Here is a 105,291-nt window from a genome sequence, read left to right as displayed (position 1 = left end):
TGCAACTGCGGGAAGAGTTTCTTCGATTCATTTCTCCTTCTGGCATTTGAATCAGCCCAAATTCCTGGCCAGTGATTCCAAGAGCTTTGTGTTTTGTTCCATGAAGCTGGGGGAGTGTGGCACCTGTGTTATTTAAGCCTTGTGCTACAGAACCCTGTGATGTTGAAATGGTAGACATGTTTAAAAAGCAGATTGCAATGTGGACTGTGGGAGGGTGTGAGGGGAGAAGGCAGCTGGTTCTACACTGGGCTGATTCTGCCATCAAACAATAGCTGTTCCATCCAGAATTAGAAACAGCCTTGGTTTTCTTACCCTGCTTTTCACACACAAAGGCATCTCAGAGCAGCTTACAAACACTTTTCCCTTCCTCTCCTCACAACAGACGATCTGTGAGGGAGGTGGGGCTAAGGAAGCTCTGACAGAACTGCTCTGCGAGAGCAGCCCTAAAAGAACTGTGACTAGCCCAGGGTCACCTTGCTGACTGCATATGGTGGAGTGGGAAATCAAACCCTATTATTCAGATTAGAGGCTGACGCTCTTGAACCCCGACACCATGCTGAGCAAATATGGGATATTTTTTCCTGTCAAGTCACAGCAGATTTAAGGTGACCCCCTGGAGTTTTCAAAGTGAGCAACATCCCATGGTTTGACATTGCCGGCCTCCACATCACAACTGTAGTGGTCTTCTATCCATATCCTAGCCAGGCCTGACCCTGCTTAGAAGAAGAAGAAGAGTTGGTTCTTATATGCTGCTTTTCTCTACCCAAAGGAGGCTCAGAGCGGCTTACACTTGCCTTCTCTGTCCTCTCCCCACAACAGACATCCTGTGAGATGAGTGAGGCTGAGAGAGCCCTGATATCACTGCTCGGTCAGAACAGCTTTATCAGTGCCGTGGCGAGCCCAAAGTCACCCAGCTGGTTCCATGTGAGAGAGTGCAGATTCAAACCCGGCTTGCCAGATTAGAAGACCACACTCCTAACTACTACACCAAGCTGGCTTAGTTTCTGAGATCTGATGAGTTCAGTTTAGCCTGGGCCATGGCGCACGGAATATTGTACCATTGAAACCCTGATTTTCCATCTACATGGCCTGTCTGATTATCCAAAAGGAGAAGAAACCAACCCATTCGGCATTCCAGAAATAATCAAGAAACTTTTTGTTCTAATCAAAGAGTATCAAAGTCTGCTTTTTCTTTAAAAAGTCTCTTGGTCAAGCCAGAACGGGATCTAAATAATCTCCCCCATTTTCAAAACAAATGCTTTTCCTCAGTGCCTTGTCCCTCTGAATATTTCTCCAAAAAGTAACCTCTTACATTCTTCTATAATTCAACGCTTCTTAATCAATAATCTTTTCATATACTCCGTCCATGGGCTCTTCCCTGTAGCGAGGACCCTGAACAGAGATTCAATTCGCTCACCCTTCTGGTTCCTAGCATGATTGTTCCGGTTGGGTTTGTATTTCCTTTTTAAAGGGCCATTGCTAGACTTTCCAGATCTCAGTTCCCTTTGGGTCTTTCTTCGGTTTAAGGCAGCTTCATGAGTTCATGAGGGAAAGAACCTCAAGTTACCAACTGGGAAGATCACATGTTGGAGATAACATGAAGGACAGGAGAATGATGTTATGAGCCACGCCAGTGGATCCCACTGGGGTTCTAAATGGGTTATACAAATATCTAAAAATACGGTCTCTATGATTTATCTATTGTCCCAAGGATGGCTCAGAAAAAGAACCCTTTTGAGATTTCTTAGGATCAAGCTTACCCGCGAAAGCAAACCACCACAAAGAAAAAGGACCAATAGACAGCAGGAAGTGGCAATTATTTTTAAACACATTGTTTTCCCCCTGCATTTGCATGGCAATCTTAGTCACTTTCTTGGAACTGAGACCCGAAGAAACTCGCAAAGATGTAAATCGTTTCAAAGAAATAAGTGCTGCGGGCCCGCATGGTCCGAAACCGAGATACACCCCGTTTATGTTTATTTGAGGAGCCTGCAGACCAATTTGTGAAACAGGAGTGTTGGCTGAAGGAGCAGGTGTTGAAGGAAATGAATAGGCGGGTCAGAAAAACTGCACAAGAGAAACCATAAGGACGGAAAGCATCGCCCTCCTGAACTGACTCTTCCTGCTTAGTCACCGGAGTTGAGGGAAGGTTAAAATGTAAGATTTATCTAGAAACAGGGCATTAAGCTTCTTAAATAATGGCGAATGCTACCAAATTGTTTCTGTCCAGATGAAGAGGTCACTGGTCAAAGCTCAGCCATTCAAGATACTGCCCACTGGGTTAAGTGTTATACTGTGAACCAGTGAAACTAACCCCCACCCAACCTCTTACCTCTATCCTTTGTTCAGAACAGTAGAGTAGACTCTGATGCTGCTGAAACAGTTTATGTTTAATTGGGTCCTGTATGGATTTGAGCTACGTTTCTAGTCCTCAGATTTATAGAGAATCAGGAATGTGTATGTCCCAGAGATTCAGAAAGGAAACACTATGTTAGGGTTAATTTACACCCCGTGGCTTTTTTCTGTGTGTTCCACGAGTGTGGCGACAGGGTTGGTTTGTGTATAGTTTTCTGGTCAAGCCAGCTGTACTGTGACAATAACAGCATCCTGTGGCATTCATAAGCACAGTGGTTGGAAGAGCGCATGTAAATGGGCAACCTTTCACCCTTTGGGCACTTGCTTATTTTAGATTCATGAAAACAGGCACATTTCCATGGGCCATGCAGCCAGGTTGGTTGAAGCTGGCCTTTTTCAACCTTTTGTCCATGGAGGAACCCCTGGAATATTTTCGAGGCTTTGAGGGCTCCCGGAAGCGGGGCCATGCCCCTTCAGAGAAGTGGGCATGGATGTAAGGTGTGGGAGCCAGCCAATCAATGGATCAATCATTGACCATTTTGATTGTGGAGAAAGAGACTAGGACTCATTCTGCACATGGAGGATAACGCACTTTCAATGTGCTTTTGCAGCTGGGTTTTCCTGTGCAGAACAGGATAATCGACTTCTAAGGTGCATTGAAGGTGCATTAATGTATGGGTGCAGATTGGGCAACAGGTGAAGTGGGCTCCAGTGGCATCTCGTGATGGCCATCTGAAGGCCACAAACGCCCAGGGTCCCCCAGAATCCCTGGCTGAAAGAATAGTTTTAAAAGGACCCAATTTAGCTTTGAGGGTAGAATACAGAGTCCAGTGGTGCAATCCTAAGCAGAGTTTCTCTTTTCTGAGTAGATTGAAGCCAGAGGGTTTAGAAGGCATAACTGTATTTAGGATTCCACTGTGATTTGGGAAATGAAGCAGGCTTCAAGTTGAGGTTACAATCCTGGCGGTCCATTGCAGGTCTCCTGTTCAGAATTCCCAGACACACCGGGGCCAATTTAGACCAGAACCGCAGCATGCATTCAGAGGAGACCAGAACCTCCTCTTCCATGCTGCTTTCCTGACATGAATTGGCTGTCTTCTAATCAGATGTTGAAATTGGGCCTTTTGTTTCGGGGGTGGGTGAGATCAGAGTTTGTTCCTTCTCCCAACTTCCTGCCCCCTCTCTCCCTCTGCAGTGGCTGAGCACCAGGCAGGGTGTTTTGTAGCTTGAAGCTGTGCCCTTTCCCATTTCCCTTGAAAGAATTAGGCAGCTATGGTTAAGCCTGGAGAATGACTGTTTGTGTCATGAAAGAAATCTCTCTTTCCCTCCCATTCAGATTGCATTTTCTACTACAGCAAGTAGCTCTCTGCTCTCAGGGGCCCTTTAAGCCCCTTGTGGCCTTCTGTGGCCAGTGTGGCTTTCTCTTTCCTCCTCCGTGTGGCAGGGAGGGAGATGGACAGTCCTTTTGGATTACAGTTGCTATCTCCAGATGGGGAAATACCTGGAGGTTTTAGGGGTGGAGCCAGAGGAGGGCGGGGCTTGGAGAGGGGAGGGATTTCAGTGGGGGTCTGATGCCACAGAAAGCGGCCATTTTGTCCAGGTGAACAGATCTCTGGAGATCTGTTGTAATCCCAGGAGATCTCCAGTCGCTGCTGGGAGGTGGCAAGCCAAGAATGACCAAAATGATGAAAAGGGCGAAAAATATATCAGAAAGTATTTTTTCATCAGTTTTTCAAAATGGGAGAACTCTTCCTCCAAAGTTTCTTTTTCAATAGGTGGCTACTTCAATGGTTTGTAAGAAATGTGACCAAAATTGCAACAAGGCTAATGGCATGAGGGAAAGTCGATTTCGATCTTTGCCAGATCTTCTTCACAGCTGATTTCCGCGTCTCTGCTTCACTCTGCTTAAGGAGGCAGAACATTTCTTTGTGGAAGCTCCTTTCCTGGAAGTCTTTTTGCTATTTTTGTGGCATTTATTATGAACAATTGAAACCGACACATCTTGAAAAAAAAAACGTTACTTGGGAGCCAGGTTTTTCCCCATTTTGAAAAACTGATTAAAAGTACTTTCTGGTATAGTGTTGACTCTTGTTTCCCTCAAATGGGTTTTTCCATTACCAGTATCACAACCTGGAAAATACAAAATAATTTGTCTTTTACAGAGCAGTCCCAACCAGAGGTGAGGAAAGGGAAGGAGACTGTAAGCCACTTTGAAATTCCTTCGGGTAGAGAAAAGCATCATATAATAATCAACTCTTCTTCAGTAAGATCAGGGCTCTCTCAGCCTTCTTCTTCTTCTTCTTCTTCTTCTTCTTCTTCTTCTTCTTCTTCTTCTACTACTACTACTACTACTACTACTACTACTACTACTACTACTACTACTACTACTACTACTACCTTTTAAATGCCTGTAATGAACTTAGAAGGGTGCAAATTTTCATGGAATGACAACATTAACAGTACAGTCCTAAGAGCATCGCTAAACATACTTTAAGATTCTCAGTGCTTAGGATCTCTTTCTTGGCACTTTAGCCAATGCTGAAATGTGGTTGAGAGCATCTGCCGTGTTAAAACTTAACAATTCTGGGTCTATCATTCCCTTTAATTTCTAGCTGTGATTTTGAGGCACCACTGACCAATTTGTGGAACTATGACCCGATGACTGTTCTTGTTCACATGACCTGATCCAAACCAAAGAACAAAACGTATTTGATTTTATTTCACTTAAAATTTATTTGTAGATTGAATGGACTTCCAAATTGAGCACTGTACATTAGGGGGGGGGAATAAGACCATGAGCCTTGTTTGTCCGAACAAAACCACTTAAAAGTGACTACAAAGTTTAATCCAGTTGGGGAAGAGCCATGTTAGTTTTAAGGAGGCAGAACAAAGCCAGAGTCCAGCGGTGCCTTTGAAGACTAACGGAGTTTGATTCAAGGTAGAAGCTTTCCTGTGCAAACACACTTCTTCATATATGTATACATGAGTTAGTGTGTTTCTGAAGAGGTATGCTTCTATAGATATTCTATAGATATTATACATTATACACTCAGATATTATCTATCTAGTTTCGTTATAATATTCTAATTATAACATCATATACAGATAGCATATATATATATATATTATTTGCATATTTATTATTATTATATATATTTATTATTATTTGCATATTTAAAATACGTATACATTTTATATATACAATATGTATATATACATATAAAATACGTATCCAACATTCGTAAACATGCAGTGTTTCCCTGTGCCTGAACTAGCGTGCTTGCACAGCGCCCGCATAACAATGCGTGGATCTCAACGGTGCCCCCGGCGCCCTTCGATGCCGGAATTGCTCCTAGAAACACCGCCGGGACTCACCCTCTTCGGGCTTCCTCACGCCACGCCCCCCGGATGCCGCCCCGCCTCTTTCGCCCCGCGCGGGCGGAAGCAGCGGCGCTGGGAGGGGAGGGGTTTTCACGCTCGCGGCGTTGCCATGGTGCCGGTGCTCCCGGGCCTGTTCTTGGGCTGCGGCGAGGAGGCCGCGGCGGGCGTCGTGACGGCGCTGCTGTCGGTGGACTCGGAGCCGCCGGCCGTGGGCGAAGGCGGGCCGGGGGCGGCGCTGCACGTGCCGCTGCTGGACGCGCCGCAGAGCGACCTGCTGAGCCACCTGGATACCTGCGCCGCCTTCATCGGCCGCGCGCGGGAGGGGGACGGAGCCGTCCTGGTGCGATGGTGAGAGCGGAGGGAGCCAGGCAGGCAGGCAGGGGCGGCCACGCTGCGGCTCTCCAGCTGTCCGTGGACTACAATTCCCATGAGCCCCTCCCAGCATGCTGCTGGGAGGGGCTCATGGGAATTGTAGTCCATGGACAGCTGGAGAGCCGCAGCGTGGCCGCCCCTTCACGGTACAGTCCCCAAAGCTGACATTTTCCTCATTGGAAACGGACCTCCTATAGTCTGGAGATCAGTTGTGATTTTTAGTGAGTTTCCAGGCCCTGCCTGGAGGTTGGCAATTCTAGGTTTGTGCATGGACATAGTTTTGGATTTGTTCCTTGTGGGGGATGCCCTCCTGCTGCTTTCTGGAGTCTCGCTGGAAGCTTGCAAAAGGAAACATCTAAATTGGAAACTGGAATGAGGCTTTCTAGAGGGAAATTGACCATCGCTGTTAGACATGGCAGAACAACTGTCTTGTAGGCCCCGTGGAACTGTCCAAAGTTCTGTAGGGCCCTGATCTCACTGTGATGAGCGTTCCAGGTCAGGGCCAAAAAAGCTCTGGCTTTGGTCAAGGCCAGTTTTATTTGCCCTGGGCCAGGGACCCCGAGTAGGTTTTGGCCACTTGATCTTAACAATCTTCTTAGCATGGTGGGAGGGGCCTCAGACCATTTAGAGCAGTGGTTATCTTCCTAATGCCATGATCCTGTAATCCAGTTCCTCATGTTGTGGTGACTCCCAACCATAAAATTATGCAAGTGCTCTTTCACAGAAATTAAACTGAAACTGACCCATGGTGTGAAGATCCATTGTTCAGGATTGTATATAAATTGGTATTTTTCCAGGTTTCTCAGTTCATTTCTACCTCTTGTCCCACCATGCCCATCTCGCTCTTTTCCGCTGTTCCAGACAGACGAAGAATGCTTTATCTCAACCTACCCCGCAGGACTGTTGTGTGGATGGTGCCCCACCCCAGCCAAGCTTCTTGCCCTGCTGCAACCCCTGCTTGCCCTGCTGCGACCCCAAAGGGGTCCTGACTCCCAGGTTGAGAACCACTGATTTAGAGCTTTGAATGTGATTTGGTCTCCAATCTGGAGTCAGTGGAGCTGGGAAAGCAGAGGTATAATGGGTCCTGGTAAAGACCTGAGTGAGAGCCTCTTGTGGCGCAGAGTGATAAGCGGTAGAAATGCTGTCTGAAGCTGTCTGTCCATGTGGCTGGGAGTTTGATCCCAGCAGCCGACTCGAGGTTGACTCAGCCTTCCATCCTTCCGAGGTCGGTAAAATGAGTACCCAGCTTGCTGGGAGGTAAAATGGTAATGACTGGGGAAGGCACTGGCAAGGCCACCCTGTATTGAGTCTGCCATGAAAACGCTGGAGGGCATCACCCCAAGGGTCAGACATGACCCAGTTCTTGCACAGGGGATAACTTTACCATTAAAGACCAGAGTATCCTGGACCATTTGGAATTTCTGGAATACTTTCAAGGGTAACCTTGCATAGTGTGAGTTCCAGAAGTCTAGTCTGGAGGTGACGTGACTTTTGTGTGGGTCACAGTGGCTAGGTCTGGTGCTGAGAGGTAAAGTACCAGTTGTTGTGCCTGGCAAAGGTGGTAGATAAGGAGGCATCCAGGACCTCACCCAAGCTCCTGATTGTGGTTGAAGGTGTTACCCTGTTAAGGGTAGGAGTTGCACTACTTCTCCCCCAAACTCCCTGCATGTTGACCCAACCAGAGGACCTCAGTCTTAGCAGGATTTCACTTCAGCTGACCTCTCTTGAGCCAGTCCACCACAGAGATTCTGGGAGTGTTGACAGATGCCCACCCCCTTAGCAGAAATAGCATGAGTGTCATCAGCGGATTGGTATCAAGCCAGCCCAAAATTCGATACCAGCTGGGCAAGGGGACACATGTAGATGTTGAATGGCTTCCTGTGGGACCCCACACATGAAGGCTTTCTGCTGGTGGATTTTCGCCCCTAACTCCACCCTTTATAAAAAGCAGATCTCTCATAGAGAAAATCAAACATGAAGAGAAATCTGACTGCTCTCTAACACTTGTCTCCTTGTCTTTCAGTCATGCCGGGGTCAGCCGAAGCGTTGCTGTTGTTACTGCTTATTTAATGAAAGCGAATAATCTCCCTTTTGAAGAGGCCTATGCCTTAGTCCAGGCCGCCCAGCCAGAAGCCAAGTATGTGTCTCTCTTCCCCCCCTCCCCCTGATAAAAACTTGTTTCTGTCCTTCCTGAGGGCCAGGCCTGCATCCACTCTTGAGTAAAAGTGTTTGTTTCCACTTAATTCCAGAATGAATGAAGGGTTTGAGTGGCAACTGAAACTCTATGAACAAATGGGCTGTGAAGTGGATGTAACCAGTGTCCTTTACAAACAGTATCGTTTGCAGAAAGTAACAGAGAAATACCCTGGTAAGTGAGAGGAAAGATTTTCCGACTTCCTGAAGCTTTTGCGATGGAAGTTGCTGTTTACAAGTATCTCTAGAACGTAGTGGACAAGGACAATAACAAAGAATATCCAAGCGCCCAAAAACTTAAGAGTGCTAAAAGCCTAAATAAGGTTATGTTTAATTCATAAAACGCAACAAGGGCTTGTTAAGTTTAAAAAGCCTCAGAGGAGCCACCAAATAAGCTCTTGGAAGCTTAAAGATGGAGAGATCACCTAAGACAGGGGTTGTCAAACTGCAGCCCTCCAGATGTCCATGGACTACAATTCCCATGAGCGTTTGCTGGCAGGGGCTCATGGGAATTGTAGTCCATGGGCATCTGGAAGGCCGCAGTTTGACTCCCCCTGACCTAAGAATTAGAACTATTCCTAGTTGTTGTTATTATGGGATTTATTAACCACCCCCCCTCATAAGGCTCAGAGTGGTGTATAATGTTTTAAATTGACCTAGCAATTCAATAAAATGCCATACATAATGAAACATTTGAAACCGTCAGGTTTTCAGTCTTCTGCATGACTTCTGCAAGTCACTGGATAATTATACTGAGACTTTTTTGCAGGAGGGGGGATATGTAAGGACATTTGCTTGGATTTTTAAAGTTACAAAAATAAATTTGACATCTGGGGGGATGTTATGACATTCCGATCAGAGCCTGACAAGAGACAGGAACATTCGGGGAAAGGTGCTGTGCTCCGCACAGATGTAGGATCAAAACAAGGAAAATGTGCTCAAGCCTCTGTAGGGTAAAACATGTTGTAGAAATTAATATTAATCTTTATTAAAATTAAAAATCCAAGTCTGGAAATATGGCCTCATTAAAATCCAAGTATGCATTCAAGACTAATGCTATTACTGACCAGATGCATTTTTGCATCGCTGCCTTCATCGGCGGTCAGGCATAAATAAATAAAGCAGCAGACATAAAATGCAGGAACAGGAATGTTAAATATACAGTTGGCTCCTTTACGTACAGTGATCTAATATATTAACTATGCAGGAGACTAAGGACCTTAATCGATTCTATCGACCAGCAGGCCAGATAAAATTCTTTGAGGCCTCATGTTTCTAAAGCAGGCCCTGGTCCAGAGGAGCACTTCCAGTGTCCAGTAAGTGTCCTGTAAAAGGTAAAGGTATCCCCTGTGCAAGCACCGAGTCATTTCTGACCCTTGGGGTGACGCCCTCTAGCGTTTTCTTGGCAGACTCAATACGGGGTGGTTTGCCAGTGCCTTCCCCAGTCATTACCGTTTACCCCCCAGCAAGCTGGGTACTCATTTTAACAACCTCTCAAGGATGGAAGGCTGAGTCAACCTTGAGCCAGCTGCTGGGATTGAACTCCCAGCCTCATGGGCAGAGCTGTCAGACGGCTGCCTTACCACTCTGCGCCACAAGAGGCTCATTAAGTGTCCTTTAGGAGCCAGTTTTTCTCCTAAGTATGCTGAGTTGAAATTTTAAGCCGTGGGTTTTTAATTTTAATAAATGTTAATATTCAATTTTACAACACATTTTACCCTAAGAGGCACATTTTCCTTATTTTGACCCTTTTTTGGGGGGGTGTTCTTGACTTGTGTCAGGATATTTTCTCCTTTTTGTTGTGGACCACAAGTAGATAGACTAAATCACCTGAACTGTTATTTTTGCATTGTTCTGTCAGTTATGAGTTTGACTGAAATCAGCATTAAAAATACTTGATAATGCAGGCTGTTCATTAACTAAGTATGAATGTCATTATTTATTTGGATATGTGTACTCCGCTTTTCCTGTAGAGCAGCTCACATTGTCCTCCCCTGCAGTTTATCCTTACGGTGACAACCAACCCTGTGAAGTAGATTAGGCTGAGAGACAGTGGACTGGCCCCAAAATCACTCACTGAGTTCTCATGGCATCCAAACCTGGGTCTCCCAGACCATAGTCCAGGGGTGGCCAAACTGTGTGTCACCAGATGTCCATGGACTACAATTCCCGGCTGGCAGGTGATCAGGAGAATTGTAGTCCATGGACGTCTGGAGAGACACATTTTGGTCATAGTCTGAGACTTACACCATGGTGGCTCATGTATAAATGGCTCATGTAAGTGATGCATGCATTCTACAAATATTACTAGACATTTCTTCCCAAGATTATATGAACTGCTGCCAGTTAACAGCATGAGAGGGTGGATCCTGTTGTGTGTGGGACTACGTGTTGCGAATTCTGAAGGCTGTTCTCTCAAGGCCATGTACAGAGAGAGAGAGAGAGAGAGAGAGAGAGAGAGAGAGAGAGAGAGAGAGAGAGAGAGAGAGAGAGAGAGAGAGAGAGAGAGAGAGAGAGAGAGAGAGAGACCTAACTATCTAGCTAGCTGTTGCTTGCAGTCATTCTTGTAATCAGCTGCTGCTCTGGAGGGCAAGCAGTTCTTTGGAGAGATGGCATATTAATTCCCTAAAGGGTTAATACGGGTGCAGATGTTATTTGAAATTGCAATCCAGTGAACTGTAAAATAAAGACTCTTGTTTTGGATGCAGCAGATTCTCCATGGCACAGATGTCCATAGCAGGGAGCTTTCATTCTACCGTGACGCTTGTCAAGGGGTTAATAAATCCAGATGTGCTTCCTCTTTTCAGAGCTGCAATACCTGCCGCAGGACGTCTTTGCTGCTGACCCAAACACTGTACGTGAGACTCCAGTTCACGAAACTCTGTACAAGTGCAGGAAGTGCAGGTATGGGGCTTCACAAACTTGAAATTTGTTCCTTGCTTTGGTTGGTGGTTGCTTTTTGATAATGAGGAGGCTCAGTTTTGTGACCAGCATATTCCTGGACTTCCTCTTTGGAGGAATATTTTTAAACCATTAGCACTTTTTCATCATTTTTCCCCATTAGAAGTAAAATTTGGACAGTCGCCACAAGGAGAACAGATAATTTTTGAAATAATTCTCAAATCTGGTAAGATATTTTCAAGGGTCAGAAGGGAAGTAACTGAGATAAGCAGATACTATTTTTTTTTCTCAAGATGTTCTCCTGGCACCGCTAAGAAAGCTTGCCTTCCTGTTGCTCTGATACCATAAACATTCGGAATTTCTAGCCATTTGGACACTCAAAGGTAGTACATAATTAGGTACCGTAGTCTTCCTGAGGAATTTGCCCACATATTGGGTGGTTACCATCTCAGCCGTTGTGATTCCATTATACTGAACATAATTCATGTTGCCAACAATTGCTCTCATAACCTGTTTTGTGCCTGGTCAGAAATTCCAGCACGGTGTACTGGTTAAAAGCACTAGACTTTAAACTGGAGAACCGGGTTTGCTTCCCCACTCTGCCCCATGCTGCCAGCTGGTTGACCTTGGGCTGTTTTCACAGAGCAGCTCTCTTGAAGCTGTTTCAGCCCCACACACCTCACAGGGTGTCTGTTATAAGGAGAGGAAAAGTTTGTAAGCTGCTTTTGTACTCCTTTGGGTAGTGAAAAGCAGGGTATAAAAAACTCCTGGTTTGATCCTACAGATTAAGCTCATATTAATCTAGTATTGGTGAATACTTTTGGGCCATATCAGGAACTGCAGCATTGACAGTTAGATCAACCATCATGGCCAAGAGGTTCCAAGTTTCCATATTTTTTCCATGCGCTTTTAAAAAATTCCAGTCTGAATATATCAGGCTCCATTATGGACGCAAGAAACAACACAGAGTCGAGGATTTTGAAGTTACTTGTAGACATTCTGTACTGACACCATGCATTCTGGTGGTGAAATTTTTTAATCCTGTGACATATTAAAAAGACGAAGTGTTCTATAGATTCAGAAGTAGAAGAAAAGTTTGTTTTTATACCCCACTTTTCTCTACCAGAAGGAGCCTGAAAAAGTGTCTTACAATCACCTTCCCTTCCTCTCCCCACAACACCCTCTGAGCTAGGTGGGGCTGAGAGAGCTCTGTGAGAACAGCCCTATCAGGGCCTAGACTAGCCCAAGGTCACCCAGCTGACTGCATGGGGAAGAGTGGGGAATCGAACCCAGCTCACCAGATTCGAAACAGTCGCTCTTAACTACCACACCAAACCGGCTCTTTTTTTTTTACTTTTGTCATCTTCCTTCTCTACTGCATCTTCCCATTTTTCTTCTAACTTTGTTGCATTTTTTGACCCAAGCAGCAAGTGTTCTGTGTCGTGTATGTGCACATTTTAATCAGCACATGCAAAAGAACAAGCTTCTAATGATCTCTTCCTGCTTTGTTGTGTCGCTTTCTTCCTGGAGGGTAGGCGTCTGCTCTTCCAGGGCTCGAGCATTCTGACCCACCCCGAAGGCAAGGGGCCTGCTGCTTTTGCACACAAGAGACTCTCAGACCCCGCCTCTTTCCAACGCAGGGGTCAGTCTGCTTGCACTTCCTATTTCGTCGAGCCTGTACAGTGGATGGAGCCAGCTCTGCTAGGAGTGCTGGAAGGACAGGTGAGAGAACCACTTTCGTAAGAGATAGTCGGATGATGCTCTGGGAAGTTCTTAGGCCCTGAACTCTAAAGGAGGGTGGTCTTCATCGGTTCTTTGCCCACAGCAAGGGATAGGATGGCAAGTGTGTAGGGGACTCAAGGGATAGTGTGTGTTTATGTGTGTGTATATATTGAAAGAACTAGAGATCAAATTGCCAACATACGCTGGATCATGGAGAAAGCTAGGGAGTACCAGAAGAACGTCTACTTCTGCTTCATTGACTATGCTAAAGCCTTTGATTGTGTGGAGCACAACAAATTGTGGCAAGTTCTTAAAGAGATGGGAATACCAGAGCATCTTATTTGTCTCTTGAGAAATTTATATGCAGGTCAAGAAGCAACAGTGAGAACTGAACATGGAATCACTGACTGGTTCAAAATTGAGAAAGGAGTTCGGCAAGGCTGTATACTGTCGCCTTGCCTATTTAACTTGTATGCAGAGCACATCATGAGAAATGCGGGATTAGAGGAGTCACAAATTGGGATCAAGATTGCAGGGAGAAATATCAACAACCTCAGATATGCAGATGATACCACTCTAATGGCAGAAAGTGAAGAGGAACTAAAGAGCCTGTTGATGCGGGTGAAGGAGGAGAGTGCCAAAGTTGGCTTGAAACTCAACATCAAGAAAACAAAGATCATGGCATCCGGCCCTCTCAATTCCTGGCAAATAGAAGGGGAAGAAATGGAGATAGTGACAGATTTTATTTTCCTGGGCTCCAAGATCACTGCAGATGGGGACTGCAGCAAAGAAATTAAAAGACGCTTGCTCCTGGGGAGGAAAGCTATGGCAAATCTAGACAGCATCCTAAAAAGCAGAGACATCACCCTGCCAACAAAAGTGTGTTTAGTCAAGGCTATGGTCTTCCCAGTTGCAATGTATGGCTGCGAGAGTTGGACCATAAGGAAGGCCGAGCATCAAAGAATTGAGGCTTTTGAACTCTGGTGCTGGAGAAGACTCTTGCGAGTCCCTTGGACTGCAAGGCGAACAAACCAGTCAGTCCTAGAGGAGATCAGCCCTGACTGCTCTTTAGAAGGCCAGATCCTGAAGATGAAACTCAAATATTTTGGCCACCTCATGAGAAGGAAGGACTCCCTGGAGAAGAGCCTAATGCTGGGAGAGATCGAGGGCAAAAGAAGAAGGGGACGACAGAGAATGAGGTGGATGGATGGAGTTACTGAAGCAGTAGGTGCAAACTTAAATGGACTCCGGGGAATGGTAGAGGACAGGAAGGCCTGGAGGATCATTGTCCATGGGGTCGCGATGGGTCGGACACGACTTCGCACATAACAACAATAACAATATATTGAAAGGCTTTCTCTGCCTTGGCCTCTTCCTGGTGGAATGAACTCCCAGAGAAGATCAGGGCCCTAACAGAACTAGCACAGTTCCGGAGGGCCTGCAAGACAGAGCTCTTCTGCCAGGCTTATGGTTAAGGCCAGTTTGAACAAATAAATAACTTGAACATTAATGGGACAATAGGCTCTAGAAAGGGGGACTTGCTGGGGCATGAACAGAAGCCTTCTGCAACATCCTCAGTTTTCCATTCTTGCAAGCCCTCCTAGAATCATAGAGTTGGAATGGATCTCCAGAGTCATCCAGTCCAACCCCCTGCGGAATGCAGGAAATTCACAACTGCCTGCCCACCACTGTAGCCCCGATTCCATGCCCAAATGATGCCCTCCTCCCCCCAAAAAACAGAATCTTTAACCAGTCGATCCTGGAAGAAATTTGCCTTCTGATCCCCAAGTGGTGATTTCACAGAATCAACATTTCTGTGAGTTGGCTCTCTAGCTTCTGCTTAAAAACTTCCAAAGGAGAACTCACCACCTCCCAAGGAAGCCTGTTCCACTGAGAAACCGCTCTAACTGTCAGGAATTTCTTCCGGAGTCCTTTAAATGAGAAGGACAGTAAACATCTGGAACCAGCTCTGTAGTTTACATATTGATGATTTTAACTTTTTAACTGTATTTTAAGAATGTCACAAACCACCCCAAGAGGGCAGGTTTAATGTGGGCGGTATAGAAATGTAAATAATAAAACAAACACCTTCACCTGCTACCCTTTCATGGCTGTTAGGTTCATTTAGGAGAGGGATGGAACCCTTGCTTTGTGGCAGGCTTGATCGTGTCTGAATCTAAATGAGGAATGGACTCAATGGGCAGAAGGCAAGCTGTCCTGTGGCTCAGCTTAGTCTGTTTGGTGGAGCAGGTCCTTCAGAGCGCTGCACCGGCAGTGAAGCATTGCCCTAAACCCTTTGGGCATCATGGGTGGTCATGTCGTACATGGGCAATTAGCCAAATATATGTGAGGCCGTTGCCCATCTGTGAGCACGTGTGCTTTCAGCTGAGCTGCAGTGATATCATGGAATGTTCAGAAACATTGCAACTGCCCACAATGTAATGGCCAGAAGCAGTGGCAGCTTCTCCAAGAGAAGCAAGGCAGTTTGGCTTGGGTAATTCAGAGGACAGGTCAAGAAGTGCTGCATGCCATTGACTCTATGTGCATGAAATCAGCGGTCTGAGTCTGGCAGAGAGGCTAAAGAATGGATTGGCTTTGTGAACAAGTAACCATCTTCAAGTATTAAAAGGCTGCCATATGGAGGATGGAGCAGAGTTGTTCTCTCTTGCCCTGGAGGGACGGACCAGAACCAATGGGATGAAATTAATTCAAAAGAAATTCCATCTAAACATCCGGAAGAAATTCCTGATAGTCAAAGCCGTTTCTCAGTGGAACAGGCTTCCTCGGGAGGTGGTGGGTTCTCCATCTTTCAAAATTTTTAAACAGAGGCTGGATAGCCATCTGATGGAGAGGCTGATTCTATGAAGGCAAAGGGGTGGCGGGTTACAGTAGATGAGCGATTGGAATGTGAGTGTCCTGCATAGTGCAGGGGATTGGACTAGATGACCCATGAGGTCCCTTCCAACTCTATGATTCTATGATTCTAGGTTCCTAGGTGGTAGGCAGTAGGGAGGTCTGTGGTACTGAGGTGAGGAACGCACATCTGGGATGATAGGCTCTAGAAAGGGGGGCTTGCTGGGGTGTGGAGAAGTCTCAGGTATTATTGGAACAGGCAAGGGTGTATGGTTTCTGAAGGAAGGTAGGGAGGTCCGGAGAGGCAGAAAAGCAAAGTGCAGAGAGGGCGAGGGCCTGGCTGGCTGCAGAAAATGGAGCCAGACAAAGGGCAGTACGGAACGGAAACAAGAAAAGGATGGGCAGAGTTCCTCCAGGCAGGTTCCCTGGACAGAGATAGTTCTGTGATCGTCACAGTACAGGTGTGCCCTGAAGGTGGGCGGGTTGTGGGCAGAGGAGGGCAGGTTCCACAGTGAGGTTCCATGAACTAATCTCTGCCAGCTTTGGTTCCTGATCTGAATGTCCTGGGACCGTGGGTGGAATTATCCAGTGGAGAGCATTTTGGGCCTGCCTTACATCTAGTTGTGTTCTTTTGCAGCTTCTGTGCCCCAAGTGCTCCTCCAAGCTGGGCTCCTTCCACTGGCACGGTGAGCAGTGTTCCTGCGGCCACTGGGTGACCCCCGCCTTCCAGATCCACAAGAGCCGCGTGGATGAAGTGAAAGGGCTTCCTGCGGGCGGCCTGCGGCCTGGGAGGTGAACCCGCACGTGCCGCCCAGGCTGGCCAGCCGACAGATTCTGAGGACTTCAAACAGAGTGCCTTAATCCGTAGAGACGACTCCCAGTTTGGAGGGTTGCCTAGAAGGGAGATTGCACCGGCAGATCAAAGTTGCTTGGGTTTCTCCGAGAAGTCTTTTTTTTTTTTTGAAGATGTCAATATCTCCTAGAACTTTTAGAAACCGTCGGTTTGATTTGTGTTGAAATCTGCCTTTAAGAGAAGGTGATTGTGGAGACGTGACCATTGGGCAGGATGCTAAAATATAGTCTTCCAACAAAAGTTATTTCCACAGAGGATTGTGCGTTTGGGGTTACGGAGCAGGAAGAAACTGCTGGTGGTGGTGAGAGAGCCAAGGCAAGAGTAGCATCCATTAAGGCTAGTAGGAAAATCTGGGCGAGAATTGCAGCTGGGAAGATTAAGCATTTGTCATGCTGATTTATAATGAATGATGCAGGGTACTGTGAGGTACCCAGTTGGGAGAGGCTCATGAGAATTGTAATCCATGGGCATCTGGAGGGCCACAGTTTGGCCACCCCTGTACTAGAGGGACCCCTGTGCTGTACTGTGAGATCGCAGCCATCTTTCTGCTTAGATCCTTTTTTGGGGAGGGGGGAGTTAACAAGATAACTGTGAACAGGTTGCTTCAGAAAGCTCTTGAGGGTGGGGCGAATTACGCCCACACATACCTCCATCAGGTAGAAGATTTATTTTGGCATGCACACAGCATTCATTGGTGAGGGGGGCGGGATGGGATTGGTATTTACTAGCACTTGCCGTGGCTTTCGTCCAATCAGGCCTGATGCGTAAATTGCTGAAGCGACAGTAGTAATGGAACTTTCCTCATTTCTCCCTAATTGTATAAAATGAAACAGATGAACACAGATCCCCCTCTGGAATGATGACTGTCGGCAAATGTACCTTAGCTGTCAGTCCTGTTGCTGCAACAATTCCCTCCGGGCAGCCCGGAGTCCTAATAAAACCCTCAACAGCTGAGCTTGTTGCCTCCCCTTCTCTGCTCCTCTCCCGCCCTCCTGACTGCCGCTTTCCTAGGCAAGAGGGGCCCTGGCTCTATGGCAGGACCCACATTAAATCCACAGCCTCTCCCGTCAGAAGGACCCCATGGTATGTGATGGGGAAGCCTTTCCCTGACCCCCTAGAGAGCAGCTGCCAGCCTCAGTGGACCAAGGGTCTCTCTGCATGAAGCAGCTTTGTGTGTTCTAGCTGCCCCTTCCCCGGAGAACTCGATTCGTTCTGGATTATGCAGCTGTGAATAAACGGCGATAACGTTGGTCAGGCTCTGGCTGGCTGTCATTTGAGCTTGAGGTCCAGCCACACGATTTCAGGGACAATCACAGCATGAGTCAGAGGGTAGTATTATTGTCCTCTTCAGAGGGTGTCAGCAGTGACACGCTTCTGGCCCTTTCTGTGGATGGGCTCCTCGCCGCTGGCCTGCGCAACACCCGTTTCCTCCTCCTGTAGAACTTCAGGACGATCCCGTAGATCGGTGGTGCGTTTCTGCTTCACCGTTGTGGGATGCTGCAGCGATGTTGCCGTCCAGCGCAGCAAGCTCTGTTCCCAGCTCCTCGGCTGTTGCATCCCGTCTCGCCGTGGACTTGCACAGGATGGCGAGGTGAGAAGCAGTTGTGAATCTCGTTCTCTAGCTCTCGGGTGGGGAGCCGGGTTGGCCTGAAGCACCAGAACCAAGTTTTGAGTCCGGGGGCACCTTGAAGACCGATAAAGTTTCATTCTGGGTATAAGCTTTCCTGGGCACGCACACTTCATCAGATAGAATCATAGAATCATAGAGTTGGAAGGGGCCATGCAGGCCATCTAGTCCAACGCCCTGCTCTACGCAGGATCAGCCCTAAGCATCCTAAAGCATCCAAGAAAAGTGTGTATCCAACCTTTGCTTGAAGACTGCCAGTGAGGGGGAGCTCACCACCTCCTTAGGCAGCCTATTCCACTGCTGAACTACTCTGTGAAGATACACTGCGACGGTTTTCCTCCAGGCCTTACGTATAGGTGTGTGTGTGGGGGGTGTATTTTGCCAGGAAAGACTTGTTCCAAGCCAATCCGGAAGGGCTATCTATAAAAACCAAGCTGCTGTTATTGTATTATTGTTAAGAGTCAAGATGCATAAGTAACGGGGCGATTATAGCTGAGACTGGATGAAAGGAGTTGTTAAGGCCTGTGAAAGGCAACAAATTAGCATAAAAAGATGAGCAAGAGATGTGAGAGCTAAGCTCCAGGTCTGTAAGGAAAGTTCCATTTGTGTACACAATGACTCAGTGGAGGCTGTCCTAACAGAGTGAGGATCTAAGCTTCCTCTTTCCAATATATACCACTGTAGTCTCATTTCGTTAGAACCAGTTCTTTGTGACAGTCCCTTCCTACACCTGGCTGCTGCAGGGGACGTGGTCTCAGCAGCGTAGCTGTTGTTTTCTGTCAGCCTCCCTCTAGAGCAGGGGCGGCCAAACTGCGGCTCTCCATACATCCATGGACTACAATTCCCATGAGCCCTTGCCTGCATAGATTTGAATCTTAGATCATGATTTTCGCAATCTGTTGTAAATGGGCCCCAGCCCAGCTAAAGAAGACCCTTTCGGACCTGATGAAGGAAGTCCAAGGGTGTCATATGCCATCTATGAACCATCTTTAGCAGGTTCTCCTTTAATGAAAGGCTACTTGTGAAAGCTGTGCCTCGGGGTAACAATAGACCCCCATTTATCTTCCCCCAATTTTTCTTTTAGATCTTCATGCCACTTAGTAGAATGTTTTTTTTACTGGCTTTGAGAAAGGTTTTCGACAAGAATAAGCTCGAGAGAAAATGAAGCTTCTAATGTCAGTTCCGAAATATTCACCACCGTTTTCAACCTTTCCTGAGTGGCAAGTTCCTCAAACCACTCCATATAATTTGTTAAGGGTTCTGTAGTTGTTGCTCGAAAATTGTCATTAAAGTTTTCCTATAATATCAGTTGCTCTGGATTGGGAAGCCCCCTGTGCCCCTATTTAGAGTTGACATTAGAATCTTCATTCTCATGCCTCACTCCGATCCTCATAGCTTCATTTGGGTTCATCTCTGGACCAGGTGGCCGTTTTCGGTTTGGGTTGTCTTTCTGTGGTCTGGCGGATTTGCAGCATAAATAGGGTGGTGCAGAGCCAGTGTAGTTCTCCTGTTTCTTTCTTTTTTTAATTACCTAAATGGATATCTTAGAATGGCAAAACTTTGTGGCAAGAAATGCAAAAATTGAATTGGCTGGCTGAACAGTCGTTGCATTTAGAAAGTTAATTATAGCCTGAGGGTGAGTCCTAGGCATTTGGGGACTGGGTATGTACATCTGGCATCAAGATGCATGGTCCTCAGGGATATAGCCTGCCCTCTGGCCTGGTGCTGGCTACTAGGTGCCTCCCCCAAATGCCTTCAGCTGGTATCGCCTTTTTCTTTTAATGTCCAGGGGCACCTTTAAGACCAACAAAATTTGATTCAAGGTATGATTTTTCTTGCGCACAAAGATTTTTAGCAGATTCAAGGACCAAACAGGAATAACAAGCTTGGTTACTATTGGTTTTGGTTTAATTAGGGAGGGATAATGAAGGAAATATCAAGACTGGAGATTAATGGGCAGATGTATTCTTAACTGTGGAATGCAGAAAGTAATTGAGAGCCTGCCATCATGCTCCATCTGTCTCCCCTCAAGCATGAAGGGATCTTTACAGCATCTTGTTTGAAGTGTGCGATTGGCTGTGTAGGATTATCCCCCGTCCACAGACCAGAGAAATGCAAACCGATCTACCATTCCAAATTACAGTACATTTTACTATTAATTATAATCTACCATTCAAGTCTCTTATTCCAAATAAGAAAATAAAATATGCATGACCCTTCCGGGGGATTGTTAATGCAGATGTAAGGGTTGAATGAGGTAAGCATATGTAATGAGATAAGAAACCAGTACCCTGTGATGTCCTGGGGAATTAATTGTTTTGAGGGTTGTAGTAACCTGCCGCTCAGCAGTTTCCCTTTCTCATCTGTTCTTGAGGCTGCTTTGGTAATAAAACAGGTACTTTGAAGTCACTCATTTAATGTCCTGAAAGGTTGAAGTGTTCTTCCACAAACGTCTGAGTCTTGTGATTCTTGATGCCAGGTTTGTCTCCATTTATGCTTTGGCAGAAGGTTTAACCTGTTTGCCCTTTGTACCGAACAGAAGGGCATTGTTGGCATTTAAGGGCCTTTCTCAACTTTTTTACTGCTGAGAAGCCCCTGAAACATTCTTCAGGCTCTGAGAAACCCCAGAAGTGGTGTGATCATGCAGAATATGGTTCGGAAGCGTAGCTGTGGACACGCCCGCCTGGACCCCCCCTCCAGGCCAAGCATTGGACATTTTGGAAGGGGGTCGCTATGACCATACACGGTCATATCACCGAATAAATGCTTAACAAATTAAAAATATATATTCAGAATTAATTAACTCCCACCTATTCCGGAAACCCTTCCAGAGCTATCAAGAAACCGTGCCTTACAGGCTAAAGTTGTATAATATCAGTAAGGCTAAGAAAGGGAATTCTTTTGAGTTCCTAATTTGATGCACCGATAATATAGTGAGAGAGAGAGTGTGTGTGTGGCTGTTTAGGATTTTTTTTAAGCAAGCCTCTACCTTCGGTAACAACTAACTGGAATCTCAGGATTTTGCCTGCTCAAGAGATTTCTTGTTAAATGAAAACAGCACCCAGTAGTTCAAATCCACTTTTTATTCCTTGTGACCTGAACAAGGGAACGCAACGTCGAGTGACAATATATTCATACGTGAGAAGAGTCGTATTTGCTAACCTTACTCCTCCCCCCTCTTTCTTTGTGGACCAAAGAGTCTGCAGCAACACGGTGGACATCAGTTTACCCCAACACAGAAAAAAACACAAAACAGGCCAAAAAAAAACAGAGAGAGATATATACACAAAACTGAACTGGCCGCTGCTGGGCTAGATACAGCACAATAAATAGCTGCGTTGGTAGACTTTTCTGTAGAGTTTTAAAATATCCTCTTATAAAGTAACATGATCTATTCTCTAAGCGTGAAATGCTACAACACAGTACAGTGGTGACAGTACAGTCAATATGGTATTTTTCAGCAGGAGGGCTTTGCGCTCATCTTTTGCATACCACTATTTGTAAACAGCATGATGACGACAAGAGATCCGTTCTGCACAGAGGACAAGCTGAGGGTTTGAGGTTGGGGGGTTTTTTTTTGAGAAAAACACACTGTTTCTGCTGGACTCCGGGCCTAGATCTGAGCTGGTGTCACATGACACAGCAGTGGCCTTGGTCTACGACTGAAACAGCCCCACCAAAAAGCTCCTAAACGAGGTGGAGGGAGGATATGACTTGGTTGAGGGGTTCACTGCCCGAAGTAGAAGAGCTTGCAACCCTTGCTCTTCTGCAACCTCCCTCACTGTTACTATCGAAGGTATTGCACTATACGGGGGAAATGGTAATTAGGATCCTGCAAGAGGCCCCTCCAGAACAGATGAGAGAAAACATTAATGCCAGGGTGCCTCCTGTGCATCTCCACTAACTCTGGGGACTGCAAGCGTGTGGCAAGGACCACCCGTGGAGCAAGAAATGGCCACTGAAATGTGGTCTCCTGTGGGCTGTGCAGATCATGGGCTACGAAGGCCCAATGTCTACCCTACAGTCATCCATTCTGCAGGAAGTAAATATCGGGATCCAGATGCTCTTGGGTGATTGTGGGGGGAAAAAGTAAACAGTGTGAGAGGCAGAAGTTGAAAGGATGTCTTCCTGATCCAGTTTGGTCATGTGGAGGACAGTAACCTGGCCAAGTGTCACTCAGACCTGTAGCCCAAGGTCTTAGGCAGCAGCAAGATTCCCTACTGCAGAGAAGTTCAAATTAAGCCTGGCTTCAAGGAACCAGGTACAATCCCTATCTCAGAAATACTTTCACCTCGATAAGCTGCATTTCCTCCGATATAAAGAGATGGGCCCACGGGATGCTGTAGTGCGCTCCCACTTTACCTGGTTGTTCCACACCTGTGGGTTTTCAGCACACTTGCTGTAACACAGAGAGGGGTGCTGGAGGAATATTACAGCGAAGGAATTCACAAGAACAAAAAAAAAGGCTGGCGTTTTCACAGCGGCAGCTCATTACCGAAACACAACTGATTGGCGCGATTCTCTAAAGCACGGATACGGCCACAAATGCACAGTAGTTATGAGGGGAACTGGCTCTACTGCCCTTATGCCACCTGTACATAAGACTGCAGTTTTTCCTCCTAGGAGGAAGCTGTACTCCCGAGTACCGTTCTCTTGGCTCCCTCGCATCAGGCGAAGAAGAGGAGGCCTCCGGTTTTCACGAAACCCGCTTTAACGCTTTCAAGCTCAGACTTAACACACACACACACACACACACACACACACACGCACCGCAAAGCTATCCAAACTAAACAGGAATGTCCGTCGAGATTGAAGTAATCTTCAAGGGGAATGTACACCTTTCTCGTCCGTCCATGGAAAAGCAAGAGGGCAGAGATGAAGGACACAGTCAATACGTGGGGCTCCTGGAATGAGCCAGCGGCTCTAGTCTTCCAGACTGCGGAAGGCGTTCTGCATGTCCTCGAAGAGCTGAGCGTAGTCGGCCTTGATCTTTGCCTCGCCGTCTTTCAGCGGGTCCTGAAATTTAAACGATACAAAGCTAAGGATCTCTTGGAGAGAGCACGCTTTGGAAAACGGACCCTGCTGGAAACAATTCCTAAGATCTGTGCTTATGCTGATATATGAGAGTGTGCTCTGCCAGCTTGCGGAGATTAAAGAAAAAAAAGAGAGTGGGCTTGGTGCAGTCTAGCATCTTCCAGCCATCTCTAGGGAAGAAGGCAAGGCATTTCCCCCCACATGCTGACAAGACACATTAAGTAGCCGCCCAATTGAGCCAGCTCATCACAGTGGGACTATCTAGTCTCCGACTTGGTTGGAGAATCTGGGCCAATTAGTCCTCTAAGAATCATTCCTGAAACTATTTTGCCCCAGGTCTCTCACATACAGTTGTTGGCAAGCCTTAACAGTACAAATTAAATTAATGTTGAGTTTGGTTCTTTGAGCTTCTATGCACACGGGATGGAAGATACATAGAATTAACTATAATTAATTATCTTAAAGAATACAAAGATGTGAACATTAACCCTACAGCCGCTGCAAAACTAGTGCCAACGAATGAAATCTTTTAGCAATTCTGAGCCATATTCGAGGAAGTAAAATGCAAAGCAAACCAGATTTCAGATTATCATCTTTGCTTTTAGGAATTTTAATACAAATGCAACAAACATACAAAGAGGAGCATCACATGTTATTGTCAGAAAGTTCCATCCGGAGAAATCTGGTTTGCTTATCACAACCATGTGTTTATATAGAAACCTCCCCCCCACTGTGCTGATCTAATCATCTAGATTAGGGGTTCCCAAAGTGGGCAGTCCCCTCCCACACAATTATAGAGAGAGAGTAACTGCTGGCTTAGCTGCCAAGAGACCAACTTATTTATTTGCTTCATTCATGTCCCAACTTCCACCCTAATGGAGTGGTTTACATGCATTACATTACAGGCAGCCTGTTCTCCAGATTAGGGCCCACTGCTCTTATACATCACATCACTCTGGTTCCCCCTGAGAGGACATTTGCAGGGCAGTGATCCCGACTGCACCCTGTAAGACTTTGGCTATCTGAATGTACCTTCCCCCTCTCATGACTACCCCCACTGGCTCTCCCGTTTTAATACATTAGCCTTCCTACCACCGACGTAAGACGAGGCTAGCTAAAACTGTCACCCTGTTCCCTTTCAACCGAGGAAGAGGTTGGAAAGGCATCATCCACCAGGTGGCATCACCTTGAATTTCATAGAGGAGAGCCGGTAGAGAATTTCGCTCATGTTCTCTCTGATGATGGACCAGGTTATCTTGTTGTCGCTCTGGGCCGTGGTCTCGACCGCTCGACGCGCCATGTCGTAGAAGGCAATCATGTTGGACAGTATCCCCACCGTCTTGTAGAATGGGCAGAACCTGGAAGCGACAGCACAGAAACAATCCCTGTGAATTGGACGGGGGGAGGGGGGGCGCAGGGACCCCCAGAGCACCCCGTGCGAGTCACAGAAGCATTCTGGCCTCCATGAGACCGCACTTAAGTTTCAGATTTTCATTCTCCATGAACGAGGAGCCCCATTTGTCCTGTGTAGGCAAGACTCTCCCCTTTGTCCTGCAATGGCTAACATGTCACTGAACAAGAATTTTGTAATTAAGGATGATTACAAAAATTTGAGGTTAAACAAAAGAGACAAACTCTCCCAATGAGTATTCTGGCCTCTGCAGTGTGTGTGCTGACATTCTGAGTTATGCGCATCACGTTATTATTTTGCCCTTCCCCTTTTGTTCTCCCATGTCCCCAAAAACCTCCTCCTGAAGGCTTCAGGTTTCTCAGCAACAGCAATGTCTTAGTGACACATGTGTCTCTTCCCTCTTCCATCCTCACAACAACTCTATGGGGTAGGTTAGGTGGAGAAACGGACTTGCCCCAATTACTGTGCTCCATGACTGAGCGGAGATTTGAATCTGGGTCTGTATCAGGGGTCCCCCCAATCTTTTCAAGGCCATGACCACCTTTGGCATTCTTGCACAGGCTGGTAGGTGCAGCCACAAAATGGCTGTCATAGTAGGCGGAGCCAGCCACAGAATGGCTGCCATTGCTTCAGGATTCTTGTGCCGTGTGTGGCATCTGCTGCTAAACCTCTGCCCTGCCAATCACATCTCCAGTGGCCAGTCAGAAGCCCTGCTGAGCAAAAGCCCCAACTGACCCTGCCCACTTTCTAAGAATGCTTGGTGGGTGCTGGGAAAGGTGCTGGCAGGTCTTACATTGGCTGGCTTTGCTTATACGCTGACAAGCATACCTTGGCAACCAGAAAAGAAAGAAGCTGTTTTTTGTTACTGAATGAGAACAAAGATGCTTGGGTTGGCAAGATGTGCTTCTGTGGATACCTAAAACCTGCTGAGAACGCCAGAGCTGGGGGTGTGGCTGAATGATAGGGACTAAGGGATTTCTTTTTGCTAAGAATGGCTCAAAAGCATTGCCAGATAAAATTTGAAAATTAAGGGAGCAGAGGTTAAGACAGCCACATCATGCAGAAGCCTTTTTCCTAAGCCAAGGCTGCAGAAACAGCTTCCCCCAAGGGCGCACCTATCATAGGGGGTGTAGCCGTTCTGTTGCAGGAAGTCATCTTTGATCAGCTTGGCCACTTCCAGCGTGATCTTGTCCGTTTCTGCCAAGGAAGCCTAGGACAGAAGAGACGAAGTTAATGTGGTTCCCAGGATTACAGAATTGGTTTGGCCATTCCAATGAGGATTGGCGGGCTGAATAACTTTGGACGTTCACCACCGCTATCAGTGCTAAGAAAACAGGGTGACATGACTAGAATCCCTCACTCCAGTCCCTCCCCGAGGTACACTGGCTCAGCTCTGCACATTCCCTTCCAGTGTGCCGTAAGCGAGTCCTGCCATGCTAGAGGAGAATGGCTCCACAGGAACTCTCCTCACCTTTCCCACCAGCTGTACAATCTCCGCAAGGTCCTCTTCTTCCTGCAGGATCTCCTTTGCTTTCGTCCTCAGCGGGACAAACTCAGGGAAGTGCTTGTCGTAATACTCATCCAGGGCGCGCGTGTACTTGCTGTAGCTGATCAGCCAGTTGACAGACGGAAAGTGCTTACGCTGAGCGAGCTTCTTATCCAAGCCCCAGAACACCTGCAGAGAGAAAAAAACCCACACACCCCAAAAAAGGTTTCAGCCTACGCTGTCAGGCCAGGAGTACTGGCAGCTTGAGCGGAATTGACAGCAAAGGCCTGCAGAAGGTGAGAAACGGCAGCCCATGACAGACAGGTCTCATCTGAAAATGTCCAAGCAGAACTAAGAAGGAGAGTCCGTTTGCCTACCACACAGGAGGGTTGTGAGGATCAAAGGCAGGACTAAGGAGCAGGAACAGAAGAAAGAGAACTGGGGGTTTGTACCCCGCTTTTTACTACTCGAAGGAGTCTCAAAGCTACTGACAATGGCCTTCCCTTACTCTCCCCAAAAGAAACACCCTGTGATGTAGGTGAGGTCTAAGAGAACTGTGACTAGCCAAAGATCACCCAGCAAGTTTCATGTCTTCAGGTAGCTCAATATAGCCTTCCCTTCCTCTATCCAGAAGAGACACCCCCTGTGAGGGGGGTTGGATATGAAAGCTCTGAGAGAACTGTGATTGGGCCAATGTCACTCCTAGATGGTGTCTCAAAGTGGCTTACAGTCACCTTTCTCTCTCCAGAAAAGACACCCTATGAGGTAAGTGAGGCTAAGAGACCTCTGACAGAACTGTTACATGAGAACAGTGTTATCCGGACTGTGCCTAGCCCAGGGTCAGCCAGCTGGCTGCATGTGGAAGAGCAGGGAATCCAACTCGGCTCTCAGATTAAAGGCTGCTGCTCTTAACCACTACGCCAAGCAATACAATATGGCACATGTACACAGCAAGAACAGTTCTTCAGCATGTCACCTTCTGAGGAGGAGGCAGGGACTTGGAGACTTCCATTTCAACTTGTATTGCACAAAGGGAGCTTTGATTCTCAAAAACGTACACATCTAATGGGCTGCTAGACCCGAAACAGAGACTGTCCCTTGTGCTACCAACCCTCTGCGGTAACCCAACTGAACAGGCTAGAGCCCAAGCCAAGAGATTCACTTCTGCCATCTGGCAAGCGTGCCACCAAGCCCAAGTAGAGGGCGCCGCTGTGGTGCCACATGGGGGAAGAAGGCATGCATCAGTATGCGTTTTGCGCACTGGACACCAAGTTCAGTTCCTACCACCTCCAACCTCTCTGACCCCAAGATCTGGGCGAGGTGGCTGGGAACACCCCCGTGCTTCTCAGCCTACTGTGGCTGGATGCGCTGCAGGCTAGCCACAACCCCTCCATAAGCCGTGCACTGCCTGGGGACAGAGGGTGGCCCTGCTGAAGACCGTCTCTGCAGACATAAAGCTCACATCACAAGTCCTGGCTGGGCTGAAGCAGTGCTTCAAACTGACCTTGATGGTCCACTGGAAAAGTAGAAGTTTCAACCTACCTGGACAATACCCAGTGTAGCGGAGGTGACCGGATCTGAGAAATCCCCGCCCGGAGGAGACACACTGAGTGAGGACGGAAAAAAGAAAGAGGGGAACATGAGTGACAACTATGCCTCGTATTGCCCTAAAGCGAAAGGTCAATGGGGGACTGCAGTTTGCTTGAGGAAGATGTTCCCCACTTGGCCAATGACACTGGCTGGCTGTGGGGAAAGGAAAGGGAACTTGGTCTGAAATACTCACGCTCCAACAATGCTGACGCTCCCTTCCCTCTCTGGGTTCCCCAGACACTTCACTCGGCCAGCCCGTTCGTAGAAGGAAGCCAGACGGGCCCCGAGGTAGGCGGGATAACCACTGTCTGCGTGCAGAAAGACAGACCAGGTGAGCTTGCTTCAGAACCCTCCCAATGAGGGTCAAGGCTCTCAGGATCAGCCTCCCAACGGGGGCACCGGGGGGGGGGGGGTCCCAGGAGGGTAAGACTCACCAGCAGGCATTTCTGCAAGACGCCCAGAAATTTCCCTCAGGGCCTCTGCCCATCTGGATGTGGAATCAGCCATCATACTGACATGGTAGCCCATGTCCCGGAAATACTCCGAGAGGGTAATCCCTGCAGGGAAGAAAGGTGTCATGGAAAGCAGGTCAGAAGATGTTCTGGCGTCTTATGGCACCGAGAAACCATCAAACAGCGTTTTGACACTCTTAGCTAGTTTTTCTGCACCCTGCTTTTTACTAATCGGAGTCTCAAAGCGGCTTGCGATCCCCTCCTCGTAACAGACTCTCTGTGAGGTAGATGCCACTGAGAGAGCTCTGAGAGAACTGGGACTGGCCCAAGGTCACCCAGCTGCTGCACATGGAGGAGTGGGGAATCAAGTCTGGTTCTCTTGATTAGAGGCCGCCTCTCTTAACCTGCCAAGCTGGTTCGGCCATAGATGTGCATAAGGCAATTCTCTCCATAATTTTGGCTTCCTAGCAAAAACCCAGAACCAATGGGTGGAAATTAATTCAAAAGAATTGTGAGGGGATTGTGAGGGGATGGGCAGGAAACTGAGTTCCTGCACTGTGCAGGGGGTTGGACTAGATGACCCTGGAGGTCCCTTCCAAATCTATGATTCTTCAGAAATGTATCTGTGCCATCAACGGACAGCCTGGATTGGATAACTCTGCAGAGTTGCAATTCAAAAGCTTGGCTCCAGGTTGCAAAGCACCCCTGTTCTACTTCTGACCTATCTGGGGACATCAGGTCAGTGCAACGGGCTAAACCCTTTTCTCAAGGCCCAAAGGTCTGGATGGAGAGCCACGGGCCAGAGCACAGGGCCAGGGGATTGGTCCCACAAACAGTTAGGTGAGGAAGGGAGGCTGAAGGAAGCTACATTCTACGCTGCAGACCAAAAAAAGACCTTGCGCCCAATATGCTGAATGAGGAGTGGTGGAAGGTGTGCCATGTTCCCCTCCCTCCTGACAACCCCGTAGACAGGTGTGGTGCAAATGGCAGAAACCAGGCCTTCTGGCTCTGCCGAATGAAGACATTCCGCTTGACATGCTCAAAGATCCAAACCCTGGAGGTCCCCGTCCATCTCTGATTCTGAAATCTGGAGAGCCACAGTTTGGCCACCCCTGCTGGCGTATTCATTTCCGCATCTCGTACCTGTGTAAATAGAGGCCTCCCTGGCAGCCACAGGCATGTTGGAGGTGTTTGCCACGAGAGCCGTCCTCTTCATGATGCTCTCCACCTTGCCGTCGACTTCCATCGTCAGCTGGAACGGCAAAAGGACACGAGGTCAGAGCCAGGGAACCAGGGGAATGGACCCCCTCCCCCCCCCAGCAATAGGGAGCTGCACCACTGTCGAATCCCCAAGAGGCTGCTACGGCTGACTGCAACTTCCGGCTGGGCTCTGAGCATCGCCGGCGCAATAGAGGCAGCTGGGCCCTTTCCTCTTTGACTCTTTTCCCACCAACTAGCAATGGCGGAAAATGTCATTGCCAATGCTGACTTCCAGCAACACCGGAAGCCGTGAAATAATGTCACGTTTGTTAACGGATTCACAATGTTTGGGAGTGGCAGCTGGAATTCGGGTTCCTTTGTTTGCCTTATATGCATACAACAGACTTGATGGGCTGCAGATTCAGGATGGATAAAAGGAAAGGCTTCTTAACTCGTCGAGTGGTCAGAATGAGGAATTAGCTGCCGGAGAATGCAGGGATGACCACATGCATGGATTCATGCAGCGTGCGTCGATCAGTGGCCATTGCCCACGTTCAGAGGCAGAAAGCCCCTGAATCCCAGCAAAGGGAGGAAAAATCAGGGGAAGGCCTTGGCCTCCATGCCCTGTTGGCGGCCCTCCAGGTAGGCCACTGTGGGCGATTGGGTGAGATAGGACCTCTGGTCTGATCTAGCAACAGTCATGTTCAACCTCCCAACTCCAGTGATCTGAAGCAATTCCCCACTCAGCTCTCCTTCACTGCTGTGAAATCAAACAGGGTCTACTGCGCAATGAACTAACAGCACTTTTGTTGTTGTGGCAGGATTCAACGGCACAGACAGAAGCCTAAGAGCCGAGACAAGGGGTGGCCAAACTGTGGCTCCCTGGAGGCCCATGGACTACAATTCCCATGAGCCTCTGCCAGCATGCAGAGGCTCATGGGAATTGTAGTTCATGGACCTCTGAAGAGTCGTCGTTTGGCCACCCCTGGGCTGACTTCCATAGGAATTCCGTACCAGACACTGACCTCTGGGAAGTCTCTCAGCACTTCAGACATTTCGTTTCCTCGTTCTCCACAGCCCACGTAGATGATGACATCACTGTTTGAATACTTGGACAGGGACTGCGAAATCACGGTCTTTCCGCAGCCAAAAGCCCCCGGGATCGCTGTCGTGCCTCCCTGGACGCACCTGGGCAAAGAAAAGGACAGGCCAGGTTCATATTTGGCCCAGAAGAAATCATGAATGATGGGCAGAAGGTAAGCACCTCCCATCCCATTGGTTGAAGCAGGTCGTATGCAAATCAGCCCTTTCCGGTGGGAGGAGCTCCCAACTTCAGAGCCGTTCATCAGGGTGTCCTTTATGTTGAGAGTCAGCATTGGGAAAACCTGGCACCGTTCACCCAACAGAACTTGGATCTCGTCGCCATCCTCAGCACTTACGGGAAGAGGGCATCTAGGACTCTCTGACCGGTGAGGAGGGGATGATTGGCAGGCAGCTTCTCAGTGACGGGACGGACCTGCCGCACGGGCCACACCTGGACCATAGTGAACTTGTCCTTCACACCCTCAAATTCCAGTTCCAGCACAACATCCTGCGGCAGAAAAGAAAGCAAAAAGTAAAATGGCTAGAAATCTACTGCTGGCTTCTGCACTGGGATAGGAGGGCAGTCCCTGCAGCCATTTTTGATGGCTTGAAGCCATTCTCTCCCCACAACAGACACCCTGGGAGGGAGGTGGGGCTGAGAGAGCTCTGAGAGAACTGTGACTGGCCCAAGGTCACCTAGCAGGCCTTGTGTGTCACAGGGGGGCTTACAATTGCCTATCTCTCCCTCTCCCCACCACAGACGTCCTGTGAGGGAGGTGGGGCTGAGAGAGCTCTGAGAGAACTGTGACTGGCCCAAGGTCACCTAGCTCAATGCATGTGGGGGTGAGGAATCCAACCTGGTTCTTTAGATTAGAAGCTGCTGGTCTTAACCATGACATCACGCTGGCTCTTGGCTGCGGATACAGGCATGCACAGGTTGGGGTGGTCTTTCTCCCTTCCTCTTTTTTTTTTGGGGGGGGGAGAGAGAGTAAGCCTACAAGAGCATGTGGACAGCATCCTTCAGTTGCTTCCCCTGGATTGAAAGCTTGGGCATCTTTCAGGCAGAGCAAATGGAGGTCATTTGTTTGGCGGCCATAATAGGATCTGCACTCCAGAACAGAACACAGGCCCCGACTTAGTTAGGAGAAACGCTTACAGAGGCATCGTAGTTCCCAGGCGGAGCAATGTACGTCACCGTGCCCCTGTTCCGCGGAGGCAGCATGATCTTGTGCTTGATGAGGGAGTTCTCATTGACGAGGCCATAAATATCGCCCCCGGTGATGTGACTGCCGACCTGCAATGGCAAAAAACCCGGCCTGCTAATAAAATGCACATCTTACTTTGCAACTTCACTTGTGGCCCTTGAGAACCCCTAAGGACTTTGTGAACCTTCTACCAGAAAACCCCTCTGTTCTCCCGTGTCAGTGGCACCATGCACAGCACAGGACTCGCCCGCATTTTCATTTCTGTTGCTTGTGCATCTCTGTTGCTTTGCTGCCGCTTTTCTGCATGTTGTGCATCCCTGAGTGACTTGATATTACATCGTCGGATGTCCGGCATCTCTCCCTGCAGGTTTAACTTGTAGGTTTTTACGCGAGTCGTACAAAGCAATATCAAATCAACCAACCGGGGGAGCAAAACACTTGTGGGAAAGAAAAAAATCTCAAACCAATTAAAAAGCCATTAAACACGCAAATATGGAAGAGCCTACAATTAACAGCAGCTATTGGACATTTGGCATTTCATAGTCAGTCTTGCAAAATCTTATGACGTATTCCACTTACAGATTTTCTCAGGTTCTAGAGGACAGCTCCATAATTTTTGAGCCAGGCTTATATTTTGACCTTCAGGGTTATGTACAATCCCATTGGCATCTAGGAATTTCATTGGAAATCATCATTAGAAGCTACCATACGCACAAAAAAACCTAGGCACCACAATGAAATTCCTAGATGCCATGGTGAGTTGGTGTCTTTGATATGTCCTGTCACGGTCTATAGCAGGGGTCCCCAACACGGCGCCCATGGGGACCATGGCACCTTCCAACACTTTTCTGGGTCCCCACCATGTGTTGTTTGGAAAGTAAGTGGGGCCAGGTGGGCCTTTTGACCAGCAAGGCTGCTGGCTGGCTGTTTGTGATTTGATTGGTTTTGCAGAATCTGAAAAAAAAGGTGACTTTGGCAACAGCTGCCTGCCACCACAGCACAAGACTCTTCACTGCACCACTGACAGTAAAAAAAACCCATGGACACAAATGGGATTCACAGTGATTACAATAAGCAGGGGAAACCCCATGCAGGGTAAACAACGAGAAGCAATCTGAAAAACAAAGAGCTGAGCTTAAGCTAGAAGAAGTTCAGGGAAGGGTGGGAGCTGCCATAAATGTCCTTGACTCCTGTAGGCCTGTTGTAATTCACACTGAGGAAGGTTTAAAATCAAAACAGGCTTGCTTGCGGATGCTGACTGTAGGCCGACGTATACTGCGGGAGACACAGAAGAATGTTGTAGGCAGACTGAACGTCCATACTGCCATGAAACGCACAGACCATTAAAGGATATTATCTCTACTGAACCTATCAAGAGTGCTCTATATGTTTTTCATCATGTTTCTCATTATTTAGCCCCTAGGTCAAGTTTTTCCTGCTTACAGTACACTGGGGCAGCCATTTTGTCACTGGCTCCACCTCTTGTGGTGGCCATTTTGTGGCTGCGCCCAACACATTGAATCAAAAGTCCAAAGACATCTGCAAGCTGGAAAAGGCTGGAAAAGGCTGGGGAACTCCTATTTGATACTTTGAAACAACAAAAACAGACAACTTAGAAAGGCAAGTCACAGTTCAACTATGGCGTTCAGTTCATTCAAGCTTCCTTCATGACTTACCCGCAGGTTTTTGACTGGTGCAAAATCCCACTTGAGGTCTCTGCTGAGAGCCGTCACGTTGACTCCTCTGGGAATGTAGATGCTTTGGGTGAGGGCGGTGATGTCTGTCAGTGGCCTTTGGATGCCGTCAAAAATGGCTCCCATGATGCCAGGCCCCAACTCTACCGACAAGGGCTTGCCGGTGCGCAGGACGGGGTCTCCAACGGAAACGCCAGCTGGACCGGTTGAGGAAAAGCATTCCTGGGACGGTGGTGGCGCATGAGCCAGAAAATGTTGGTCCATGGGCATTTGCTGGCAGGGGCTCATGGGAATTGTCGTCCATGAACATCTGGAGGATCACAGATTGACTACCCCTGCACTAAGGTACCACCCCCACCATGCTGGACCACAAAGAAATCTAGCAACTGCCCTCACACTTTCTACCAATTGTTAAGGAGGGGCTGTTGGGAGAGAAGGACTTCAGCAACTCGTTCTATGCTGGCCTACCCTTATCCCTGATCTGGAAACTACAACTGGTCCAGAATACAGCGGCCAGAGTCCTCCCAGCAACACCGTGAAGATCTCACATCCAGCCTATTCTCCAATAACTGTGCTGGTTGCCAGTCGAATTCCAGATCAGACTTAAGGTTTTGGTGATCACCTTTAAGGCCATATGCGGTCTGGGCCCAGGGTACCCGAGCGACCGCCTCTCTGCCTACACCCTCCAAAGAGCTCTACACTCAGCCACTTCCAACTGGCTGGTGATCCCTGGCCCTAAAGAAACATGTCTGACCTCAGCCAGGGCAAGTGCTTTCTCCATCCTGGCCCACACCTGGTGGAAGGAACTCCCAGAAGAAATCAGGGCCCTGCCTGAACTTCCACAGTTCTGCAGGGCCAGGCATTTGGTTGAGGTCGACCAAACCAACGACACCTACTGAGCCTCCACAAAACCCTTACCCATGTACTGAATCTTGAACCGATCTACTTATGGAGTCATAGAGAGCAAGTTAACGTTGTTTGGAATTATTATATGAAAATGTTACACAAAATGTTACAGAAACACCAGTTAATACCACGGTTACTGTTTTTTCTCAATGTCATGAATGATGCTGTGCCTGCCTCTATGTTTGATATAAACCACTCAGAGCTGAAAGGAAGGGCAGTTAAGAAATACAATTAATTAATCAATCAATAACCATGAGCCCATGCTGGCAGGGGCTTATGGTTATTGTAGTCCATAGATATCTGGAGAGTCACACTCTGGCCAGGAAGCCGAATCAAACTGAAAGTGCCTGTCCAACCATCTGTTAACTATGGAACACAATAGGACTGTCAATGAGTAAAGAAATTCCTCCTTGTCCAGAAACACAGCTGTGTTATCATCGGAGATAAGGGTAATGCAGAAGTGTCCTCGGCACTGAATGGAACGGAGCCTATTCAGTTTGCTGGTGGCTGTGGCTATTCTGGGCTGGGTGGTAATTTTAAGTCCCTGATGTTTCGCCAGTAAACTGTGGCTACAATCTTCAGAGGCAGGATGTGGCAAGAGACTCATAGAATCGTAGAGTTGGAAGGGACCTCATGGGTCATCTAGTCCAACCCCCTGCACCATGCAGGACACTCACATCCCAATCACTCATCCACTGCCACCTGCCACCCCCTTGAGCTTTCACAGAATCAGCCTCTCCGTCAGATGGCTATCCAGCCTCTGCTTAAAAATCTCCAAAGATGGAGAACCCACCACCTCCTGAGGAAGCCTGTTCCACTGAGAAACTGCTCTAACTATCAGGAACTTAATCCAGAGGTTTAGACAGAATTTATTTTGAATTAATTTCATCCCATTCATTCTGGTCCAGCCCTCCGGGGCAAGAGGGGAATCTCTCCTGTGCCAAAGTATATTCAAGCAGAATCTAATCATCTTGCCGTGTCCTACCTCTGAAGACGCCAGTGACTAAAACTACCAGATCACGGAAAACCCACACCAGCCAGTTGGTTCAGGCTGGGAAAGCCCTTGATGTTATATCCTATTCCGTTTGTTTGTCCCCCCAAAATCACCCTCCTCTCCTAGGAAGCCCTGCATACACTGTTTCTTCTCAAAGCAGAAACTGCCCTCAAAAGAAAGGATACAGGTTTCTTCGTACACCTGGATAGTTGCCATGTCGCCCTCCAGCCGGATAATCTCTCCCACCAGTTCGCTGTGGCCGACTCGAACCAGCTCGTACATAGCAGCGCCTGACATGTTGCAGGCAGTGACCACTGGGGAGAAGGAAAAACAGAGGCAGCTGTCATTTCCCACCCTGTGGCAGCAAGGCATAATCCAGAGGCATCACATTAATGTCTTAAGCAAATATCATCTTCAATGTTTGCTCTGGAGAGTCGGAAAACTTATAGGGAGCAAGACAGACAAGGTGAACACGATTCTGAAATAGCATAAGGGCACGATGCTAGGTGACAATATGTCTCCAAAACTCTGCATTGCACACCTGCCCAAGGGGCCCAGTGCTTGACAGTCTCTACCACATGGGCGCATCAACTCACTATGAGAAAAGCTGAACGAAGAAGCACTTACCAGGTCCAGAGACGCCATGGACATAGCCAAATGCGCTCTCTCGGTCTTCATCACGGATTTTTGGAAGCTTGGAGAAATCCATCTTAACTGTTCTCCTATTAAACAGGGGAGAGGGCAGAAGAGAAAGAAAATATTAGGGTTTGGGTTTTTTCCCCCCATTATGACTTCAGACTTCAAACAATGTATTGATAAGGACAGCATCTGTCATTTTCTAGCAAACCTTGCATTTCCTTTGTTCTGTAGCCTCGGATTAGGGGGAAGGAAGAGGAGGAGGAAGAGAAAGAGAGAGAGGGAGAGGAAAGAAGAGGGAGGAGAAAAGGAAAAGGAAGAGGAAAGAAGAAAAGCATTATTTCTAAAACCCGCTTTTCACTACCCAAAGAAGTCTCCAAGCAACTTGGAGGTAGGTGGGGTTCAAGAGAGCTCTAAGAGAATGGCACTGCAAGAACAGCTCTAAGAGAACTGTCACTAGGCCGAGGTCATTCAGCTGGCTGCAGCTGGAGGAGGAGAGGGGAATCAAACCTGGTTCTCCAGTTCAGAGTCCACCACGCTTAACCACTACATCCCTCTGGCTCTCAAGCCATGACCAGCAACCGTCTAACCCAGTGGTTCCCAACCTTCCTAATGCCGCAGCCCTTTAATACAGTTCCTCATATTGTGGAGACCCCCAACCATGAAATTATGCAAGCGTTCTTTCACAGAAATGAAGCCGAAACTGACCCATGGCGTGAAGATCCATTGGTATATAAATTGTTTCCCCCCCGGGGTTTCTCAGTTCAGTTCTGCCTTTTTTCCCACCATGCCAATCTCGCTCTTTTTCGCTGCTTTTTCAGACACTCTCTCGATCTACCCCACAAGGCTGTCGTGTGCATGGTGGCCACTCCCCAGCCAAGCTGCTTGCCTTGCCCCGACCCCTGTGAAAGGGTCGTTTGACCCCCAGGTTGAGAACCACTGATCTAAGCAGTTGTCATTTGGGTAGCTTGGCTATGCAGCTACTCTTACACATGGAAGGCCTTCGTTATCACAAAGGTCGTGGCCTCCCCTGCAATCTCCTTAATCACCCCTGCAGACCAAGAATTTAGGCAGAGCAGGACAGAAGGCTGGGCTCTACTTCCAATGTACTTCCTGAAATAGCCCCAAGAACGTCACAAGTGGAGGCAGCTTTGAAAGCTTTCTTTTGTTCTCCGTCAGGAGCAGGAATGTACAGAAGGCCTCTCATGCGGCTTCATCCGTGATTGCCAACAATTAGAAAAGGCTGCAATAGAAGGTCCTTCCCCATGAAGCTGGCAGAGGCTCATGGGCATTGTAGTCCATGGACATCTGGAGAGCCACAGTTTGGCCACCGCTGGTACAGTGGCTAAGAGGGGCAGCCGCTAATCTGGAGAACTAGGTTCGATTCCCCACTCTTCCTCATGCAGCCAGCTGGGTGACCTTGGGTCAGTCCCAGTTCTGTCAGAGCTCTCTCAGCTTCCTCTATCTCACAGGGTATCCGTTGTGGAGAGAGGGAGGGAATATGGTTGTGAGCTACTCCAAGACTCCTTTGGGTAGTAAAAGCTAGGGAACAAAAATTCAGCTATTATTACTGGTATGAGTATCTCCAGGTATCAACAGCCGAACACCAGCGCAGGCTCAAGGGCAGGCATCCAACCTGTTTTTGGCTGTCCTGAAGCCAACCCCTGTTGCTTGACCTGCCATCCAACGGACATCCCGCTAGCTAAAATTTCTTGAGCATAAGTTACCTAAAGAGGAAGTCACCCACTAATACATTTTCAAACTATTGTGCTTGGGCAGGTTCTCCCCTTCAGCTGTCATTCAGCATGGGAACAGGAGGCCGAGACCTCTGCACAACAAAGTAGAAGTGGCCACCCACTTATGGACACTCTACAGCCAAGTTAGCTCGACCAGCTTATGAAATATCCTGGAATCTGGATTCTCCCACACTGGATAAGTGGGAGAAGGAACCATTTGGCCTTGTGTTAACCAGATTATCCGTTCAACTATATTAACCAGTTTATGGCAGCAGCTTCCCTGAACTGACCCTATATCCTTTCCTACAGCTTGGAAATAGGGATTTCGAGCCTTCCAGATTAGGTGTCACTGCTAAGATGGGACAGCTGAGAGTTGGAGCTGTGAGAGAGAATTCCCTGGTTCAGAGTTCACTCCCTGGAGGGCCTTAGATAAGTTGTCAGTATTGACCTACCCTGCAGGATAAGAAGAATGCGCTGCCAGGTTGCAACTCATGGTAACATCGGCAGGGTGTGACAGGGTGTGACAGTTCACCATTGATGTATTATTGGTAGACTGGACGGGATCCTAGGTATTGGCTGTGGAAGCCATGATCTTTACCACAACCTCTCCTTCCCCTTTCTGACCCCCAAGAAGAAGAAGAGCTGGTTTTGACATGCCACTTTTCTCTACCTAAAGGAGTCTCAAAATACCTTACAGTCACACCTTTCCTTTCCTCTCCCCACAACCGATACCCTGTGAGGAAGGCAGGGCTGAGAGAGTCCTGATATTACTGAAGAAGAGGAGTTTGTACTTAGATGCCGCTTTTCTCTACCCGAAGGAGGCTCAAAGTGGCTTATAGTCGCCTACCCTTTCCTCTCCCCACAACAGACACCCTGTGAGGGAGGTGAGGCTGAGGGAGCCCTGATATTACTGAAGAAGAAGAAGAGTTGGTTCTTATATGGCACTTTTCTCTACCTGAAGGAGTCTCAAAGTGGCTTACAGTTGCCTTCCCTTTCCTCTCCCCACAACAGACACCCTGTGAGGGAGGTGAGGCTGAGAGAGCCCTGATATTACTGAAGAAGAAGAAGAGTTGGTTCTTATATGACACTTTACTCTACCCGAAGGAGTCTCAAAGCAGCTTCCAATCACCTTCCTTTCCTCTCCCCACAACAGACACCCTATGAGGCAGGTGAGGCTGAGAGAGCCCTGATATTCCTGCTCAGTCAGAACAGCTTTATCAGTCCTGTGGCGAGCCCAAGGTCACCCAGCTGGCTGCACGTGGGGGTAGGGGTGGAATCAAAACAGGCTTGGCAAATTAGAAGAAGAAGAAGAGTTGGTTCTTATATGCCGCTTTTCCCTACCCGAAGGAGGCTCAAAGCGGCTTACAGTCGCCTTCCCATTCCTCTCCCCACAACTAACACCCTGTGGGGTGGGTGAGGCTGAGAGAGCCCTGATATCACTGCTCGGTCAGAACAATTTTATCAGTGCCGTGGCGAGCCCAAGGTCACCCAGCTGGTTGCATGTGGAGGAGTGCAGAATCGAACCTGGCATGCCAGATTAGAAGTCCACACTCCTAACCAGTACACCAAACTGGCTCTCCTGGCACTTCCTAGAACTGTAGGATGAAAAGTGACAAGGGTTGAGGGGAAAGGGGGCTAAAGCATTTGGCTACCATAGTTTTAGGATGGAAGATACAGAAAGCGGAAATCCCACCCTGTTCCCAACTGCACGGAGTGGCCTCCCCATGCATGGGACTCCATAAATCCACTTCTTGGGCAGGCCAGGTGAAACTACAGGAGCACAGAAGAACGTGGCAAAGATCGGTGTTCTTTCCATTAAGGTGTCCATTTTGAACACTGCACAAACACTGACCTGATTCAAAACGTACATTTAAAAAGAACAGAGAGCATTCGCTGGCAGGGGGCTCCTGGGAATTGTAGTTCATGGACATCTGGAGGGCCGCAGTTTGACTACCCCTGCCTTAGGCACTGGTTAAAGAGGCAGTGGAGGAGTGGACCTCCAAACCTCAAGAGGGGACGAAGACCGAGGACAGGCACTGTAGAGCTACGCAGCAAGTGGCATACAAAGCAACAGGTTCCATTTCTTGACCAACCCAGCCTGTTATTACTCGCCACAGTAAGCCGTTGCTTCAGCAGCCTACAGCAATGAAAGTGAAATGCACTTCTAGAAACAATGTGCCCTCCGTCTGCGGGCGTTTCTCATCCAGGCACAGCAGATGCAAAACCGAGAACACGGACGTCTGCCTTCGAGATATGCCACGGCGTGAATAGGAGTTTTAACCCTGCCACGGCTGACTCAGTTGCATCAGGTATTAGGCGTCCTAAATGTCCGTTCTACTGCTCAGCCCCTGATAGGGATGCCGGCCTCCAGGTGGGGTCTGGGGATCTAGGGAATTGCAGCTCACCTCTAGACTGCAGAGACAAGACCCCCTGGAGAAAAAGGGGACTCTATGACAATGTAGCCCCAATGAAGTCTTTGTCCTCTGCAGGCTCCTCCCCCAAAATCTCCAGGAGTTCCCCACCCTGTATACAGCAACCTTACCCCCCCCCCCCATCCCCTGCTGGTAACCAGGGGGGAACCTGGCAACCTTAGCGCCCGAACAAAAACATCCCAAACCCAGGTCCTTTTTCATGTAGGATTTCCCTTTTTTTAACCTTGGTGTATATTGCTGACCAGAGGCAGGGAAGGCCACTAGCATTTCACCTGTGATTTCAAAAAGTGGGGAAACGTTACGCCAGTCCCCCCCCCCCCGCCCCCAAACCTGATTTCTGAATTAAAAGCTCAATCTCCTCTCAATTGATCTGCCTCTTCTCAGAAGCGATCGTCCTCAAAGCTGTCTTTGGGAGAAATGCCCAAGGCATCCTTACCTTGCCAGGAGTAAGAATTCTTGTTCAAAATCCAGCCACTGTAGGAAGCACTGCCGAAAACCCGAGGCCTGGGGAATCTAGCAGCAAAAGGCTGCCTTCGGCCACGCAGAGCCAGAAGAGGAAGGAATTGCTGAGCAGCACCCGGAGAGCCGAGGATTCAGTTCTGCTCTCTGACTAGGAAGAGTCACCTGATCTGATGACTCATCCGCCTCTCCTCAACAGCACTGCTGCAAAGGCCAACCAGCCGCTTGAGGTTGTAGTCCTGGATGCAGGGATTTCCCACCGGGGCTCCGTGGAACCTCAGGGTTCCGCGAGAGCTCCCCAGGGGTTCAGATGGCTGCTGATACCACTAGATGTCACTGGAGCCCACTTCCCCTGTTGCTCCAGAGGCCGAGCCTCTTTCACAGAATCATAGAGTTGGAAGGGGCCACACAGGCCATCTAGTCCAACCCCCTGCTCAACGCAGGATCAGCCCAAAGCATCCTAAAGCATCCAAGAAAAGTGTGTATCCAACTCTTTCCCCACAAAGGAAACAGTAAATGACCGGTTGATTGGATTGGTTGGCTCCGGCATCTTACGTCCTCGCTCACTTCTCTGGAGGGGCGTGTCACCACTTCTGGGGCCCCCCAAAGCCTGAAAAAAGGCTTGGAAAAAGCTGCCCTGACATTTCGCCAGTAATGGTGGCTGGCGTCTCCCGAGGTAGGAAACGGCAAGGTGGGAATCTTTCCATGCCAACGTGCCACACTTTAGCATGGGGAGGGGGAGAGAGAGATTCCCATCTTGCCATGTCCTACCTCTGAAGATGCCAGCCACCTTACTGGCAAAATGTCTGGAACTAAATCGACCAGATGATGGCTGCACAACCTGGAAAACTCACAATAGCCAATATCGACACACTCCATTCTGCCAAAGGACCGTCGATGACGGCAAGAAGAGCCTCCATCAGTGGCTTCTTGGGAGGAGTGGTCCATCACCACAGGCAGCATGCACAGAGCAGAAGAACTGACAAGCATATCAAAACTTCGCATCTTGATGAATGCCACTGGCATGAACGGTCCACAGTTGTGTTCTCGTAAGCTGAAGCCTCCAGATGCCTCTGTTTTCTTTGCAAGTGGTTGGAAAGACAGAGGCATCCAAGTGGAACCCTCCCCCCTTGTTCTAGATACAAACTTGGAGCGGGACCAGTGCTGCTATGGACCACAACCACTTCCATCACTGTCGGATTTCTGACTGTTATTGCCCTGCGGTAGTACCTGTGGCAACCTCCGCATATCTTGTTTCCCTTCCCGCCTCAGCCACAAGCTAGGGAACTGGCCTCTTCCATTGCTCCCCTTCCCCACTCTCTCGTGGTTTCTGTGCCTGGGAGGGGGCGGAGCCTGCTCCCACCTTAAACCACCTCCTGTCTCTCCCCTCCCTCCCTCTCCCAGGTCTCCTCAAGCCTGCCTGTTAACGTGGGTAGTGCCGCCACTTCTGGGGTGTGTGGCAGGGAGGCACGGCCCGCCTCGAAGCCTGAACAATTATTTCAGGGGCTCCTCCGCAGTCCAAAGGTTGAAAAAGACACATACTAAGGAACAAGAGTTCTCACGCTGTGAGATATTCCACCCACGGACACATGAACCTGCCTGAATGCAACCAGGCCACTCCAACCTGAACTGTATCTCCACGGCCCCAGAGGTCCTTCTCATCCCTGAGTAGCCTCCGAGACCTAGAGAGGCACAACCAAAGAGTTATGCTCTGCCACTGAGCTACGCGATTCCTCTTTAGTTTGAGCAGTGTGGAATTCCCTTCAGCAGCTCTGAAGCTGGCCCGACAGAATTGCGTGGAGCTTGACGACTCACTGGGAGGAAGAAGTCAGTGGCTTGGATCCGGCCAAGTGATAATATGGTTGGGGGGGGGGGAGACAATCAGGCCCATTCTGCACACATAGGATAGTGCACTTTCAATGTGCTTTGGCAGCTGGATTTTCCTGTGCAGAACAGGAAAATCTACTTCTAAAGTGCATTGAAAGTGCATTATCTATTGTGTGTGGAACGGGCTTCAATTTCCAACAGTGAGGCACAACACTTTCCCCCCTCCCACCACAGCCCCAAACACTGCCTCCGAGTCAGGGGATCCCTCTGAGAGCAGGACTTTGGAAGCATTCTGGGCTGCTATGAGAAAGCAGAGGTGAGAAAGTCATGCTCTACAGGCAGAAATCCCTGTTGCCGTCTGTGCCACGGTGCATCGGACAATTGTCAGCGCCACTCCTAGCATGACTGTACTGTCAGAATTCTGAAAACCAGCCTAAATGAGGAACACCGTTTTTAAAAAAAATATATGCATTGTTGCCAAATCACCATGACCTAGTTTCCCACCCCTTCTTGTTTCACATCTCTACAGGAGTAGAAGCTTTCATGGTGTGCCACAGTTGGCTCTTCCACCTCCAGAAAAAGGAGGCTGCTCGAATCTAACACAGGTTTTCAAGTGTATTCTTCCTTTGTTGATTATCAGGGGCAAACATATGGGCATGAACCTTTGGCATCGTGAAATCTTGTGTAACAGCTGCAGGAGCACTGTTATGGAAAGTTAAATTCGCACCACCTCTGTGGTGTAGTCTAAACTTAACAGCGCATGGGGTGACTTTCCTTCTGTCAAGTTCTCCTAAGGAACAGAGTTGAAGAAATATAAAGCTCCCCAATACTGAAGAAGACCACTGGTCCATCAAGATCATTAGAGGTCCATCTCTAGACTCGGTCTTTCATTATCACCTACTACCTACCTTTTTTTAACTGGAGATGCTGGGGATTGAACCTGGGATCTTCTGCATATTAAGCAGAGGATCTGCTGCTGAACCACAGACTTTCCCAAAGCTAGACATCACTAATGGAAATAAACAGTATAGATCAGCCTTTTTCAACCTTTTGACTCTGGAGGTACCTCTGCTTGCAGGGTGGGGTGGTCAACAATTTGAACAAATCAATCAAAACAAAATAAATACCGCCCATCAGAAAAGCAGGCCGAAACCTAAGAGCAGATGCCTCCCCAAAGCTCCATCATATAGAAGAAGAAGAGTTGGTTCTTATATGCTGCTTTTCCCTACCCGAAGGAGTCTCAAAGTGGCTTACAATTGCCTTCCCTTTCCTCTCCCCACAACAGACACCCTATGAGGTGGGTGAGGCTGAGAGAGCGCTGATATTACTGCTCAGTCAGAACAGTTTTATCAGTGCTATGGCGAGCCCAAGGTCACCCAGTTGGCTGCATGTGGGGCAGTGCAGAATCGAACCTGGCATGCCAGACTAGAAGTCCGCACTCCTAACCACTACACCAAACTGGCTCTACTTGTTATCGGTAAGACTGGTTATCGGTAAGATTTATTTTCATCGGATGCATTTAGAGACAATGAATTTGCCGTGCATTAGGGCTGGAGGAATGAAAATCAACATTTTTGCAAAGACAAATTAAATAAAAATAGTGATTCTGCTTTAGCCGGCTGTGGTAAGTACTGCTATTGATCTGATTGTTTCATTTGAGTCCAGCATCGACTTTGACACCAGCAGGACTGTTGGGGTGTGAGAGAAGGCCCCTCGGAGGCATGAGTCCAAGCTCCCTTTGTCCAATGCCCCAACCTTATTGTTGGCCTCTGAAGGTCCTTGTGGCCTCAAATTCAGCTCTTCCACGGTTGGCCAATGTCGACGCCCTCAGAGATAAAGCACATTTGATTATCGTTTCGAACTTAAGACCAGTTTGAGAGCCAGTTTGATGTAGTGATCAGGAGTGTGTACTTCTAATCTGGCAAGCTGAGTTAGATTCTGCAAGCTGGGTGACCTTGGGCTCACCACTGAGCGAGCAGTGATATCAGGGCTCTGTCAGCCTCACCTCCCTCACAGGGTGTCTGTTGTGGGGAGAGGAGAGGGAAGGCGACTGTAAGCCGCTTTGAGACTCCTTCGGGTAGGGAAAAGTGGCATATAAGAACCAACTCTTCTTCTTCTATATGAGGGAGCTTTGGTGAGGCATCTGCTGTTAGGTTTCAGCCTAAGAGAAAAGTGGCATATAAGGACCAACTCTTCTTCTTCTTCAAACCATTTCAAATGAGAATAAGTGACTTGGACAAACTGACTGCCCGTAATAAATGCAACTCTCTCTTAACATCTTAACTCAGCCACTCAAAAAGCCTGAAGCAGCAGGGCAGATGTGGTGGTAGAAAATGCCATCAAGTCGCAGCTGACTCATAAGGGAGGGGCAGGCCAAGCTGTGGCTCTCCAGATGTCCATGGACTGCCATTACCATGGGTCCCAACAGGGACCCATGGTAATGGCAGTCCATGGACATCTGGGGAAGCACAGTTTGGCTACCTTTGCTGCAGGGCTTTCAGGGCAAGGCATTCAGGGGTGGTTGGCCACTGCCTGGCTCTGCACAGCGGCCTGGGACTTCCTTGCTGGTCTCCCATCCAAGTACTAACCAGGGCTGATGCTGCTTAGCTTCTGAGATCTGTCAAGGTTGGGCTAGCCTGGGCTATCCAGGTCAGGGCATCACAGCACTGTGAGCCAGCGTGGTGTAGTAGATAGGAGCAGTGGCCTCTAATCTGGAGAACCGGGTTCTCCTCTTCCACATGCAGCCACTTGGGTAACCTTGGGCCAGCTCTCTCAGCCTCACCTACCTCACCGGTTGTCTGTTGTGGGAAGAGGAAGGGAAGGTGATTGTGAGTCCCTTTTTTGACCTATGAGGCCTACTGGGTGATCTTGGCCCAGTCCCAGTTCTGTCAGCCTCCCCAACCTCACAGGGTATCTCTTGTGGGAAGAGGAAGGGTAGGTGATCATAAGCCGCTTTGGGGCTCCTTGGGGTAGTAAGAAGTGAGGTGCAAAAATACAGCTCTTCTTCAGCATCAGCCACTATGCAGTTGCAATTTTTAAGAAAGCAGACAAAACCAGGGACATGTTGCAGAATTCTGCAGGAACAAACTAATTAGGGATCAAAATTGGTTCCATAAGATGGTCAGTGATCTGTCAAAGTTCTCAAGAAAAGTCAATAGCCAAGAATTATTCCCAGTTCATTCCGATGTATCAATTAAGCAATTTACAGCTTTCCTGATGCGAGCCAGAGAGCTCCATCTAGAATATAAAGAATTTAATTTATCCCGTGAAAGTCTTTCTATGCTCACTACCACATATGATTTGGGTGACTTTGACCATGCATGCTGAAACAAGACCAATGTGCTTTGAACCCTCTGAACAAAGGTTTCTGGAGCGTAGCTTCAGGGGCAAAAACTAGTTATCCCACAACAAAGCGCAACTAATCCTTCTATCCTGACTCATGCTTTCCCCTCGACCTAAACGGAGACGTTCCAGTGAGAATGATAAATGCTGAAACATTGCAGAGAATCATGTGCGCAAGTTAGCATGTGATTGTTTCCATTCTGCCTTTCCGCAAGAGTGGTCCTCTGCCTCAACGAGAAAATCAGTTTTTCCGAGCCAAATTAAACTTAATCCAAGTTCAAGGAAAATGTATTTTTTGGTTGTTCCTCATCTCAAACTGCTTCACCGAGAAAGGTGTTAAGGAAACAGGGGAATATGGAAATGTGGGATGCCCGGCTTGGGTAGCCCAGGCAAGCGAGATCCCATCAGATCTCGGGAGCTAAATTGGGTTGGCCCAGGCTAGCACTTGGAAGGGTGACCTCCAAGCAATACCAAGGTCATGACGTGGGGCAGGTAATGACAAACCACTTCCAAATGTCCCTTGCTGGGCAGTCTGACAATCTTAGGATCTCTTGGTTATACTACACACATGCCATACGATAATGTCAGGGCAGCCGTCTGAATACATGGTCAGTACAAGGTATGCCACACTTACAAGAGATTATTTTCTGAGTAAGAGAAAGCCATTTCTGAAATCATGCCAAGCTATGTCTGCAGTGACCTCAAATTGAGGATCCACTGTTTATACACACTGATTTATGATTGCTTCTTCTGCTTTTACAGCTTCATTCCTATTTATTTATTTACTTATTTGATTTCTATACCGCCCTTCCATATGGCTCAGGTTGGTTTACATATACCACAGGGGATACATGGAACGAACGAATAACAGTCAAATACAACAACAATACTCTAACAGTGGTTCTAAATAGCACAATTTTAATGATCTTAATCTTCTTAAACAATAATATAACAGAAACAGTAACTTAGCTAAGGCCCCTAGAGAAGTCAGACTGGTTCAGGCCATGGAGGGGATGTCTAAGGGGGACCTGTAGTCAGCCTCAGGCAAATGCCTGGTCCTCGTTGAATTGGTCTTGCTTTCCCCTACCCGAAGGAGTCTCAAAGTGGCTCACAATCACCTCCCCTTCCTCTCCCCACAACAGCCATCCTGTGAGGAAGGCTTTGTAGAAAGAAGGTTTTGTATCCCACTGCTGTCTACCCAAAGGTGAGACTCCTACGGCTTACAATCATATTCCCTTCCTCTCCCCACAACTAATACCCTGCAAGGTAGGTGGGGCTGAAAGAACTGTGATTGGCTCAAGGTCACCCAGTTGGCTGCATGTGAAAGAGTCGGGAATCAAACCTGATTCTCCAGATTAGAGGCCGCTGCTCTTAACTATTACACTACTCTGGCTCTTCTTGATTAATCTGATTGATTACATTCATTTATTTTTTAAAAATCATTCTTTGGGTCACATGTCCTCCTTTTAGCATTAAAATATCTCGTTCCACAGATCTCCCAGATGGACAGCAGTATGGCCCATAAATAGTTATCTGCTTCCTATATTAATAACATTAGTCACATAGCCTCATTTCTAAAGTACTAGTACTCATGGAAAAGGGTGCACCGATTTCCATGAATTCCCCCCCCCCCTTAAAGATTTGGGAGAGTCCCCCTCTCAAAGGTGCCAGTACTCAGTCGCAGTGAATACCATCACCAAAAAAGAGACCTGTTTGGGCTTGGATTTTAGTTGGAATTCAAGCAAGCTGAATTTGTTTGACTGGACAATGGCAAAAATGGCTTTCAGAGGCTTGTATTCACATTTGTGGTTAATACAGAGTAAGATTTTGCTCCTCTCCTGGTCAGCTAATAAATTGGTACCTATAAAAATAAGCGAGTCTCTAATTTTTGTGACTGATTACAGAGCTCTGAAGCTGCGATTTAGCATCAATGGTTTCCCTCTTCTTCATAATTTATGATATCAAGAAAAACAACACAACACAAAGCATCACACAACCTAGTACGTCACTGCTGCATAAACAGAACCCAATAAACCTATTCAGCCGAGGTTTCCCTTTTATTTACACGCCAGTTTGGTCATACTGGTATTAAAAAAAAATACCAGCCCATTACTGGCAACTTCATTCTGGCCAGCCATACAGCTGCCACCCACACCTTGGTGCCCACCTGTAGTCACGGTCAATACCAGTTTTAAAATGAAGACTTCCAAATTATTATTTTCTACAAAGCGTATATGCAAGGGTGGCCAAACTGTGGCTGTCCAGATTCCCATAATCCCTTGCCAGGGGATTATAGGAATTGTAGTCCATGGACATCTGGACAGCCACAGTTTGGCCACTCCTGGTATATGGGCATCTCTCTAGAGACCTGCTTGAGGCAAGTTAAGCTGCCTCCAGAGATGCTTATTGGGACAGGTTTTAGGTGCAAACTCGAACCCAGTGAATCCACAATCCATCTGGGAGACTCTAAACTGGCCAATCCTAGCCAGACAAATATTTTCTGTGTAACACCTGTTAAGCAGACAGCAATGCCCACCTCTTCCCTTTCCTCATTCTGCTGTATGTAGGATTTTGCCATCAAATCACAGCTTATGTATGGGGACCGTGTAGGGTTTCCAGGCTAGAGATGTTCAGAGGCCGTTTGCCATTGTCTGCCTCTGTATAGCAATGTTTGGTGGTCTCCAATCCATGTTCTCACTAGGTCTGGCCCTGCTTAGCACCTGAGATCTACTCAGGTCAGGCAACCCTGGGCTATCCAAGGCAGGGCTTTTTCATCCTATCCAGCCCCAAATAATGAACAACTGGAGATTCATTTTCAAGTGCTCTGGGAATGCTCTTTGAATTAGCCAAAGTGTCTAAGTTCCTGAGCCATCAGAGTTCAGTATATGTGTAACTAGAAATTCTGTCCTTCCAGGATTCAAAGGCACCCGTGCAGCACTTAATTTAAGCTTCCTTAGGATGGAAAATGCCACACATCTGAGAATGGGCTTCACCGGAATTCTATTTCTCATCATCCGTACAACTTGTTCCTGGCAAAGCAGTGGATGCCTTTGGTCAGCGAGGGAAAGCAGTCAACCTTTCCCCTGTCCATTTTTAACCTTTCCCTGTTTAGAGGGAAGGATCAGCCAGTAGGAACGGACAATACTGACCTTGATGGAACAATGGTCTGATTTGCTTGATTGGTAGTTTCCTGCTTCTGTTAATTCCCCCTCCCCCACCACCAAAAAACTAAACAAAAAAACCCTGCCTATATCATGCAGCTGCACATGTTCCTGAAAAATGTCCCTCAAATGAATTTGCCCAGGGAAACCCAGGATCTCCTCACCAACCCACGGCACGTGACTCCTAGACTTTCACAGTAGCCAGCTTCAGGACGCTGGAGTCAGGGTCACAATTATCCTTCACAGACTTTGGAAGACATTAAGAACACGCCACAGGGAGCCATAAACTGCTCAGCAACCTTGGGCTAAGTTCTACTTCCATTAAAATAGACCTAAGCTTAAAAGACAAGGCTATGGGCAAAGGGGAGGGATTATCTTTTTACAGTTCATCTGCCAGAGGTAATTACTGAATAACAGCCCCAAGGACTCTAAAAAAGAAGTCAAGGCACAATACAAAATAACAGATCACTAACTAAACTGAATAAGAATAAGAGCCTCTTGTGGCGCAGAGTGATAAGGCAGCGACATGTTTTCTGAAAGCTCTGCCCATGAGGCTGGGAGTTCGATCCCAGCAGCCGGCTCAAGGTTGACTCAGCCTTCCATCCTTCCGAGGTCGGTAAAATGAGTACCCAGCTTGCTGGGGGGTAAACGGTAATGACTGGGGAAGGCACTGGCAAACCACCCCGTATTGAGTCTGCCATGAAAACGCTAGAGGGCGTCACCCCAAGGGTCAGATATGACTCGGTGCTTGCACAGGGGATACCTTTACCTTTTTAACTAAACTGATGGGACGGGAGAACTTCTTGACTCCAAATCCGGAAGACCAGCTCCTGCACCCATTAACCCCCCAACAACATGTAGTCTGAAGTTCTAGAAGCCACCCCCTCCCAGTACTCTAGAACTATCCCTGTAGAAATTATTCTATGAAGGTCTTTACAACAGCTCTTTCTGATCACTATGGGCTTCCAGTGAAAAGTGAAAGAAGAAAGCCTGCCTCCAGATGGGGCTTTTAAAATGTCATTGGTTTACCCACTAGCTCTCCACCGGAAAGCAAACTGCAAGGACTTGTCATGGTTTCCTCATTTTTCCTATTAATTTACAAGAAGAGGACTACAATTTGCTATTTCATAGCAGTTCCTAACAAATCCAACACAAGCCAAGGCAAATTTGCCCAGCAGACTTTTCCTTTTCAGCAGTTGAGACAGAAGCAGTTCTGCACAGGATTGCACTTTTAGCAGGAACTTAAACCATATTCATCTTTTCCACTTAGGAACAGAGAAAGAATCTATAGAATGGCAGAGAGCCAGCTTGGTGTAGTGATTAAGAGTGGCGGCCTCTAATCTGGCAAACCGAGTTAGATTCTCCACTCCTCCACGTGCAAATAGCTGTGTGACCTTGGGCCAGTCACAGGTCTCTCTCAGCCTCACTTACTGTGTCTACTGTGGGGAGAGGAAAGGTAGGTGATTGTAAGCTGCTTTCAGACTCTTTCAGTAAAAAGTGAGGTACAAAAATTCAGTTCCTCTTTTCTCTCTTCTCAGACAATTTGTTAAAAAACCTGACCTTTACTCCTCTTAATGACAGAGTAATAAATGAGAAAAGAACCAAAGGCAAAGATTTTCAGAGGCCAGGCAGATTTCTGCCCTTCTCCTTGTACTGGATCTAGTTATGTAGCACCTGGTTTGAGTTCCTTACACAAGTAATTTTAGGAGCCGGGAGGAATAGTCAGAGCATGGTGTAGGGATGAGTTTGCAGAAGTAGGCTCAGGAAGACATGGGTTCAAATTCCCACTCAACCATGATGCTGCCTGAGCGGCCACAGGCCACTTTCCCTTCCAACCTCTTGAGCTTTCTAGGAGGGAGGCTGCCTAGTTCGCACCCTTGCAAAGCCAAAAAGGAATCAAGGTCAGGATGAACAAACGACTACTCTGATGGACCAGCAAGTCCCAGGTTCAAATCCCCCAACCTCCACTGGTTAAAACACACACACAAATCAACAGATGACCTTGAGTTGCCCCTTTCAGCCGCACCCACCTTAATGGGGACGGTGAATACCCAATTGCAAAGGGAATAAAAGAAGCTGGGCATAACCCCCTGAGCTGCTTATAAGAAAAGAGATAAAAAATCTTTTTTTAGGGGGGGGGGATTGCTGCGTCAGACACCAGCGCTATAATCGCTTCTCCTCTTTTTTGGAGGGGGGGCTGCTTGTCAGGGAGTGGGCTCCAGTTCCAGGGACAGACAGGGTGGGAGGCCCTCCTTCGCAACCCCTGCAAAGCACAAGAAGGGGGCAAGGGCGGGGGCAGCTCTCCGCAGCCACCGAAGGGCGACCTTTACCTTTCCCTCCCCTCTCCCACCAAGGGCGGAGCAACAGCCTCACCCCCGCCCTTCACCCCTTCCTCCCCGTCCCAGCCCCTCACCTGGACCGCGACACCGCAAGGAGCTCCGCAAGAGGACCGGCGAGCTCAGCTGATCGCCCAACACGGCGGGGCACTGAGCATGCGCGTAGACTGCGGGGCCTCCTGTCGACTCAGTGCGCGTGCGCCAGCGGAAGTGACGCATCGTCCTATCCGTTTGCGTTTGTCAGGGCTTTTTTTTGTGAAGGAGCCTATATATACAAAATTCGTATGTGATCTTGCGGAACTTCTACTTAGCATGATGTATATATAATAAAACAAATGAACTAATATATATATGGTGGCCAAACTGAGGTCCCCAGAGATCCACGGACTACAATTCCCATGAGCCCCCGCCAGCACGCTGCGGCGCTTCAACACACGACATCATGGCTCCGCCTCCATCTTTCAAGGAGAATTGAGCTTCCCGGTCAGGCCTCGGCGTCGCACGCCCTTCAGTCCTCCCGCCCAATGAGAGGCCGGGATCGGGGTCACGTGGCCGTTCCCGCAGCGGGCGGGCGGCGGCGGGGGAAAGGTCGCGCGTGAGGAGGCGGGGCGTGGGCGGGGCCTGCTCACGCACGCTGGCGCGGTTGGTCGGGGCGGCCTGAGGCCCATGTGGAGCGGGAGCGGCAGTCGCAGTTGAACCGCCGCCGGATCCGGATCGCGGGGCAGCCATGAAGGGGTGAGTGCGGGACCGGCGCCCCCCCTTCCCCTGCGCTCCCTCCCGAGCGCCGTCTGCCGCAGGGCCGCTCCGGGCGGCGGCTGGCCTTTGTTTCCCGGGGCGCCGCTTGGGCCTGCTCCCCTCGGCGGGAGCCTCCTGCCGTTGGTCGCCCGCGCGCGCTCGCGCGTGCGTGCCAAGGGGGGCGGGGCGTTGCGGGAAGCCCCTTCGGGCCCCGCGGGCAGCGCCTTCGCACGTGCCTCCTCAGAGGCTCTTCCCGGGGCGGGCCGCGCCAAGCGCTCCCGGGAGGGAGGGAAGGAACAGCGGGCCCATTTCCTCTCCCGCGCGCCTGTGCCTGGCGGAGCTGCTCCAGGGAGAGGCCTGTCGGGCCCCAGGCCCGCGGGACGAGAGGCTAATTACACTCCCCCCCCTTTAAGCGCACCGTGAATTGAGTTGTAGGAGCTCTGCAAATCTTGGCATCTTTTTTTATGCCAGGAAGGGCGGCCAAAGTGTGGCTTTCCAGACGAGCAGGCTGATTCTGTGAAGGCTCAAGGGGGTGGCAGGTGTCAGTGGATGAGCGAGAGGGTTGTGAGTGTCCTGCATAGCGCAAGGGGTTGGACTAGATGACCCAGGAGGTCCCTTCCAACTCTATCATTCGAGGGGCTCATGGTCGCTGCACATCTGGCGATCCACACTCTAGATCAGGGGTAGTCAAACTGCGGCCCTCCAGATGTCTATGGACTACAATTCTCATGAGCCCCTGCTGGCAGGGGCTCATTGAAATTGTAGTCCATGGACATCTGGAGGACTGCAGTTTGACTACCCCTGCTCTGGATACTCCTGCGCTAGAGCCAAGTGATGGGGAACGACCCTGTACAGATAGCAATTGGGCTGGTGGGCAGTGCTTGCTTGGGCTTGGAAACCTCCTGCAGCTGTGAACTCAGGCCCCAAACCAATGTTCACTTGTTTTTTAAGGGCAAGATGACTATCGAGCTGAGGTTGTGGGTTCAGGGAAAACAATCTATGTCACATCCTTTTTTTGTTAGGATCCTGGGGTTTGTGTGGTTTTCCCCGTTACCTGTTGGATTCTAGCAGTCAGGTCAGGCTGAGAAAAGTGTGGTAGTCACCCAGCAAGCTTTATGGCCGAGTGGGGAATAAAATCTGGGTCTAATCCAGCCCCTCCTGTGCCCCTTTAGTGTGTTGCTTCTCATGGCGGGAAGGGGAAAGTCCTTCGTGTTGACAAGCTGACGAAATAGAAGAATTTGTGTGTGTTTTGGTGTCTTAAACCAGTTCTTTTAAAAAAAGGAACAGCCACACCTCTTCCCAAAGTGCGCAGGTGATAAGGACAGTACATTCTAGTAAAAAAAAAATTGTGGGACCTGTTTCTGTGCTGACTCGAGAGTTGTTGTTGCGTCATTAGAAATTGGTGCGGATGGCACGGAAAATATGGCATCTGCATACAAATTGAACAGGCAGCATAGGAATGCAGGTGCTTTAATCGGGTATACTTAATTAACATCAGGTACGAAGTGTACTTTTTCATTTGGTTCGTTTCAGTTGAAAGTGTTGAAATTGCACAAAACTCCTGGGTCTTCCATCAGAAATAAATATTGGTTGGATTCCAACCTTGACCCATGTAGTGCAGAGGGTAGCTGAATTTTGATCTTTGTATTGGAGAGGATTATTTACTATCAGAGTAGTTCAGGCTCTCTAAACTACTTGAACTAGATTATAGTTGCCTGAATTGCAAATATATAAATAGCCAGGCGTTGGCTGGGGGAGGGGGGGAAGTTGCTAAACCTTGTTGGTATGAAGGAACTCATTGCAATGAGGGATTTTCCTTTTAACAATTTCTGCTAACAAAGGTAGTACAACCTTTTTTTATGTCCATTGTTTCTGTTTAATCAGAAGGTTACATCCTTGGTTCTGTTCTGAACTCTGGAAATAACTTCTGTATTTTGTTTGCATAATCCAGGCGAGAAGAGTATGCTGTAGTGACCCAAAATGGTTTGGTGTGTAATTCACAGCACTGGGTTGAAGCCCAAAGTTCAGTGTTGGGCCTCATACTCTTTGGCATGTGTGAGGCTCTAGGTCATTCCCTGGTGGGCTAAAAGAGCCTTCTAGGATATCATAGAATAATAGAATTGGAAAGGACCTCCTGAGTCATCTAGTCCTCCTGCTGCAGTAGGGCTGGAAGAAGGATCTTTTTGGCACCGTACAGCAGGGATAGTGTTTGCTGGCAGGGGCTCATGGGAATTGTAGTCCATGAACATCTGGAGAACCACAGGTTGACTACCCCTGCCTTAGAGACTAGCCTTGCTGGTCCATAGTTTTGCTTTGGTGGCTCCGTCTATTGCTCATCTAGTTTTCAGATGTGATGTTGGAAAGGAGTGAGTGAAATTCCCGCTAAGCAAATCCACAAACATTATATTAGATTCCTCCCCAGCTCAGACATCCATCTCTGGTTAATTTGGTAAATAATTCTGCATGTCTCGTCTAAGGGTGTATTGTACATTTGCTAAACCAGTATGGTTGGGAAATAACCTGCAGTCCTTTGATAGGTAGTGGGATGGAGGTGAATAGTAGCATTTTTAAATTTCACACCTCCGCAGAGCTGCTTTTCCATCTGGGCCATGGATAAAAAGGCAGTCTAGAACTGCTTTCTTCCCTTCCCGAGGCATTTAAGTTCTTATCAAGCTGGCCTTGTCTTCAAAGGTCTGGCTCTGTTTGGGGGAAGATCTGACACTGCAGCAGGAAATCAAGGGGACCTGGTGGTGGTGAGGCACCCTGGAATACAATCCTTTAAAGAAGACAAGTTAGTGCTGGCATTAAGAACGAAATCTAGACTGAACTTTGACCCAATCATGGAGTGTAAAAGGCACTTCAAGCTCTAAAAGGGGGGCTGGAGGGAAATCAGGGGTTTTGGTCTGTGGAGGAGGATTGTGTGTTGGCAAAGGAAGCTTGGCAGTGTTTAATTTCTAAGCAAGCATATCATGGCTCAGAACTATTCTATTCATGTCACACTTCCTGAATCCTTAATGGCAGCAGTGGCTAAGGTGCAGGGAAAGAAGCATACTCTCAAGATGGCCAGAGGCACTTTTCAACGTTTTCCATGAAACTGAAACCTGGTGTTTGGTTTTGCCAAGCCTGAATAAAGTCCTGGGCAGGACATAATTTTCTGTGCTGAGCCTTAATTGCATGCGGGGAATGTCCATGTGAGCCCCCTTGCTTGCAAAAGATCAAGGACTGCAGAGCTTATAAGAAGAGTTTTCGGGAAACATGAAGAATTCTGTGAAGTTGTTACTGACGGACGGGAGGTGTTGGGTTATAGAGGACAGTGAAGGAGGCCAAGAGATTGATTAGGGTGGTGTGGGGGACAAAATACAGGTGAAATACTTGGAATTTATCAATGAAGACTTGGTTACCAGATTACTGATATGAGGATCGTCCTAATTCCAAAGGATTTGAGGGAGTTGAATCCTGTTCTTTTTAAAAAAGCAACAACAATCCTATGTCAAGCATTAAAGATTATGAAAATCAAGTCCATGTGTGAAAGGCAGAAGTCTGCCTCATATGAAGGGTTAACACTACTGCTCTGGGGAATGAGGTGAGGTCACTTGGATGTAGAGCATCAGGCTTGCATGCCGAGGGTCCAAGGTTCAGTCCCTGGCGTCTCCAGTTTTAAAGGGGCAAGGTGATGTGAAAGATTTCCGCTTGACAGCCAGGGAGAGCTGCTGGCGCTCAGAGTGAACAAGGCTCACTGTGGTACACCAGTGGTCTGATTTGATTCAAGAGAAAATTAATGTGTTCATTGGCCAAGGCTAATTGATAGGACTTCACGATCTAATGGTGGGAGTCATTTACAGTGTGATCTAATTGTGGGATGGTAGTCATAGAACTCCGCTTAGCTTTTCTGTCACATTGCGTTTTCCCCATGTGTTTCAAGTTATGCTCTGCAGCTGCGAGTTCTGGAAACTGATCTTTTAAGAAGAATACGTGAGATTCTCAACGCTGAAGTTCATGTTCCTGAGGACTGATTCCCCAGGGCTTTTGGCTGCACAAAAAGCACACGTCTAATTTGAATTCACCTTTTCCCAGAAGGCAGGCTGCTCACACATGCAACGAATCAAGAATTTGGGGTTTTCAAATTTGGGCACTCTGTTTAGGAAACAGGTGGATTTTTCTGAAGTTCACCTGTATTGGGACAGCTCCATGGTCATGTATCCTGTTGTGAGCTGCTGGAGTGGCAAAGAGCCTGTGGTAACTCCTGGCAGGGCCCTGGTTTGCATCTCACCTCTGTGATGCCACTGGGGAGGTCTTAAGCAAGCCACTCCCACCCTGCCCATCTGCAATATGTTGCACAAGGGGCAGTGACATGCAGGAGGGCCTTCTCTGTGGTGGCCACAGATTTTGGAACAGCCCTCCCTCTGGTGACTCACCAGGTGCCACCATTATATGGTTTTCATCCCCTGATGAAAACACACCTCTTCACCCAGACCTTTGATGTCTGGTTTCTTCTGGGTATGAGGGAGGGTGTGCATGCAGACTTTTAAAAGTATTTTAGATGATTTTATACTGTACTGTCTGTATTGTAACCTGCCCTGGGACCTTTGGGTGAAGGTGCAAGATATAAACTACCAAATAAATAAAAATGTGTGAATCACTTTTGACATACAAAAGTTTTAAAAAAAGGCTTGGGATTTTAATTCTTACAAAAAGGGGGGGTCATTTCTAGTCATTTTCCCTTCTCCTACACACAGTGTCACCACCACTCAGTTTGCTCCCCGTGCAGTTTCGGGGATTCGCAGACACCCCCCACCCCTTTCAGGAGGGAGTGTAATTCGCAGCAGACAGGAGAAAGGCGGCCAAGCTCCCTTTCGTCCCGTAGCTCTAAATAGAAAGAATTTCTGGAGCCCCAGGAAATTCCCAGCAGTGGGAATGGAATTATCGCAAAGGTAACGGGAGGTTTGTTCAGGTTGCTGAACTTGTGATCAGTTTAGCGCGGAGGGGAGGGGTTGCTTTATTTGTAGCGTCGGTGACAGTTGAGAGAAGGATCTGTTGCAACACCTCCAGTCTTTCATCCTCAAACCACAAAGAAGTTGCCAGGCAGGGCAGGGTACTGCTTTAAATCTGACTTCTAAGGGAATTATTATTCTGTCTGAGTATTCCCCAGTCGTCTCGGGGAAAGTGTTGTGAGCAGCACAGGAAAGGAAATAATCTTTTCTGGCAATTAATGCTACTTTGACAGTAATGTTTCCTGCTTGTATTTTATCATTTTTTTTAAGCCTCAACCTGTATGGTATGTGGGGTTGCCTTGGTTTCCTGAAACAAGAGATGAAAGCCAAATAACTTCTTAATTCAGGAGTTGATTAGCAATGCAAATGAACTATACAAAAAAAGGGGGGAACTCCTGTTACAGAAGGCACTTTTGAGCTGAAGAGACTCTGCATTCCAGATCGCTCTCCCTTTGATCAGAGAGCAGCTCCTTCCGCAGACTTGGGTTATCTGTGAGTAAGCCCCCTTAAAGAGTGGGGTTTACTTACGGTTGTGGGATTCCACTGTCAATCTCATACAAAGTGGCAGATTTTCCGACACCAGTGAAGATGGAAAATATTGGAGGTGGAATATTAATTTCACATTGTGTTGCTGCCAGATAGGTATTGGGGGAAATATATCTATCTAAAAAGTCAACATGTATGCAGAAGAATAGGGCACAATCTATCTGAGCTTCAGGACTTTAAATGTGAGCATCAAGTCCATAATATAGATCATGACCTACTGTGCTATATTTATACTTCTTGGCCCAGGAGGCAGGCATTTTTTGGATCTTAGGAAACTGACTTTTGATAGCTCATGGCTTCAGTGGAGGCTTTACCGTGCCTCTTAAATGTAGCTTTATCCCTAAACAGTTTCTTAAAAAATATCTTTGTAAGGTTTTGTTCTTTTAGAAGTGGCATCCCTTTTGGATTATGTTATTAACTAGTGTCAAAGCCCATTTTAAAAATGGGCTTTGAAAGGGGCGGCAGGCAGAAGGGTGTGAGAGGGTGGCTGTGGCTCCCTTTGGCCCACAAAGCGGGCTAAAGAGAGTGGGAGCCTCTCCCCGCCAGTGGCAACAGGGTTTTGCGGCCCTCAGGGAGGCTACAAACTCCCCTCCCCCCAGCAGGAGTGTACCTGTGGGCCGCAAAGCCCTGTCACTGCCTCTTTCCTTGTCGGCGACAATGTAGGCTGCAGCCACAAGGCTTCTAGCAGGCAAGGAGGGAGGGTGGGAGCAGGAGGGGGAGGGCCAATCAGGGTCGACCTGGATGGACAGGGCCCTGGACAGTCTCCTCCCAGGAGGCTGTTTCCCAAATATATAAGGTAGCGATAGTGTTAGTGTTAAGGATATCCAGTTGCTTTGGAAATGGGCCAGGGCCAGCACAGCTCGTGATATTAATGAGCAGTAGCAACTCTTTAGCTTTGGGGGCTTGCATGTCATGGGCACCTATCTAAAGTTGAAGGTAGTATTTAGTACAACACTCAGCGCCCTGACCTGGACAGCCCAGGCAAGGCCAGCATTATCAGATTTCAGAAGCTAAGCAAGGTGGCCCTGGGTCGTGTTTGGATGGGAGACCTCCTAGGCCAGGGGTAGTCAAACTGTGGCCCTCCAGATGTTCATGTACTACAATTCCCATGAGCCCCTGCCAGCTAATGCCCCTAGGCATATCAAGTTCGTGATGCGAAGCACCTCTGAATGTCTTGCCTTGAAAAGCTTGCAGGGTCCCTGTTGAGTGACAGGGAACAAAAACGACAGAGAGAACAAAGTTGGGGCAATGCAATAGGAGTGCTCTTTACAAATTGAAAGCCACTTATGCACACAGCATTTTATGTCCCCAAAGTCACAAGGTGGCTTTCAATCTGTAAAGAGCACTCCTATTGTGTTTGATATATTAAAAGTAAAGCTTATTCAGAAAATAATAACCAATTAAATTAAATTTATAAATGTTGTTCTTTGTTACACATGTAAAGAATACCGGAACAATAAGAAGACGGGGAAGAAGAAGAGTTGGTTCTTATATGCCGCTTTTCTCATGTCTCAAAGGGGCTTACAGTCGCCTTCCCTTTCCTCTCCCCACAACAGACACCCTGTGAGGTGGGTGATGCTGAGAGAGCCCTGATATCACTGCTTGGTCAGAATAGTTTTACCAGCACCATGGCGAGTCCAAGGTCACCCAGCTGGCTGCACGTGGGGGAGTGCAGAATGGAACCCGGCATGCCAGATTAGAAGACCGCACTCCTAACCACTACACCAACTGGCTCTCGTTTACCATAAAAGCCAAGTTGTATCCTCAGGATTTCTTTCAGAATTTGAATTGTATTCCTGCACTTGCTTACCCTCAGTATGCAATGAAATTGCAATGATTCAACACTTTACATATCGTCTTACATAAAAGTCTTCATGTTACATATCTTTTCGAAATAACGCTGGAGGGTTAAATATATGGACACTTTGTCATAAACATGTTAAAAGTAAAAGAAAATATTCCATAAATCATCCCCCCCCCCCCCGGGCCTTCCCATCTCTAGCAGTTAGACGTTGAACTCCTGAACCCTTGAAAATCTTGGTTGGGTCAACAGGGGCGGCCAAACTGGTTGTCCAGATGCCTATGGACTACAATTCCCATGAGCCCCTGCCTGCTGGCTGGAGACCTCTAGGGAGACACAGTTTGGCTTCAGGATGGGAGCTATCAGTGGAAAGGTGGGAATCATTAGAGATTGCTCTTACACTCTCTGCCCTTCTTTGCAATCAAAAGTGCCCTTCTAGATGAGGGAATACACTCTACTTATTAAGGTTTCAGTTGCTTGTGGCAAAAATATTTTAGGCAGTTTGGTATAGCGGTTAGACCAGTGGTTCTCAAACTTTTTCGGGCTGCTGTCCCCTTTGCTCTCAGGCCACATCCTTCGTGCCCCTCCCCCCCCCATATAGACACATACCTGGTGTTAGGTCTGCTGCAAATTCCAAGCACACTGTAGTGCCTACACTTCTTTTTTTGGTGTGTAGGGGCCATATTTTAGGGGGGGGGAAATAAAAGCTCTTTGTAAAAGTAATTTGCAAGAGCAACTTTGGGTCCCTGTTGGGGAGAAAGACAGATGAAGAAAGGAAGAGAGAGAGAGAAGCAAGCAACAGAAAATCCCCTGACCAGCAGCAAGCAGAAGGCTTTTCCAGCCTCCCAAATGTGGAGACATTTGGGGATGGGTTGTCAGCCTGGGTGAAGAAATTCCTAGAGATCTGGGGCAGAGTCTAGGAAGGACAGAGTCTGAGGAGGGGAATAGGATGCCTCCATTCCCCCTTCTGAGCTGCCATTTTCTTGAGGAAGCTAAGCAGGGTTGGCCCTGGTGAGCACTAAGATGGGAGACCACGAAGGAAGTCCAGGGTCTTTACTCCCCAGAGGCAGGCAATAGCAAAGCCACCTTGGAACATCTCTCACTAGGAGAACGCAGCCGCAGAAGGAAGAGTCAGACTACTGCTCTCTGCTGCTCCCAAATCCCTCACCACCTCCCTGGATCCTTCCACCGCCCCTTTGCTTAGACTGTCTGACCAGGATCCTTGACGGCCCATGCTCAGATATCCTCTTGGCCATGGGATTTTTCCCCTGACTGTCTCTGGGTCAGTCCCATGCTCTCCGCCTCTGCGATCTCACAGGAGGATGTGCCAACATAATAAATTATTGAACGTATCTCCCGAAATAACTTGGTTGATTATTTTATGAGCAGGGTGGTGGTGGAATGATTAAGATACATTAATACTTTAAGGTCTGACTGGTTCTGTTGGTACTATAGTCGTTTTACTTTTTGTCCCCATTTTATATTGAAGACTCAGCAGACCTTTGGATCATGCATCGTTCTCTATCAAGTAGACATGCCCTCCAAGCAAATGTAACTAAAGCTGGAAGTAAAAAATACAGGACCCTGACTTCCCAGACAATGCCCTATAAAAGCATACTAATAAAAAAAAATGACAAATGTAAGTTTTTAGGAACTCTGATACCCCCGCAGGCGCTCTGTCTTCCAGTTAAGAGTACAATCCTACACAGGTTGTCTCAAAATGCTATGAAACTCTGTTCAGTGGGAATTATTCCCAGGCAATTGGTTTTAGTATTATGCTGGAAATCTTTGCCGCTTGCTCCCTTCCGCCCCGTTCCTTTTGCTTTGGGGGATGAGGCAGAGGTGCCTTACTGAGGCGGGTGGCTTTCATGAACTGACCAGTACCGGTTTGTTCAGAACCTGCTGACGATGATGGACACTAGCTAACCTGAGCCTCTGTCGAAGCAGCCTATCCTGTATTGGTAGGAAGGTGCTTGAGGCAGAAGGAGCCAATAGGTTGTATCGGTAACAGTGTTAGGCTAGGATGGGGTGATGGAGGTCCCGGATTCAGACCCTGTTTTCCATGACACTTCTTGGCCTGGTCACTTTCTCTCTCAGCCTCTGGGTATAAAGGGACAAACCTGGGCATTGAGATTGAAGCTGATCCCCTGATTGCTTTGGAAGAGCATCCAGGCACTGGGGTCCGTGCGACTCTGTTGGAACTCTGTCTTGGTATTGCTGACGCCTTGTGTTTTGGTGCTGCCGGAGAGCTTTGTTTATGGGTGTTTTGACGCTCTGTTTTACTCACCTGATTGTGCGGGTGCTGCTTTTCATTGAGCTCACCAGTTCTTCCTGTGGCGTTGGGTAGCATCTGAGCCAAGGAGGCTGCTGCAGAGGGTTAGACCCCATAGCTCCCTATTAGTTCTAAGGTCTCTCTCAGAACAGTGGCCCAAGCAAGACTTCTCTGGGGGGGGGGAGGGGGGCTGAATCTGGACTGTGCAAAGCATGTGCTCTCCCATGGACCTCTTTTTGTCCTCCCCCAGGACCCAAATACTTCTCATTGCCACGGGCCAAGATGGCATCCTCCTTGTAGTAAGCATGGCCAGCCTGCGAAATCTAGAAGCAGCCACATATTTATTCAGGCTGGCTGTTTTCCTCCAGTGCCTTCCCCTCATGCTGTACAGAGATGGATTATTCTGTCTAGGTGCCAGGTTGGGCTGTCGCAAGTGCATAGCCCACTGAATTCCTCTTCCTTCATGTTTGCTAATGCGAGTTTGATGATTCCCTCTCCAAATGCCCAAGGCCCTGTTTCCTAAATTTAGATCCCCATATGCCTTAGGTGGGCGCTGAGCTTTCTATTTATTTGAACATCTGTTCCAGTGAAATGTCTCTGCAGGGAGCAGCTTGGAAAGACCAAAGCCTTGTCATGTGAACTTGAGAACTCCCTTCCTGCAGGCCGAGGGTTCAGGTCCGCAGGACGGCTTGGGTTTCTTCCTGTCCCTTCAAGGAAACTAATTTATTTCCTTCTCAGCTGTCAACCGCCTGTTCACTTTGCAGGGGTCAGCCTATTTGAGCTGGCCTTGTTGGCCATGGATGGCACGGGCTCCTCATTGAGGCCTCTCTTCCCCAAAGGCTCCTGGGACCTTGGAACTTGTTTTAATTTCTCCATGGATTTAGAAAAGGCGTAAAGTGCCTTTTCCCTGCAGCCTCTCCTCCTTCTTCCCCAATACCTGTTGGGGTTGGTGGCGTGGGGTGTTCTTACCTAGGCATGTCACTGGTGAGATGAAGACCTGCATCTCCCTCCCCCAGCCCATTATATAGTAGTGATGGTTCTGGTTTCGTTTCCAGCTGCTGCTCCGGAAGATCAGAATAGAGCCAATGGATTCAGATTATTTCAAAAAGAGGTTTGGGGTAAACATTAGGAAGAACTTTCTGACTGTTTCCCCCCTTAGCAGAATAGGCTTCTTCTAGGGCTAATAGCTCTCCTTGCCAGCTTGGTGTAGTGGTTAGGAGTGCATACTTCTAATATGGCATGTTGGGTTCTATTCTGCACTCCCCCACATGCAGCCAGCTGGGAGACCTTGGGCTTACTGTGGCAATGATAAAACTGTTCTGACCGAACAGTTATATTAGGACTCTCAGCCTCACCCACTTCACAGGGTGTGGAGAGACGAAAGGGAAGGCGACTGTAAGCCACTTTGAGCCTCCTTCGGGTAGAGAAAAGCGGCATATAAGAACAACTCTTCTTCTTCAGTAATACCAGGGCTCTCTCAGCCTCACCCACCTCACAGGGTGTGGGGAGAGGAAAGGGAAGGCAATTGTAAGCCGCTTTGAGCCTCCTTTGGGTAGAGAAAAGTGGCATATGAGGACCAACCTTCTTCTTGTTGGGCGTTTTTAAAGCAGAAGCTAGAGCTGGGGTTCCTGATCTGATCAGGGTTCCCTGAGAGTTCCCAATTCCGTTGCCTATCCCGGAAGTTCGAGTGGCCACTGATATCACTGGAGCCCACTTCCCCTGTTTCTGTCCAGGCCTTTCACAGAGCAGAACTAAGGCTCCCACTTTCATGTTATCAAATTGACTTCTTAATGCTGATCATATCCGGTAGGAGTGTATGAGTGGCATTGCTTGTGGTAACATGGTACTTGGGGGGGGGGGGGCATAGCAGGGAGTTGTGGGCAGCCAACATCAGTCCTTGGGTTCCTCGAGGCCTGAAGCACATTTCAGGGGCTCCTCCATGGTCAGAAGGTTGAAAAAGACTGCTGAGTCCATGCCTCACTGTGAATCCAGACAGATCCTGAGAGGGAGGGCCAAACTTGATGAGCCAGCGGCCTTTCCTTATATACCTAAGGTCTTGCGGATTGTCACCTTGGGATCAGGAGGAAATTTTGTTCCAGCCAGACTGGCCCAGGAATCCTGGTGACTAATTGTTATTTGCAGTCTGTTCTGGAGGCAAGCAGAGGGGAAGCGTACTCAAATAATGAGGAAGTTCAAATTCTAGCAATGCTAAATATGCATCTCTGATGCCCCCTGCAGGACACCCTTTATATACCGCTCAGCATTGCACACTGCAGATCTTGCACATTCCAACAAGAATAGGGGTCGTTGTAGGGGGGGGGGGGGGAAGGAGTCTTGAATGTCCAGGATTGTGCAGGAGGTTGGACTGGATGGCCATTAGGATCCCTTCCAGGTGGGTGAAATACAAGCGATTCTGCTTGGTTTCCTGAAGAATAGTGTTGGAGCATGCAGGTTTCCCCTTGCACGTAAAGTGGAATTCTGCCGCACCACCCAAGGCTGTCATTGGGCTGCTTCGATTCTGCGCTCCCCCACATGCAACCAGCTGGGTGACCTTGGGTTCCCCACGGCACTGATAAAACTGTTCTGACCGAGCAGGAATATCAGGGCTCTCTCAGCCTCACCCACCCCACAGGGTGTCTGTTGTGGGGAGAGGAAAGGGAAGGCGACTGTAAGCCGCTTTGAGCCTCCTTCGGGTAGGAAAAAGCGGCATATAAGAACCAACTCTTCTTCTTCTTCTTCTTCCCTTGACATCTGCCATGGCCTCCTCCAAGACCGGGATTCCTAGAGGTATTGAGCATGTTTTGCTTTGTTCCAGTAGCCGGATCGAGCTGGGTGACGTGACGCCACACAACATTAAGCAGCTGAAGCGGTTAAACCAGGTCATCTTTCCTGTCAGCTACAATGACAAGTTCTACAAGGATGTGCTAGAAGTCGGCGAGCTGGCCAAGCTGGGTACGAGATCTTGATCTTGGTTTGGTGGGCGGGAAGGGTGAACTTTGCAATTCCTGCAAGCTCTGGTGTTTCCGGAAACCTTAATTACCTCACATTGTACAAGGCCTTTTCTCCCAAGGTTTAGCTTGGTCCAGATGCTACCTGGGACAATGGTTACAGTCTCAGTTAATTACTCTCAGCATTCCACAATTAAGGATGCATCTGTCCATTAATCTCCAATTTTGACAGATTTATTTCCTTCACTGTTCTCCCCCCCCCAAAGAATTAAACCAAGATTAATGATAACCTTATTAACTTAGCTCGTTAGTTCATGGAGGAACCAATGTGGGGTGGTGGTTAAGAGTGGCAGCTTCTAATCTGGAGAGTCAGGTATGATTCCCTGCTCCTCCACATGCAACTAGCTGGGTGACCTCGGGCTGGTCACAGTCCTGATAGTGGTGTTCTGACCAAGCAATCCTGTCAGAGCTCCCTCAGCCTCACCTACCTCACAGGGTATCTGTTGCGGGGAGAGGAAGGGAAGGCAATTGTAAGCTGCTTTGAGACTCCTTCGGGCAGTGAAAAGTGGGGTATAAAACTGACTCCTCTTCTTATTCCTTTATGGAATAAATTCCTGGGCCCTGCATACCTAAAGGACCTCCTCTCTGAATATTTCTCTAGAAGTGCATTGTGCTTTCCCAATATGAACAGGCTAATGGCCCCTGGCCCCAAAGAAATTTGGCTGGCCTCGAGAAGAGCCAGGGCCTTTTCAGTCTTGTTTACTGCCTGGTGGAATGAGCTCCCAGAAAGCATCAGGGCTCTGTCGGAGTTCACTGAATTCTGCAGCACAGTGGAGCTCTTCCACCAGGGCTATGTTGGAGTCCAGCAAAATACTTAACATTTATATTAACATCAGATTGGCCTCCTTCCTGTATCTAAGTTTTAGAATGGCTTCAAAGTTACTGAATTGTAATACTATGTGCATTCTGTCCTCTGCCTCGGCAGAAAGGGTGGGTTACAAATTCAAATAAATGAAATAAAGTCATGCACATGAAAGCTTTGTCTTAAAGGTGCCCCTGGACCAAGATTGGTTTCGCAGAAAATTACCCGGACTCTAGTTTACCTAGACTAATGTTGGCTTCATTGCTTTGTCTCTGCAGCCTGGAAGAACTTTGTCAGGGAACTAGCCAGGGCTCAGCCTACATTAGCACACAGAACCGCACAAAATCCTACTGACACCCAGCTGTGGTTAATGTAGAAGCTTCAGCTTTTGGCTTAGCAGACCCTAACCCTAACCAAGTTTTATTCAAGGTATAAGCTTTTGTGTTCATGCACACTTTAGTCAGACACGCATGCTTTCTGCCTTATGTTACAGAGCCCAGCAATGAGTCCCATTGGGCAAATGGAATACGGGAAGTTGGTCTTCATGCTAGCAGCTCCTGCCATCTTTTCCTTGTATTTAAGTGGATATTTTGCACTGAAGCCAACCCCGTATATCTGCCCTAAGCCCCTGACGGATTAGAGGTCAAAGTAAACGTGCTTTCTTTCCCAATTTTGCCTCTTCTTCCCCACCCCCCACCCTTGCAGCCTATTTCAATGACATTGCGGTGGGCGCCGTGTGCTGTAGAGTGGACCACTCTCAGAATCAGAAGAGGCTGTACATCATGACACTTGGATGCCTGGCCCCTTACCGAAGATTGGGAATAGGTAAGGCTCTCTTGCCGAATGGCCAGATGATTCTCAGGCAGAGCCACAGGGGGCTCTTAGGGGAACCACAAAAAAAGGGCCTCTCCCTCATGACAGAAGATGTGTCGCAAGACACATGTTCCTTCTGCAGACTATCGCCAAGCCCATGTTAGCTGCGGAAGAGTACAATCGAGTCCTTTCACCGCTTTCTACCCATTGAGGTGCCATGTTGGGAAGAAAAGTCTAAAAGAACCCCCAATAGCTGTCATGCTTCCAGATCGTACCATTGCACTCACAATCCAGCGGGGAGGGGGGCCTTTATCTACTAGGGGTGGTAATTCTCTGTCTCCCTTCCTTTCCAGGAACTAAAATGTTGAATCATGTGTTGAACATCTGTGAAAAAGATGGCACTTTTGACAATATCTATCTGTGAGTACACATTGTGGCCCTGTCCGTGGATATCATAGGCTACCAGGAGCCCTCAGAGGGTTCCGTTCCGTTTGCATTCCATTAGGCACCGGCACTCTGCTATGAAAGCCACAGAGGCTGTGTTGATGCCCTAATGCAGGGGTGGTCAAACTGTGGCCCTCCAGATGTCCATGGACTACAATTCCCACGAGCCCCTGCCAACGAACGCAGGCGTTAGAAGGCTAGCTTTTGAGCACCGTGGTTTGTTTTGTATTTTCCTTATTTTATTCATTCGGTTTATACACCGCCCTTTACCGTGACATCTTGGGGGAGTTGTGGGGCAGTATAAATTGGCTTTATTTGAAGGAAGTCCTATCGAAAATATTTCAGCCTTTGGGCAAGCAATGCTCCCTTGCGTGGTGCTGCCTCCGGATCCTTTGACGGCACTTTTCAACGTGTGTATTCATCGAACAGTGGCTCAGTCAGCCCTGCATAACATCTTGACCAAGCGGAATCTCAAATTTCCTCCCATTTAAAGACTTCCCTGCCAGGTTACCTGGCAGCCAGTCTTACATACAACAAGTGACCCCGTGGCTATTCTACCAGCCTCATGTCTGTCCCTTTGAAGATGTTTCAGGCCAGAGCACCCCGTGGGCCTACCGTTAACAAAGTGACCCCTTAAGTCAATTGAAATTCCAGGAAATGTTTTCAAGATGAGTGCAGTCATTACGGGGAATGGATAATGGGGCTTGGGAGGGAAAGGGATTGCAGTGGCTCTTATTTCCTTAATCATCACAATGTTACAGTCAGGGCAAAACTGTACAGCAGCCTTTCTAATCTTTTTTACGATTGAGAAGCCCCTGAAACAATCTTCAGGCTTCGAGAAACCCCAGAAGTGGCGCAATCGTGCAGAATATGGTTGGGAAGCATAAGCTGTGGACACACCCACCCTCCTTCCCACCTCCTCCCGGCCTATCATTGGTCATTTTGGGATGGGGGGGAGGGAAGTCAATATGACCATATATGGTCACATCATCCAGTAAATGTTTTAACTATTATAAAAAATATATATTAAAAATTAACCTTCGCCATTCAGGAAACCCTTCTGGGGCTGTCAAGAAACCGCAGGGTTTCACAAAACCCTAGTTGAGAAACCCTGCTGTACAGGATTTGGCTGTTCATCCAGAACTGGTGGTGAAGAGCTGAGAAAGTCGTCATGCTCTCCCAAGGGGCTTGTGCTACGCTGGGATTTTTGCCTTTCAATAACTGGACACTTCCACCAGAATCCCTTTTGAAACTCCTCCTGCCTCCAAAGTCCAAAGCACGATGGCAGCTGTTCAACAAACACATTTATGTAACCTCACTGAATTCCCCTGTAGCTGGCTCTGTGGTTCTTGCCATTCGCCTCCTTCTTACTGATGGGGTTGTGGAGCTGTAGCACCACTGCTTTAACTTCAGCCTGGAGAAAAGGAGGTTGAGAGGAGACATGATAGCCCTCTTTAAGTATTTGAAAGGTTGTCACTTGGAGGAGGGTAGGATGCTGTTTCTGTTGGCTGCATAGGAGAGGACACGCAGTAATGGGTTTAAACTACAAGTACAACGATATAGGCTAGATATCAGGAAAAAAAATTTCACAGTCAGAGTAGTACAGCAGTGGAATAGGCTGCCTAAGGAGGTGGTGAATTCCCCCTCACTGGCAGTCTTCAAGCAAAGGTTGGATACACACTTTTCTTGGATGCTTTAGGATGCTTAGGGCTGATCCTGCGTTGAGCAGGGGGTTGGACTAGATGGCCTGTATGGCCCCTTTCAACTCTAGGATTCTATGATTCTAACGTGGTGGTCGTGTTAATACTTGAATCAGGCAGGGTTAGGAATATCATAAATTGTATCAAAGTCACACCTAAGTTGGATTCAGTGGTAAGTTTCTTCTTACAGAAAGAGGGGGGATATTTTTGCTGGTTTTTCTGTCCCACAGAAGTACCCATTTTTTTTGGGGGGGGGAGCATTTTGGGTTGCAGAAGAGACAGGGAAGTCGTGTGCCCTTCTCAGAAATCCTCTCCGCACAGAACTACTTCTGGATTCCAATGTAGCATATAAAAACAGTTAAAATGCCAAATAGGCCATGCTGGACATTGCTGTGTGGGATTTCTGCAGTCTAGGAAATTTCTTTGGGGTGAAAAGCACTGCACAATGTAAAACTGATCATCCAAACACAGTATACCCAGAGTTGGGGTAAACCAGGTCATGTTACTAAGAAAATGCCAATATTTAGTTAGTGCCCAGGATCATAGGGGTTAGAGCAGCCTTTTTCAAAGTTTTTTTCTGTTGAGAACCCCCTGAAACTATGCTTCAAGTGGCGAGATGGGGCAGAATATGGTTGGGACGCATAGCTGTGTGTACCTGCCCCTGTACCTTCCCATCCCCTCCAGGCCCATCATTGGCCACTTTGGGAGGCAGGGTGGAGTTGGTCGTCATGATCATATATGGCCCTCTCACCCAATATTTAACACATTTAAAACATATATTAAAAATTAACTCCCACCCATTCAGGAAACCCCTCCAGGGCCATCAAGAAGCCACAGGGCAGGGGTGGCCAAACTGTGGTGCTCCCGGATGTCCATGGACTCCCAATTCCCATGATCCCCTGCCAGCACATTGTTAAGTTGCCGCTGACTTAAAGCGATTCTCTGGGGTTTTCAAGGCAAGACATGTTCAGAGGGAGCTTGCCATTGCCTGCCTCTGCATTCCAAACCTGGACTTCCTTGGTGTTCTCCCATCCATCTACTGGCAGGGCTAACCCTACGTAGCATTAGAGGTCTGGGCTATCCCGGTCAGAGCTACCAGTTTGACAGCTGGCGGTCGAGCCGAGTGGCTTTGACAGACTTAAGCCTGTGGTCCACCCGCTGGCCTTTCTTCTGCACAAAAGCGCCCTAGATCCGAGTTCAGGAAACGCTAACGCTCTTTCTCCCCCCCTCGGCTTCTCTTCCTTCCCCCAGACATGTCCAGATTAGCAACGAGTCTGCTATTGACTTCTATAGAAAGTTTGGCTTCGAGATCATCGAGACGAAGAAGAATTACTACAAGAGGATAGAGCCGGCGGACGCCCACGTGCTGCAGAAAAACCTCAAGGTCTCCTGCCTTGGCCAGAACACAGACGTGCAAAAGGCCGACAACTGAACAAACCCCCTCCCCCGTGAACACTTTTGTGCACTTGCTTGTCACCAAATAAGGAAAGAGAGGCCTGATCTACTCCCTTCCCCCCCTTTCCCCTTTCCCCTAATGTTTGTTGTATCCTCTCCAACAAATTAGTAACTCCCCGAGAATTGTCCAATTGTGTGTTTTGGGTTTTACAGCTCTACTCTTTTGCATTCTTTGGGGGGGGAGGGGGTGTGATTTCCGGTTGCGGAGCGGGGAAGCGGCCTTCTGTCGGTCTTCCAGAAGTTGAGGGTTTTTTTCCTTCACCGCGTGCGATCCTCCTCGTTGACGGGCAAAGTTTAAGCAATACCTTGCAACCAGACTCATAATATCCACGCATCCTTTTTTAAAAAAATAAGTTCCGGAGGCTGCTGCCGTCTGAGATTGTGAACATGGCTTAGCGGTCCCCCGGCCCCACTTGCCTCTCCGCAAACCACTCTCGAGGCTGACCCAGAGTGTTTTTTGAGTGGCTGCGTTCTCCGTTGTACGCTGAGAGCAGCGGCGACAGCTAAGGAGATCCATCTTGCAGAGTGTGTGATCCCTTTGGGGGGAGGGGGCCAGCCAGGAAGCGTTCCTCGGACTCTTGTCGGTGAGGATTCCAAGTGGGCCATACCATCTTTCACATTTTTCCTGCTCATGATTGGTGTCACGGTGACAAAGGCTTGGGGGGGGGGTGGACTTGGAGGCTTGGGCATCGCCGGAGGATCCAGGCAGCTTTTAAGACTGGCGACGGAAGATCAGCGCCATGACCCTTCTCGCAAAAGCTTTGCCTTGGAAACGGTTCTGCTGGTTTGGACTTTGCTTGCTTGCCAAGATTATACTCTGAAAATAGAGGATGGTTAAAACTGCTTCTCTTCCCCCACCCCACGTCTGACAGGGGGCGCTTCTGAAACGCCAGTTGGGAGTGGCATACCGGGGGATTGTTTTAAGGATTCAGAAAACACCTGGTTTTCTTCCTTGTATTGTAATGTACGCCCTGCAGCCTCCTTTACCGAGCTCTTGCTTTGTATTGTGCTTATGCTTTTGTTTGCGATTTTCATTTGGAGCTCTCTCACGATCAGTACAGCCATCGCCAGCTTCAATCATACGACTTTTCTCCTCATCTGGGCGGGCGGGGGTGGATTGTACTGAAAAAACCCCAACAAATCTGCCCCGTCACTTAAATCAATATTAAACGGTATTACTTTCCTGGTTGTTTTTAAAAAATTGGAACTGTATTTTGCGCTTCTGCTTTTTAAAACAAAAAGCTCTTTTGTCCGGGGGCGCAGGGTGGAGGTACGGGCTATTACAGTCTGACTTTGCTAACCGAGGCTGTATCCTCATCGTCATACTGAACGGAGGGCATGGAGACGAGAGACCGCATGGCCATTTGCAATATTCTGAAGTCTCAATTTGCAGAAGAATCCTAAATCAGCCACTGGAACCAGTCTGCGGTCGCTTATTCGGCTGGGAGGAATCTCCAGAAAAATCTTCCGGATGCTGATTTGTTTGGTACATGGAGAGGTTTCTGCGTCTATAAGTTGCCTGTTAAGTCTTCTGCGGAGAGCACATATCAACCTTGTCCTTCAGCGGCCTTGTCCTATGGAAGGGCTTTGACACCACTTCACCGACCACACCTTGCAAACGTTTTGTGTGGTGGTCGCTTGAGGGTGTTGCCATCTTTCTGCAGTGATGCTGAAGCATATTTCATGCTCAAAGTGCCAACGTAGCTGCCCTGGCCTGTCGTCGGGTGAGATGCGGAGCTTTAGGGGAGGTCCAGCATGGGAGAATGTGCGGCCACCATCGGTCACTGCCTCTCCTCTTTGTTTCCTGAGCAGTAGGTACTTGGAAATTGTGTCCTCTCCGAACCCTCCCGCCAATTCCTTGTTTCTACGGGCAGTTTTTTCCTTGAGGTTTCAAGAAAATTTCGAGTGCACAAACCTTCCAGAGTTCAATTGTTTTCTGATTTTTTTTTGTGTTGCTTTTAATCACCGTCATTTTATGAATGTATTTCTCAAAAAAAAAAAGTAAAATGAATTTTCCACTGTACAGTCAACCTTATTAACTGTGTTGTCTAGGAGACATAAAGAAATTAAACGGGAAGTCGAAATATCCCTTTCTCCGGATGACCAGCCCTCCGTTTGACGGTTCCTTACGGACGCACACAGGGGCTTATTTGTACTTGCAATGTCATTCAGTTGTGTTCCTCCAGCTGGGTACGGCTCGGATGTGAAAAACTTCCCTTCGAAGCGTTTGCCTTCCGTTTCGGCGTGCTGCAAACTGGGCTGTTTGTGGGGGTGGGGGAGAGAAACGTTTTGTCTTTGGAAATCGGGGTGTGAATGCTTCGTGTGAGTACTGCCGGAGCTTCTCGGTCGCTTGCGAAGCAGCGCCTGTGCCAACTCTGGACTTGTGAGGTTCTCAGCAATGGTCATCAGCACTTCACTCGTTTGAAATTTGCACCAGGGGGGTGTGGGAGGCAATGCAATTTGAGCCGACCCAGCTGCAGGTATGTCAACCGCCAGTGGCTCCGTACAACAATCTCCGGACTTTGCATAAAGAAACTCTCAGTATTAGATAACCATGATATATTTGGGGGTGGGGGCAGAAGCTAGTAGCAGCATCTGGAATTGACCTCCGTTGACTTTGTGGTGGGGCAGGAGGGTGGGTGGGTGAGTGGGCGGGGAGTATTTTTGTATACGCAAAGTGGCGGGGATTACTTGATCCAGTTACTGGTTGAATATGTCCATTAAAGATGACATGCTGTTACAACTGAAATAAATTCTAGTTACGTTTCATTAATTTGAATGGTGACTTTCTCCCAAACCCCTCCTTTCCACCCCCAAGACCCTCGCTGCTCACATCCACGGTCAAGTCACACAACTTCACGTTCCTATAGGTATAGGGGCTTTTAAACTATTCTGAGCATGTAGCTGCAGCAGGACCAGAACTTGTTTCAGAGACGTGAGAATGCATGAATGGCCCTGTCTACCAGAGCAGTGAGAGAACAAGGTGTTCTCTGAAGAGGTTCTAATCTCAGAAGAGCCCCGCTGCCCCTTACCCCATGGGTAATTGGGACTGTTCTTCATCTTGGCGTCTGAATCGTCCTTGAAGAGTAAGATTTGAATCCAGTACCCCGAAAAGACCAACAAGATTTCATAAGTCAAAGCCACCTTGTTTGCAGAAGCTCCTGGACAGACTGTTGCTGATTTTGTCCATTTGCAAAGTTGGTGCCTGCAGAAGCCCTTATGGGCATAATTTGTCATACTTGGGAGAGATAATCCATGAAGATGAACACCCTTTTTCGGTCCTGGCCCCAATCTAGTGGAATGAGCTCCCGGAAGAGCTGAGGGCCCTGCTGGAATTACCAGCTTTCGGCAGGGCCTGCAAGTCGGAGCTCTTCTGCCAAGCGTATGGTTGAGGCCAGGGCAGAGCCCCAGGTTCCATCTTGGATCCCCAAGATCCATCTGTTCAGCTCCCTCTCTCATGGAATTGACGGTACGGCCTCTGACAGAACAAGGTGGGGTTGGAAGCTTTAGAATGCCATAGTTGTTGTAAAATGGGAATTATGGCGTTTTGTGGTGATTTTAATGTTTGTTGTGAACCGCTGTGAGACTTTCCAGGGAATGGCGGTATATAAATCTAAAAATAAATAAGATTGGAGGAGCCAAGGCAGGTCCCTTCAACTGAACTGAATAACAAATGGGTAGCCAGTAGCCAGTGATAGGCATGCTCTGTCTAGTTCCCAGAAATAGTTGAGCTGGGGCAGAAATGATGTGGGATCAGTGGACTTCTAGCTGAATATGAATTTCCAATCTCTTGCTGTAGCCTACGGCCATGTCCCCCAAATTTTGTTCCTGAAGGTCATCGAACATGTGAGGGGATGCAGCAGGGGGAACAGGCAGAAATTGCCACCCCTATCACCAAAATAAATGTGGGAGAAGGGACAGCACGGGTGAATATTTATTTATTATTATTATTTTTAAAAAATTATATTTATATAGCGCTCTCCCCAGAGGCTCATGGCGGTTTACATAGAACATAAGAACAATAAACAATACATGAAACAGTCTATAACTTATGAATAACCGTACAATATTAATAACTAATAGTTCTAACAATATAACAGTATAAACAATGCCACAGGTCCAGAGCACTCTGGTGGAGTTCTGAGAGGGGCCGGGGCCGGGGGGGGGGGGGAGAGCAGGGGCCCAGTCACTGTTGGTTATGTCTGGTCTCAACCAAATGACTGGTGGAAGAGCTCCCTTTTGCAGGCCCTGCGGAACTGTTTAAGCTCCATCAGGGCCCTGATCTCCTCCAGGAGCTCATTCCACCAGATGGGGGGCAGAACAGAGAATGCTCTGGCCCTGTTCGAGACCAAACGGACTTCTTTGGGCCAAGGACCATTAGCTGGTTGGTAGCAGTAGAGCGTAGAGCTCTTTGGGGGCCATAGGCTGTTGCTGCTTTCTGTGAAGTCTGATCTGAATCTTCCCTTCAAATTCTCTGGCACCTGCAGAGAATATGGTAGAGACTGGGGGCTACCGACTATTCGGCAGGACTTGAGGACTCCTGATCCTCCCAGAAACTGCAACTGGCTATTTTGACCTTTCCAGGCCAAGATGGTCAACCTTCAAGCTATAGCACATAGCTTATCTTCCATGCTGAGATCCAAACTGGACAAGAAGTCCAAACTGCAAAATGATTACTTGAGTTCTGGGGACAAATTTATCTCATACTATTTCTGTCAAGTGCCAAGGTGGACTGGGAGGTGGTCTCCCTTTTACTGACAGAAACCAATGTTTAAAGGCTAGCAAATTGCTGTTGCCTAGCAAATCCAGTAATGACCACTCAAAGGGCACCCATTTCTTAAAAGTACAGGCTTGGTTTCTATTTTATAAATTTCTAATCTGTAGTTTTCCTTAGGGTTCAGATTTTTCTGAAAACTGGGCATTTTCTCTGGCTTATGGAAAGATCATTCTCATCTGTTCATGGTTCCAGTCTCTGAATTAAAGTATCCACAGATAGAACCATAGTGAGATTTGGATATATTAATGATGCATCAAATGGCAGATTTCTTGCATAGAAAAAAAGCTACAGCACAATGGAAAGATAGCTGACATTCGCCTGCTGATAAGTTTGTGGTGGTGGTGTTGGTGTTTTTTCCTTGAAGGGTGACTATTTTTGTACATATTACATTCAAAATTACACCGCCAAGTGCAACTTGAAGTGCTAGAATGTGCCCACTCTCTTGTTCTGCTGCATTTAGAAGTAAAAGACAGTCAGCTTGGTGTAGTGGTTAGGAGTGCAGACTTCTAATCTGGCATGCTGGGTTTGATTCCCCACTCCCCTACATGCAGCCAGCTGGGTGACCTTGGGCTCGCCAGGCGCTGATAAAAACTGACCGAGCAGTGATATCCGGGCTCTCTCAGCTCACCACCCTCACAGGTGTCTTGTGGGGAGAGGAAAGGGAACGTGACTGTAAGCTGCTTTGAGACTCCTTCGGGTAGAGAAAAGCGGCATATAAGAACCAACTCTTCTTCTTAAGCTGCTTTGAGACTCCTTTGCGCTAGTGAAAAGTGTGGTATAAAAAATAACTTCGGAAGAAGAGCTCTTTTTTTGTACTCTGCTTTTTATTACCCAAAGGCATCTCAGAGGGTTTACAGTTGCCTACCTTTCTTTTAAATTTTATTAGAAACATTATTAGTAATATATACATTTCCAAATTAACATAAATCTCATAGTCTACCAATTTAACGGATTTAAACTTCCAGTACCACTTCATACACGCTTACTGGAAAATTTTTGCAGACAGATACATTTAAAAAATCCTGAACTTCCTGTTTAAATCTCACCTGACTCTTCCCCGTCCAAATTAACGTACACTTTCCCTATATAATTCCAAAATAATCTCCATTGACTTTTATACATTTCTAAATTCGTGTCCTTAAAAAATGCTAACCTAGTTTTGTACCTATTTCACATCTGAAGTGAGGCTCTTCTCACAAATTCTCTTTATCATGCCACACTCTTTATCATGCCACTCCTCAGCATGCAGCCAGCTGGGCAACCTTGGACCAGTCAGTCCTCTCAGAGCTATCTCAGTCCCACAGGGTGTCTGTTGTGGGGAAAGAAAAGGTAGGCGACTGTAAATTTTATTTTCCTCAGAAGCCTTGCTGGAATCTCCTTTAAATTTTAATGCGTTCTCCTACAACACAAAATTATATTTTATAGTGCTCCTGCAGAATTTGATATTTAATACTCCTTGTTGTAGACTGGACAAGACAGTCTCCAGGAGGTTTATCTTTTGCATATACAGAGTTAACCCAGAATGCTTTGTCAACTTGATCTTCCAGATCTTCCACATTCATGTCTAATAGTTTGGCCAGTTCATCTATCACAAATCCGGCTCTCCAGATTAGAGGCTGCCGCTCTTAACCACTCATTTCAATCAAAGGGGAAGCAGCTTTTAAAAACATTTTTTAAAACCTCAATTTACATTAATCTACATGATGGTTTTTATGTAAATGTGTATGTATAGATGGTTTTTGAAAACCCATTGCTACCTACCCTGAGCCATCCAGGGAAAAGAGGGTAATTATAATAATATATCACACTGGCTCTCAGAAAGTGCTGGAGAGGTTGAGCTTGCGTACATGAGTTCTGTTTTCAAATACGAAAGTGGTACTACAGAGGTCACTGCTGTAAGCTCCAATGGCTCTTAGATCCAGGGGTGTCATTTGTTGCCAATATACTTTAGTCTGGGAAGCTCCCGACATCCTTAAGTTGTGCAGGAGGCCTGGCTCCAGTTCCCTTAGGTTAGGGTTCTGCAACTTTTTTTGAGTCTGCACGCACCTTTGGAATTATCTAGCGGGGGAAACGACATTTCTTTATGTTTTATCATACGCCATGTGTGTAGTGTTCCTTGCTGAATCGGAGCATGATCTGAAGACCCTGATAAAGAGACTGAAAGAAGAAAGTGAAAAGATGGGATTATATCTAAATATCAAAAAGACCAAGATCATGACCACTACTGGCAGTAGCACCAAAGGCACGATTAACAACAAGAATATTGAATGTATTGATGATTTCATCTTTCTTGGCTCTATGATCAATCAAAGTGGTGGATGCAGCCGTGAAATCAAATGGCGAATAACACTGAGCCGGAATGCAAAGTTAGGCATGAACCGAATATGGAAGAGTAAGGATATCAGCCTTAATACAAGGTGCCGGCCAGTCAACGCTGTTGTCTTCCCCATAACAACCTATGGATGCGAAAGCTGGACCCTGAAGAAGGAAGACAGGAGGAGAACAGATGCTTTCGAATTATGGTGTTGGAGATGACTGCTGCGAATCCCATGGGCAGCCAAAGTTACCAACAAGACAGTTTTAGAGAGGAGCAAACCAACTATGTCATTAGAAGGCAAGATATTACGGCTAAAGCTCACTTACTTTGGACACATCATGCGATCAGACTCGCTAGAGAAATCATTAATGCTCGGCATGGTCAGCGGCAAAAGGAAACCTGGTCGCCAAAGGATCTGCTGGCTCGACACGATCAAAGCCGATACAGGGATGACCATGTACCAACTAAAAGAAGCAGTCACAGACTGCGCACGGCAAAGACTTCCCTATAGAATCACTGAGGGTCGGACACGACTGAACGGATAACATCACCATCATCATCATGTGTGTAGTGTAGCCATGGGATTCTCAGATTGTCTGGCTGGCAGGCAAGAGACATTTGGAAGTGGTCTGTCATTGCCTGCCCCTGCATCACCGCCCTGGTATTTCTTGGAGGGCCGACCCTGCTTAGCTTCCAAGATCTGACAAGATCGGGCTTCGCCTGGACTATCTAAGATGGGTGGCTCAACCACAAAATGGCTGTGAAACAGGGAGACACACGCAGGAGGCCATCATGGAAAAGTAATGCAAGTGCAGGAGAAGAGAGAAGTAATTTTTAAACATGCACAGTATGCACTAGCGTGGTAGAATGGTTAAGAGCAGTGGACTCTAATCTGTAGAACCAGGTTTGATTCCCCACTTCTCCATATGTAGCCAGTTGGGTAACCTTGGGCCAGTCCCAGTTCACTCAGGACTGTTCTCACAGAACAGTTCTCTCAGAGCTCTCAGCTACTTTGACTCCTCCTAGTCAAAAGTGGGATATAGACAAGCCAGCAATTCTCAAAAGGAGTGTGTAAGGAGAATAAGATGAGCACTGCAGTGGCGATTGCCACTGAAGCTATGTTATTTTAGTCTGCACAGTCCCTCAGATCGCCAGTGGCCAATCGGAACCCCCCATTTGCAGGAGGCTACCCTAGTCCCGCCTGCTTTTTGCAAACCTTTGGCAGGCACCAGGAAAAGTGTCTGCGGGTCTCATGTTGGGGACCCCTGCCTCAGGGCAAGCCCATTCGCTGTCATTGAACCACCAGCAGTTGGAAAGGGTCGTCTGGTCTCCAAGATAATAACTTTTGCTGACATAGTCCCATCAGGTTTTCTTACCTTTCCGAATACAAAGAGGACTGGAGCTGTTAATGAAGGGTAGCATGTTGCTGGGGAATGCAGACTCCTGTTGTAGCTCTTTCAGATCAGTGGGTTGGTTCTGGCCTGCATCTCCCGAACTTCCACAGTTCCACGGGGCCTGCAAAATGGAGCTCCTCCACCAGGCATTAACTTGAGGTCGACCGACTCAAAACATCTGCTGGTCCCCCCTCTCAGATGCCCCTTCCATGACTGAACAATTTGACCTCCCCAGGGATATGTCAGTGTTGTTGTTCATGCTATGTTATGATTGTTACCTGACAGATTGTTATAGTGTTCTATGTAATTTTGTACAACGTTCTGTGTAAACTGCCCAGAGCCATAGGGAAGGGCGGTATAAAAATCCGAATAAATAAACAAACAAATAGATGGCATTTAGGTGCCACCCTCACAACGAAGTACCTGGGAATGCAGTTTGAAAGGGTAAAACCCGAGTCGGCTGGCAGGGAGGGGTGGTATAGGAGTCTAATAATAAATAAAATAAATACAACTGGATTGACATCTCAGCATGTTAAACCTGTTTCTCCTGGCTTCTCTGAAACGTCTTGCGCAAGAGGCAGGGATTTGTTTTCGAACCCCTCTCTCAGACCTTCAAGAAGTATATCTGTGCCGCCACTTCAGACTCCAGCAGGAGATTGGTGGCAAGTAAAAACCTCTTAAATCAAGCCACTGAAACGCCTAACTTCATTCTGGCCTAAGTCTGAGTTGTGTTGAAAGTGGGGGGGGGGGGGGGGGGTCCCAAACTTTGGCAGGCTAACCTGCAAATCCACGTTTACATGGTATGGCCATAGGGCTGCCAGGTCCCTGTCGGGAAATTCTGGGAGATTTGGGGATGGAGCCAGGGGAGGGCAGGAACCTAGTTTGGGCACAATGCTATGGAGCCCACCCTCCAGAGCAGTCATTTTTTCCAAAGGGATGATCTTTGTTACCTGGAGATAGGTTTCCAGCTCCGGGGCGCTGCAGCATTTAGAAAATCAAGTAGGCAGCCCTTCAGCCATACACGTGAAACCATGCAACGCTCTCTGGGAATTTTGGAAGATTTTCGCAGCCGGGGCCGAGATCCGTTTCACACGTGCAGTTTAACGCGTGTCCACATCCCGCCCTGACAGCGCAAGCAAAACTTGAAAAAAAAAAGGCTACGCGTCTATTACGAACATTTCGGGACTTTGAACAGCCCTCTTCCCCGCCCCCTAAGTTCTCCAACCGCCGATTGGCTGCTCGAGCAGTTCCTGTTTTCCCCGCTCCCGAACGTCGTCACGTCACTCCAAAACCTCCTTGCTCCTCATTGGCTCAGAAGAAGGCCCAATGGCGTTGGAGCGGGCAGGTCCCCGCCTTCCCTCAGCCGCGCCCCGCCCCCACGCGGCCCGCGATTGGCCGAGGGGCGCGGCGAAGCGTCCGCCCGTTGGCTGCGGCGGAGGGGAGGGGGCGGGGCGGCGCGCGCCTGCGTGCCTCGGGATTCGACGCGAGCGCGAGGGAAGGAGCGGAGGGAGCGCAGCGGCCTCCCCGGAGGAGGATGGTCCCCGCCGTGGGGCTGCAGCTGCTCAGCCCGACCTGCCCCTCCTCGGTGAGTCCCGCTGGGAAGGCCCGGGGAGGCTCTCGCGCAACGCTCCCCCCGTGGGACGCCGGCCCTCCCCGCCGGGGGTGGCGCGCAGCCGGGGGGCGGGGGCGAGGAGAGGAGGGGAGGGGAGCTTCCATGGACAGGCGCAATGTACCTGGGACGGGCGGCCGCTGCCTCCAATCGCCTTGCTCCGAATTGGACGCGTACAGAGGCGGCGGCGGGGCTTCCGTGGGTAGGGGTCGCATGCCTCCGAGCGTGTTGGGCGGCCAGAAGCCGGTGGCCCTCCGCTCTTGACAGCTGCATGGAGCTTCTGCGCGCAGACTTGGTTGTGCGCCTGGCTGCGATCCTCAACCAGAGCCTCCGTTTGTAGGGGCAGCAGGACTCCGAGCGTCTTGGGGGGGCTGAAGCCTTCAGGTGCCCCTCCGATCTTGACAGCTGAACGGAGCCTCCGTGCCCAGAGAGGGTTGCACCTCTGACTAGAGCCTCCATGTGTAGGGGTAGCATACCTCAGAGCATACTGGGGACCCGAAGCCTTCTTGTGCAAAGGCAGGTGGCCCTCCGATCTTGAAAGCTGGACGGAGTATCTGTGCCCAGAGATGATTGTGCCTCTGAATGTGATTCTTAACTAGAGCTTCTATGTGTAGGGGTAACATGCCTCCAAGCGCATTGGGTGTCCAAAGGCAGGTGGCCCTCTGATCTTGACATAAACGGAGGCTCCCTGTCCAGATATGGCTGCATCCTTGAATGTGATTCTTAACCAGAACCTCCATATATAGGGGTAGTGTACCTCTGAGTGTATTGGGTATCCAAAGGCAGGTGGTCCTCGAATCTTGACAAATAAACAGAGACCCCCTGCCCAGAGATGGTTGCACCTCTGAACCAGAGCTTCTATGTGTAGGGGTAGTGTGTCTCAGAATATGATAGCTTTATGGAACTTCTAAGTGTGAGTACAGTTGAGCCTCTGATTTTGGTATCGAAGTAGAACCTCCATGCGCAGCATCAGTTGTTCCTTTGAATGTCATGCTTAAATGGAGCCTCTACTTATAGAGGTAGCATACCTCTAAATGTAATAGCTAAGAGTGTACAGGGGCGTATGTCTGGATGTGGTGGCTGTAGGGAACCTCCATGTACGGGGGAACCTCTCCATGGATTGACCAAATGGAGGCTGTGCATAGGAATGTACGGTTAATTTAAAAATCATTTAACATTAATTAGAAACAAACTCAGATTTTTCAGAAGCCTTTCTCATGGCTATCAATAACAGCCTCCACTGTTCATTAGAGAGGCCTTCTTAATATGTACACGTTTTTTGCATATATTATTTGTTGTGGTTGTTAGTTGCAAAGTCATGTCTGACCCATTGCCACCCCGTAGACAACGATCCTTCAGGCCTTACTTGTCCTCTACCATTCCCTGGGGTCCATTTAAGCTCGCGCCGACTGCTTCAGTGACTCCATCCAACCACCTCATTGTGTCGTCCCCTTCTTCTTTTGCATGTATTATATGTGAATATTAATATTTCCGTATATGAACACAAATGAATCACTATCTTTTAAAAGTGTAATCATTTATGTACATCATTTTTGTATCTGTCTCGCCATGTCAAGGCAGTGTACCTCTCAAAGCAATTGTTGCATGGAGCCTCCCTATGCAAAGGCAGTGTATCTTTGAATGGCAGATGCCAGAAACGTGTAACAAGAGGAGAGCCATTGTTTTATGGGCTAGCTTGTATTCCTGCTCTCAGGAAATGGTTGCTGGACTTTAGGAGCTTGGTTAGCCTTATTGAGAAAATTTACGTCTACACCTTATGCATGCATTTTCAAATTCCCGGTCATTTCTGTAATTCATATATTATTCCAAAAGCTTCACCAAGGTATACATCAATGAATTCTTCCTCACCTTGAACCATTTGTCGTTGTGGTTGTCTTATAATTGGGGACATGACACTAAGCTCACTAGCCAATGAGCCCAGAGGCCGTGGATTTCTTTTGCAAGAAGGAGTTACAACTTTTGTACCCTGCCCTTACTACCCAAAGGCGTCTCGGAGCGGCTTACAACCACCTACCCTTCCTCTCCCCGCAACAGACACCCTGTGAGGTAGATGAGAATTCTGAGAGAACTGTGAGCGGCCCCAGGTTTATCCAACTGGCTTCATGTGTCTCAGAGGGGCTTAGAATTCCTTGCCCCTCCTCTCCCCACAGCATACACCCTCAGAGCTAGGTGAGGCTGAGAGAGCTCTGAGAGAACTGTGTCTGGCCCAAGGTCACTCATCTGGCGACATGTAGAAGAATGGGGAATCAAACGTGGTTCTCTGTGCTCTCCAGATAAGAGGCCTCTCTCTGCTCTTAACCGCCCTTAATAGGGAAGGATATGTGCTGCCTGTCTTCTGCACTGGAAATGTAACACGCTCTCAGGATTTTCCACAGTCGTCCCCACCACCACCAAAGTAGTGAACAAGGAGAGGATTGACATTAGAGCCCAAAGTGGAGCTTCCCGGGCCAGAAATCTTGCTGATCTGACAAGATCAAACCAGTTTAGGCTTTCCAGATCAGGGTGGCAAAGGGAGAATGGAGCCACTGTGAGCAAAGGAGTCTGGTTTCTTATTCTATTCTATATACCAGCATGGGGTAGTAGAGGTTAAGAGCAGCAAACCCGCATCTGGAGACCCGGGTTGGAGTCCCCATTCCTCCTCATTGTGATTTAGAAAAGAATGCCTTCCGTGCTGGAGTCCCACCCTGGCCCTCTGCAATCGGGCTCTGGTGCTGGAATGAGCCTTACTGCCCGTACGTGGCCAATTAGGGCAGGTAAAGAGGGAGGCTCTCCAGATTAGAGCCTGCCCCTCTTCAAGCACTGCACCATGCTGGCGTGAGGCCTGTCCTTAGGTTCACCGCTTGCCCTGTCCTTTGATATTTCAAGGTGGGAACAGCCTGCCAGCCCCAAGCCCTGCTGAGCAAGGGCCTTGCCCTCTTCTTGACATATCGGGAAGGTGCCACACTGCAGGATGGGGCTCGGTTGCGCCGCAAGCTGCTCCAGAGCTGCTAAGTGGGCGTCACAGCTGCAGTGCAAAAACAGAACACAATTGTCACCGCTGCAACAGTTTCAGATAACCTCCTTTGGCATAGTAATAATTCACCAGAATACAACGTAATGCAGGGGTGGCCAAACTGTGGCTCGCCAGATGTCTGTGGACTGTCATACTGGCAGAGGCTCATGGGAATTGTAGTCCACGGACATCTGGAGAGCTACAGTTTGGCCACCCCTGATGTATTGTGTGAGGTTCATAGGCAAGGCAATAGAAGTTGACAGTAATGGTAGCTTATTGGATACCAACAGTCTCCGTCGATGGGAGGTTTATTCTTGAAACGGCCAACAGCATTTTGGCTATTCCGAGAATAGTTGATGGATCTTTCTCACTCGGCTTCATTTTATCCAATTGCTTCTCTTCCGCGCAATCATATTTCAATCTCTTCATGTAATCGCCCCCTAGAGAATCAAGCAGTCTTTGCGGCAGTTTATCCGGGACATAACATCTGCTGGAAAAATTGGAATTAGAATCTCAGACGTTTAACTTGGGTGCTTTATATCAGGGGTAGTCAACCTGTGGTCCTCCAGATGTTCATGGACTACAATTCCCATGAGCCCCTGCCAGCAAATGCTGGCAGGGGTTCATCGGAATTGCAGTCCATGAACATCTGGAGGACCACAGGTTGACTACCCCTGTTTTATATCATGTTTCAGTAGGTCTCAGCATGGTGACTTGCAGGAACAATCCCTAAAAAACATATACCCCTTATCTTCTACATGAGACTCTTTTAGGCAGAAGATTCCTGGGATTAGGAGTCCACGGATCTTTCACCTGCAGTACCAAAAAGGAGCAACTAGTTTCCGAAAGGAAATCCATGCATTAAGGCTGTTAAAAAACACACACGCACCTAAATTCGAACTGGAATGATTTTCTTATTATCTAAGTTACTTGGGATTGGCTAATACTCAATTCTGTCAATCAGCCTGCATCGATCTTGGCATCTCCATGTACTTGCTGGACGCGGGAAATGTTCTCTTCTGTTAGCAGTTGGCATTACTAGAATCGCAGAATGGAAGGTCTATTCTAGGGTCATGTAATGAGTCTACAGCCATGGCTGTAGTTGACTATTGGGAAGCTATTTCTTCAGGGTGGGTGGGAGTGGGGGTGAACACACGGCACCGCAAATGCGCAGTGGGAAACAAAATTTGAAATCAGGAATTCCTCGCTGGAAAACGAGTTCAGATCCACAGGGGTAGGGGGGGATTGTGGAAAAAGGGGATTTGGAAAGCGGTGGCTAAAGGGGGCCTCAATCCAGACCTACTGAAGAGGCAAAAAGTTGTGCAGAAAGTTTTCCAAACTTCAGTTATTTAAGAATGCCGATGTGGCCGTTTGCACTTGGGCGGAAATGGTTCAAGTTGCACCTTTTCTACTTTTAAAAGGAGTGGAAAGCAAAATGAAGGGATGTGCCAAATTACTTTTTCATTTGGATGTCCTGGGCTCCACAGCTGTTTGTCATTTATTTGTGTAGGCATTTCTAAGCTGCCTTTTTCACTCTGCGGCTCACGGCAGATTCCGCAATAGAATAGGAACAGCATGAGACATACGGTAATCATTGTGATAAGATTGGAACACTTTGCAATAAAAAAAGTGTAAGAAATGCAAAAATTGCATTCCAGAAGTTAGAAAGCTCCATGTAGGCAAGAAATGCATACGACGAACAGCGGCATAAACTAGAGCCCTTGTGCTTGTGTAAGAAGAAGAGTTGCTTTTTATACCCCCCCTTTCCACTGCCTGAAGGATCCTCAAAGCGGCTTACAATTGCCTTCCCTTCCTCTCCCCAAAACCAACACCCTGTGAGGTAGGTGAAGCTGAGAGAGCTCTGATAGAACTGTTCTGTGAGAATGGCTCCAACAGAACTGTGACTAGTCCAAGGTCACCCAGCTGGCTGCATGTGGAGGAGCGGGGAGCCAAATCTGGCTTGCCAGATTAGAAGCTGCTGCTCTTAAACACCACCCCAGGCTGGCTCTCCATTCACCTGCTTCTTTGGACCTATCAGCTCTGGGGAACTGATATGCAATTATGTTTCCTCCTGATTTTACTTTCAGGGGCTTCTGAATCAGAGAATTATAAAGGGTTGAAAGACCCTGTCTCTTGCTTCCACAGGTCAGGTACATCCACAGATCATCCGGAGCCATTCAGGCTGCAGAGCGCCACAATACCTTCCTGCAGTGGGCTGTTGTGGGTTTTCTGAGCTGTGTGGCCATGGGTCCAGTAGTTCTAGTCCTTAACGTTTTGCCAGTAACACAGCCTCTTGTGGTGCAGAGTGGTAAGGCAGCAGACATGCAGTCTGAAAGCTCTGCCCATGAGGCTGGGAATTCAATCCCAGCAGCCAGCTCAAGATTGACTCAGCCTTCCATCCTTCCGAGGTCGGTAAAATGAGTACCCAGCTTGCTGGGGGGTAAAACGGTAATAACTGGGGAAGGCACTGGCAAACCACCCCGTATTGAGTCTGCCATGAAAACGCTGGAGGGCGTCACCCCAAGGGTCAGACATGACTCGGTGCTTGCACAGGGGATACCTTTACCTTTTAGGGCTGGCATCATCGGAGGTAGGACTGTGGCAAGATGGGAATCTGCCCATGCCTATGTGTCATTTTGACCTGGAGAGGTTCCCATCTTGCCGTGTCCTACCCCTGACGATGCCAGCCTCAGTTACTGTCAAAATGTCAGGGACTAGAACTACCAGACCACAGCCACAGAGGCCTGGAAAACCCACAACAGCCCGTTGACTCGGCCGTGAAAGCCTTTAGCTGGCTGCCATCTTTTCTCCTGCAGGCGGAGATTTTATGCTGGATCCAGCACTGCAAGAAACCAGCGGGAGCTGAGCTACAAGGAAGTTCACGGAGTCAGGGGGTTTCAAGAGGCACGTTGGTGCTTTCGTAATCGGTGGTAAATTTCTTTTTCTCTTCTTAGATCCTCGTCTCTCAAACCATGCCAGAGATGACCGAGAAAACTCCCTTGAAGAAGCCGCATGGGTAAATACATGTGCCCTTTTATTCATCCCTTCATTGTTTTCCACCCCCAATCCCACTCCATTTAGCTTTACTAAATTTCTTTGTTGTCAGGTCACAACTTAGGGAGACGCTGTGGGTTTTTCAAGGCAAGAGGCGTTGAGAGGCGGTTTGCGATTGCCTGGCTCTGCGTAGCGACCCTGGACTTCCTTGGAGGTCTTGTGTCCAAATACCAGGCAGGGCCGGCCCTGATTGGCTCCCGAGATCTGACGAGATCTGGCTGGCCAGGGCCATTCAGGTCACTAACTTGATTAGTCCAGGTTTAAAGATGAGCGGCTGCCAGAATCTGAATAAAATGCTGGTCAAAGCAGGGGTGGCCAAACTGGCTCTCCAGATTCCCACGGACTATAACTCCCACAAGCCCCTGCAGCTGGCAGGGCTCATGGGAACTGTAGTCCATGGGCATCTGGAGAGCCACCGTTTGGCCACTCCTGGGTCAAAGCAACTCCTCTGGGCTGTCGTTTCAGGTTGCTGAGCAAGCAATCTGTTTTGTCCAGTGGGTTGCTTTTCCTACGGGGATCCGTATAGGCAATTCTGTTTTATGCGAAAGGGGTTGCTCTGGAGGAGCTACCTGCCTTCTGTGGGGTTCCTCACTATCTCCGGACATTACATTAAAGCACCTGGTGGCATAAGCAGGTAACAAAAGGAGTTAAACCAGACCCCATTCAAGCTGTGCCATAAACTCTTTTCAAGAATTGGGTCTTAAAACTCTCACCGAATGGCCAGAAGGCTAGGTGCACCTGCCTCTCCTTCTTGGGAATCCATGCCTCAAGGTGGGCTGTCTTCGAACACCTCTTCCAGAAGAAGAGGACTCTGAGAGAGACCCTGTTGCGCGGAACTGGACTACCATGACTAACAACACACATCTCTCCCTTGTTATGGGATAATTTCAAGGGATTAATTGTACGAATGTGTAGCTATTGAACACTTGCTTTAAATATCAGCACTAAAACATGGACGATACCAGAAATTGCAGATGTTGGAGGGATCTAGTAAGGAAAGTCACCTAATGTGATTTAATGCCCTCCTCTCAGCTGTTCTGCTAGGGAGATTTATGGAAATGCCATATTTTAAAAGACCGTGTCCCTGTAACTCAGGCTGTGTTGAAACCATCATATGTGTGTTCTTCTATTGTCCATGCTGCGTTATTATTTATAGGCAGTTCATCAAATGATACAGGCTTAATCATAAGGCCAAGACTATTCCTTTTTACTAGCAAAAACTCTCTCCTAATTGAATCGGTTCAAAGTTTCTGCAGCTGGCTGTGAAGTCTTGCAATTGTAGAGCGATTAACGCTTTATGGTGTATTTTTTTTCCTGTTTTCCTTTCTTTGTATGCCGATAAAGGTCTTCGGGTCCTGATTTTGAGATGGTCCAAAATAATTTTTTCCCCAAAAAAACATTTAAAATCAAAATGACCAGGAAGATTGTTTTGGTCTTGCTCTGTTTAAGTTAAATATTTCGAGATGCTTTAAAAAAAAGAGAGTGAGAGCATTTGAAAGAGGCAACAAGGATTCCCTCCACCCCTTGCAAAGTCTGAGAGAGCCAGCATGGGGTAGTGCTGAAAAGTGGCGGCTTCTAATCTGGTGAGCTGGGTTTGATTGCCCCTTCCTCCACATGCAGCCCTCTGGATGATCCGGAGCTAGTCACAGCCCTGATAGTGCTTTTCTCACAGAGCAGTAACATTAGGGCTCTCTCAGTCCCATCTACCTCACAAGGCAGCGAGGCAGTGAAAAGCAGGGTATAAAAAACAGCCCTTCTGATATTTGTTTATTAGATTTATAGACCGCCACTCTTGGCCCAGCCAGCTCATGGCGGTTGACATAAAAATGCAAAATCAACATAAAACCCAATACAATTGATGCTGGCAGCAATCAGCAACCGAGTCTCCCCTGTGGACCCTCGCCTCTTCTGCTAGCAGTCGTTGTACCCCGATAGATGACCCCAGGCGATTTTAGCCTGAGGGGGAGTCCAGATTGCAGGAAGGAAGGGAGGGATCCGGTCTTCCTACATGTCTACTTTGTCAGGGGCCCTGTGACCATTTCTCACCTTTGGAATGATGGAATAGAGGGAAATTATAACACGTTACTCCTTCGGTCAGTCTTTTCCCACCTTTTGACCGTGGGGAATACTTTTCGGGCTTCTGTTCCTGTAAGCCACTTTGAGGCTCCTTCGGGTAGAGGAAAGCAAGTATAGAAACCAGTTGAACAGCAAACAGAGGGGAACAATAAGCGATGCTAACTAGGCGGAGGGCAGCAGATCATTGGGGAGCCTGCTCCGTCCCGTAATCCGGTTCTGAACGGTTCTGCAGCACAGGGACAGACTATGCCTTTCACGCTGGCTGACTTGGCCCTTTGGGACCCAGCCCGGGAATGTTAACTATTCAGAGCTATTTCTGGCCCTGGGAGCCAGCGGGGCCGCCTGAGTCAGGGGGGCAGCATTTATGGTCTGTCGCTTGCCTCCCAAAGGCAACTCAGCAGAAGGGCTGTCAGCGGAGGGCAGACGGCAGGAGGGGCAGGATCAGTTTCCACCAGCCTGAAGCCCTCTTGGCGAACCGTCCTGCTCCCCCTGCTATGCTTGGGTGCTCCTTTCAGACGCTTCCTAGTGACCGAAGCTCCTTGGAGGGGGCCCGGGTTCGAGAGTTACCGGGGAAAGCGTATTTGATGCCGCTTCCCTCCTGCGTGACTTTTGATTGCGATCCTCTTTCGTTCTCTGATGACTCAAGGAGGTGTTTGAATCAGAAGAAGAAGAAGAGGTGGTTCTTATATGCCGCTTTTCCCTACCCGAAGGAGGCACAAAGTGGCTTACAGTCGCCTTCCCATTCCTCTCCCCACAACAGACACCCTGTGGGGTGGGTGAGGCTGAGAGGGCCCTGATATCACTGCTCGGTCAGAACAGTTTTATCAGCGCCATGGTGAGCCCAAGGTCACCCAGCTGGCTGCATGTGGGGGAGCGCAGAATCGAACCTGGCATGCCAGATTAGAAGTCCGCACTCCTAACCACTGCACCAAACTGGCTCTCAGATTGACCCTGGTGGCGTTCAGAGTGGTGGGGAAAATAACCCCTAAATTGGCTGCCCGGAGGGGATTGTGGGACACTGATCAAACCACCATGGCTTTAGCCAGAGGCAAACATGACAGAGGGTAGGGGTGAGCGGATCTAATGGAAAACCCATGAGAAACCCTGGAGCCCCCCCCCCTCCAATCTCCCCCAATGGTGGAAGGGTGTCTGTAGCTCCACATATAATCTCACGTGTGTGATCTTTGTTTTGCAGAAAGAAAAACCGTGAGACGCACAATGCAGGTAAGGGGCTTCGGCGGTCAGGCTGGCCTGGGCTGGGCTGTCCTCCCTGACTGTTCCAGCAAAGCAGGCCGTTTCCGATCTAAAGGGAGGCCTCATTGTTTCTGACGTGTGTCTTGGCGAGTCGAGGTACAGACTCTTTGCTTTCTGCTTTCCCCAGTGGAGAGGCACCGGAAGAAGAAGATCAATGCCGGAATAAACCGAATTGGCGAGTTAATCCCATGCTCCCCAGCGCTGAAACAGGCAAGTGGGTGCCTAAAAATGTACACATTTCCTTCCCGGGTTCAACTAATTTGGTTCCACTCTGTCCTTCCCTCTCTACGCTAGCTCCTTGTGCCAGAGGAGAGCAATATCCTGAGACAAATGGACCCGTGGCATCTGCCCCATGTTCTCTCCTCGATTGTCACCCATATTGCTTTATGCACTGTTCCCAATGAGTTTGGCTGTTTTTGACGGAACCCGGCATGTCCTAGGAAAACAGGTTGATGCGTAAAAGCCTTCCTGCTCATTTCATTCATTCTCTTCTTGACTTTGTTCGAAGTGGATCTGGTGGATCCATCCCGCTAGTGAAAGTGTTTCCCTCGGGCGGAAGCAGCCTTTGAATCCAGGGGCTCTTCTGAGCATGGTGGATCGAAGGAAGGCTCTTTCCTTTGGACAAGGGCATCAATGCCAGTGGGAGCTAACCCCTCGTCCGGCTGTTGGAAACAGACCTTTGATTTTGTTAGCGCTAATTCAGCAGTTCAGCAATTTTGACAACTCACCGAACTGTGGCTAGCACAGACCAGGATATTGAGAAAAAAGAAGAGCTGTTTGGGCCAGTCACAGCTTTCTCGGAGCTCTCAGCCCTCCCTCACAGGGTGCCTGTTGTGGGGAGAGGAAGGGAAGGTGATTGCAAGCCCCTCTAGGCTCATGAGGCCTGCTGTGCGACCTTGGGCCAGTCGCAGTCCTCTCAGAGCTCTCTCAGCCTCATCTACGTCACAGGGTAGAGTGATTGTAAGCCGGTTTGAGACTCTTTCAGGTAGTAGAAAGTGGGGTATAAAAATCAGCTCTTCTCTCTCTCGTCTCTATGTTTATCAATGGCTGCTAGCAGGATGGCTAAAGGGAAATTCGTCATTCAGGGACAGTATGAATCCCAGTCCGCTAAGCCATCAGGGAAGGCCTTGGGCTCTATGCCCTGTTTGTTGACTGGCTGGCCATTGCATGAAGGATGCTAAACTAGATGGGCCATTGGTCTGATCCTGTGGAGCCATATTTTGTGGCTGGCTGGTTCCTTTTCTTAGATTATTCAAAGGTATATATTTGTAAGGAAACACATAGTTCAGAAGAGATGCATGGTTATGCTAGGACCGGCTCCTGATAATGTCATTTTAGTAGATGGTTGGCCTTGCTCTGTGATAAGATGGGAGGCAGGATAGAGGTAAGCTCTTTAAATTGAACCTTTAAGTGGAAACTAATTTAGGTGCTAACGGGCAAATGTCCCCCTTTGGCATCCCATCAAATGAGGACAAATTTGCAAGAGGTTTCAAGCAGTGTCACTCAGTCCTGTCTGCGCCTGATGATCCCCACGTTCCTTTACAGAGCAAGATCATGATCCTCGATCAAGCGTACAAATACATAACGGAAATGAAGAGGCAGAATGATGAACTCCTGCTGAACGGAGGGAACCGTGAACAAGGTAAAAGAGGAGACTGTGTCCAGAGGGGGGTCCTTGCTGGTCCTTGTGTGATTGAAAGGGGCACCCTAGATCAGCCTTTTCTAGCCTTTTGACCATGGAGGAGCCCTCTGAAATAATTTGGTCTGCCTTTCTCCCATTCAGGGCAGCTCAGTGTGTCTTGTTTTCTCCTCTTGATTTAAATAGTTTCCGTTTTTTCCCCAAAAACCTATGCACTTGCTAATTTTACATCTTGCTAATAACACCTGGCTTTTGGTGTGCAAGCTACGTTTTCCCACTGGGAGACAAAAACACCTTTCACGTACAGAAGCTGCAGCCATGACCAATCAAATCAACTGAGTCCTAGATAAAGAAGAGGTGCTTTTTAAAATACCCTGCTTTTTTATAAATGGTAATAACTGGGGAAGGCACTGGCAAACCAGCCCGTATTGAGTCTGCCATGAAAATGGGCGTCACCCGAAGGATCAGACATGACCCAGTGCTTGCACAGGGGATACCTTTACCTTTACTTACTTTTTTATTACCTGAAGGAGTCTCAAAGCGGCTTACGATAGCCTTCCCTTCCTCTCTCCGCAACAGACATCCTGTGAGGTAGGTGAGGCTGAGAGAGCTCTAAGAGAACTGTGACTGGCCCAGGTCACCCATCTGGCTGTATGTGGAGGTGGAAGGGGGAATCAGACCTGGTTCTCCAGATTAGAGGCTGCCGCTCTTAACTACTGCACCAAGCTGACTCTTAGATTAGGCTCTTTTTAAAAAAAATAGATTTACTTGCATTGAAAGTAAAGCTCCGGGTGCAACTGGGTGACCTCCAGAAAGAAAACGCACGCTACATCGCATTGAGTTTGGGTGGCCAAACTGTGGGTCTCCAGGCGTTCATGGACTGCAATTCTCATGTGCCCCTGTCAGCATGATGCTGGCAGGGGTTCATGGGAATTGTAGTCCATGGACATCTGGAGAGCCACAGTTTGGCCACCCAGTATCATGATGCTGGCAGGGGCTCATGGGAATTGTAGTCCATGGACATCTGGAGAGCCACAGTTTGGCCACCCAATATCATGATGCTGGCAGGGGCTCATGGGAATTGTAGTCCATGGACATCTGGAGAGCCACAGTTTGGCCACCCAGTATCATGATGCTGGCAGGGGCTCATGGGAATTGTAGTCCATGGACATCTGGAGAGCCACAGTTTGGCCACCCAGTATCATGATGCTGGCAGGGTTTCATGGGAATTGTAGTCCATGGACATCTGGAGAGCCACAGTTTGGCCACCCAGTATCATGATGCTGGCAGGGTTTCATGGGAATTGTAGTCCATGGACATCTGGAGAGCCACAGTTTGGCCACCCAATATCATGATGCTGGCAGGGGCTCATGGGAATTGTAGTCCATGGACATCTGGAGAGCCACAGTTTGGCCACCCAATATCATGATGCTGGAAGGGGCTCATAGGAATTGTAGTCCATGGACATCTGGAGAGCCACAGTTTGGCCACCCAATATCATGATGCTGGCAGGGGTTCATGGGAATTGTAGTCCATGGACATCTGGAGAGCCACAGTTTGGCCACCCAGTATCATGATGCTGGCAGGGTTTCATGGGAATTGTAGTCCATGGACATCTGGAGAGCCACAGTTTGGCCACCCAATATCGTGATGCTGGCAGGGGCTCATGGGAATTGTAGTCCATGGACATCTGGAGAGCCACAGTTTGGCCACCCGATATCATGATGCTGGCAAGGGCTCATGGGAATTGTAGTCCATGGACATCTGGAGAGCCACAGTTTGGCTATCCAATATCATGATGCTGGATTTTATTTTTTATTTTTTTTTAAATCACCTAATTTTTATCCTTCCTGCTCCAAACATCGAAATTAATGTTACCAAGAACTGAACCTTTCTGTGTTCTACCAATGAGCTACGTTCCCTCCGCTTTGTTCTGGCTCTCTGAGTAATGGTACAGATTCGTCACATAGGCTCAGATCTTGCACTAAGAGTGTTCTTTGTAGGAGAGATGTGAAAGAGAACAAAGAAAGTAGGCAGCGATACATGATGGTTGCCTTGGTTGCATCCAGAATATATTTCAAGTGTTCAAGCAGTTGTTGTTAGTGATAAGGTGATTCTATATCCCAGACTGTTCAGGTGCAGTAAAATTTTCTAGAAATCCTTGATCAGTGAATTCAATAACCTTTTTTTTAAAAAAAAATTGTTTTGCAGCGGAAGAAATCAAAAAGCTCCGGGTGCAACTGGACGACCTCCAGAAAGAAAACGCGCGCTACATCGCCTTGTTAAAGGCCAATGATATTTGCCTTTACGACGATCCCACCATCCACTGGAAGGGCAATCTTAAACATGCAAAAGTTTCGGTGGTCATCCCCAGTGACCAGGTGCAGAAAAAGAAAGGCAGCCTCAGCAATGCAAAAGTTTCGGTTGTCATCCCCAGTGACCAGGTGCAAAAAAATATCATTGTCTATTCCAACGGGAGTCAGCTGGGTGGAAACAACCAGGGAGCGCCAGTCCAAGGAATCACTTTTAACATCAGTCATAACTTACCAAAGCAAACCGCGAATGTTGTTCCCGTCCAGAGAACTTGCAATCTTGTCACTCCGGTCACCCTTTCTGGCATCTACTCCGCAGAAATCAAGTCAGGCGCTGAGGCTTCCGTTCCGCCATTGACGCCAGGCCCGCCTAACCTAGCCAAGAAAACCCTCGAACCGTCTCCCTCTGAGCATGAGCAGCGCGTGTTCACGGCTACCGGTGCCGCCAGCTCCCAGAATGCCTCAGAACCAGCAAAGAGCTCTCTGCAAAACAAAATGGTGATCACCAAACCTGCGAGCGGACAAGAGAGTTCCAGATCTCTCACGGAAACAGGCGTGCCCCACGTCAGCCCTCCCTTGCAGGCTAGTACTGACCTACCGCATACCGAGCTGTCGGCAGTGGCCCCAGAAGAGGATTCAAGGACTATATCCCAGGAAAGCTGTGATGTTTCTGTGCCTGATTCCACTTGTATTCCTCCTGCCAGGATGCCCGGTGTGGACGGATTTCCATCTGGAAGTGTCTACGGGAAGAGCGGCAGCGGGTTGCCAGCAATGTCCACCGTGGAGGTGGCGAAGGCCGGAATTGACCTCAACCCTTTGCCTGCCACCACTTTAGACAAGTGGCCGTTCCCCACCTCTTCAGCCATCGGCGCTCCAGGCTCCAAAAGCATCGGTACTCTGGCGCGCATCACCTCGGCTGGGAACACCCAGACCACGTGGACTACTCTGCAGCTCGCGGGGAATACGGTTCAGCCGCTAAACCACCCCCCGTCAGGCGTAATGGCAGGCTTGTTAAACGAGCCGGTTAATGCCACCAGCATGCCGGCTTGTGTTCCCAATAGGTGCTCGGCCACCAGCGCCAGCTTGAGTAACCCCCCGCCCGTGGATGAACAAACACCCGAGCCAGTTGTGGTCTCCTTGCCGTCCTGCCCGTCCTTACCTATGCAGCCGCTGGTCGCAAAGATGCAAGTTCTAGCCCAGCTCGCGGGCAGCCTTCTTCCGATGAATCCAGCTATGCAGGTGATCCAGATGGCCCAGCCGGTGGGCTCTGCTGTCGCCGCCTCGCCTGCCAATCCGAATGTCATCATTCTCCAGCCTCCCAGCGCTCCGCCCTGCCCGCCCGTGTTGAGAGCCGAAGTTCCCAACCAGACCGTCAGTCAGCAGATTGTCATTATCCAGACTGGCAACCAGAACCCGCTCTCCCTCTTTTCTGCTCCGCCCCCTCCCCCTCCCCCCGCGAGGGTGCCCGCAAATGGCGTGTCTCCGGCCGGAGGCGCGAGCAACTTGATCGCGAGCGCTTCCGGCCCTCACACGTTTGGCGGGAAGCACCTCGTCCACATTTTACCCAGGCCGTCCTCTTCCGCGTCTTCCAGCTCCACGCAAACGGCCCCCGTCACCGCGTCGAGCGGTCAGGCGCTCCCGCAGACGGTTTCTCTGAACGGACAGCTGTTTGCTCTGAAGCCCGTCAAGTCCTGTTCGGGAGCTTCGGATCAAGCCCCTATGCAAATCATCCAGCCCACCACCAGCGAGGACCCCAACACCAATGTCGCGCTCAACACGTTTGGTGCTCTCGCTAACCTCAATCAAAGCATCTCTCAGATGGCCGGGCAGAGCTGCCTGCCACTGTCCGTCAGTCAGCCTACCAATCCCGCCAGCGCCAGCAGCCAAGCCACGCCCAGCACCTGCACTCTACCAGCAGCGACCGCCACCCCAGCCGCTTCGACGGCGGAAAACAGTGTCTCGGTCAACGCTTCCCATCCCGTAAACGACGCCCAGCAGAAATCTCCTGGGGATTTGCTCTCGAGTTCGGGCCCTAAGAGGCCTAATAAAAAAACGAGCTCTAAAAAATGTCCAGCTGCTGGCCTCGGCCTGGCATGTCGGACGAATCCTTGCAGCAAGGATACCAAGAAGCCCGATAGCGGGGCTGTGGAAGTGACAGCTGGGCATACTGCGAGTGCCCTCTTGCTCGAAAGCATGCCTGCCAGTACATCGCAGAACTTGTCTCTTCCGCCATTCGGCAGCGGAGAGGCACCAAACCCGAGTACTTCTGAGTCTTGTCCCAAAGAGAGAGCTGAACGAAGTGTGGAATCTGCTCCGGCGCCTGATCTGAATGCAGCTGCAGTGCCTCGATCATCCCCTCTGGAATCAGCCTTGCCCGAGCAGTTCACAGTGGTGGCTTCGGATCCCCAAGACGCCGTGTCTCCATCTCTTCAAACAAGTAGAGCTCAGACAAATAATTCGGTGACAAATTCTCAGTTAACTGAGCCACCCCGATGCATTTCCCCCAACCCTTCATCGTTTTCTGACTTGCCTACGACAAGATCTCAGATCTCCGGGTTGTCGGGGATGAATAACGGGGCATCTGTTGAGAGCCTTCCTGGAGCAGGAGCTCCGGAGGACTGCAGGGCAGGGCAAGATTGCTCTCTTGCCATTCGAGCCACAGATCTGCTGGAAGGTCAGGGTCTCACCAAGATGCTGTCCGAACTCAGTAAAGAGGGCGACGCTGTCCAGCAAACCTTCCCAGTCCAGGTTGCACACTCTGATTTCTCTGCCCAAAGCACCAAACCCGTTATGGACTCCGGTGACGATTTGGTGGGGAAACCAGAGGAACTCTTACTGATGAGTGCTGAAGGAGAAAACCTTACCCAGTCTCATTCCTGCTCCTCTGAACCAGAGGGAGTAATTGCCAACAGGCAAGCAGACTCGCCCATGTCAACCAGCTCAGGGAGCAGCTGTGGCTTCTCGGTGGCATCCATGTTGCCAGACACGTGTCGGGAGAACGTTCCCAGCAGCACTTCCGTAAATACCTGTAACGGTTGCACGTTTTCCGAGCAGACTGATATCGTAGCTCTGGCTGCGAGAGCCATTTTTGATCAAGAGAGCCTCGCGAAAGGCACAGGGGCCGTGCCCCAGAGTGCTGCTCCTAAGGGCAAAGACCTAACACCTCTAGGAAGAGGAAAGCCTTTCAAGTCGCACGCGGTTAAAGAGTCCGCCCAGATAGAAACAGTGCCGGGCAGTTTTGGTTCCCAGAATTCAGCACAAATGAACATTGATCGGTCAGCTGAGAAACAGAGCTGTTCTCTGAGAGTGGAAATGCCCAGTGTGGATTTGCTGGCCCCCCAGTCTTCGAGCGCATCGAGCTTGAGTGTCAATAACCTCATCCATCAAAGCTGCATCATCCACCCGGCTGCGAGTTGCTCGGGTTTACCGTTGTCTTCAGATCAAGCAACTGTCCCCGTCTCCGGGACACCCTCTATGCCCGTCACTTCATACATGAGCCAGTCCCCAGGACAGTCTCCGGCCCTCATTACGGAATACGCTCCCGACCAGCTGACTGCCCTTCGAACGAGCGCCATGCAGGCGCCTCCTCAGATGCGTGAGCCGCACATGAAGCAGCCGAGCCAGGAGAGCCGCAAAGAGTCAAGCAAGCGGGGCATTCAGGACGATCACCACCTCTCCGCTCCAAAAAGACAGAAGCACTGCCCGACGGCACCTTTGCGACTTGAAGGCATGGCCCTCCTAAGCCAGGAGGTCAACGACATGGCCAACCAGGCGCAAATCCTTGTCGGTCAGATCCCTCCCAATTCCTCCAGTTCGGCAGTGCCAGTGAGCAGTCAAGGGCATGCCGACATTGGTCACAGCAGATTATTCCCCACTGGTAATTTTGTGCCCCCAGCTCTGCGGCAAGCCGAAGTCCAGTGCAATCCTCAGGTTTCTGTCTCGGATCAGCCTGGACAAGGAGGGCCGCAACACTTGCCACCTCTCCAGCATGGTCCCGCTCAAGGAATGAGCCATCTTCATAGCAACCATCTGTACATCAAGCAGCAGCAGCAGCAGCAGCAGCAGCAGCAGCAGCAGCAGCAGCAACAGGCAGGGCAGTTGAGAGACCGGCATCACCTGTACCAGCTCCAGCACCACATCCCTCACACAGAGACCTCCCTTCACTCCCAGGCCCACAGCATCCACCAGCAAAGAGTCATGCATCAAGAGGCACAGATGCAAAAGAAGAGGAGCCTGATCCAAGCAGCCCAGCCCGCCCCGCTGGGCTTGCAGCAGAAGCACCACGGGAACGAGCAGGCGCGGCAGAAGAGCAACCCGCCTCACCCCCACCACCCGCAGATCCAGCAGATGCAGCAGCACTTTGCGCCGTCCCAGACAGAGAAGAGTTGTGAGAATCCCGCAGGCAACAGGACCCACCACAGCCACCCGCAGAGCCACTTGAACCCAGATGTTCTGCACCAACAGCCTCCGCCAGATGTGGGGAACAGGCAGCCAAGCTCGGGAGTGTCTTCTGAACACGTAGGGGGGCACGGTCAGATGCAGAGGCTCATGACCTCCCGGGCTTTAGAGCAGCAGATGGTGTCCCAGCCCAGTATTGTCACCAGACCCTCCGATATGACGTGTGCCCCGCATAGACAAGAGAGAAACCGCGTTAGCAGTTACTCCGCAGAGGCTCTGATTGGGAAATCCCCCTCTAATTCCGAGCAGAGAATAGGAATATCCATACAGAGCTCAAGAGTCCCGGACCAGCTAGAAATGCGGAATTACCTCGACGTGTCCCGGAATAAAGGCTTGACGATTCATAACATGCAAGGTCGTATGTCTATAGACCATACCGTTGGGTCAGACGTTCAAAGGCTGTCCGAGTGCCAGACGTTCAAGCCCAGCGGGACTAACCAGCAGCCTGGCGGCAGCTTTGATGTGCAGTCCTCCCGAAACAGCGATATCAGCAACTCAATGTCGTCCCTCAGGGGTATGCAGACACAGGCTTTCCGGATAGCTCAGAACGCGGGGTCCATAGATCGGCAAAAAAGACTATCCTACCCACCAGTTCAAGGGATCTCGACGGGCAATCCTCTCCCTCCCTCCCGGGACAACGACAATCCCTGCCACCAAAGCTTCATGCAGAGTTTACTTGCCCCTCACCTCGGAGACCAATCAGGCGGAAGCCAGCGATCAATTTCGGAACATCAGCGGAACCCGCAGTGCGCGGCTTCTTCCATCATCGAGTATAACTGCCCTCCGGCGAGGGATAACATCCACGTTCGAAGAGAGAGTGAAGGGCAGAACAGGGAGAGTTGCGACATGTCTCTGGGTACCATTAGTAACCGGAGCAATTCTTTGAATATTCCCTTTTCGAGCTCTTCGTCTTCCGGGGATATCCAAGGCCGCAACACCAGCCCCAGCGTTTCGATTCAGAAGACGAACCCCATGCGAATGACGGAGAGCCACGGGGGCAAAGGTCCCATGAACCCACCCGTTTCGAGCAATGTGCACGGAGTCGTCCGGCCACCCCTTCCCCACTCATCAGTCGCTCGTGGGAACGCTGAGCAAGTCCCTCCGTCGGTTCGTCAGCCGAATTCTTCCGTCGCGCAGCGCTCGAGGCATCCGCTGCAGGACAACGGCGGCTCGAAAATCCGTCAACCGGAAAGGAATCGGTCTGGAAATCAGAGACACGGGAACACATTTGACCCGAGCCTTCCCCACCTCCCTTTGTCGGCTAGCGGCGGTATGATCCTGGGGCGTCAGCAGCCGACCCTGGAGAAAAGAGGTGGCATTGTGCGATTCATGCCTGATGGTTCTCAGGTGTCCAATGACAGCACAGCTCCAGATCAGCACAGTTTGTCTCAGAATTTTGGATTCCCTTTTATTCCAGAGGGCGGGATGAATCCCCCAATAAATGCCAACGCCTCGTTCATTCCCCCAGTGACTCAGCCCAGCGCTACTCGGACACCAGCCCTGATTCCAGTAGACCCCCAAAATACGCTGCCCTCCTTTTACCCACCGTATTCTCCTGCTCATCCCCCGCTGTCCAATGATATTTCAATTCCTTATTTTCCCAATCAGATGTTCCCCAATCCCGGTACGGAGAAGCCCAACGGCGGAGGTCTGAACAACCGGTTCGGTTCTATCTTGTCTCCCCCCAGACCGGTTGGCTTTGCTCAGCCGAGTTTCCCTCTTCTGACAGACATGGCCCCGATGCACATGGCCAATTCATCGCACTTGTCCAACTTTAATTTGACTTCCTTGTTCCCCGAAATCGCTACCGCTCTTCCTCCGGACGGTTCGGCCATCTCGCCCCTGCTCTCGATAGCCAACTCCTCTGCCTCCGATTCTTCCAAACAACCATCGAACCGTCCTGCTCATAATATAAGCCATATTCTGGGTCACGACTGCAGCTCAGCCGTGTGAACAGTAGTCGGCTGGAAGCCCGACTGAGGGGTGGGTTTCTTGTACGTTTCATGTACTTGTGTACGTACACGTATACAGATATGCATGGGTTTGGGGTTTCCATTCCCTGAAGAGACCACTTACAGCACCCCTGTTTGTGGGGAATGCGTGTACGTAGGGGAGTGCTTCTGTATTTCTACACGCCCATGTTGCCAACTAAATGCATCAGTGCCTATCTCCGCGCTTACAGGTCAGGGTAAGGATGCCATGGCTGTATTTGTCTCAACTAAGTACACTAATCTGTTATTTCCAGATTCTCTCCTAGTGCCAAGATCAGTCCACGGACACTAACACTTCAAATTGCATTTATAACTCTTGAGATCATCTCGATCTTTTTTGGAGGGTGGGTGGGTTGCATTAAAACACACAATCAGCTTATGTTACGGCGGGCTTCCGGCGGTAAATCTCCGGTGTGCCCAGCCCAAATTTAATTCCTCACCTAGTTTCTAAGGAGACACAAGGGGGTGGTGGAGGAGGAGAGACGTCAGTGGGAGTGATTTATTTCCCCTCTCGAACTTTTATCTTAATGCTTTCTATCAAAAACTTTTCTAGACTTCAACAAATTAATTTATTACACTTGGGTGGTGACTGTCTTTCCTCTGGCATGGCATTTCCATTCTTGCCTTCGCTGGCTTGTAAGCCGTGAGCTTTCTCAGGGTACCTTTTCCACGTCTTGCTTAGCACCTTCCCAAGGTGGGCTTTTTCCTTTGTACCCTTGTTAATTTTTTTGTTGGGCGGGGGACGGCTTCCTTTTTTTCTCTCCAGCCAGGCCTTTCCTCTCGCCAAGAACACCAAATGGAAGCAAGATGGCTACGGAAGCAAGATGGCTACGGGAACACCTGATGTGTTGTACTTAGGCAGCGGATGTGTTCCGTCTGAGCCAGCGTGAGCGTTTTGGTATTTAACCTTGTTTGCATGAGGTGGGGGAGAAGTGATGGAAACTGCTGGCAGGCGGTGATTGGTTAAGAATGCTGACAGTATATTGTGTGTTGACGTCGAGGAAGACGAAATGCACTCAGGGCTCATGGGAGCGAGCGGCCATTCTTATGTGCCCCTCTGGCCTATTCAAAAAGAGCTGTATTACTGGTAGCCCAATGACTTGCCAGGTTATTAGCTTAAGTTGTTTCCTTCGTGGGGTTAATGCCCCTTAGGACGTATGCATGGAGCGTCGGGACCTGTACTTGTGTGGCAGTGGTCCGATCCTCATTTCCACGGATTCACTCTTGTGGCGAGTGGGTACGTTACATTCAGCAAACACGCAGATGGCCAGAATGGCTCTGCTTAGGCAAGCGTCTCCCTTGGTCGTGGTTTCTGCTGAGCCTACTGTAAACCCCATCGCTGTATACCCGCAGCCAGACCTACGTGGAAACAGCTCCCAAATCACAGAGTTTCTAGGGCCTTTCAGGCTGCACCCACCCCTAATACACTGCAGGGCTGTTGAGGGCACTGCTGGGGCACCTGAAAACGTATATTTGTTCCTTGACGGGTAGCCAGTAGGTGCTTCCTTGGCCTGGGAGGGTGAAATAGCCCTCCCCCATTGACCAGTGGGGTACAGCAATTCGCCAACACAGAAATGGATCCAATTGTTTTAGTGACTTCAGATAATGCAGTTTCAGGTGGACAGCTGTGTTGGTCCCTAGCAGAAGAACAAGATTTGAGTCCAGAAGTGTGTTAAAGATCCACAAGTTTCACAGGCTACAAGTTTTCAAGAGTCTGGCGAAGGGAGCTTTGGCTTTCCCATGACCGGACCCTGGAAACCTTGTTGGTCTTTGAGGGACTCCTGGACTTGAACCTTGTTCTTCAAATACTCAATGACTTGACAGCCTCTGACATGAGCATCCGAATATCTCTTGGAGTTTTCATTCTCGTTGCTGGAAAGCCGAGCACAGTTCTTTAAAAAGCGACTGAGCCCATATGCAAGTGCCTCTTGCATTCTGAACTGCAGGGAAACCGGTTTCACCGCTGTCAGTGTGACCCCACAGAACCCCGGGAATGCTTGCGCAGGTGGGAGAAGCTCTCTCTTGCACTCCTGCCCCTTCTTCATAGATGTTTCCACAATTCCCAGGTTCTAGGGATTAGTGATAATTGAGTTTCTGCACATTACCAATAGAGGCATGCCGTTCTTGGGTGCAAACAGTTCCTGTATTTCAGAAACCCAAAGGAACATCTGATCTCTCCACTGGAATTTAAATTAATTCCAGACAAATTCCAGAATTGATTTCCCCCCCTGCTTTATACATACAGTTGCCTTCTGTATCATTTTTCACTAGGAGGTGTGGGGAGTGCTGTGGTTTGGGTGTAGCCCAGTGCAAGAAAATGCCATGTGTGCCCTCCTCATGTTCCCATGTTTGCTGAATGCACCTTGAATTATACGGGCGAAAACTCCGAGGAGGCATAATGAACAGGGGTGATCTCCCGAGTCCTTTTAAAGTCCTTTTCTACAATTTTGCTGTTTATTCTTTTTGGAAGAGCGAAGGTTTTCTTTGGAATTTGGAATGAACATCCATCGGACTCTTGTGGGTTTCCTCCTTTATTGCAATTATCTGTTCTTGCAAACTGGGCCACTTCTCCGCTCCCACAGATTTCACAGAAATTATGAAGTTGCTAAGTAATGGCCATGTAAAGCAGCAGAATTGCTTCCTTCCTCTTCTGCAGGGGATAGAGTTGACAGCTGTGTGAAATCGCTTTCCATTTGCCTTCTCTTGGGCGACGGAACAATCCTGTTCTGTTAATATTGGACTCAAAATATTCACTCGAAATTCACTCGAAAGGCGTCCCAAGATCGAGGGACGGCTGTGAAGAGAGGGAAGGGTGCCATGGAAGAGCACATCTGGGTAAAAGTCTGAGCTTTTCTCTTGAGGTCCCTGGAGCATTGAGAAAATTCATTTTTCAGCTGGAGACGTGGCCAATACGCAGACGAGTGGGAAATGTTTGGAAAATGTCGGGCTCACCTAAATTGACTTTTTAAAAAATCGCACCCTTCATGGGTTCCTTCGAGCCCATTTCATTTATCCGCTCTCAGTTTTCATTTTCAGCACTGTTTGTACTTCTCAGTTATCCGACGTCCAGATGCTCCGAGCTGGGTAGGTGCGTATTTTTGTAGTCACCTTGGGTCTCTGACAACAGTCTCAAGAACAAGCCCTCTTAGACTTCTGGGACAGATTATACAGTGGTCACTGATCGGCCATTGGGTGGGGACTCAATGCATTGCTGAGCCTTCTTCTGGAACCCCCTCCCCCTGATGTTTGCCTATTCAACAGGCCTTGACCTGCCCCTCTTTCCTGGAAGAGTTAACCCCTGCAGAGGAGAGCCTCTCTATATCTGCTGTCTCCCTTGGTCTGGGAAGGTCTCCACTCCTGCCTCCCATCTGTTTCTTGGCTTCCTATTATTAAGAGGGTCCTCCAACGTTAGGATTAGGGCACGCCTGCATGTGTGTACTGAGTTACACACCAGTGCCCGCAACTCCCCCCCCCACACACACACACATGGCGTGGCTCTGGCTGCGTCCGCCTGGAACGGCCGATTTGGATGCCACCACACACAACCTTAGTTAGGATCTTCTCTCGTCAAGACTGGCAAACAGCACAGCTTCTCTCCTCTGGGGTATTTGCTGGAGTTGGGTTTAGGAAGCGTCAAGCTCCTTTCTCATCCCTTACACGTCTAGGTGCAATGAAAGGGGAGGCATACTTAAAGACACTTCTGGATTGTGTTGGGTGCGAGGGTGCACATCTCAGCTGAGCGCAAGCAGCCTAGCTTGGCTTTGTTGGTAGGAGCAATATGCAAAACCGGGTGCCGTGCAGAATGAGGCCAGTTCCAGCTCTCTGGGTTTCCCAGCTCCCTTGGGAGGCTCCCCTTATGCACTTAGAACAAGTTGTGTCTCTTCCCCTGAGATCGACAAATGTATTATCTTCATCTGTACCTTGTTCCCCTCCCCCCCCTCCCCAGCTGCGTGTTCTCGAAAATCCTGCTTATGATTTCCCAGGACTTTTTTCACCCCAGTCAAAAATTGCGCAATTTGACTGTTCAGGAACATGAAATTAATTGTTGTAAATAAGAGTTTGTCCAGCTTATTTTGACATCTTTTTACAGGCTCATTGCATTTGGGTGTAAATATCCGCCGCCGTGATTGCATTGAAAGTTCTCAAGATTTTTTTATTGAGTGTAACATTTTATTAATTGTAAAAAAAATATTGTATAGATATGGACAAAATAGTATTTTATTTTAAAAATGTACCGGTTGTGTACTTGTCTTTTTTTTTTTTAATGTAACCACATACTGTGTCCCTTTCTAGGAGAAAAGTGTGCAATTTACAGAAGCTGAGTTGCAGCCAAAGATCATCAACTTGCGATTTAAAAAAAAAATTATTTACGTTTTGTTACAGTTTTCACTGTTTTTATCTGCCTACAAATATATTATCCCCAGGAATATCTGCAGGCCTGCAAGACTGGCTTCATAGGTGACACACAATCAGTCCTCCCGTATTGATTGACTGATTCAGTTTCTACTTGAGAGCCACTGGACTGTAGTGGTTAAGAGCAGTGGCCTCTAATCCGGAGAAATTGATTGGATTTCCTGCTCTGGCTCCCTGAGCAGCCAGCTGGGTGACCTTGAACTAGTCCCAGTTCTGTCGAAGCTGTTCTCCCACAGCAGTTTCTCTGTTTCAACTCCCTCTTACCTCACAGGGAGGAACGGAAGGTGATTATGAGCCGCTTTGACCGTTTCCGCACAGGGAACTTCACTGCCCCAGCTCCTGTGCAGGAGCACAAATAGAGGGCGGATGAGGTGCATTGGGCCAAATGCTCCCCCGTGTGGGTGCAGGAAGAGGTGGGACAACCTGCCACGACTAAAACTCCAGGCTGCAGCCCGACATGAAAGCTCCAGTGCGTAAATGGTCTTTGAGACACGCTTGGGCAGTGAAAAGTGCGGTATAAAGACTATTCTCCTCCTTGTCGCCATTAGATTGCCAGGCCAGCTGCAGTGAACCCTGGGACATAAAATAAGGCCTGACATAGCCCCTGTCAGTCTTATCCCCGAGAGTTTTGTCAAATGTGTCTTCCAGATGAAGCATGGTCAACCGGTGCTTTCGGCAGATCCATCTTAACTTTTACTATTAAAAAACATGGTGGCAGAGGTGCCCAAGGAAGGGATTCCTTGATGGTTGAGTAACCCCTATGCGTTTTGCATTCAGCTTCCTCAGGGGGAATGTACTGAAATAGTATATAAAATATATTAAATACATCATCAAAAAACATAATACAGGGCATTTTTACGTAGCATGTACAGAGCTGTAATTTGTTCATAGAATAATAAGAGTTGGAAGGGACCTCCTGGGTCATCTGGTCCAACCCTCTGTACTATGCAGGACACTCATAACCCTATGGTTCATCCAGTGTAGCCTGCCATCCCCTTGAACCTTCACAGAATCACCCTCTCCATCAGATGGCTATCTAGCCTCTGTTTAGAAATTTCCAGAGATGGAGAACCCACCAGCTCCCGAGGAAGCCCGTTCCACTGAGAAACCGCTCTGTCAGTAACTTCTTCTGGATGTTTAGACGGAATTTCTTTTGAATTAATTTCATCCCATTCG

General features: G+C 48.6%; 4 protein-coding genes across 6 annotated transcripts; 3 read left to right on the top strand and 1 right to left on the bottom strand.

Annotated features, from left to right (window-relative positions):
- The first annotated feature begins 5,780 nt into the window (after positions 1-5,780).
- DUSP12 (dual specificity phosphatase 12) lies at positions 5,781-20,477 on the top strand. The gene is made up of 6 exons (XM_077345890.1): positions 5,781-6,084; positions 8,132-8,245; positions 8,358-8,476; positions 11,109-11,205; positions 12,738-12,924; positions 16,415-20,477. Exons 1-6 carry the CDS (start codon positions 5,846-5,848, stop codon positions 16,571-16,573), a joined length of 915 nt encoding a protein of 304 aa, XP_077202005.1. The 5' UTR covers positions 5,781-5,845; the 3' UTR covers positions 16,574-20,477.
- An 848-nt stretch (positions 20,478-21,325) lies between these two features.
- Positions 21,326-51,472, bottom strand: ATP6V1A (ATPase H+ transporting V1 subunit A). 2 transcript variants are annotated; one of them, XM_077345886.1, is made up of 15 exons: positions 51,319-51,472; positions 35,940-36,034; positions 35,498-35,626; positions 33,395-33,609; positions 31,670-31,807; positions 30,870-31,021; positions 30,456-30,618; positions 29,374-29,482; positions 28,213-28,335; positions 27,972-28,086; positions 27,731-27,794; positions 26,174-26,377; positions 25,818-25,912; positions 24,478-24,649; positions 21,326-23,273 (listed from the first exon to the last, which is right to left on the bottom strand). In XM_077345886.1, the coding sequence occupies exons 2-15, from the start codon at positions 36,019-36,021 to the stop codon at positions 23,181-23,183; spliced, it is 1,854 nt and encodes a 617-aa protein (XP_077202001.1). In that variant the 5' UTR covers positions 36,022-36,034; positions 51,319-51,472; the 3' UTR covers positions 21,326-23,180. The 2 variants fall into 2 exon arrangements, with proteins under 2 accessions (XP_077202001.1, XP_077202002.1); XM_077345887.1 differs by lacking the exon at positions 51,319-51,472 and adding an exon at positions 40,553-40,725.
- Positions 51,473-51,804: 332 nt separating this feature from the next.
- NAA50 (N-alpha-acetyltransferase 50, NatE catalytic subunit) lies at positions 51,805-71,860 on the top strand. Of its 2 annotated transcripts, none has more exons than XM_077345888.1 (5): positions 51,805-51,976; positions 64,402-64,538; positions 66,102-66,221; positions 66,563-66,629; positions 69,605-71,860. In XM_077345888.1, exons 1-5 carry the CDS (start codon positions 51,969-51,971, stop codon positions 69,783-69,785), a joined length of 513 nt encoding a protein of 170 aa, XP_077202003.1. In that variant the 5' UTR covers positions 51,805-51,968; the 3' UTR covers positions 69,786-71,860. The 2 variants fall into 2 exon arrangements, with proteins under 2 accessions (XP_077202003.1, XP_077202004.1); XM_077345889.1 differs by having other exon boundaries at positions 51,832-51,976; positions 64,405-64,538.
- Positions 71,861-79,767: 7,907 nt separating this feature from the next.
- USF3 (upstream transcription factor family member 3) lies at positions 79,768-103,958 on the top strand. Its single transcript, XM_077345873.1, has 6 exons — positions 79,768-79,881; positions 85,873-85,934; positions 89,244-89,272; positions 89,430-89,512; positions 90,848-90,944; positions 93,153-103,958. The coding sequence occupies exons 1-6, from the start codon at positions 79,831-79,833 to the stop codon at positions 99,662-99,664; spliced, it is 6,834 nt and encodes a 2,277-aa protein (XP_077201988.1). The 5' UTR covers positions 79,768-79,830; the 3' UTR covers positions 99,665-103,958.
- Positions 103,959-105,291: the final 1,333 nt, after the last annotated feature.

The sequence above is a fragment of the Paroedura picta genome, chromosome 7, assembly GCF_049243985.1.
Source record: "Paroedura picta isolate Pp20150507F chromosome 7, Ppicta_v3.0, whole genome shotgun sequence".
Taxonomy (NCBI): domain Eukaryota; kingdom Metazoa; phylum Chordata; class Lepidosauria; order Squamata; family Gekkonidae; genus Paroedura; species Paroedura picta.
The sequence above is the reverse complement of the archived record's forward strand: the minus strand, read 5'-3'. Positions and strand labels throughout refer to the sequence as shown.

Excerpts from the sequence above, each read along its gene's own strand:
- USF3 (XM_077345873.1), top strand. The coding sequence starts at position 79,831 with ATGGTCCCCGCCGTGGGGCTGCAGCTGCTCAGCCCGACCTGCCCCTCC. Across the intron at positions 89,513-90,847 it reads GCTCCCCAGCGCTGAAACAG|AGCAAGATCATGATCCTCGA; the intron begins GCAAGTGGGTGC and ends GTTCCTTTACAG. Across the intron at positions 90,945-93,152 it reads CGGAGGGAACCGTGAACAAG|CGGAAGAAATCAAAAAGCTC; the intron begins GTAAAAGAGGAG and ends ATTGTTTTGCAG.
- DUSP12 (XM_077345890.1), top strand. The coding sequence starts at position 5,846 with ATGGTGCCGGTGCTCCCGGGCCTGTTCTTGGGCTGCGGCGAGGAGGCC. Across the intron at positions 6,085-8,131 it reads GGAGCCGTCCTGGTGCGATG|TCATGCCGGGGTCAGCCGAA; the intron begins GTGAGAGCGGAG and ends CTTGTCTTTCAG. Across the intron at positions 8,246-8,357 it reads GCCGCCCAGCCAGAAGCCAA|AATGAATGAAGGGTTTGAGT; the intron begins GTATGTGTCTCT and ends ACTTAATTCCAG.
- NAA50 (XM_077345888.1), top strand. Across the intron at positions 66,222-66,562 it reads TTACCGAAGATTGGGAATAG|GAACTAAAATGTTGAATCAT; the intron begins GTAAGGCTCTCT and ends CTTCCTTTCCAG. Across the intron at positions 66,630-69,604 it reads ACTTTTGACAATATCTATCT|ACATGTCCAGATTAGCAACG; the intron begins GTGAGTACACAT and ends TCCTTCCCCCAG.
- ATP6V1A (XM_077345886.1), bottom strand. The coding sequence starts at position 36,021 with ATGGATTTCTCCAAGCTTCCAAAAATCCGTGATGAAGACCGAGAGAGC. Across the intron at positions 31,808-33,394 it reads CACCAGTCAAAAACCTGCGG|GTCGGCAGTCACATCACCGG; the intron begins GTAAGTCATGAA and ends TTGCCATTGCAG. Across the intron at positions 28,087-28,212 it reads TCTTGCAGAAATGCCTGCTG|ACAGTGGTTATCCCGCCTAC; the intron begins GTGAGTCTTACC and ends TTCTGCACGCAG.